The 123,362-nt window shown below is 42.6% G+C and overlaps 1 protein-coding gene across 1 annotated transcript; it reads right to left on the bottom strand.

Annotated features, from left to right (window-relative positions):
• Positions 1 to 8,014: 8,014 nt before the first annotated feature.
• LOC114766322 (A disintegrin and metalloproteinase with thrombospondin motifs 17-like) lies at positions 8,015 to 76,319 on the bottom strand. The gene is given in 25 exon segments (XM_028957028.1): positions 8,015 to 8,258; positions 8,353 to 8,426; positions 8,428 to 8,528; positions 15,276 to 15,428; positions 18,916 to 19,120; positions 20,165 to 20,300; positions 23,705 to 23,864; positions 25,221 to 25,239; positions 25,241 to 25,376; positions 26,878 to 26,958; positions 31,755 to 31,875; positions 35,971 to 36,098; positions 37,479 to 37,648; positions 38,478 to 38,623; positions 38,985 to 39,086; positions 41,353 to 41,503; positions 42,655 to 42,795; positions 46,591 to 46,696; positions 57,538 to 57,581; positions 60,674 to 60,831; positions 62,052 to 62,135; positions 63,946 to 64,118; positions 70,903 to 71,068; positions 74,987 to 75,348; positions 76,167 to 76,319. Coding segments are annotated over 25 exon segments (3,345 nt in total). The 5' UTR covers positions 76,240 to 76,319; the 3' UTR covers positions 8,015 to 8,103.
• Between the last annotated feature and the right edge of the window lie 47,043 nt (positions 76,320 to 123,362).

Below are 123,362 nucleotides of genomic sequence, written 5' to 3'. Positions count from 1 at the left end.
ATATTGCTTCTTAGTATTATTTTCCAAGAACTAATAAGTAATGTTTAAAATGCCTACAGACTTCCACAACACATGTAGCCACAAGGGCTCAAACTTTTGGTTCTTGAACCAAACATGTCATTCATTCATTTTTCTTCTTGAGAGGGTTATTTCCAAAAATTGCATTAAAGAAGCAGTGATATAGGCAAGGATGTATATTCTTATTGTACTTAAAGTGTGTTATGTTTTTTCTTTACACTTCAATTACATATGTTTAATGAATTAATTTTTGTGTAATTATATTTGACAGAGAATATACTTTTTTTTTTAAATAGCTATGAGCTATTTTTTTCTATATGATAAAGGACGGTTGTTGTCTTACATAATGAATGTACATGGCTGTTATCACTGTAGAATTTATCATTTGTAAGGGATGAAATTCAATGAAATTAATAAATTGCACAAATCCCTCTAGCTACATATAATACCTTTTTCTGATGGAGCCAGACTGAGAAGTATCTGACAATTTTAAATGTCGTTAATGACGAGTTAATGATGAATCTCATTACGATTGCAAGAATGTGATGAACATCATGGCACATTAGTCAATGACCTAGTGTGATTTGATAAAGCGCTGCAGTAGTGTGAACTGTTGTGCAGGTCCAAAGAAAACATTGACACCTTAAACTGGGTCTCGTACAGCTTTTAATATGTTTTTCTGTCTTAATCTCACTGTACTGAGACTTTAAACTGGTTCCATATTCATTTAATACAACCTGTTTATACATTTTTTTCCATAAAATTCTCTGTAGCTATTCCATACCAGCCCCTCTTTGAACGATGGCAATGGGCGTGGCAGGAACTGGAAGCAGGACGCATCTGAATGACTTGGCGTAGACAAGGGGATTTAAATAAAACAAAGGCACATCGTACAGGACTACATGCATCAACACAGACAGACAAACAATAACCTGGTGAAAAATAAAGTAAAGTAAAGACTAGACATGATAGGATTACTTAAAATACAAGTAACAACAGGTGAATACAAAGGAAAAGGCAGACACTTGAAAACTTAAAAACCCCAAATTCACCACTGCCTGCCACTGTTTATCCTCTTAAGTGTTCTTGCACTATTATGTCTTATTCTATTACTTTATATTACTCATATTGCCCTGCCCAATTTTGTATTGCCGTGTCTCATCTGATCTTCTAGTCTTGTCTTCTGTCGTTAAATGTCACACCATTTGCTGCAGAGTCATGCACACTGTGCATGACTCTGTTTATGACTGGGCAGGCAATAAAAAAATCCTGAATCTTAAATCTGAATGTGAAGCTACCCCCTGCTTTGTTTAAGGAGGACATTTGACATCCTTGCAATCCTCAAGAGAGGTCCTCAACAATCCCAAATGTTCCCCGCTTGGTCCTCTGGAGCAGCAAGGCGTTTATCAGTGCTGCCACAGTGGCATTGGGCTGCCATGTAGTGTCTGACAGATACCTCCTCAGCCGCCACATTCAGAGTCAAGGTCAAGGCCTTCAGCCTGCCCTTCCAGCCAAAGATTGCAGCACATCTGCTTGAGGTCTCAGAGGTAGAGCTCTCTCTCTCTCTCGGAATCTGGCCTGTTTCTCTTTCCACAGTCTGTAAAATCATCAACAAACCCACTGTCAGAAACGCCTACACATTTTTACTCTATTTCTCCCTCTCTCTCTGTGTGCTGCTTGTTATACCAGCCATCTTCTATATCAGCTACACCCTTCCCTCATCGAGCTGAAAGAAGAGCTGTCAAAATGATCATGTGAATTACTGCGATTCAATTACAACAATTTTAACTTTTTAAAGAAATAAATTGCGCCCCGCAGTGGGCTGGGTGAGTCCTCGCTTTGAGCCCATTGACCCCTGTTCGGGGTCTGACCTATGACACTGGCCAATTCAGATAACCTGTGTGTGAACAACACACAGACGGTGGAAATCAGGCACAGACAGAAATACTGCAACATATACAGTCAACATGTTTTAGGGTCTTAAGAAATAATTGGCATCATGAACTTAATTCACTGCATATTTTTTGTATTTGACAAAAATCACACAGTCTATCAGTATGTATATAGCTTTTACTCAACATGCCAATCTTGTGGGTATATTCTGTCTACATTTGGTGAAGTAAATTACAATGTGCAGAACAGTGGTTAAAGAAGCTATTTAATGCACTAAGTAATGTTTTTATGAAATAACAGAAAATACTCAACCAAGATTAACCTCTAAAGTGGCAACAATTCCATATTGTCTAAATGTCAAGTCTGACGTCTGCATTGCTGCAATCTCGTACGCCCCCCTCTTTCATTAACCAACTACGTCCAAAGGTCCTGATGGAATCCCACATTTCTTTGCACACACAGTGAACTGAAAAGAAAGAAAAAAACTCTTGCTGGATACGTCAGAAAGAAAAGAACGGCCAATGCTGCTATCGCTCCCACTGCGCTTCTGCCTTTTAGCATCACAGCTGCTACAAAGCCACGCTGCACCCAGTGAACCCATGTCTTCCGAGTACATTTAATAGTGCCTCTTGTTTACAATCAAAACCAAAAGGAGCAGAAAATTGCCGTCCCTTCAGCGATAAATTGTAGGAGCAGGGGGCCTATCGGCTCCACACGGCTCCACACCACACACGGACTCAATTTAACTAAACATTTATTCTCCACCTCTGACAATATTGATGCAACAGCTCCTGGGAGTCCCAGCACAGTAGACATGGACTCCACATTTTACCACGCTGTGGAAATGTGGGCTTCACACCTAATTCAGTTCATCTGCTAATTGTCGCACAGGCTTAACTTAATATTTTCTGTTCTTTTATTTGCCAGACCAATATTGGGGGGTTGGGGTGGGGTGGGGTATTTATAATGATTACTGTGTTGAGAGCAAAAGTTCAAAGTTCCTGATTAGTGAAGGAAGCAAATCTTTATGAGCTTCATGGTTGTTTCAAGATGCAAGGCTCTTTTTTTTAGTCACATGCACAGAAATCGGTCAATGAAACTGTGACTTAAATCATTTAAAACCAATTAAAAAGAAATAAAAGAACTGAATGCATTGAACGATTGGGTGATGAGAGTATTGAATGAATTGTTTACCGGATTGTTGTCCATGCAGCTAGAGGAAGCCGTGAAGATTGAAACCGGATTAATGCAGGGACAAAGAGAAACCTTAGCGCCCTAAGTCTACTTTGATGGGAAACTTAATTGCGAAGGACAGGACAGTTCCAGGATGCTGAGCACAATAGAGTATCTCTGTCACCTCTGCGTCCCATAGGGAGCATGGCAGCGACCGCTGGGGTCCTTTACTGTCATCTAATTAGTCCTGATCGATTCAGATGTACACAGACAGTCGATCACGACGGACAAACTCTCCTGATTAATCAGAGAATCATTCACGACTCCAGGACACTTGACGCTTTGTTTTCCCTTTTTCTGATTATAGCTGTTCACATTCAATTTGAGGGTCTGCTCTGTATGTTGTCCATTAGCTGGACCATCTAGACCTGCATTCACAGGCGGCTGTGTCCGTACTAAAACACACTTACACTTCAGCCATGCAATCGTATTTTGACCATACTATTCTACAGATGAATGTCAACACATTTCCAGTGTGGACCTTTGTCCATGCAGTCTGACAGATGTTCCACAACTGTTTTTCTTTCTGCAGTCTGTGAAACCATCAACTAGTCCACTGTCAGACACCCCTCTACATTTTTTTGGTTTGTTTTGTTGCACATATCAGCAGTTGATTTTCGCCAGAGAGTAAGCGGATTGCGTTTGCAACAAGAAACGCCGACAGTGATATAAAACCAGCCTGGTGAAAGATCATAAGAACTTCTCTCCATCACACCACAGGACAGGCGAGTGCACCGCCATTACCCCGCCGACAAATGCCCCCCCTCCACAAATATGGTTTCATTTTAAGTAAGAGCCACAAAACATTAACCACCGGATGACCTCATTTGTTAGAAGAAGCCCAGTAATGGAAGAATTACTCGTAAACCTCACAAGCGATCATCTCTCTCTTTACTATCTATCTATAGGTTTTTCTGTTGCTATGTTCAGAGGCAGCTCTAGAGATTTATGGACCGTAGGGCTATGCCTGAGAGGGATGGGACAAATGACACTGGAAGTGAAGGCAAGTTAGAGTTTGAGACAGTACAACATGCACTCTGGTGAAATCAGAATCTGTGCTGTAGCTAAAACGTCGCTCAGTTAAGCCCTTAACTCTCTGGGAATCAGCACCATGGACAGGTTTTCTGCTTATTTAGGTAACTTTGTGTTATTAAAGGCAGCAACTACATAGTCCTGGGAGTTAATAACCAAAAATAAGTCATTTAGTCATCAATTGATGTCATCAGTAAAATGTTTTTCGCATAGAAAAAAAAAAACATATCCAAATTAATTGTATCCAATATTAATTAATACAATGGTACCCACACCTTTAATCAAATCCAACATACTATGCGTGTTACTGTAGAATGACCAGAAATAATCATAGAAATAAACATGGTCGCTTTTCTCTTTACAGCCTTGTTTGCTCAGGTTCTTGATATTTGGTTTCAGTGTGTGACGTCTTTATTAAAGGATGCTCCATATGGGGGCGTGAGCAGCTCTCTCAACGATACAAGTCGGCAAAGAAACTCGTGGAGTGGAGATCAGCTCACATTGCCTGCACTCTCTTGAGCATCTGCAAAACTGGGCTCCAGGCACTGCGGCACAATTGTGTAAGTAGTAATTGTGTAATCATCTAATTGTGGTTACAGTATATCACACTTCATTACTGATGGTTCTGAAGAAGGGTATGCAATGTGCCGAGGCAATTCTTACACTGCTCTAACATGGTGAAATCACAAGGAGAATGCTGAGGAATATTGAATATTCTGTTAATACAGTAGTGATTTTAGGCACCTCTGTCATATGCTATTAAATAGAAGCATTTTTTAATTATATATCACTAAAAGTAGCCATCGTCAGACAGTCTTCTGGAATTATTAATCTAGTTGGTATTGTTAAGTTAAATGAATGCATTGAGTTACACATGCCAGTTCAATTCAAGAAAAAAGCATCTGTAATGCAGCACCTCTCGTTCTGGACTCTGAAGGAGAGTTGTGACACATGACACTGAATGGAATGACCTTTTTTTTTTTTTAATACACTGACCTTGGTGTCAGTGCTGTGGCTGGTGGGTGTAGCTTCATATTTTAAGGCAGCTGGCCATATGGCTACTCTGAGCCAGAAAGCTGCTCTACATACCTGCATAATTTCATGTGGAGAGTTTGAGGAGAAGAGCAGGAAGCCTTGACATCTGCCAGAGTGCAGTTCCTCCAAACAGAAAGTCAAAGTGCACAAGCATGCAAAAAGCCAGGTCTCCGCACACAATGGCTTCACAATTTTCATTTTCATGGTAATTTAGCAGTGCACTAAAATCAGCAGTTTGGAAAGCCAGGGGAAATAAATTTGGAATCATTATGGTTCCGTTTATCTTGTAAATCAGGTTTGTTTTATTGTGTTAAAAACAGACTTGGACAAAAAATGGTCGTGATGTATTATCCATTCACTTTTAAAACCAATGAATATGAGTATTTTTGTAATTAATGCTTTGACAGTACATACATGTAGTACCCTTGTATGAAAAGACATTAATTTAACACAAATATTTTACATTTACACTAAAACAATTTCAGCACCATACAATTTATATAAAGGCAGCATCTGTGCAACTAAGGCTGTACAGTACGAATATGTGGACAATGTTGGAACAATAATAAAAAAAAGTAGGTACATTTAAGTATTAAATAGGTCTACTCACAATAACCATATTTCCATCATGATTATTGAAACATTAAGACAGCACATGTTTATTAATAATAATAATAATAATAAAAATGACAAAACAGGAGACATAGCTGAATTCCACAGTAGTGAAATATATCTAGCACCAGTCAGTCTCCTCCACCTTCAGAGCGTTCAGGACCAGGGGGCTGCGCATGCATGGAACTCTGGGTATTTGTATGACTGTGAATCAGCGCAACGAAAGGCCATCTGGACATCAAGGGTCACATTTTACAATGACTTGTGACCGAACGTAAGTGAGGCTATTTCTCAGGAACACACTTGGACCGTGGCTCTGTCAGTGGCACTTTATTACAAGTGGAGCCCATATTAAACAGAAGATCTATTTTCCAACTGTGAAAGGTCAGGTTATTTTCAAAGGGCCTTTTTAAAAGCCATAACCTTTATTTGCCCCTTTCAGATCAAGTCCTCCACACTAAAGGCCTTATCACAGATCTCTGTGGGAAATGCAACCAGCTCTGTGAGCTCCGGAGCAGAGAGAGATCCCTCTGGGTGTTCCTCAAATGTAGCCAAGAATCTTTTGAGAAAACAATATTAGGCTGGATTGATTATTGTTCATAAGACGTAGAGGGGAGCTGTGAAAAGGCTCTTATTATCTGTGTCTGCATGCTGAACAGAAGTTGTCTTAGCACTCCTGCCACAGTGTTCACCCGGGGCTTTATAAGTGGCCCTAGTGGTAAAGGATGAAGTCGACACCAAACTAACAGCTGTTTCTCAGGTTACCAGGAGCAGGAGAGTGATTCGAGATGGAAAATCCAAATGGTTTCAACCTGGCAAGATTCTGATCACAGTACATACAGCATGAAGTCTTCCAACATCAAGAACATGTACGTAATGTTCTAGTGGTAAATGTTAAGACATCAGGATGCTAGACTCCAATCCATGGATCAACACTGCTTACAATGCAGCAACGACAGATCCCTGCAGTGCTGAGTCATGTGTTGATGTAAGAACATGAAATTAGCATTCTTCAAATGTTCTAACGTGGCCCATAGCTTTGAATCCCAAAAGTTCTAGAAATGCACTTGACTTAAAGACAAGGGCTCATATTCAGAGTGCAGTTCTGTCTTTAAAGGTCATAACGACTGAAGTGAGGATGTGAGTGAAGATCTGCAGCCCTGAAGTGAGATCCTTCGAGAATATGGCCCTGGGGTCCCACACCACAAAGTAGTTTTAATAAAGTCAAGGGGCTTTACCTATTTAGCTGACCAAAAAAAGAGGATGCTTCAATGCTGAACAAAGAAAAGAGTAATTATTCATAATGACTGTCATAATAATAAAAATCATAAATGCTTGAAAAGTCAAAAGAAGCTTGGTGCAAAAACAGTGGACTACATTAAATGCTACATTACATTTCATCCCATTTCAGGCCATGTTTAGATACTTAATAAGGAATAAGCATAAGAATCTCTCATAAATATATTACCATAATGGCCCCTCTTTTCCTAGACTAATTAATACATATTAATCCCACTTTGTGGTGCGGGCCCCATGTTAAATTGTGTTGCCATTTATCATTTATCAAGTCTACTCTTCAAGAGAAAAAGAACACATTTGAACTCACAGTAAGAGAGTAACGGTATTCCACAAGTTTAACCGCCTCACTTGGATTATGCACGTGGAATGTTGAAGGCACGTGGCATCTGCTCCGCTTCTCTCCAAGTCTGTTGCAGCATAACATTTCAATTATCCACTTTGATTTCATCCCAAAGCTGCAATAGCTCAACAAAATCCTTCTGATTTAGCACCTCTAAATTTTGGATTTAGCACCTCAAAAAGAGGTCATCATCACAGACAACGACTCACAAATAGTACCAGTACAGGTAACAGATGAGAAGAAGACATACAATTTTAACAAAAACAAAATACTTATCAGGGAACTATAATAAAATGTCCCAGTGCCCACTTGGGGGTTACTGGCCAGCCAGTGGCATTTGGAGAACAGGGCCAGCTGAATATGATGCTAATATAATGTTTTACTGTACAATCGCCATCCTGTGGGCCAAACTTAAATTCACTTCTAACCTATGAAGTAGTTCGTGTTGGGTTACAGCACAAACAAAAGTGTTTTCAAGCTGTCTGCACAACCTGTCAACCCACCTAAAAAGCACCTTTTAGCGATGTGTCTGCTTATTTGTGTTTTTTTTTTTTTTTTCATTTAATATAACTATTTACTCGCAACATATTAACAATAACCTTAAAAAAAACAACGCTATTGTTTTGTTGGCCACACTGCCGTCATTGACTTTTAGGGGGCACTTTGTTGGCGTAAAAGTCTCTGCAGGTCTGGCAGCAGCGTTGGTACCACCTCATGTCCTCACACAGGTTCTTCTCGCGGATCACCTTACAGTAGACCGTCCACCGGTCCCCGGTGCACTTGTACGTCAGGGCAGCTTTGAGGAGAACAGCAAAGAGGTCAGTGCCACATGAATCACATGCACAAGAGAAACAGACTGCGTTTACGGTCGAGGGGAGCTAGGCTCTCACCGAGTCTTGGTGAAGTGATGGTGTTGACATTGATCTTCTCATTGCATGGCCCCAGGTGGCACTGTCTGTACGGGGGGCTTCAGGATTGCTGGGCAGTCGCTGCCATGACGACCGGTGACGCGGTGCATGCACTGAACCACCCTGGATTGGAGGGCCCTTCCACAGGAGGCAGAGCACTGAAAGCATCACATAATCCAAATAAATTCAACTTTAATTCACTGAAATTTAACTAAAAAAGTATGAGTGTACGATTTTACCCTCCTAGTGTCAAAAAATAAAACCTAGTTCAAGGGCAGTCCTTACATTTTCATCTGTAGTCAATGATCAAGATCTTCTATACTTTAAAACATTAGACATTAAAACATGATGCTCCACAGCATAGCCGTACACTTTACTGGATGCGCCAATAATAATTAGCATAGTTTATGAAAAGATTATGTTGGGAGCTCTATCTGAAAGAAGCTTGACTGCTAATGCTAATGTTACCTTGGCAATTAATTTTACCTTGAGGCCTGGCTTCACACTTAACGAATTATTAAAATGTAATTAGTTGCTCACACTAGTGCCCGTGGAAAGCTTTGTTTCCAGAGCTCTCCACTTGATATGTCTTTGAGTAGATACTCGGCTAATGTGCCACGCTGAAAGGCCCCCGGGATTATCTAATTATGATCATTCGCCGATACTGTGCATCCATGCTCTGCCACATGCCCACCAGTTGTCACCAGGAACCATCGGTCAGATCAGACGTCGCAGATGCTGGATCAGGACGCGACGGCACGTCGCTGGAACATGACGCGTGGAACAGTGTTCTTTGAATAATGCATTTGAGATTACCGCCTGTGAGACAAGCTGGCGGGAAAATGTCAGAGTTGCGGAAAAATTCAGCTGAGATCACAATACTTGTATCTCACATTTGGTGCGTGTTACTGACTGCTAAATTTGTGTAGGAGCATTACTTCGAACTGTTGATAATAAACCTATAGTTTTGAGTTTGGCAAAATGACATGAGTCTGTCAGAAGTAAATACAAAGCAATTTTAAACATGGATAAAGTTTATACAGATATACATGGTTCACAGTGTTTTTGGGAACATTATCTGAATTATTAATTATTTTAAATTAAATGTTGCCTGACTGAATTATTGAAAAAACAAAATAATTTGCTACAAATGTTATTTCATTTAATTTACAATATAAGAAAAACCAGATCATCTCCACGTCATACCCCTTCTAAGCCGCTTTCCCATGTTTGTCTCTGTCATAGTTGTAAACATGTAATGTAGAAATCATTATTAACTCATTGCAAAGTGCATGATTATTTTACATTGCTTGATTGGCAGGCCTAAAATAATAATTGCTAAGTCTAATGTGATCAAGCACACAGACACAATTGTTTAGTGCAAAAGGGCCAACGCATCTTTCATTAAGGCGCCATATATGTAGAATGGACAGAGTGGTAAAAATGGACTCAATATGGCAGCCTGACCATTGTCTCTAAATGTCTAATAAACGCTATGAGCCGTGAAAATCGTGACTTCCAGTAGCGTGTCTGCAGCCCAATGTTCCTTCAAGCTTCAATCTATTATTAATGGAGAATGACAACCTAAACAGGGCCTTTTAGCAATTTCACATATTCTCAAAGAGAATATCCACATCTCGACCGCCACCCCACCCTCGAAGACATCCACCTAATTTGCACTCAGAGGGTAGTGATGGACCAGCATACAGAAGCTGAATGGCATTATAATTGCAACTTGTGCACCAGCAATGCAACCCCATGGAAGAGTGAAGTGGACTGAGGAGCCGACAACAGAGATAAACAGACTCACGATACATGGAGCATCCTGCCAAAAATGGAGTCTATGTTACAGCATAGAAGCGTGGCCACGGCCCCAGTATGACAAAACAATTACACGCCGCTGGACAAGTTTCAAATGCAGCCACTAACTGTGTCATTCTGTTCCAGTACGGCCAAATGTATTTCACATAATTGGACAATGATGACATTCAAATACTGTCTGGATCCAGAGCAAATTAAAAACAATGGAAAAATGATGCTTCACAGGCAGACTATAGGCACTTTGTTTTTTTCAGGCACTATCTTCATTTTGCAGACAGGGTGAACACAACACATCAGCCATTTTCAACTGGCTAAATACCTAATCCCAGTGCAGTAATCTCCTCTAATCCCCAATCAGAACAATCGGGAGGAGATCATTAATGCTGGCTCTGCTATTGCAGAACACAGTCCAGCCCCAATGAGCCGACAGGAAATCAAAACAACAAAAACAGCTCCTATAAAAGAGGTGGATGCGAGTCTGGGCGTTCCCGTCACCTGTTTCCCCACTGCGATGCTCACACTGTGGATATTAACTTCTCAGAGGAAGTGCATGCCCTCCCCAAGATGCTGACAGCTCCGCCTTGATTGTACTCAATGAGAGCGAGAACCGCATGCGGTCCGCATGTGAACAAGAGGCATCTCAGCTTCTAATCAGCATGAATGGCGTCACCGGGTCAGAGCGGGGCATCGAGATGGAAAACCTGATTAGTTTTTCACAAGTTTTTTACAGCTTCACTGAACCACAAACTCAAGTACTGAGCCTGGAAGCAGACTGGTGGCATTTAAACACACACACACACACACAACCTTAAGGAGGCCTTCGATGTTGTCCTGCAGATGCAGACGTCAGGCGGCAGCCGAGAGGCCGCCTTTGGGGCAGGGTCACGGGAGGGGTGGGCGAGAACCTCCCGTTTCCAGTTGATTTTGTCTTTGTGATCTCTGCTTGCCATCACTGTGCAGCGACCTTAAGCCTCTGGTTCAGAGCTGGTTCTTCAAAGTCAACTGTAAAAAACTGAGCATCGAGCTGCTGCACATCACACCATTTCCGATGAAAGGGGGAAAAAAAGTATCCCCTTGTATCAACAGCATCAGAGTCAATTTATGAGCACCGATGCAAGAGCACGACTGTGCCCATTAATAAAAAAATGATAAAAATTGTCTTTGACACTGACTATTATTAAATAATAATAATTAAAATAACAATACCACAGATGAGTGCAGCAAGAAAATCTTTTTTTTTCAATCCTGCTTGACTATGAAAGGAGACTTAAGGCCACAGATCAGATGATCTAGCATAAACCTTCAGAATCTGTTTTTTTTTTTGGTTGTTGTTGTAAGGGGCAGCAAACACTATCAAATATGCTTTGCAAGCGCTATTGTTCCCCCCTCATTGTCAAACAGGGGTCTCAGGAGTCTGCCTTATTTAGCCACTTTAATGAAAAATTGGATTAGCCCACGCTTCTCCGCAGTCGGCAGATTTCACCCGGCAAAGTGGCGCTCATTACTAGAATGTGCTGGAAAGGCACTGTTACCGTGTTTTTCTAGGAGATTACCCAGAGGCCTCTGGGGGCGCAGTGAAGTGGGATGGTGATGGGGTTGTCGTGAGCTTGGCACTCAACTGAGGCAAATGCCTATGCGCAATGGATGTATGGACGGACACCCCACAGCTATCATGTCTCCCGTGAGGCTGTCTGTCCATCTGGGCCAAAGACAGGTGAAACTAGAAGCAATAACAACTCAAAAAATCTAGATGGCTGCTACACTAACTTTATTCCCACGGCAACTACTGTCATAATCATCATGCTACCATAAAAACTGTCTGTACTCGCCTGTATTTTCCCAAGAGTCGTAAAAGTGCAAAAAAAGATCAGACGACCCTTCAACACGCTGTGCATCACGTGAGGTTACAGCTTCGGCTGAGATACGCCTTCAAACGCTGGGTGCCGGCGGGTTGCAGACTCCGCTGAGAAACTAGTTCAGCTTGTCACTGCAACAGACTACTGCAAGTCAGACTACTGTCAAGTCAAAAGCATGCTCAGCCCGGGATCGTGCCACCATCAGCAAAAGCAGCACAAATCAGTTGGATATAACTAAACAGCTTGGGAGAAATAAGTAGGCATGAGTAAATATATTATTATACCTCCCAGTTGCAACGGATTATCAGTGTTTAGAACATAGAACGGGTGGCAGTAGCCTATACACACTCGCCTATGAACCAGAAGACCCAGGTTCAAATCCCACTTACTACCATTGTGTCCCTGAGCAAGACACTTGCTCCAGGGGGGACTGTCCCTGTAACTACTGATTGTCGCTCTGGATAATGGCATATGATAAATGCTGTAAGTGTAAATGTAAACATATAAAACAGCACCAGTAGATTCTCTAACTTTATTTAAACAAAGCGACACTTGCTTCCTTGAAAGTGCTATACACTATCTATTATAATTATTATAGGATTATTTTAGAACTGTCTAGTGAATGGGGTCTCAAGTGATCAAGGTAGATTACAGTATAAGGCCAATTTACACCGCATCACCCCTGTTGCTGTTATTCTAGACTTTTTTCAACAGAATAAACTCACTGAACGGGAAAACATGCACATGGCACACTTAATTTAAGAAACTGATGCGTCACAATTAAATCAATAAAAACATGGAGATCAGTAATTGGTATACTGATACTTTCTGAGATATCGAATAATTAAGCAATAACCCACTCAAGGTCACACTGTAGCTGGATGAGTTGCTGGCACTGGAGACATGAGGAGGAAGGTTGTAAACACAGTTAATCAAAGCTTTACTGAGATTCTGAGAAGCTTCCACATGGGATGACGCTATGAAACAAAGCCGATGTGTGGGCTAATGCAATTATTATTAATTAGATATTGTCATTCTCAGGATTCCTGTCAGCCAATCAAAATGTCAGGTTTGAAATAACTGTGGCGTGATGCCACAGTTATTCTTTCACGTTGAACTTTACTAAATGTACTTTCAGGAAGCGTAGGTGTTGATGCACATATTTTTAGTAAAGAATCAAAAGAGTCAAAAAAAGACAGAGGGCTTTATTACAGATTTGAGGAAAAAAAATTCTAAATTCCAGCACCCCAGAAAAGCCTCAATATGTCACAGAAATCTCAGAGCAAGAGAAAGAAAGAGCTTTGACATTTTCAGAGAAATAATGATTGGAAAACATATGATTTATCTTGCAAATTATAGACAAGTTAGACTGCCAAGAAAACAAAAATAATTAATGCAAATGTTGAATATATAATGTATACATTCATACCGTCCTTCTCTCATCTGGGATCTGCAGGGGACTGGTTCAAAGACTCTATGGATTCTGGCATCGTATAATCTATAATCTTTTAAATTATCTATTGAGTAAATATAATACCTAATAAAATGTAAATGCTGTGCAATTAATGACAAGATGCTTCGGTCTACAGATGCAGGATCCACATATACTGTATGTAGTCTGAAATATGTGTAGTAGTCTTGCAAGTATTAAAATTAACTACAAAATGCCATGGTCCAGATGGTGCTGATGCTGATTTGTACATTTCCATTTCAACATGCTGTGTGGCAGGTAGCTCACTACTTATTCATTTGTTGTCAACCACAGTGAGTAGCTAGCCAGTGCGGTTGGCTAATTGCAGCCATAACCATCAGTGTCCCCCTAAGCAGCAGTCAGTTGACCAATTTGTTACATAGAATGTGAATATACTAATCATACAGAGTCTCACTGGTGCAGTGTACAAGCAGAAGGAAACGCAGTTTAACAGATATCGCACGTCTTTTAAAACAACAACTCTCCAAAATGGCATCACTGGGAGACTGGGAGAAAAATTCTGGTGCATAACTGTTCACTCCGCCAGCTATTAGCTGAACTTGTGATGGTTCGCCCCTCTCAATTGCCTCAGCTATTGTAACACTGAAGACTACCAGTTCACACCTCTTCAGAGGCAGGTATTTTGGTCAATAAGCAGAGAATGAGCTATAGCCACCGTGCTACTCTCACGTGGTACAGGATGGCTCGTCTTCCACATCTTGTCAAAAGCTGTTTTTTTGAATGCTCCAAAACCAAATTCTTAAAAAATTCCTTGGAATGTTACATTGTTCTTCATAGTACATGGTTCTGTGTGATTTGACAATTGCATGTTGCTGTTGATCCAAGGTTAACTCAACTCAAATTGCAGCATATTTTCTTCCAGGATAGAAAACATTAGGGAAATCTGTGCATATTGTACATTACATATTCATTTTAATCAAGAGGTTTTGGGAATATTTCTGATTTAATTCAAATGGTGGTAGTAGCCTAGTGGGTAACATCCTCACCTATGTACCAGAAGTCCCAGGTTCAAATCCCACTTGCTAACATTGTTTCCCTGAGCAAGACACTTAATTCTAAGTGTCTCCAGGGGGTAAATGTAAATGTAAATGTTTGATTAATCAATTTACACATATAACCACCGGATGGTTGATTTGGTCTCAAGGCCGCTTAAACCCAAACACACACACAACTACATGGGATCAAAAATGTTTGCTAATATTTCACGAGATTCCAGAGTATTGACAGATGATGACTCTGCTGATTTTCTAAATGGTGACCAGTTTAGAATTTAAAGTGAAGTGATTGTCATTATGAAGTCAGCAAGCATCCATCACCTTTGCTCAGTTGCACCTTGATGGTTCGGCAACTTCCTGATTGGCCCGTTTCCTTACCTGCTAGGTCACCACTGCCCCCATTTCTGAGCAGTGTCAAGCCTGTAACAACCAGCACTGGCTGAAAAAATGTGTATAAAGCTCATTTCATTTAAAAATGGGTTTAGTGTATATAGCCATGTATTTTCCTATGCATTTGTCTCTTTAGTACAAGTATGACACTGTAGGCGGTGACAGTGGCTGCACACTTGTGACAAATTAGGATCAATGACTGTTCAGCTTCAGCGCGTTTACTTTTGTAAGCAACGCAGGCCTTGGGAGAAAATGAATAACTAGGCAATAACTAACCGGCTTAGCGATACGAAGAGCTTGCTTTTATTAATCAAGAGAGCTATTAGGCAATGAGAAGGAGGATGTCTGTACCTTTGACCAGTCTCCAGTCTTCCACTCGTAGCACTGGGAGTGGTCCTCGCAGGGTTCCTCCTCCGCTGGGCGGGACAGAGGGTCACAGCGGCCCTGGGGATTGGTGCAGGTCACAGTGCGACTACGGGAACCCTGACCACAGGCAGACGAGCACTGAAAATGAGAAGGGGGAGAGATGGATGAAGGGGGGAGGACGGAGGGGGAGGGGAGGTTGCTCGTTTATGAGCGCCCCCATGTAGAGTCACATTAGCAGCTCTCTTGCAGTCTCCTTTAATGAAGTGAAAGACTCGAGGGGAGGGAGAGAGAGAGAGAGAGAGAGACAGAGAGAGAGAGGTACTGCCACACTGCCCTCAACAGGATTCTGGAACACACTACCGCAAATTCTGTATTTTAACAACATCTGGGAATTCACTCCGGTATTACAAGAGAATATATTTAGTCTATAATTACATAGGAACAACAACAGGAAAATCAGACCTCAATCCACTGATTCACCAGTTCAATGTTTCAAATCATATACAGTGGATCAAAAAGTATTTGGCAACTTGTTCCCCTTAAAAATATGAGATAGGTGTGTAATTTTCATTATAGGTACACTTCAACTGTGAGAGACAAACAAATCCAGGAAATCAGGAGATTCAGGAGATCTAAGAAGATCTGCATGGAACAATGGGCCAAAATACCAGATATGGTGTGTACAAACTTGATGAAGTCCTACAGAAAACATTTGACTTATGTCATTGCCACCAAGGTTACATTACAAATTATTGAGGTGATCTTTTGCCATTGACCAAATACATATTTCCTGCACCATATGCAAATAAAATATTATTTTTTATTCTGTCTCTCACCGTTTCAAAATGACTGACTTCTCTCATGCTTTTTAAGTAGGACAACTTGCACAGTTGGTCCCTGGCAAAAATGTTTTGCTCCACTGTAGTTTAGCTACCACATGAAACATAAGTGAAAGTGATTGTCATTGTGACACACTGCAGCACAGCACACAGGGCACACAGTGAAATGTGTCCTCTACTTTTAACCATGGTGAGCAGTGGGCAGCCATGACAGGCACCTGGGGAGCAGTGTGTGGGGACTCAAACTGGCAACCTTCTGATTATGAGCCCGTTTCCTTACCCGCTACCCGGGGAGCAGTGTGTGGGGAGAAATGGAGAAATGCTAATCCAGCCAGACAATATTCCTTCTACTCCCCAGATTTTACTTAAGAATTGACTGTCACAAACTCTCAGTACCATAGTATCGTCATCATTGACCATAGACTCCTCCTTTTACCTAATAGCAGTGCAATCCATCGAACTTGGCATTTGGATCCAAGAATATGATGGCCCATCCATCGAAGAAACGGAACAACTTCTCCAAGAAATTACACTACGAACACAGTGACGAAGCAGGCAGGCTGTTGCTTCATCAACTACGGTGTAAAAAAGTTCTATCCCTGAAATCCGAATAGCACCAAATGTAACCTCTACCCATCTGCAAATTATTAATAACCACTTCAGGAATTATTATGCTGATATTTACATGTCAGAGGCCACAGTTGACATCACAGAGATCCAGGCATTTTTAGACAGTCTTGAAATTCCACAAGTTGATTCCAAGGCAAAATGAACTATAGATGCATCTATAACATCTCAGAAAATCATGCATGCTATTAACTCTTTAACTTGCAGTAGGACAGCTGGATCTCGATTGAAATTCTATAAAACATTTTTCCAATAAATTGGCATCCATTCTCTGTTCTCTATTTGAAAAACATACTACATACAGGTAGAATGCATGAAACAACGAACCAGGCTGTCTTGGAGCACGTCTGGGTTCAGACCAGGGCTTATCACCTCTGATCAAACAGGGCGTATGTTAGACAGACAATAGTTTTTAACATGCGGCACCTTTTCAATATAATTTACTCTGGCCAATCCAGTGACAATGCCGAAAGGCGATCTGTTTCAGGTACTGAAAAAATTTGGCTTTTGCTCCACTTTTATATCCTGATTTGGCTTAATCTATGAAGCCCCACAGGCAGCTATGCGTACTATCTTTATCAATTCAACTTTCTTCGCTCTGCAGCATGGAGTCAGGCAGGGCTGCTGTTTATCACCGTTCCTGTTCAATTTAGCAATTGAACCTCTGGCCTGATGACAGGGTGCCTGGGCTGTGAGAGGGGGTCTTACTCACAAGGTTTGACTTTATGCTGACGATTTGCTTTTATATCTCTCTGACCCTTCTTCCTCCTTGCCCTATCTTACTGACTTACTGAACAGTGTCAAAAGAATATCGGAATATAAATTACATTTCACTAAACGTGAAATCAGTAATCTAGCACTCAGTCTTAACTATGACTTTACTGTAAATAAGTCCTTTACCTATCTTGGTAAAAAGGTTACACACTCTTACAAGAAGCTATATGAAGTAAATCTTAAAAACGATCTTAAGTGGTGGTCATCCTTCCCTATTTCTCTGACAGGTCACAGTTAAACACAGTTAAAATGCGCCTTTTAGTTGTTGCCTCTTCTTTTTTCCAAGAATTGCACTCCCAATTTCTTCATTTATCTGGAATTGTCACGCTGGCTGGACATTGCAAAGAAGAAGGCTGCATATGCACAACGTCATGACACAGGGGTTTAATATTTGGTAGATAGGTCAAGGGAAACATCACCAAACAATGACCCGGCCACATTTGGACACAGCCGACACCGCCCTGCTGAGATCCAAGGAGCCACGACTCGCCGGGAGGACACAGCCAGGCCCCATGTGGGCTTCATGTTCAGCAGGGTCCCGACACGTCCGATGAGTTTTGCGGATGGTCGAGGACGCCTGCCCCACAGTCCCATATCTGGTGGCATTGAATATGAGAAGCGGCCATTCAGCGGGGTATGCCAGAGACTGACCGGAGTGGCGGGCACCTGCGGACAGCGGACAGGATACCGGTCCACCATAGATGAGCTGTGCTTTGGCCCGGGCCTGAAGCCATCAGTGCAGGACAGCCGCCACCTTTCCTTATGGACTCCAGATGGTATTCACACCTCCTTTTTCTGCCTCAGGCACTGCATAATACAGTTTAACGTTTTACATCGACAACACTTTTCCAGCGACCGGATAGCTGACATTTATCCATTAGATGCCTTAGATGTCATCGGGGTCCAGCCACAGTGAGTCACATGTTCTGGTCTTGTCCATCACTGCCCACGTTTGGGGTTTTGGGTTTTTAAGTTCTTTGTTTTTCCAGTTTTGCTACTCAGTTGTTACTTATGTTGTTATGCTGGTTTGATGTGTGTAAATTCGACCTTTTACACATGTAATAGGTACACATGTATTGATGATTGTTGGAAAAATATAAAAAAACAGTTACAGGGACAGTCCGCCTGAATCAACTAAGCATTTTACAGCATTTATCAGATGCCCTTATCCAGCACGACTTACAATCAGTAGATACAGGAACAGTCCTCCCTGCAGACACTCAGAGTTAAGTGTCTTGCTCAGGGACACAGTGGTAGTAGGTGGTTTGAACCTGGTACTTTGTGGTGCTAAGCATTTCTAATGTTGCCATGCAGGTCTGAAATCAAAATCCACCAACAGGCCTGTAGTGTACATGTAGAGCTGGTATGACTTTAGAATGACACACCTTGGACCACTCAGAGGCCTCCCACACGGTAAGACAGTCTCTCCCTTCGCAGCCCTGTATGGCCAGGGGTTTGGGGCTCAGGCAGTACAGGTCCCTGGTGCTGATGTAGGAGCCGTTCTGTAGCTGGTAGACACACACCACATCCCGCAACTGCAGACCCTTTCCACAGGTTACTGAGCACCGACCCCAGTCGCTAGCTGCCCACCTGACAGAAAGACAGGGAGAAATACATATCCTGTATCAAACCCCTTCCACACCAGAGAGAAGTGAAACAGGCTAGTAACTAGGAGAGAAACCATCAGATTTGAAATTTGCACATAAAAAATTGATTAAGAAATGATTGAAGGGTGTGGACATCTATGGGTGTGTAGGAGCTGAAAACATCAACAGATTTTGAAAGGAAATTAATAAATATGGGTTACATTGTCTTAATCATCCCCACACATACAAAACATACATGCCTGTGTCAATCTAAGCACCAAAAAAAAAATCGCCCTGAGCTCTAACTGCCCTGAGCTCTAATCTCAGCATGAACTTTCATAAACCTTGATTCCTGTGACACAAAGCCTGTCTTGAATGCCTTACCTGTCTTTTTAAATAGTCAGTGATCTCCCAAGACTCATTAATTAAAGACCCTCAGACACCAGCTTTGAATTCTATCTCCATATCTGCCGCAAACGTGCAGCACACAAAGAGCCCCAGAGGCTTAAAATGCGAGGAACCCCTTTATGCAATCTGCGGTTGATGGACACGAGGGCCTGTGATGTGGACTAAAATGGGTTTCAGTGAGCCATTAGGTAAGAAACCCGCCCACGCTGTAAAACTTAACACTGCACAGTTAAAGCACATTAAAGCTAAGGGCCCTGGCTGCCAACGCAAGGGCACCCTGGTCATAAAACACCGCAAGACCAATCCGTTGGTTAAACCGCATCAAAGCACAGTTCCAGAAATTTCCACGCACTAATAAGAAACGTGAGGTGAAAGAAGTTTTGATTTGTAGTGGAGGGCTTTCTTCAATTTCGTTCACTACTGCTACTTTTATTGAAGACAAGGCTATAATATTTCAATAACAGGCAAATGTGCCTCTGTGATAACACCAGACCAAACTCACAAAGGAAAAAAAAAAAAAGCATAAAAAAGCAGAAGCCTTCATAACTTTATATTGCATTTGCATGAGCTCTGCACACACTCTTCCCTCATTTCGAGACGTTCGATGCAGATGAGCACCAAACTGGGCTCGGGGTCTTACCGATACTGGCACGGGTGGGAGTTGCAGTGACGTATTTGAGGTGCCGGACGGTTGTCGGGGTGACAGTAGCTTTCATTCACAAGGGTCATAGTCTTGTTGATGAGCCTCGTGCAGGAGACCACAGTTCTTCTTTCACCTAAACAAACGCAGAAATTCAAGCCTTTGTCACACATTAGCCATCTTCAGTTTGAGCTCCTTGGCCATCATTAAGCATAAACATACATGAAGGAGATATGCACTATTCATTAAAAAGACATTTTGAGAAATTTGGTAGATGATCCGTATCACTTTATGCTGTGATCAGAATATCAACGTAAACTAGATACAGGTGGAGTGTAAATGAAAGCTCCCAGTAGATACAGCTTAATGCTGAAAACTGGAGAAATACTACACGGCATACACTGTATTTTACACCCTCTAGCCACAAAATTAAAATCACCTGACTAATATTGGGTAGCTGAACTGGATCGAGTCGTGGACTTCATAAGACCTTCATAAGAAGGTGACAAGTGGTATCTGGCACCAAGAAGTTAGCAGCAGATACTTTAGAAGATGCAATAGCACAATCCACTGATGCTTCATTATATTGTGATCAGGGAAACCTGGAGGCCAAGTCAACGTGTTCGGCCAACTGTTTATGAACACGTTTTGCACGTTCACTACTATTCAGTTCAGGTGGTTTTTATTTTTGTGGCTCATTAATATATTAGAAACACATTAAGCCATTGTCCAGAGCCACCATGTTAAGTATGGAGGGCAGTCATGCAGTAGTAATGCAGCCACCAGCTTTTCTCTGTTATGAAGACACACAAGCTATTAAAGCCGATATATATGTTTATATTTACAGTAAGCTGGCCAACTGGCCAAAATGTAATTGAGCCTTAACTAACCTCTGACTGTACTGTCTAATTGGCCATCAAATACTGAATAAAATTAATTAGAAATAATGACCTTGGTGACGAAAGGGCTATTTTATGATATCAACTGGACCAAATTAGTAATGGGTGACGCGGTGACCCTAGCAGACAATATGAAATGTGCTTGAAATCTGCCTTTAATGAATTCATAGCAACAACAGAAGCACTGTGCCAAGACGGAGGATAAGCTCATTAATTTTCAGTTGAGATAAATGTGCCAAGTCAAACCACATAGTCAAAATAATATCACAAGAGCACGGAGTGATTATGTACACACCAATCTGTACACAGAATGGAAATGATTTTCTTGCAGCATGCATTCAGCATACACATGTTTACATGCACTAATTTGAAAAGTGGTAATCAAGAAACTTTCCTCCCATTGCAAATGGGCTACATAAAAAATGAGCTGATAAGCAGACAATGGAGTATTGTAAGTCCCTAAAAAAATGTGACTAGCATACACAGACACTGTGACATTTGTCGGAACTAAAAGAATGAAGCACATTTGTGACTTTGTGTCTGTGTTTATTTATATACATACAAATACATGGATGGAGATAGACATTAAACATCATTGAGTATTTATCCAATAACGTAAACATCCTTTAAAATCTTCCATCTTAGAGCATTGTAAAATTAAACTGTCTGGATCATAGGTTTCTTTGTAAACTGATGAATGATGAATCTCTTGATAAGTTGAACTGGAATAGAATGATTGATTTAATGTAAGATTCAGCAAGTTTGTGAGCAACACCTTTTTCATTCAAAAATTCTCCATGCTAATCAATATATCATATATCAATATATCCAGAAATAGATAAACAGGCAAAAACAAGCAGAACAAGCTATGAAGGCATATCATAATATACAGCAATATAAGGAAGTACTCTGATTATGAACATGCTAATGATTCAGTCTGAGTCATCACAAAATCCTGTTTATAATTTGTTGAGGCCTCAATGTAAAATATTGATTGTCGATATTAATATTAAAACACTAACTGATACAGAACTTTATCCAACATTCACCACATTTGTTTATGGTGTTTAGTTTGAAAGTCTGACAATGCAGTGGTTTGAGGCAAATAAAATATTGAAAGAACATGAGAGGAGAGGCATTTATCCTTGCTTAAGCATTTATGTGGCGTAAATCAGTTAGTTTAATTACATTTAATTGGCATGCACTTATTTGGCATTTGCTTTTATCTTTGAGAGTCAGAATCAAATCGTCTTAATGCATAAGATGCACTCAAATGAGCTGCAGAAAACTACCGTAGTCGTTCAGCAAAAAGTGCTACAAGGTATTACATCTAATTAACACAATGGCTTACATGTCTCTTCTAAACACTTCAGCATGATCAATAGGCCACTGCTGTGTGGAAATTGAGTTGGAACTGAGTTGGTAGGGGGCAGGGGCACCCGTGCCACTGGCGCCCAACGGGCAGGAAGAAGCGGTGATGGTTCTCTCCCCACGGCCCCTGTCTCAGCCCCGTTTGATGTGCTGCTTCAGAGACTCTGCCCAGACGGCTGCAACTTCCAGATTAATTCAAGCAGCATGGGGGCACATATGCGACGCATTCAAGATTACAGCGCCACATCAGAAGCAGCCGCCTCAGACGCGCATGAGAGAGAGTAAAGCAGGATTGCCACTCTGATTCTCCACGCAGGGAACCAGTGCTTCCCCCCTACCATGTCATAAAATCCTCCAAAAAACTGGACCCTGCAGCATGTCCACTAGTCAAGGTCAAATCCACACATTATACAGCCCAGAAACGCAACTATACTGACAGGTACCGTGCCTAACTAAAACAAGAAGCATCTGTTGAAAAGCATGGTGCCTCAAGAGGAATTCTTTCTACAATACCAATTCCAATTATTGTTTTTTTTTACAAATGTTCACTCATTTTGAATTTGATGCAAAGTTGTAGAGGAAACACCCGTTTCACAGGCTCATTGGAAACAGGGGATTGTCATGATTTTGTATAAAAGGAGCATCCCCAAAAGGCTAAGTCATTCACAAGCAAGGATGGGGCGAGGTTCACCACTCTATGAACAACTGTGTAGGCAGTTTAGGAACATCGTTTCATAGTGTATAATGGCAAGAAATCTAGTGATTTCATCATCTATTGTCCATAATATAATCAAAGATTCTGAGAATCTAGAGAAATCTCTGTACGTAAGCGGCAAGGTCAAAAACCAACATTGAATGTCCATGACCATCGATCCCTCAGGCGGCACTGCATTAAAATCCATCATCATCCGAATTTTTATGAGTGCAAAGTTCAAGGCCAGCTGTTTTGTGATGGTATGGGGGTGTGTTAGTGGAGCCATGACAGGCACCCGGGGAGAAGTGTGTTGGGACGGCACCTTGCTCAGTGGCACCTCACTGGCACCTTGGTAGTTCGGGGTTTGAACTGGCAACCTTCAGATTACGAGGCCACTTCCCTACACGCTAGGCCACCACTGCCCCAATAGTATATTCAGTTGAACATAGATTTACATTTACATTTACAGCATTTATCAGCTATAAAACAGAGGTAAAATGAAAGGTTGTCTGGGTGGTGTTTTAATATGTGGAAGGTGGGACAGAAGTAAAAAGAATGGACATGGCCATGGCTGACCTCCACCACACTGGACGTTGCAGTCCTCCCAGCTGCTGTGGGTCCACAGGTAAAGGTGCTCTGGCTCTCTCTGCACCTCGCTGGTGTTCTCCTGAGACTGGTTCTGGGACACTGTGTACTCATAGTGGATTCCATACATTTGGTCATGGAACAAAAGCACCTTCATTTGGCAAACATGAAAAAGAATACGTATATAAGATATATGCAACACAAGGGCCTTGTTATCAAGTGCAGCCAATGAAAATTATACAGGTGTTTCAAATTCATGTAAACGTCATGCACAACATATAGTTTCCATGATCTATAACTTGATATACCTTCAAATTTTATAATCCTCACAGATGCATATAACTCCTACAAAACTCCTTATAAAACACTAAACCCTCACACGTAATCTGCTGCAAAGGTTCTCAGCATAGAGAAACACTCCAGTGTGCGTAATTGGGTCAATAAGGGTCCGGTTAACAGGAGGTGTTCTTCTGGGTGGTTCACACGCTGTAATTTAGGGTAAAAAGGGGCCAGCCTCTTTCCCCATAATGGCTTGCAGCAAGGAGGGTGAAGAAGACCCCTGTACACGATAGCAGGTGTGCACAATTTGAATCTGATACCAATTTTCGTAACGTGTCACGAGGCATGATCTGAGTAGGACTAAGCTGCGAACGATAACAGATCTCGGGCAATTTGGAAATGTTTTTAATCCAATCTGCCCTCAGAGTCCTTGAGGTTTAACTTGAGCCTGTCGGGCAGAAAAGAAGGCCACCGAAGAGCTGCGCTTCAGCGTCATTTTTCCCTGAGATAGAAATCTGTGCAGGGATGTAAACATTTGAGCCGTTTGAAGTCAAGTTATTGAGATCCAAAGGTTATTTAGCTTTTTTCTTTCCATAAATCCTTGGCTTCGAGTGAAGGCTGCCTCATTCCTCATTGATGTTAATTGTAATCTCTCCCTCGAGGTTCCTGTAGTTTAATTGACAACTTCAGAAAACGTGGGGAGCAGTTTGACTTAATCTCCCACACTGGACCGAATCAGCTCTATGGAAGATCCTAAATGAAACAAGGTGCTAAAAGGATCCCGTTTCAGTTTCACTCATTTCCTATGCTTTAGCTTACTATGAAGAGGCATGATGTCATGTTGAAACCAAAGAGTCATATATACATTTCATGGGGAAAAGAAGAAATTTGTTCCAGATTTCCCAGGATTTTGAAGGTTCCAGGTCAACCATGGAACTGTCCCAAAACATGTTTAAATTGTGGCCTAAAAATCGCCAGGCTGTGGCGTTCTGGATGCTGTTTGCTTGTTTACCCTGGACCACGAACAGTGTGAGTGTCTTAAGCCCAATGGCAACTCTGTATACGACACATGTTTTCCAGTTGCTGATCGTCGCCACTTGCAGGCAAGTCAACGTGTTCTTTTCCACTGGACGCATGAACAAACAGGCCTGAAAGGTGTGAAGGCAACACCCACTGGATCAAAGATAGACCTGTTGCTGGAGGGACACCGCAACGGTAATAGCTTTACCATGAGGTGGAGTGGCGTTAGTAGGTCCCTTGGCAGACATTTTCTCCCACAGCCCCCGCCTCACGTAGCGGACCGTTGTGCCGGCAAGCTCGAACTCCCCGGGCAGCTCAATCTTCCAGTCGCTGTTGATGGATCTCTTGCTGGAGTCCTTCAGTGCTGTGACATTCAAATCATACAGATTAATGACGTGTTAATCCGCGTGCCATCGGAATAACAGTCACCGCTGAGAGGCAATTTGTCAGCGTGACTTTATTTTCAATAAAGTACAACACGTCTTTTTACAATCCAGTGTAGTACACATTAAATTAAAACCACTCTAAAAGGAGCATGAACAGCACTGTCAACTATAAATACATAGTCAAGCACTAAAACTTTCACAGTATCGTAAACCGGAGGCTGCAGAAAACAACTGTCTAATAAATCCCACAATTTGATGCCTTTAGACCTATAATTGCAGCAAATGATTCACATTATTAATGGTCGAAAATAGACGTGAACATGAGGGATAATCAATACCTCCAGGTTGTAAATTTATGAAGCATCTCTAATGGGCCTTCACTTTTAGCACTTGTTCAGAGAGGGTTTTTCACTCAGTTTACAGTTATTACAACTCTCAACTTTCATTTGTTTGTTCATTAAAGAATATCAACATCTATCCTATACACCAGACACCAGTGCAATGAATTCAGTCACAGACCCTCTGCTCAACTGCTAGGTTGAATCAAATTTCAGATGCAGGAATATCAATCACTGACAGATACAAACCCACAAAATGAAAAAAAGGAATGTTGCCAAGGTTTTTGTAATTCTCAGAGCTGTACTTTCACTATGCATTAGAGGCTCCTGGTACAGAGTGGTGAGGCATTAGCTGCTGGATTAAATGGCGTTATTCAATTAAACTGGAATAAGCAATGTCTTGTCTGAAATGCTTAAAAGTCAAAAACAATTTTCTTTCTAATTATCCCTGGCCTGAATTGGACAAAGAAAGAAAGAAAGAAAATCCAAATCACCGCTCCGTCAGTCTGATCCCATCGTAGAGAGATGGCTGCCCGGCATAATCAACGAGCCTTAATAAAGCCATTCAGCTCGGGAGCTCGATTACCAATTCAGCGCTGTTACCAGGATCATTAGAAACCCCATCACTCCCTCCGTTGCTGCAGCGATATAAATTTTCATTACCGAGATGGGGCTGTTTACCATCGCTGGAGAGAAAGGAGGATATGTGTGGACAAATACAGTACAAAGGGAAACTGTGTTTTGCTCTTTTAGAGGAACAGATGTTCTCATCTCAAAGGGAGTGGCTCCTTTCAAGTTGCTTCCAGCAGTTATGTGTATTAAAAAAGAAGGGGGGGGCAAAATCTTTTATTATAGAGCTGCACATTCCAGATGAATGTTTATGCGTTTGGGTGTTAAATCTTTCAGCGGTATACAAGCCCTGAGTCACTGAAGGGTCAAAACACACAAATAAATCCCCCCGATGGAAACACAAACCCACTAAATAAACAGGTGGGTGGAAAGTTTCCTGAAAATTCAATAGCTGTGGAATTTGATTGCGATGCAGAGTTCTGTCAGCATCTTTATTTTGTCTGTTCATTCTCATATCACTGACTTATCAGGCTTCAGAGAGACTTTGTCTTAAGGGGGTGCTTTAAATTACCCAGAAAGCTGTGTGATGGTTTGTCCTCCATGACTTTGATGCGTCTGGCTCCTACTGGAATGACAGCAGCCTCAATGTAACCTGCAGGGACAGAAGTGACAGAAGACAGTGTGTGAAGAGGGTATAGAGATGTCTTTCTCTCTCAGTGGGCTTCACAAGGTTGGCGTATCACAGTGGCCGGGCAACCGGACAGTTTTTGGAAAGAAATCATTACCATTGTCAACATGGCTGGGCCGTTGTTCTGAACACTGCTCTGGCCCAAGTAAAACGACACGTGGGGCCAAATTCATCATCCATCTTTTGGCAGCTGATAAACAGACACTAAGCCCTGAGTGGTGCTTCTGCCAGAGAGCGGCGAAATGAAAGAGCTCGCCCAGTTACAGGGACGCTGCCCCATCAGGACAAATTAATGACAGTTTTTTATGGACCTGTACTGCTGTAGACAGACATTTCATCAGACATTTTCCTTTCCATGCATCTTTGATGAAGGGATTCACTTAGATTCATTTACTTAGAGCTTATGGAGGTGGAGAACAAGAGCCATACATTATTTTTTCTCTTTTTCCATCATGCACACACACACACACACACACACACACACACACTGTTGTCATTGTTATATACATTTCATCAATATTATAATTTTTTTGCCTGGTCAGCTATGAGGGCGTCACGCAAGTCTTCAAAGTAGATAATATTATGACTCACACATTTGTGATGTATAAGTCATAAAGTGTGTAAATTTGTGTGTAAATGATTTTTTTGCTACTACTGTAGGCTTAAAGCCAAAATAATTTACCAGCAAAAATAATGTCCTATCATGTTTTTTTCAACAGTGCTTGCAGCAAATATAATAATGACAGAATAAATTGATCCATAAATTCCTCAGAAGTAGAATACCGAAATCGTATGGTTTCGTTAAAAAAAAAAAAAGTGTGTTATTAAAGGTTAATAACACCATGTGATATTTTCTTAAAAACATTGTCACATTTCATTCAGTCTGAGGCAATGTGTTCCCAAACAGCATGTAGAGCTGTTAACTTGAATCAGTTTCTGGGGACATCTGGGTGTTTTTAACTTGTCTGTTGTCATTTGAAATTGGAAAGAAGAATTAAGCGAAGATTCTCAACACGAAGACAGACAGTAGAGACTGCTGGGCACCGAGGAGAAACAGCTGACTGGCTCTTTCGGACCACATGTAATTGCCGGACCCAGGATGCTGTGGCATCAGGAAATAGAGTTCTTCCAGGTTGACCTCTGAGTAATTGGGGTGACGTGGATCAGCAAGTCTTCACAAGTTTTAAAAATAGCAAAACAACAGCGCTGTGAAGAGTATAAAGAACTTCAGATCAGAGAGACACTTCAAATGGTGGAGAAGTACTTTTTTTTCCCCTCTTGAGTGTAGCGCTGAGCCGAACTGTTTTGTTCCTCTTTACTGACCCGCCATTCTCCGCATGGCTCACTTTGTACTTGCCAATGTGTTGTGTGTTTTGGGACTAACCACCACCTTACTGTTACCAATGTCAAGTGTGACAGGCAGCACATCAGAAAAAAAAAAGCAGTTAAAAAGTTCCGATCACCGCAAACCGCTGGGAAAAGAGCCCTCGGTTCGGGCCTGGTTAGTGCAACCACACCAATCCGCTTCCCCAAATAAAAAATAAAAAAACCCCAAAAAATCACATAGAGTGCGTCTGGCAAGAGCTTCCAATCTCAGCTGGACACAACACAGGAAATGCCAACCTTTCCATAACAACACGGAGAAGATTTTAACAGAATGTACAGCCCGTCCCAAAACAGAGTCCATTTTTAGAGAGAGTGTTGTGCAGAGATGCTTGAACTCTGCGAATACTGAACTTGTCACGGTGGCATGGTAAAAGGAAGGACGCATTAGCACGGCTTCACAAATGCATCAGATCAGGACTTACACATTAAGGACGCAACGAGAATGTGGCACGAAAGACGAACATTTATACACGCACAACAACTGCACACAATCAGGATAAAAGTGGAAAAAGTAAGACAAAGTGTCCCCTTCTGCTGTCAGTCCCTCACAAAACTTACAGTTGCATGGTGCGTTACGCATGATGCCTCTGTACCAATCTGCACTTATCCGTTCTGCTATTATGCTATTTGAAACTAAATAGACCAAATAGGGTCCTATTTGCCTGCCTTAGTTTCAAATGGCGTAACTCAAATGTGTGGAGATAGGTGTCATAATTGAATTAAGTTAACCCAACAAATCATTTTTTTGAGTGCACAATGCGTGCTCAAATCAGAGGCAGAATCGAATGGAGTGTTCGTTTTTGGAACTTCGGACATAGGTCCGAATTTTTTTTAAGAGGAACTATGAATGGAACAGGGCGGGAATGCGTTGGTTAGCATTGTCACCTCCTACGTTTTGAGTTTAAATCCAGGCTCCAGTTTTGTGTGCTCCGTTGTATGATCTCTCCTTGTAGTTGACTGGACGCTGTGATCGAATGGATTTCCTGGGATGGCCTGCAGCAGCCATACCCACATCAAGATTAAGCAGTTATGGACAGTGAGAGAGTGAGACAGCTATAGACACAAACTTGTTCACTTTTACTTGTAAGAACTGAATTTTGAAGAACTTCTTTTCAGTGTGAACTGCACAACACTGATTGGGCATTTCTGCGAGGCTCATTAATCTCAGTTGGATACATAGATCCCGCTGAGAAAGACTGTTTCGTTTGTTTAATGAAAGTTGGAACTCGCTGTCATTTGCTTGAGGTCATCTTTGCCTGTTGGATGTTTTTCTCTTGCCGCTCCTGGGAACAGCGTGAAAAGGTTTCAGAGATCACAGCAAGCAGCCACGCCTCTGACCGTTTACAGCGTTTCACGAAACAGCGAGCTCTCACTCCACTCCGAGGACCTGTTCTTTTAAATCGTTACTCTGCTTCGGCTGAACAAGGGGTCCTGGCAGGGCATGAAAAATTCCAAGCTGTTAATCAGGCCACATTGTCAAAATGCCAAATGTCCTAATGGGCTCTTCCGAGACACTGAGAAGTCTTATAAAACCAAAAACTTGCCTTTAAAACTACACCCGCTGAGTATATACTGTGCTTGAGCAAAATACCAGTTTGTCGCTACTTCTTGTATCTGTTCCCAGGAAGACCCACAATAGCAATTTAAAAACAGACAGACAAAAGCAGTATTCTTACATGACAAACACTTGGGAAAAGTCCTGATCTTTGACGTCACACATATCAAAACCTTCTTACAATACCTACGAGCAACTGGGAAATAGAAAACCAGAGCGGTTCTGGGTCAGGTTAATGGGCACCAATGGAATCTATAAATGCTTTTTTCAGATGCACATTACATTACATTACATTACAACAAACATCATCATCATAATAATTTTTTGTTCACTTGTAAAGACTGATAATATTTTTGGTTGAAAATGGCTTCTTGTATATGCTGGGGATGCTTTTAATTCATTTTCACAAATCAGACAGCGTTCAGACAGGTTCTGACAGTAAAAGATACTACAATCAGATCTCAGAGCCTTTGTTTGCTGGGTGAATGTGTAAAAGAGGCTCATTATGGCTGTGGGAGAAGGCTCTTAAAGCAGAATGAAAGAGTAACACTTGCTGATTAACGCTCGGTGCTCAGAATTTCTGGCAAGCCTGCTTTTGACATATAAATGCTGTCCTGTCTGCTGGCCCAAATCCTAATATATTTTGTTGTTTTTGTGAGGATGCCAATTCCTGCCAGTTGTTTCCATATGCAAATGAACCCTATTTGGAGCCTATTCAACCTGGAACTGTCCTCGAATAAAGACATGAAATATCAATGAAGGCGTCAGCACCTGCTGAGCTGCAACGTTGCCTCTCATCATGCATGGTAGACCCACCAGAATGCTCTCTATAATCAGAGTCAAAAAGCCAAGACCAGTTTTAATCTTCTTTACTGTGCCAGAAAACTGAGATATTACAGGTGAGATCAAGGCTGCTTGAGTGCTTGTTACATCCAGACTGAGGATTTAACATCACATCATCAAGTGTAATCCTTAGAAATTATTAATATTATGATTAATAGTATTTATTTGGCAGAGTTACATTGAACAGTAACATGTTGAAACATTATATAACGCTTGAGCGTTAATGTTGTTTTAAAGAAGGGAACAAGTTTCTTTTCACATATCAGGGCAGTGGTGGCCTAGCGGTTAAGGAAGCGGCCCTGTAATCAGAAGGTTGCCGGTTCGAATCCCGATCCGCCAAGGTGCCACTGAGGTGCCACTGAGCAAAAGCACCGTCCCCACACACTGCTCCCCGGGCGCTGGTCATGGCTGCCCACTGCTCACTCAGGGTGATGGGTTAAATGCAGAGGACAAATTTCACTGTGTGCACTGTGTGCTGTGCTGCTGTGTATCACGTGTGACAATCACTTCACTCATTCACTTTACTAATGGAATTGCAGTCAGTTTGCAAATGCATATTATTGTAAAATCGAAAAATATCTCTTTAGTTTTGAGCAACTCTGTCATGGAAACACAGCTTGTGTCTCTGTGTCAGAAAGCAGCTGTGGAGGGATTCAGGGGGAGGATCTGTCAGCTTACATTTGGTATAACTTTCCCATAATGCACATGTTCATTCCGTATTACATTACACGTGCGTAGGCGTTTTGTGGTGGCTCCACTTGTGCCATAGCGTCAAAGGAGCAGCAGATCATAGGAGCCACAGTAGGGCATTTGCTTCAATTTAGAAGCCCTAATGTAGAGCGTCTGTATATGAAACGCAGCTCAAATGGCAACACACACTCGACAGATGGGCAGAAGTATCGACACGGGTGACGGCAAACCACCAAAAAGGTTGTGGTTTTCCCCTGCAATCTCCATTACCCGCTCTTCAACTCACCCGTTCCCCTGGTGTGATTAAAGTCTCCCTTGACTATTTTGCAGGACTTGCCATCGCCGTTGCAGACACCACAACGGTCCTCTTTCGCCAAGGAGCCAATGATGCCGTCGCAGCCAATTTTCTGCAATGAAAAAAAAAAAGAAGATGAATTATTAGCCGTGGCATGTTGTGAAGACACCAAACTCAAATACATGAAACGATCAGATGTTCCATCTACCGCTGCTTGAGTACAAGTAATTAATGCCATTTGATTTTCCTCTGTGATCAAAATATTTCAATTTAATAAAAAAAAACAAAAAAACAATGCAGCCCTGGCCGTCGCCCATTTCCTCCCTGCATACTGTTCGATGGAGGATGGCAGCTGGATTTACAGCTATCCCCTTACAAACAACAGGAACAATCAGGGTGCACTTCAAGGCTCTATTGTTATCAGCAGCGTTCTACATGTGCAAAGTGTGCTGAGACAATGTTTCAATACAGTACGTGCTGTGCAAAGGTGCCATTTAGAGAGGTGCAAGAACTTTCCAATACAAAAACGATTATGATAACTGCAGAACAATGATTGTATACTATGGCAGTACTATAAAGGTGGAGAATGACAGGGGGATGATATTACACATGATAGATATACTGCATATGTTAGATGTAGAATTTTAGATGTCACTGGAAAAATTATGAATTCCGCTAAAGTGCAGTGCAAGGGAGTGTGATCACATGAAATCAACGTATTGCACACATTGCTGAAGGAAATAAGGGGAACAGTTTATGCGAGGAACTGGGAGAACAAAAAAAAAAACGTGCCTCAGGTTCAAATCACATTCAACTGAGATTTACAGGTCTTGGAGGTCAATGAGTTTTGAGCTGTAACGGGGACATTGGTCTGTCTTGTCGGCCCAACAAACTGGAGAAATGCGCTTTTGTTCCAGTAGCTTATCGCTGGGAAGTGTGCGGAGCAGATGGGCTGGACGGCAGAAGGGCCACCCTGCGGACTCCAGAGCCTTAAGTCACACAGCAGCCTGCCCTGATTGGATACAGTCATGAAACTTGACAGGCAAATGGGGGTAATAAAGTCCTCTCGCTGTACAGAGGGACAGCTAAGGCCGGTTTTTATAATGGGGTGTGGGAGCGTCGAAGGGCGCTAGCGGTATTTGCGTCAGCTTAAGTCCCAGCGATCCAACATTTGTTCTGGTGAGAGCATGCCAACACAGACTGGCACAGACAATTCGGTGCCCAAACCAGCAAAAGCGCCTTCACTGACTTGACCACAGAAATGAGTCAATCAAAAGCCTGTTAACATGTGTTAATGTGCCAAATACTGAGCTGATGGACTAGGTACTAGGTGATGCTGGTGAAGGTTTTGGGGGGGGGTCTAATACAGACCAGTCCTACCATGTGGAAGTCATTTTACCAAAACAGAGCTGGTGCACCCTCTACAATTTTCTTTCCAACTCAGAGACACACAGTAACTCACACACATACACACCAACTGGCACACTCTTGTTCACTTTTTTGTGGTCCCACACATAGACCAACACCCCAAACTTTTGTTGCCACCCACCTATTTTCACAAACCAGACAAATGACAAAAGGCCAAATAAAGTTTTCTTCAAAGACACACTGTTCTGCAAAGAGACTTTATTTACTTGACCCAGAAAACCACTGGACCCACTTCCTGATACATACCCTCTCTGTCCAAAACCCTTTTCAACAGCTAATAAAGGGCAAAATAATCCAAGAAACCCACAATTGTCAATCTTTCTTACAGATAGGAACACAGATTTTTAATACCCTTCACACTAGACTTCATTTGAGCCCAGGCAACAGTCTTTACTTACTCAGGGTGCAGAATAAAGGGCTGGCAGCTTTTCAGAACTCGTAAAAAGCTCCAAGCGCCACTGGAAATGTGGGCCACTTGACTTTATGTGACACTGCATAGCTGTCATGAATGGATATTATGCAACTTGTGCAACTTACATAGCAATGCTGTATAACATTATTATCCAATAAAATGCAACTTATTTTGATTCTCTTTCTCTCTGTCTGTATTAATGGGAACCAAATGTCCTCTTAAACAAAGTGGAGACTTTTTGACAAAAAGAAAACATATTTTTATATAAGAAAACATATTTTGTTGAGAAATGTAGTTAGTAAAGAGGTAGTTATACATTTATTACGCCATATCAATGGGTCAGAACAAAATGAGAAGCAGAACCGAGAGCTTCTTCAGACTTGATTTCACCAGAATTGGAAGGTCCATCTCTACAAAATGATCAAATAACATCTAGGCTATACTAATAGTTTCTTATAACTATCCCAACTTTTACTTGGAAGGGACGTCTCTCTTTGAATTTTTCTTGATTTCACAAAGTGTTTTTGTCCATTAAAACAACATCAGATTCATCCAAAATCTTTTAATGCTGTAAATTACTATGATAACTTCAAATGGCTATTAATGAGAGGCCCATTATCAGCAACAACAGAGTTCCAATAGTCTGTCACTTTAAAAATACTAATTAGAAAACTCTTTTGCAATTATCTTGAGTATCTGGTGCATCAGAAAATGTGGGGTCTATCTTTGTCGATGACTATTTCTTATCCACTTACGTAATATTTTATGTTCATTCCATGTTCAAATGACATTAAACTTTTGAATTGTAGTATATGTTGTTGTTGTTATTCTCTCATCAAGAGCTTTAATCTGAAATATTTATCTCTATTACAGCCCCCAGGTCTGCCCACACAAGCCTGTGTCTGTGTGTGTGACCATTGACACAATGTGCTTATTATTGCATGAGCAGCTGAACTTTTCTAAGGACTGCACATGTTCAGTCTGCCTCATCAGTGACCGAGTATCGAATGCTCATATAAAAGCAGGACTCGCTCCAGCTCATCCTACCTCCCGCTTCTTCAGCATTTCCAAGCATTTACATCATCTGAGACACGGTCAGTGTGAGGCAGACAGGTGCTCTCCGCAGGCCGAGTCCACGTTATTAACCTGACTGGGCCGCACGCATCACCAAGACTACCCAATTAAAGCTAAATAAAGGCGTCCCTTGTGCTGATCTCTTCACCTGGGATGACAGATGGGAAGTGGGCTTTGAGGAGTAGGCTATGAGGAGAAGGTTAATGCTATGTTAGGGCAGCTTTACTGAAACATTATGAAAAAAAGTTAGTCTGGTGCAAACGAAATGTAAGAAAAAAAAAACCTCACAAAATAGCTAATAAATGGCAACAGTGAGACAGGAGTGAGTGTGCCTATGTGTAAATGTGTCTGTGAGTGTCCACTGACGGCAGGTAACCAGTGTCATTACCAGCCAGCTGTCTGGAGTCTCCCAATCTGTTCTGCATTCAGATTTTGGCACAGTGCTGGCTGAACCGCTCTATCCAGATGAATGTGCTTCTTAAAACTCTCTACATATTTAGGATCATCAAGTCAAGAACTGCTGACACAGAGGTCCTCCACACACTGGACACGGCTGCCCTACCGGCTCAGGTTCATATTCAGAAGTGTAACCTTCATCCTATCCAGACATCTCATGTGTCCCTAAAGAACAGCACTATAAATAAGGCCACAGGGGAGGACAGGAAGTGGATTTTCTCTCGCCTGACTCGACCCCAGTCACCTCCTGGGCAATTTGAACCCTCTTATTCCCAGTCCTGCCAAGTCTGGTCCCAGAGTAAATGCACTACAGCAACCATTGTTGTGTCTCATTGTCATGTAAGTAATTATATCCCCCGTATGTGAGAAAATGTACAGGCTATATGAGAGAACTAGGATTTTGAGACAGAACAAAGAAGCAAAATACAGTTTTAGTTCTTACTAAAATAAAAATCAGCACTCCCTTTTTTTCTTGAATAGTTATCTATCTAGTCAGTAAAAAGTAATATTTATTTATCTATGTAATTTTAAATAAAGCACTTTTGTTGACTGTATTAATTTAAAATGCTAATTACACATGGATGAGAATTACATTTGGACAAGAATTTAATTTCCCTAAAAGTTAATTTGAACAGATTATGATGATATATTTGATTACTTATGGAAATAGAAGATAATGTTCAATTACATAGTTTGTTATAATTGCTTAATCTAATTTGCCATAAATTGAATACCATCTATTAAACATAAATTAAACAAATTATATAAATTAAACAAATTATTTTTTTAAGTCTACAGTCCATGTCTTGACCAAAGAACTGCGGGTTTAGCCCTTACCTGACACTTCCCATTCACACACAGGTCATTCTCATAAGGTCCACAAGGAGTTCCGTCCAGCACCCGCTCAGCCACCAACACGGTGGTGTCACGCCCCACCGGGGAGCAGAACAGAGCACACGGCTTTTCTGAACACATAAACACAGACAGACACAGACAAGATCTGTCAGCACTTCTTCAGTCAATTTCATAATCAGGAGTCAGTCAATGTTTAGCAGCGCTGTACCGCAGCCTAAAAAACCCAGACAGCCAGGGCCCTTTTGCACAAGATCTGTTCAATACAACCTGACTACTGAGCCTACTGGTATTTGAAAGGTTTGTTAAAAAAAAACACAGCAGGCACTCGCTTTGATTGATGTCCTTGATGGGCTGCACTGATGGTCTGAAAAATCTGGAGAGATTGTGTTTTATTCTGATCTGTGGAAGATAAAAGTCTCCACATGGAATATAACCAGACAAAATTGATATAAGTGATGTTTGAAGAATCTTGCTTGTTGGAGAGACTGTTTCGAGAGACTGCTTTTACATGAAGAGCGTGTATGCGTCCGTGTGTGTGTGTGTGTGTGTGTGTTTTTGTGTCTTGTGGTCTAAGACCATCTTTGTGCTTGTTTACAGGCAACATGACAAGCCAAAATTCTTTACTTAATCATAGACATTTGCAAAAGAAAACATTTTGCTACATGGCTTAATAGTAAATACTAAGGAACATTTTGTAGAGACAGTTTAGCTACGAACCCCTCAATGAACTGAAAAGAAAAACCTTACTTGTATGCAATTAATTAAGAAATCCAAACACTTTTATGAAGATTCTGAATATGATCATAAACACAAATTATTGCTGCTTGATGAATTTGGGTTTTGCTGACTTCAGCTGAGAGCATGAGGGGGTTGGGTCTCAGCTTATTCACAGTACAGTAATGTTTTTACTAGGGGAGGGAGAGGGTGCGTGGCAATTTAACCACTTTCAGAAAAACAGTTCCAACGTCCTGTTATGATAGAAAAAAAAGAGACATTTGGCAAGCAGCTGTAATAATTTCAGACTTTGAGATGACGAATGGGTCCCTGATTAAAGACTCACATATCAAACTCAGAAATACACAGTCCTACCTATATTTATATAAGGTTGGTGGGAAAATTTTTCCCACATTGTCGAAAAAATCTAGCATGATAATTGACATTATGAGATAAATCCTTTGTTGTTAATGCCATTCTGGCCAATGGCCAATTTTCTGAAAATCCATTCAATATTCCTCATGGAATTTCGACACAGGGAACCGGATGTTCAAAAATGCTAAAAATCCACCTCTATTTTGTTCACTGCATAAGGCTGTCTGGAAGATCAGCTGGTTTTAGCTGGTCTTATCTGGTATGACCACTGTGAAAAGATACCATAAATTCAGACGTAGACTAGGTAGTTAACCAGCATTGTCATCTCATCCAGCTTCATTTGGTCATGCCAGGTTTTTCAGCAAAGTATATATTGTGTTAGTTGGAGTTTTCAGCCTCACCATCATTGATGACAGCTGACCACACATTAGTCTTTTTCTTGCTGGCCTGCCGGTCGTGTGACTGGCACTGCTGGTCCCTGAAAGTGGGCAGGCCCTTTGAGCAGGGTGGGCCCTCGCAGACGCGGTGCTCAACGCTGGCCTTCGGGCAGTGCTTTCCTCCAGGCCCAGGGCTGTGGACAGAACAGAAGCCCCATAAATCTGAGCTCCAACACCCACCCCCGCTTCTGCCAGACCACACATCACTCTCTGCCTGCAGGCATGGACCTCTGCTGGGACAAGCCCCGTCTCCGGGCCCAATCATGCTGCTAGGACTGCAGGGAAGCAGTGGTGACCCCTACTAACAGAGGTAGACAGACACCTGTACCCTCTCCTCCCACTCTCTAAACCTCCTTCATCCCTCCCTCAGCAGAGGTTGCTCCTGCAGCCATGGGAAAGATTAAGAGTCGTGGCTGGTGCACAGGACTACCTCTCGCAGTCCTGCTGCTCAGCACAGAACACGACTCACAATTCAATTTTTAATCACACCTTTTGCTTATTCTTATATATTTTTTCTAGCCTTTTGTGTTAAATACTATAATAATAAATTAAAACACATACATAACAAAAATAAACATATCCTAACATACAGACCTTATGACTCTGCTCCTATGCTGGCACAGAGCTCCTTGATGCCTCTCCAAATTCAAATCCCCCCATCCAGCCCCGCTATAACCCCAGGGGAACTGAACGCTTTTGTATTCTGAGTGCTCAGTGCTCACAGATCTGTCACCTTCAGTACAGTGGAGAGAAAACCTGTGTCTTCCAAGCAGTGTTCTCCACGAAGGTGCCAGGGCTGGAGAATAACTTGGATTTGTTCCTCCAGATGCCGCCAGCGAATCTCATTATGCGAGAAAACCAACTGCAGGGTCGAGTGACAACCACAATTCCTAATCTTCATCTGAAAGACCCCTGATGCGATTGGATGCTGGCGCTGGCTGGCATTTGGGTGAGCTGACTTACGGGGGGTTGTCACATTTCCTCTGCCTGAACTGGGCTCCGGTGCCACAGGTGCGGCTGCACATGCTCCACTGGCTCCATGGGCTCCAATCCCCATCCACATGCTGAGGGATAGGAGTCTTACTGACACAATCCCCAGCCCTGCACCACTGTCACAGAAAAACACACATTCATGTCTAGAACAAACACTATGCACGTTATATAGCTATGGATAGAAGAAATTGTAATGCATAAGCAGCGTCCTATTCAGCAGGTTCTAGCAACCAACAGAAATATTTAAGTTTATGGTTTTAGGATTTGTTGCTTTTGTAAAATTTGACCTGGTGGGGATTCCCTATTGGGCTACCATTATCAAATCACCAAAATTATTGTGGAATAAAAACAGTTTATAGGATCAAACGTATCCAGGGGAAATAAGTTGGAACATAGTACAAAATGGTCCTTACATAGTGGTAGGTAAGTGGTTCCCATAAAATGCATTAGGCCTAAAGTGTTGGCATTCATGTATACCTTATCAGGGCCACACTCTGTTCCATCCAGTGGAGGGTCCAATTTAGTTTTACATGAAGTGTCACCTTCCACAAGACACCACAAGCCAGCGCACATAAGATGCTGAAAAACAAGATTTGGTGAGTTGCATGTTAGTTAGGACCAGCACAGCAACAATCAACCCCATTACAGCCTCCCCACTAGAGTGAGGAGGATCAAGAAATGATGTTTTGGTCATTTGGCTTGGTCCATGCTTCACTGCGTGCATACTGCTGCACGTTGTTTAAACATTGTACTTACGTTGATTTCAGACATACTGTACACTGGCAGCTGTGGAGAGGTCTGTCTAATATTACACATAAGGGAGGGAATTACTGGCTGATGCTCCGATTTCATTATCCTACAAAAGCGGGCCCAGCATGGTAGTTCTACACCAACAGAATCATTTTCACAGATGGCTGAAAATGGAGCACCGTCTTCCCCGACCATGTATTCATCCAACATCATAAAGCTGTCATCACAACCAAACAGGAGATTTACATTAGAAAAATAAAGAGGGGAACTGGGGTGGAGAAAGTGGATTCATGAACAGGTATTTGTGTGAAATGAGACATGGGTATAATCAGCAGTTTTCCTTCAGGCGGCAGCAACATGGATATGCCAATAAAACCCAAAGTGGCCAAAAAAGGATGATCAGAAATCCATCCAACCAAAGGATGATCGGAAGTATTTGAATACCAAATCTACCTTCCTGTTTCTGTAGAGTCAAGAATTTTTGTAGAAACACATATTAATATGTTCAATGTTTTTATGCTATATTCATATATAGTTTACAAATACACGTATACACACAAGAGCTCTATTTAAAAAAAAATCTAAGGCATTTTTTTAAAACCCTGCTTTGTGTCTGTCAGCCAAGCCTCTGATGACACATTACTCATTTTGGATTTTATTGTATGCATTAATATAAAATAAAAAAACGCAGATACCTGGTTGGTTTAAATAATCTTTTATGCGGACATGCCTAGAACGTTTGTTTGATCCTTCTGATTTGTGTCAGATCATTAAAATAGAGCCCATACCAATCATCTTCACATAATTGTAAGAACCAGATGTCATACACTCTCACATATGTTTTATGCATTAACTTTTACACATCAGATTTTGCCATTTACTATTCCCTATACTTTATTCTTAGATGTTTCTTGTACCTAATCATAAATTTTAACTCAGTGACCCCAAAGGTATGTTTTTGCTCCTTTAGATAATAAACGTTGAAATGCAAAACTATCAGTCAAGTTATTAACTGCAGTAAAAATGAAGAGTTTGGCCTGTGTCTGTAACTGTCTTTGGTCCAGTTCTAGTCTAGCCAGCTCTTTTATACCTGTCTCTTCCCCCAAATTATGTAATTCTATCACTTAAAATCCCTGCACTACCCTGATACTGCATGATAATGCAGCTACTGAAAAGAAAGTACTGTCACATCATGGCTAACAGCGTATTTTAAACAAACATGTTCCCCAACCATCATTCTCATAGACATGAATGTCTTTTTGTGAGACAACAATATCATATTTCTAGAAAACACTCAGCACTTCACCTTGCTAGGAAATGTGTGTGTTGGTAGAGAGCCTCTCTATCTAATTCCAATAACGTTCTTCTCTGGAGAACCAGGGCAGTCATTAAATTGTCATAACCTGACTGGCTTTATCATGCTCCTCCTTTGTCCATTGTTGCTCAGCAATTTGTCCTTGTCAAGATTTTTTTATGTCAAACCTGCAGCTTCTGCCTGGGCCGAAAACGTGCCGTGCAGACAATGCACAAGCCCTGGCTAGTGCCACCAACCTCTTTTTCCCTTTACAAGACCTGGCAGGGTTGGTACTGAGTGGAAATATTGGTTTGAGGAACGGTGAAAGCCTAGCGCCCTTTCAGCAGAAGGTCTACTGTTTAAAAGCCTGACCTGAACTGTCAGCACATGCAATACGTACTGATAGTTTTGGGGACGGGTCACCATAGCAACCCCAAGTGAGAGTCGAAGAGCCCCAAGGATTCAACGCACTTATGTGCAAACTGAACCACATCGAATGACAGGAACCGTGAAAGATCTTGTGGCATTTTGTTCAAGTTAACATATGGGAAGGCCTACAAGTAAACTCCTCGGGGTAAATATTAAACAAAGTTCCCCTTGATTTAACAAGTTCCTACCGTGACTATATAAGAGCGGCACAGAAAAACTACCCCGTCTCATAAAAGGCTCATATGCACCGTTTCCAAGGTGCTTCGTCCAAACACACGCATCACAGAAAGTGCGGTTAGTTGGTCTAAAATCCAGGACCAATTTCTCGTAATTGTAAGAAGGGAAAAGTTAAAAATGCATCTCATTTCATACCTCCATATCGTTGCAGAAGGTGGCATTGGTGCCAAACAGAATCTGGCACTGCTCATCAACGCTGTAGTGCATTCCCGGGAGCTTCGGGGGGAGTCGGACTGCATAGTGACTGCGTGGGTCTGTGTGTAGCAAACAGCCGCTCGCCTTCGACCTGGCCAAGAGTACGAGCCCAACAAGAAGCCAAATAAACCAAAATGCAGCATCGCAAACATCCACACGTTACTTTCCATGACATTTCCATTCCGTAAATCACAGCGTCCAGAACAGCTTGTTCTAGGAAACAGACTATTACGTAGTTATGATGATGGACTTTCAAATATACAGAGCATAATGTTTTCATATGGCGCCTGGCACAAATTAGACAAATGTCTCATATCAGCAGGCTTACATGTAAAGAAAAGTGCAGAATTTTTACATCAAGGGGAGCGCTGCTATTCTTGCTAAGCTGCTGGCAGCGTTAAGGTTTACGTCACCCTCCCCCCAAAAAAATCCTTAAGCCATCCTGAAGATTTTCAGGTTATTCAGTTGCATTAAGTTATAAAAACATATGATGCATTTGTACTTAAAGTCAGTCATCTGTGCAAAATACAGTGCATGAAAAGGAAAGCACGCTGTTGGCCGAATGGACACAAAAATCCATTAACGTGTAGGCAGTATATAAATATATCTTGTTAAAATCACCATAAACATCAGTGGGTGACAGAGAAATATGAACAGTCAACATGAAGGCAGTGGAGGCTGGTGTTTTTGTCCCAGCTTTTATCCCCGTATGGGTGCGTTTTATTTTCTACATTAATCTTGAAGCATACATCCAGGAGACTTGTCCAAAAGCTAATTCAGAATTCAGTGATTACTCTTGGAAGTGCAAAGCTAGTTACCAATGCTTTAAAGTGAGATGACTTTTGTCAGAAAAAGTCTGAAACAGGAAAAGTGTTCCCTCTGCACAGTGGGATGATGCTTATTTTCCAGCCTTGCAGCATTGTGTTGTGTAGGAAGGCCATTAGAGCAATTTGCCAGAGTACAGACGGGGGGGTGAATGTTTTGCGCTTTGCTAAGCTTATAAGCTTCTGATTGCTCCTGGGACACGTCTCACTTGGCAGGGTGGAGGGTGACTTAGATCCTGACACCTGACAGCCTCTTGACAGTGATGGAAAGGGATAAAAAAAACCACCATCTGTTCCCAATGGAGCCCTCCCTGTCAATGGGATTGGAACACACATGTCCGTTCTAAAGAGTCCCTGCACTGCCAGCCTCAGACACAACAACTGACGTAGGCATACAGCTTCTTGGAGTGCATTTTACCTGAGGAAGTTCTCCAGGTCATCACGGCTACAGCTAGACCATGAGAGGTCACTCGGGTTCCGTCCTTTCACCCACTCGCCAGACATGATGTGGGAGTGTCCAGTACAGGTGGTATGATCATCATCATGGCTCATTCCCATACTGGAAAAAAACATTAAAAAATGACAAAATAATTAAATAAAATAACTAAACAACATACAGAAAAACCCCACTTTTATAACATGTTCATAGCTTGCGCTCCAATTTGTTTTCATTTTAGCACCATGATTGCATCTCCTGATTCACATATGGTACCAACTAAACATGAATTGTAATTAGCGACTGTTTTGATGATGACCATCTTACTATAAAAACGTTTGCAAAAAGTAATTTGTGATTTACATATGCTATGCACCATTGTGTTATGAGCCAACATTGAAAAATATATGTGTGGTTGCCAAAACGTCACCTTTCACCCCCAAAATCTAATCATTTCATCTATGAGTGAGCGTTTGAAGACTAACAAAGTCTGAAGAAATTCCCTGGAGCATTTCCTGATATGTTATCTGGTTATCTTGACAAGAGTGTGAGTATAACATGTATAAATTTCCACCCAGCAGGCCCAAGCATCAATGAAAACTGAAAATGCTTTAAAAAATAAAAACATGGCAACTATGACGAGTTGTATGACAGGCCATCGCACCACATTTGAGAAGCATATGGGTTTCTGAGCCAGAGCAGCAACTGCTGCAGGGCCGCTGAACTCGTGGTACTGAGGCATGGCGGATTTCATTGTGCTGGGTTAGAGTGCGCTTCCTCTAAAGCCATGACCTACATTTCCAAATTAAAAACAACAACTGAGAAAGAACTTGAAGCAGCAAACACAGGAACTAATAAGAAAAACATGACGGGGACTTCCAGCGTGGACTTTTGTTCCCACTTTTAATGAAAGCAATAAAAGAGAAGGGAAAAATATATTTATGTATTTTTGCTCTGTTCAGAAATCTGAAAATCTATTTTGTCCATAACATTGAAGGATAGGCAATGAGAGATAATGTTTTTTGTAAACAACAATGAATTTCATATTCTTAAGGGAAAGCAATATTTTATAAAAGTGAGTCATAAAATAGAGTCAATAAAAGCCCATTTGAGAACATAATCCAGCCTCTAGTTTCTTCAGATGGCATCACCCTTAAAATCAAACCACTCCAAAGTAGTGAACAGAACAATTAACTGCATCCATTAAAGTAAAATGACCTTATTCTGTATCAGCACAAAATTACCAGATAAGCATCACATTATACTACCGCTATCGTAACACTGAGCTGTTTAGCTGCATTGTGACTCCTATTTTTCTGTATATTTCCTCTTCCTTGTATGCATTACCATGACTAAGCCCTGTCTTATTTCCAGGCCTGGAATCCGCTCTGCCGTCTGCTGTTTGTGTCGAAGCATGTTATTGAATCCAGACTTCACTCTTTCGGGCATACGACCATGGGACTCAGTCTGGTTTGTGTGTTGGTTTTCAAGGATGACAGATTTCAACACTGATCTCAATACTTTTTCACCATTTCATAAATAATTGACATCTTTACAGAGGTGTTTGTTTACGAGTTATTGCTGGAAACAGTTGTAGTTTGTGAGAAAGAATATTAGTATTTTTGCGGTCGTTCAAATTCAAACCAGGAATGCCACACCATTAGATCAGATTGTTTAGTCTTACTATAACACCTCATTTTAAACCCAACCAAAGACTCCCACATGGATGATGCAATCGCCACATCCTCACTTTGCAGTAATACTCAATGTCCACCACACCTTTGTCTGTTTTCTATTTAGTAAAGTGTTCTTTGCACTTGGGCCCTTCATCTCAATCATTTAACCCATTACCTTTAGTAAGCAGTGTGCATCCATGAAAGGCTTTTTTTTTCAGTAACGAGTGCACTTCCTTACCTGCTGCGAATCCATTTCCCATGCCACTCCTTACCTAAATGTCCATGACAGAATATCGTTTTGGAGATGAAAGATTGTATTGTATGCAAAACCATTGTTCATCAGTTACATCAGTTAACAAACCGTTAAAACCGAAAACATGTCAGAGAGTTTTGTAATGTGAACTGTCCAGAGAAAGTTGTGTAGTTGTGTATGTACCATGGAAACACATGAACTTTTAATACAATAGGTGATTAACAATTGTCACTGAATGAGTATGAGTCTGGCAATATCAGCAAACTGTTCCTGGTTATTAAATACTGCCTATCACAATTCCTGTGCACATGACAAATGCTTGTATAATTGCACATTACTTACAGTCAGGCACCAAGCTCTCCAGATCAAAGCTCTTGGCAGGGCTGCAGCTGCTTAAGGAACATTGTTGTTTATAAAGACACAACTGATGCAATGGTTCGTGACACTGATAACAGTGTCCAAAAGAGTTCCAAAAGAGACTGCATCATGATTAAAATTACATCTATCTGTGCATGCCAGTGAATGTGCACTTTCATATAAAATTCACAAAAAGGTGGACCAACAGCGAGCATTCTTTTTTCATAGGTGTTTTACTGAGTTTGTACAATGGAGGCTTTAAGGAGGTTCTGTGGCATCGGGCACATAATCGCACCCCTCATATCGGCACCATTCGGGCGCACCACATGCCAGCTCATTACTTCCCGTCATTAAACCCGCCTCTGGCCTGCCCGGCTGCATCGTCCGATACTGGGCGAAACGTGCGATAACTCTGCAGAGGCCTGGCACCACCACAAAGCCGCCGCCAAACGCTAATGTTGCCTTGGCCGCGTTTCCAGATAAATTTCATACTGGCTCTTCGTCATTGTTCCATCAAAAGGGGGGCTTTATAAGCACATGAAACACGTCTCCCACCATCACTGTAAGTGCATTTCAGCTCTGGCAAGTCAGCATGTCTTCTGCTTGTACGCTTAACCACACGTGGTAACTCTATAGTGTGCAGTTTACGCCTTGCCGTGGAAGGATTCGTCATAAGTTATTTGACAGGGACATGTAATAGCTTGGCATCCATATTGACTTCTCGAAATCTAACCTGATGCTGTAATGACCAAGAAAATATGGAGAGGTCACCTGAAGCTAACAGCATGGAAAATGGCTTGTTCACCCTTCACATTGAAACACTGAAACAGTCTTTCATTATTACCCCCCATCAGTATAGTTCTGTATCGTGGTAACTCCACGTGCAGTACAAACAAGACTTTTGTACACAGTTGGTTGTGTTTTTGGATATTCGGCTGCATAGAGAAGAAGCCATGGGATTTCAGAATGGCCAAAAAGCTTGATAGCTTGATCCTATGATGTTTTGCACAAACTGTAGAGTTGTATAAATTAGAAGATATTATGCTGCATTCACTCATATGAGACCTCATCAGAATTTGTGAACACATAATTACAGAGCTTGTTTGTGAATTTCCACTCATTTCCTGTGAGCAGCCGGCTCACACAATATAGACAATACAAAAAAACCCCCCAAAAAAACAATGCGTGCTAGTCGGAAATGGCCTTGCTGGTGCAAATGAATGGGATGTCTGGGTAGAAAGCTGTTTATGGGTGGTAGTAGCCTAGTGGGTAACACACTCGCCTATGAACCAGAAGACCCAGGTTCAAATCCCACTTACTACCACTTGTGTCCCTGAGCAAGACACTTAACCCTGAGTTACTCCAGGGGGGACTGTCCCTGTAACTACTGATTGTAAGTCGCTCTGGATAAGGGCGTCTGATAAATGCTGTAAATGTAAATGTATATCTGCTATCCTCCCTGGCAAGCAACCTTTATTCTTGTCTGGTTTGATTCAAGTGCATGACCACAGTATGCGATAAGGCGCTGAAGAATATTGATCACGTTGTCTTCCTGAATTGGTATGCATAAAATTAAAAATTAAAAAATCTATTATCAATTCAAAATGAAAGAAAAGTGTCACTTTTACTCACTTGTGTCCGAGCTCGTGGGCGATGGTGAAGGCCAGGTTGAGTCCGTTGTCCTCTGCCAGCACACACTTCCTCCTGGCGCTACAGGTGCCACCCAGATAGGCGATCCCTGTGCAAGCATCAGGGCAGGGCAGTGTGAGAACAGGCCACAGCCATTGCTACAGCAGAGCCCCACTCCTTCTCCAGAGTCCAGACCAGTTTTGTAATTTGTTTCAGACCGAAGCCACAACCACAGCGTTATTACACCACCACCCCCTCCCAGTTCCAGATGTTAGTCTTTATGCATGTTTAGTCTTTAAAACTCCATGTACTCTTAAAAAGAAACAGAGTACAGAATGGTGGAGTTTCAAGGTCATCACAGCACTGTTTCATGGTGAAATGCCTGACAGAGTTGTCTCTTTTGATATTGAGCATGGGGCTTCCTCCAATCCTTGACCCAATTTCACCAGCATAATTACTACTGCAAGATTCACAGATCCTGAATCGCAGAAGTGCTCAACAATAACTGTTCCTGTGTCAGCGGTCGGACAGCCCAACACCCTGTTTTCACAGAGAGGCTCCTCAGATGAATGCCGCAACACATGCTGCGGACATTCGGACCCTGCACGACTGAGTGAGCAGCTCAGTCCAGCGGAGAGTGATTGCCCAGCTAGATCAGTGCCGGGTCGTTACAGTGCTGGAGTCTTATGGTCAGGCAGGTGGGGTCCGCACCTGCAGCACAGCACTGTCACAAGACTGAACTTGTTCAGAGACATGACCTGCAGAGCAGGGACGTGCAAAAAATCTAGTCATGGGAAAGAACAGTATATGAGTCCGCTAATGAGATTTCGGGAGGGAGTTACACAACACAGGAGGGGGGGGGCTAGCATGACTGTCTGCAGCCTGCATGACTGTCTGCATGAAAAAACGAGGATGTGCATATCTCTCTCCTGATGAATGTGCAATCAGCTGACTGCTTATTTGCCACCCATGAAGCCTATGTAAGATGGTAATGATGGAAAAATACATGTATGTGCATGCAAGGTTGCAAGGTTGCAAGGTCAGAAGACCCAGGTTAAAATCACACTTACTAACATTGTGTCCCTGAGCAAGACAATTAACCCTGAGTTGATCCAGGGGGGGACTGTCCCTGTAACTACTGATTGTAAGTCGCTCTGGATAAGGGCGTCTGATAAATGCTGTAAATGTAAATGTAAATGTATGTGACATTATTACGAGTTCCCCTAGCCTGTCTATGGTCCCGCAGTGGTTAGAAATGGCAATAGGTGAAAAGTGTGCTTTGGCCATTCTGCCAGCTGATCGGCAGCTCAGATGGTCGGATCTGGAATTTGTCCCCTTTCTGTCATCATAAGGGGAAAGTTTCTCATGCTTTCCTCCCCTAAACCTTGCTGTGCTCTGTGATTGGATGTAAAAATGAGCACAAATTTCTTTATAATTTTTTCTGGAAAAACACAGACATGACTTCCTGTCTGCGCCAAAAATCATGGTTGGTGAATAGTGTTGATGATGTAATTTCCGCGAATGTCCACCCACTTCTACAGGTCACACTCCTCCTTGCCCTGCCTCTCTCCTACTCACTAGCATTTAAAGAAACAGACACAGAAACGGCACGTCCTGGGGAATCTCATTGTGTAACTGACTCAAAATGGCTGTAATTCTGCAACATGGCTGAATTTACAGAGACTTCAGATACAGTATTAGGGGACCACTAAAACCTATATAAAAGCAAAAAAAAAAAATTCATAGCAGGGGACCTTTAAAGAGCAGCATTTAGGCATGGTGGCAGTCTTTTTGTCCACCTAATCTCATCTGAGTAATGGGACAATTGTCAAAAAATGTTGTACCCTAATGTTGCAACCTACTTGTAGCTGCACTATGCCAGTCAAAAAGCTGTAGCTAATGGGTAGGTATCATTAATATAGCAACCTGTCTCCAAATAATAAACAATTATGACAAAATTAACATAAAAATTATTAAACAATATTAGTAACATAACATGAAAACTGAGACTATCAGTGCAGTCCAAACCCGTGCACTTTAATCCATCTTTGTCACTATCAGCGGTGACATCACCACCATCGAATTAACCTTTCAAAATGTCTATTCCGACATCGGCTTTCTGTCCGACCCTGGATGATAATCAGTCACAAGAGAATGAAATTAAACCCAGATGTTGTTTTATTAAAACACCTCTGTGCAGCACTTGTGATTATTACTGTCACAATGAGGGAGATATGGGCTCCCTCCAACAAACAAATGAGCCAGTTTGGCACCCCTTTGTTTGTTGATAAGAACCAGTTGTTATTATGGGACCCCTTACATGGAGCCATTTCAGAAGGTGAAGTTAACCGAATATTGACTCATTGTTGCACCAAATTTTCGATTATCTGCCTAATTTAGTTAGTGATTGGCCACCTCTGTGCACAGGTTTAAGCAACCAGCTTGTTTTGTTTTTGCTCTCATTTCAGCATGGACTGATTCACTTTAACGGGATAGGCCAAGCTGAAAATGAGCTGTAGACAACTCCCCCTGTGTGCTTTGTAACTGTGTTAAATGCATGGAATGGGTGGCATTAAACAAATGTTTGATAAATCAATTTCTTTGTATTGCAACAATGGTTTCACAATTAAAGAGAGCCTAAAATGTGAAAACACTCGTGGAAACAAACTTGGTTACCTGTTTCTTTCAGAATTTTTTAATTAATTAATAGATTGATAGACTAGCATATGTTCACATAGCAAAAAATTATTGAGGAAGGCAGCCTTCTGCTATATATTGACCAAATCGTGGAACAGTCCTAGGTCCACAAATACATTTTTAAAATGAATTAATTAATAGAGCAAATTAGGGTGATGGATGTTATGGATCCACTAATCTAGTTTTACTTCCAAGATTCGAAAAAGGTCCTACAGATGTCAGTAGTGTTCAGTAGTGATGAAACAAAGCAAAGAATATGGAATGTGACTTTATGCAAACCTTAAACACAGGCTGTAACTCTGTCCACATATGATCAATCTTCAGCATTCTTGTCATTTTTAAAATATGTAGAGACATATATAGTGCTCCGGGTTCCAGTATTGAACCCTGAACCGTCCCAGCCATTAGAGTTTTGAGTGTCTTGAATTCATGGTCTTGGTTGGAGTCGGTGTGCCTCTGAGGTCTTGTATTGGTTGAGTTAATGTCTTGGTTTTAGGTGGTGGGCATTTAGTTCCCTGTGTGAGTATGGGCCTTCCCCTTTGCCAGAGTAGAGCGTTTGTCCAGTTTAAAATAAAAGTATTTGTGGTACTAATAGACGCCTGGGTCCTCCTCCTCCTTTCTGTGTCATGGCAATTTGGCTGGGAGCTACAATAAAAGGTGATGGAGAACATAGTGACATTCATTATATTTAGGATGTAAAAAGAGTTATTTCACTTTGTTGCATGTTTGTATTATATATTATTTTTTTAATTGGTTTTTGGGATTACATTTAGTCCCTGAATTCTATTTGAATGAGTACTACACTCTTAAATATGTTTTTTTAAGCAGTAAAGTCAATCAAATAAACTTGTTTAATTTAATAAAACCCGTCATTTATTTAGTCAGTTTTATTACTGACTAAATTAAATAAAATAAGAAAATGTCTCTCAATGTCGTCTACTGTTTAAAATGTGATGTAGGGTCAACTGTTAGCTACACCTGTACCTTTGAATTAAAATTTTATGGTCCTTTAATCAGGGGTTAATGTGTCTCAGCTCCTCTCCTTTCCACCTATCAGCTTTTTGCCCACTTTTCAGCATTTTATCAATTAGACGCAGAGCTGGGGGTAAAGTTGCAATTTAGATGTAATAGGCACAGGGCAGCGGGTAAGTGTACAGGTCATATTTCTTTTTATAGCTGTGTACTGACCTTGGCTGGCCTTGCAGGTCAGAGGTCACGGCTCTCATTCCTCTACAACTCATTTCCTCGGACAGCTATTCCTTCTACTGCTGTCCCGCTCCTCGGGAAAGCTCCAGAGACCCAGACTAATGACAGCCAGGGTGCAGCTGTGGGAACTGTTCAGATACAGACCCAGACAAACAGAGATCCTCAGCGTAGCGAGACCAAGTACACAGCAGGGCCAGCTTCAAAACAGCGTCAACAGGCAGCCAGTCCCAAAATAAGCCCCAACTGCCTATCAATGATCTAACAGTAAACACATAAAGCAAACATCAAATCTTTGGGGCTTATAACTAGATAAAACAAGCCGACATGTCCTTGGAGCATTCGGATCTACTGTCCAAATGTTTGGACATGTCAAGACATTGCAAATACAGGTAACTGTGTTTTGCAATCAGGTATTTCCCATAGAAACTGATACCAGCTAAATTAGAAAAGGGCAACAGTGAAGCTGGAGCCTAAAGCGTGAGTCTCATCCAAAAACAGATGTTGCCCTAAATTCTTACATGCATTTTACCTCAGCAGGTCCCCATTTTACAACCGCATTTCCAGCCGCGAGCAGCAATTACGTCCATAATATCTATCATCTCACAGATTTACAGTGTAGAACTCTGAATGTACAATTTTTTTTTGTGGATGTCTTTGGGAAACTACAACCATGTCAGAGAGAAAGTTTACTCAGCTCAGTCTGTCATGCTCACTAGGGGACAATGTGGTGCCACTGTTGTGAAACAAGAGGTTCTGACCTTGTCATCTACATCGGAAGCCTATGGGAATGTATGCAAATACTGGGTCAATGCACAATAAGCTGTTGGCTGTTTGGCTTTGAAATGGAGAGGAGGTGCAATTATGTGGAACTCACACAATGAAGAACCATTTGGCACAGGACTAACAGCATTATGCCCAAGCCATGTGTTTGTCTCTGTTTTGACTACAACGTTATGATGCAAATGGATGACATTAGCAAGATGACATGCAATAAACCTATAAAACTGCAATTGTCATGTGGTTTATGTTACATGTCTGCTAGCTGCTTCGCATAATACATTAGATCCTCACCAATTACCTCCTTCAGACTCCAACCGCAACCAGCTCGTTAAAGCCAGGCATCCCCAAAGGGGCTAGGCTGCCTCTAGTACAGTGGTTCCCAACCTGGGGGTAGAGATCATGCTAGAGATCACAGGGAGTGCTCACAAATTTATATGCGCTGTCAAATCATCATCCCTTTATGAGTAAAACACAATGTCTGAGAAATGCAAAATGTCATTTTTGAGCTGCTTAAACATTCATTACAACATCCTTCAGGCCTATTTGCACTAGTGGATCGGTTTCCTTTTTCGTTAGCGTACCCCACCTCTCCTCCCCGCACACTAAGGTGTCCACTTTTCTAAACTGGTCACCTTAGGTCGGAGGGAATGGCTTGTCTTGGACACAGACAAGGGGGGGGCTTCAAGGAAAAAGATTTGGAAATCACTGCTCTAGTCCATTCTGACCCTTTTTTGTGCCAGCAAACTATACACAGGAAATGGGGTGCCATCAGCAGGATATTACTGGGTTTCAGCGAAGCAGGGAGCAGGCGAAGATAAGGAGCTCCAAAAGAAGATAAACACACGAAAAACACCACAGTCCTCAGTTTAGCAAAACCAGAATGGACTTCTTTCTCCCTCGGACACTACAGTTGAGTTAAAAGTGGGTCAGCCCTCGTCAAAAGAAGCATTAACAGGGAGACGGTCCTTTCTGCCGTGCCGTTGTGAGACACTTAACAAGCACTAGAGCCGCGGCGTGTCAAAGAATAGCGGGTTTGCACCGATGCCCTGTTCCGTTCCCCTGTTCCATTACATCAGCGATACGCTACCCTGAGGCAGAACAGATAAAAACAGGCCTAGGCGCCCGCTTTGTTCGCGTTCGGCATCTGCCCCGTGCGACCACCCTCTTTACCTGAGGTCTGTCAGATTAGAAGGGGTCATGGGAAACAAATGCTTCATTCTGGGCCGAGAAGGCTTTGGTTTGCAGCGACAGAGGAACCTTCTTGTGCGTAAGTGAGAGTTTCCCTGCTGGAGCCAGCAGACAGTGTTCTTCCAGCACAATGTTATTCCCATCCTGAGATAAAAATGGGTCTGGGGCATTTTTATGGGGGGGACGCTCCAAGCAATCTTGTCCAAAGCTCTGTTCGCTCTCTTTGGAGAAATTCATTAAGTAGCTGATTCGTTCAGTTCTTCAGAAGAGATTCTGCTTCTCTGCGCAACGAAATTTCATACTGAATCTGTTCCACTGTGCGGAGAAGAGCACATTGGATATAAAAACCACATGAGCTTATAAGCAACAGAGTTGATCAAACCATACTGGCCAGCACACTGTAACTTTCACACATGGCAGTACTTCCATCATCATCAAATAGCGGCAGAAGCATTCACTGCAAACTTTGCCTCCTTTGTGGGAGTTGTCACACGGTGGTGCACACCTCAGCTGGGACCTTGTGTGTGAAGTTTTCATGCTTTTCCCTGCAGGTTTCTCCCAGATTCTCTGGTTTCCTCCTGTCGTCCAAAGACATGCACACTAGGTTAATTAGCAACTCTAAATTGCCTGTAGGTGTGAGTGTGGTAGACAGGCACCACACCCTGGGTCCTAAGTGCCCCAACCTGCATCCAGTGTCCCAGAATGGGCTCTGGCAGCCCCAACCCTGAGTAACAGGACTTGGTTGGAAAGCGAGTGAGTGAATGAGGGAATCAAAGCGAGGTTTTGACCATATTAAGATCATTGGCCATTATTGATCATAACACAGCCTACTCTTGTACAGTAGGGGCTATGCATGAAGGCTACATAACTTTCCTTCTTCTCTTGATGCATCCCAGTATGGAGAACATGAGACCACATGCATTTTTTTCCTTTGCTCCAGAGTCTATTTTTTTTAACTTACACTGTAAAACATAGCTGGGAGTTTAACTGATGGTTTTGTAGTATTTAACATTCAAGATTGTTTTCCAACCACATCATTGAAATGATACACAATCCAGGTTTTAGTTCTTTATCTCCTTAGTGGTTTTATCAGTTGATGCAAGCCAATAATATGAATGGCATCTTTTCCTCTCCCATGGAATGTGTCTTCTCAGTGGTTAAAGAAATGAGAAAGTGAAGTGATTGTCATTTTGAAACACTGCAGCACAGCACTCGGTACACACAATGAAATGTGTCCTCTGCATTTAACCCATCACCTTAGGGAGCAGTGGGAAGCCGTGTGGAGACGGTCCTTTATTATTCACCGCAACAGATAAAATTTAAATAACATGTTGTCAACATAATCACTGCAGCATTTAACCAATCAAATGCTCTTGCCTTTTAAATCCAGGGGGGATTTCTTTTGGCAGTGTTGAAAGGCTGGAGTCATGGTATGATAATCAGTTCCCAGTTATCAGTGTCCGTGTACATGACGGATGTTACAGCAGAGATGTGCTGATGTCACAAAACAGACTTTATCGTGCTGCACTGCACTCACATCAGACAAGGGCTTCCGACATTAGCTGCAAGCAACGAACACACAGCTAAAGAAAGCATGAGCCAACTTCAAAAGGCCGGAAAACCGTCTTCCCAGCACCCAACACTCACTCCCCTGGGGGACTCTTATCAATCCTAAATCAAAGCCACTCTGAGAGATCCTCATAAATTACACAGAAAGTGAATAGGGCCCACTTGAGTTGCAGGCTTTAAGTTCACTCTACCTACAAGAGGGCTGGAGATCTTTCTCTCCAGGCTCATTGAAGAGCTTTTCACTGATGATAGAAAAGATAAAAAGATAGCAAAAATCCCCTCCTGTGCTGACCGAGTTAAAACAGATCCCGTTCACATCCACAGGCGGCCACACACGTACAGGTAATGTTCAGTTTGCTAATTTACAGTTCTGGGTCAGACTTACAGCACAGGAATAATTGTGACTGATCTGTTATAGCCTTGGATTTCCTTTAAATGTATACTTTTCCTATTGAGAATTATGAAATTTAAATTCTACACCAGCATTGAGCAAAGAACATAATTATTTAGTAGCTTTCATGTAATTTGTCAAACTTTGTTACGGACTATCTGATCTTCCTACTTGCAGATGAGTGCATTAGTATGGTAACCATACTATAGAGACAACGATGAACATTATCACTGGAACATATAAACAGTAAAATATACTGTCTTTCCATTCTTTGCTTAACACAACACCATATATTACCTTTTAGCCATACACCTGCACATAGTATGTTCATTTCTTTTTTTTTTTTAAGAATCAGTCACTACATAGCGCACTGTTTATACAAGATGAGAACCAAACCCATTAATGACAGGCCTATCCATTCATTATCTGAACATGCTAATCACAGGGAGACTGGAGTCTCTCCCCATAATCTTCGGGTGCAAGGCAGGAACAAGGAACTTGGAAACACAAGAGGCACTTTATGGCTGCCATTCCCCTAACCTACATGTCTTTGGAATGTGGGGAGGAAACCCGAGTGCCGGAAGGAAACCCATGCAAACATGGGGAATGCTTGCCAGCTGTATATAGAGCACCCAGTCACGAATTCATACCTGGGTATCCTTGCTGTAAGACAGCAGCGCTGTTCATTTTCTGCATTCGACATGCAGTTCTCAGCTTTTACTGGCTGTCGGTATGTTTTGCTGCTCACCTTTTCTCTTTTACCTTTCTCAGTTGCCTCAGATCTCTTACAGTACATTTGGCAGCCTTTGTCATCTCATGGGGGAAAGGAGGAGACACCACCCACTCATATGCAGCTTTCAGTTTCACCCACTCTACTAATGGGTGAGCAAAAAGAAAAAGAAGAAGAATCACACTTGGTGACTACAAACAAGTGAGGTACCAGGCCAGCCATAAAGTGTTTGGTCATATCCAGGGTAAGTATAGCCAGCTAGATCCAGCCTTGTTGTGGTGGCGACACAACTACCATTTAAAAATACTTAAAACAAAAGGACCAGTGAAATAAATCCACCTGGTGCAATATCGAACGGTCTGGCCAAACCTCAAAGATTTTGTTGATGACATTTTAACAGGAATGTTAAGTAAATTCGACATGCCACTTGCATAGAAGACATGCTAATCTAATTCAAAACTATTTATAACTGCTTAAGAGCCCACCTACCAAAATGTACATCAAAGTTGAGGCATTCAACCGTCGTTCTCATTCTTACGCTATCGCATTGGACTAGAGGGCCAAACAGTAGAGGACTGACTTGAGCCCTTTATCCACCAAGGATATGCAGACGTTCTTGGGTTTACCAGTGTATACAAGTGGCTCATTCTGCCTTTCAACACTGTGCCTCATACACAACTTAGCAAATGTTTTAAACGTTTGCAGTGAGATTCCAAAAGAGAAACAGAAACAGCGAGCTGATTCAGCTCTCAGAAGAACCTGAGCCAAGTTTGCTTTCCAAATGCATAAATCAAAATTACAGATGGACGCTTTCCAGTATTACATAATCAGGAATTCCTAGGGACTAACCTCATTCAACAGCAGGTTTAGAATAATATAAATCTGTCTCATGAAGAAGGAAACCAAACAAAAATGAGTAATTTTTCAACCATGTCAAATGCTATTCAAAAAAGGTCCTGCTTTACAAAACTTGCATCCAAAAATAACTCTAAGCTTTAAACGGGCAAGTCCTTGGTAATGTTCAGAGTAGTAGTCAGTGGTCTCAGGCATGCAAATCTTTTGGATGCCAGTTGTATCATGAAAATGGATATAAAAAGGATATAAAACCATACAAAAACAAAAAGGAAGCCATAAATGCATCTATATCAGTCTATACTTGTGGCTGGTCATGGTCAAGGTCTTGCTGTCATTATCAAGACTGCATCTGTTACCCACTTATCTGACTCTATGCATTACCTCAACCCTGAAATTGCAGATGGATCCCTTTCTCAAGATAATTCAGTGGGGAGCTGTGTTATTCCTCAGTAATTATGAAAGAAGTCTGAAGTGCTCTTGAGTTCTATGAGGTCATCACTGTGGTCAGGTTCCATGGTGAGGCCTCTCACATTATCCTGTTTGGCTCCTGGCTGCAGTCGCCGTGATCCTACACCTCCCTTCCAGACGGCACCAGACGGCTATTCTCGGATCATTTTTTCAACATTCAGAGCGCACTCCATATACAGTCGAAGCATTTGGAAATTCAATCACACCTAAATATGCGTCATTGTTTGAAAATAGTGATCGCGATCTCAGGTGTGAGGGACACCAGTTACACAAGAGTGCACTGACAGGAGCATCTCTGACAGGAGCATCACAGGGAAGGGGGGGGGGGGGGGGTCCGTGTCTTTCTTCCCCTCAGGGAAGTGGCCACCCAGAAGCAGAGCACTATGAGCAGGCCCATTATTCTGGGAATGCCATTCTTCAAGGTAATGTGTTATATAACTTCCACCAATATCAGCTGCAACCAGCCAGGTTTTACACATATATTGCTGGAGAAAGCAGATAAGGCATGGAACTCTAGGAATAGCCAGTGTTAAAATTAACACCCCCCTTGATATCCGTCACTTAAACGCCACAGAACAATCGCTCAGCTGTGGTGTCTATTGAGTCAGACACATTTCAACAAGCTCTTAGCCACTTTGTAAGCAGACCCCAGTTATGGAAGTAGGCCTCCCAGCCTGGTGGGGTTAAATGTCACCTGCCTCTCCATTACAGAGCCTGGAATCTCAGAGGGCATAGGTCGCAACCACTCAAGCCTATTTCAAAACACCTCCTGTGGAGGAGCTTAAGAAACTGGTATGTTCTGATGCATTGCCCTTTTGACAGCTCCGCACAGGAGATCCAGGCTGCACAAGCCCTAAAAATGACCAGACCCTGCCTCACACTCTATAAAAGCTCAAAATATATCTTGGCTATGTGAAGATTCTTCAAGCCAGCCGAAGCACCCAAGCCCAGCTAGCAAAAGCCCAGCAACAATGCTATCCCCTGAATTGTTTGCAGTATAAAGACACAACAGCTTAATTACAGCTTAATTAATTAACCACTGCTTCCAAGAACAGCATTTACTCACCTACTGTGTCACAGGGCTCATCTTTGTGGACACAGAAATCTGTCCTGAAAAAAGTAAAGAACAAAGGACAAAGTCAGTTTGGTGCGCTGACATTACAGGTATCTTTAACAAAAACAAAAGACCTTTTTTTACTGACAGTTGACAAATGTGTGATGATATTTGGACAATTTGAAGGCCTCCAGTAAAATTCATATTCAAAATGAATGCTCTCTGGCGCAAAGACTTCAGAAATGTACCCTGTATTTGGGAAAACCATAAAAGCATGCTGGCTACAGATGAGCAACATGTGTGTTCTGAAGGTTTGACACATGATGTTCAGAAGAGTTTCAGCACTCCTTGTCATAGATTCAAAACCCTTAGGTTGGGTTGATATCTGGTGACCTCGACATAATTTTCCTAATCACCAGCCATTAAATGGTGCTGGATAAGGTGGATAAAGGTGATGCACAACCCTGTAAAAGGACCAGTGGGCCAGCAAAATGCCCCTTATTACAAACTGGTGCACACTCCAACTGATGAAGTCATCAGTCTTCCCATATCCAGTTTCTATGGGGATCAACAGATCAACGCATGCTAAAATACACAATATCAGAGCCTTTTATGTGATTTCAGACTCCATTCCAGTTGGTTTCCTTTCAAACTAAACTGTGGTTCCTCACTTTCACTCCACCCAATCAGTGCTGTCGTACCAGCATTTCTGTCACAACACTGTGAATTAGCTCCCCTCGCCATGGCGTCTAACTAAGGGAAGTGTGAAATAGCGAGAGTCAAAACACAAGAGGCCATTTCCCGCAGATCCCTCTCCTGAATGTGGAAAGCGTCAACAGCTGCGCGTCAGGATCTGCCCCAGCATCCACGAGATCCATGTGTCACAGGGCACGGCGCCTGGGTAAGAGAATCAGAGAGGGCCCTCGACTGAAGTAGCTGATATCTGTCTATAATCCCGCAACTGGATCCATTTACGCAACTGGGATTTATTTTAAGACCTGTTGCTTATTGTAGTGCGACAATAATTCATGTGATAAACTCCACTCCTCACCACTCACCATCAAAAATGTACACACTCCAACCAGTACATGCTATTATATTACTCATTCATACTACGATTTGCATGTTGACATCCTTTTTGCACATTAGTTCACTCACCTGACACGTGATGTGACAGTAGAAATGATCTGATTTGGAAAAAAAAGCCTGGTGTTCCCAAGACAAACCCTAAAACTTTCTTCTAAAACAATCTTGTTTGCTTTCTCAGTGAGAAAATGGACACGAAAAGTACAGACTGGATGGCCAAGTCTCTTTGAGATCTGGCCCTCCCTTCCCTGCCCTGGTTAGCATAACATTGTTAATGGCCCATCCCAAAGGTCACCCTTGGTTCAAAGAAGAATACGCCTTTGAACCTCCAATTAACGGGTTGGAGCCAGCACACGGAGGCAGGGAAAATTAAAAAGTGCTTCCATTGAAGCTGAAGGGGCCACTGGTGCCTCCGTTGCCACATGCTACACACACACAAAGCTAAATCTGTTTCCTGCATTTCCTCTTGTTAACTCCCTTTGGCAGGGTCTGAAACCTCCGAGGCCATCTCGAATCCTGTAATTTCCCTAAAACCAAATATTATTTTCAGCCTGAACAATGACTAACAGGTGAAGATGGACAAACAGTTATTTACGTTTGTGTATACAATACTAACTAACCCCAAATCACCGCGGCGGAGTCGGAACTGCCTCAGTCGATAAATCGACTTCCCCTTTCTCTTTGTTTATTGAGAAAAGAAGGGTACTCTAATTAAACGGCCTAGTGAAGCGATAACCACAGCTCTACTAAACTCTGCATTGACACACGGCGAGTGAAACTCTGGGAATATGAGCTGTAACAGACCTGACACATAGCTGGGTGACACTGGGAACTTGTGCTCCAAACATGGACTGGCGGGTATGAGATGGGGGCAGGGGGGCGGGGGGGGTAGGCGCTAGCATGAACGTCCATCCGCAGCAACAACGCAACAGCTAATCCCGGACGTCACAAGATGGCATTCGTCTTGGGCAGTTGGGGGTGACGCTGGTGGCGTGGAGCACAAAAACTAAATGCCCTCCTCCCTCTCGTTCCAGCTATACCATGACAGACAGTTGAGACGTACTGACGGCGCTCCTTCCCCTGAGCCAAAACAGCCCCTTAAAACCACAGCATAATTCTGCGAACCGGGATGAAAGCCATGAGACAGAATTACAAAAGAGCCATCCAGAGAAAATAAGCAAGTCATTTCTCCTCTGGAGAACCGAGCGAATTATCGGTGGCCATTCCAGGTGGCGAAATCTCTTCAAAGAGTTTGCGTGCTCTACAACACAAAGGAGGAAAGTTATTTAGACAAAATGACATGATGCCTAATAAACCTTGAGAAAATGTTTCACGTTTTATGATCAGAGGAAGAAAATCAAAGTCCAGATATTCCATGTCGGACAAATAGGCCTCTTTAATAGAGGTGTTTTAAGGATTATGTTTCTCATTCAAGAAGCACATTGGTCTTCGCTGTACCTGCTGACAGCTCCAACAGGGTTGGAGGTAAACCGAAACGCACCTCGACACGCTTTCATTTGTACGTGGCGCCCTCGCCCCACTTTTGGAGTGATCCATGGCATTAGCATTTCCTCAGACAGATGTTGCTCCTCCACATGGCATCTTCATAGAGGAAGCCTTATGGGCTAAGCGAGATCATGTTCGAGCAATGGGCACGTGAACAAAAAGTCCTCTGTCTCATCCCTGCTCCCCTGCCCACTCCTCAGGCCCAGGAAGATGGATAGCATCTGATGGGCTACATGAGTGTAGGGAAACAAAAGGATTCATTTTACCTGCAAAATTATATCGGGTAATAAAACCTAATCCTGAATTAGGAATGCGCCATGTTATGCCAGCAATAATCCTTCAGAGTGAAGGGGGAAAATTGGGAACAAACCTGCCCTGCTGACAGCAATGTAAATGAAGAGGTCATTAGGCCCCCCGTCATTACTGGAGCATGGAGCGCTGCCCTAATCCTGTATTATACAGCCCTGATGCAGACATCACAGGGCCAACGTAATGAAGAAGAGTGGGGGGTGGATGTAGAGAAGTTAAAGGAGGGGGGTGGGGTCAGCCAGGGCACCTGGTCACCAGAACAGCGACGTCCACAGGAGGCGGGTCGTCCCTCCCGCCGGGAACGTGGTTGCTTCCAAGGTATCGAGCGCCGCCGTACTCCTCCTGCTGCCAGTGACAGAAGCTCTCTAGTGATCTCTCGCCGTGGTGACTCACTTTCAGCTTTTCCTGCAGGTAAAATGGACAGTCTGTTCACATTCTGCAAAGCATTGTGTGCTTAAGACCACTGGGATGGGACATCCAGGGTCTTATTTTCCTGGTTCTATATATGATGTAGTGTGTGGGACATGTCTGCTAGTGTCACATTAATTATAAAAAAAAAAAACAGAATTCTTGAATTAAAGCATCTACATGTTTGTGTTGTTAGTTGATGGCTATAGCAAAGATTGTGTAATGTAAAATATTAGGACCATGGAAAAAAGATGAGACCAGAAGAGGAAGGGAGGAGATGGACTACACCTTGCACTACACAAGTGCATACAACACAGAGTCTGATACATCTGTTAGCTGTGTTAAAATCATAATTGTCCAAATCGAATGCTCCTTACATGAATTCTTGTTGGATAGTTAGAAATTAACCTAGCTTACTTGAGAAGTAAGTAATCAGAGGTGTCAATCAAATCATCATCCTCTTGGTTTCTAAGTAGCAAGCAGTCCTCTCTTTGTATATCTATGATTTTCTAATCCTGAAGACATTACTCATCATAGCCCATGTGCTTAGGTCTTAAATAACAGGAATATTATATCACCTAGTGTTGTTGATGTTGTTTTCCCAAACCAATTAGTAGTTAAATTAGTTCAAACTGATGAGACGACACAAACCACACAGTAAGCATCTCATGTCATACAATACTGGATCAGTTAGTGCTGGTTTTGTCACTGGTGAAATTATGATGATGTATGAAGGACGAATAGTATTTTTTAAGTATAATGCGGAACACAACCATATAATCATACAATAAATGTGCTGTTTATTTTTTCACCTCTACTCCTCTATGTGCTAACACATTTATGCTTGAGCTTTGCTGCTGCTATGTACAAATACTTTTCAGCATCAGGCACTGCAAGAGGTGAAAAATTGACTTGGGCTTTTAGCTAGGATATATTCAGAAATTACTGTTCCTGGGGAACAGGCTCTTCACGGTAATTTAATCTGAATCTCCAGGGCCCAGTGAGAGTTCGGTACACAGGTGCCAAAAAAAGAAAGAAAATAGGTTTTAAAGGTAAAAAAAATGGTTAATTCACACAAAAGGAGGATAGCGTTTTTATGCCCTTGGGAATGGAGAAACACAGCGCAGCAGGGAGGGTCTCAATTTTGAAAAGGTTTGTGGAGCAGAGGCTGAGGGAGGTGCAGCCCAGCAGGAAAGAACTCTGAAGGCGTGACTCACTGGCCGGTTGTGCAGGAGAACAAGCTTTGTGACCTGGATGTTGATCCTGACACCCAGGCTCTGGTGGTGAAACATGTTGTACACCTGCAGAGACCATGAGATGGAATCAGGACAGGAAAGGGCTTTGTTACAGCTTCACTACAATTACAGCAGGCGAGTGGAAAATGTGGGAGGAACTCTGGAACTGATGTGTGAAGAAGAGTGTTTTTTTGGTGCTGGAGAAAGGGATTTGTGTTGGAAAAGGTCCTGCGGTGATTAAATCTGAAACAATAACAGCTGTATTCTGGAGACAGACTTTCACATCCACTTACATAACAGCAGCACCACTGAAAAATCATTTTATGAAACATCTCTTCATAATGAAAAAATACAAAAATATATATATATTTATATATATTATTTTAGTGGTATTTCAGAAGTTTCAGATCAGACCTCCATTCTGCAGTTGGTATATGGTTAAAATGTATCAGTGAAAATGAAAGTTGCTTTTAAAAGTTTTAATCAATGCCTAAATGACTACAGCATACCAGGTCATGTCTATACTTTGGATTTAGCGTCAATACTGAAAGATCATAAAACTATGTCTGAAATTCCTCCAAGTAAATCAAAATGCCTGGTCACAATTAACTGTGTTGTAAATTGTGTTATACGTGTGGTAATAAATACTTTGCCAATGTTTAAAATTGAAAGTCATTATGGCAAAGGCATACTGTATATTCTTAAGGATCAGGAAAAAAGACCTTCAAATGAAAAAAAAAAACTGCAGTAGGTGATGCTGTTGTCTGAAACAAAAAAAAAAGATTCCAATCCTTGCCTGGGGATTACAGGGTGAACATGGTCTATTTTGTGAATAATTTAAAATACAGAAGCATCACAACTGGACGATTAGTGGGCAGAGAGCACCTCAATCAAATGCACTCAGACAGAACAACTCAAACTTTCCTGACTAGCTCATTTTTCACAGCCAGTAATCCCCTGAAACGACCCTATTAATACATCAGCTGCTGTCTGAGGCGCAAAATGAATAAAGACTCACTCACACTGTGAAAGTTCACCAGGGCGGCTTAGACAAAGATATCCACAGGGACATCTAGAATGGCCACTTTATAAAAGATTGTGCCAGAATCTCGGACTGTGAAAATCCAAAGGCCCTTCGGGGCTCTGTGTCTCAGACGTCTGTCAGGCAAATGCTGCCTAAAATTTACCAGTGTGCCGATGTGCCCAGAAGGCACAGCTACAAGAAACCGCTCATGTTTCAAATAAAATCTGAACAGGCCATTGAGTTTAAAAAGTCATACTCTCATGAACTGATACCGGAGTCAATTTCAGCAGAACATTGGGGAAGGAAACTGTCAGGGGTGAGGCCAGAAGGCGCATGAGCAGACATGGTCGCAGGAGGTGGAGCAGCAGCCGTGGTTAAGTCGCTGGAGGGTTTAGGGTGTTTGGGCAGACCTGCTGTGGGGCAGTTTGAAGCAGTTCCTACTGTACTGTGGGTTGCTTTATGTGAAAGGTGGCGGGCAGTGGTCCAATCCGGCGGGCAGCATATACAGTGGGAGCATTCAGAATCATTGTAGGGGCCGAGGCGATTAGATAATAACATTGGGGTCAAACAAAGAGCTGGCAAGGTCAATCCAGGAATTGGGGCCATTTCAGGCATAGTCAATTAAAGAAAATGGGCGATCAGTAGCTTAGGGGAAACTAGTATGTTGAGCGAGCGATATTTATAGACAACGTCGACCTGCGTCTGTTGGCCGTCCACACGTCCCCTCAGGGTGGTGGCCCAGGGACCGTGACAAAAACATACAAATCTCTTCAATATTCTGTCATCTGTATTTTCATAAATAATGCATGCAAGAATGACAAGCGGTGTTAACCAGAAGGGGCGTATTCTTACCATGTTCATTACTGTGAGAAGAAAACGCTGAGAGGCCTCTGCCCCATGGTACTGCACCATGTCCAAGTCGGCCACCACCAGTGTCTCCACAGTGTACTCTTTACTCAAACGGATGGCGTTTCTGCGGCCGCGGATCTCCTCCGCTGGCCTCTGCCGTCGGTCTATCTTTTTACCTGCGCATGGGGCAGACACAGTCCATCAGTTACCGGCAGACAGATGGCTTCAAACACAGCGATGCTGATAAGAACTGCGTGTTTATGTGTACATTTACATTTACAGCATTTATCAGACGCCCTTATCCAGAGCGACTTACAATCAGTAGTTACAGGGACAGTCCCCCGCCCCCTGGAGCAACTTAGGGTTAAGTGTCTTATTCAGGGACACAATGGTAGTAAGTGGGATTTGAACCTGGGTCTTCTGGTTCATAGGCGAGTGTGTTAACCACTAGGCTACTACCACCTCTCATGTATAAAAGGTTTCCAGATTTCTTTTTGTTTCTTTTCCCATCTCATTAAGTGATATCCCTGTACTGCCCCTACTGGTCATGTGCACATTGCATTTTCAGCACAAAAGACGCACAAAGCAGACAGCACAATGTTTCTCTGAACTGGGGTCCTTTCACATGTTGGCAGTTGTGGCCTAGCAGGTAAGGAAGCGGACACATAATCGGAGGTTGCCGGTCCAAATCCAGAACCACCAAGGTGCCACTAAGATGCCACTGGACAAAGCACCGTCCCCACACACCGTCCAATGGGATACTCACTAAGGGTGATGGGTTTAATGCAGAGGACACATTTTGTTGTGTGCACCGTTGGATGTGCTGCGGTGAATGACAATCACTTCACTCTCACTTTTTGACTAATTGCCACCGTTGCCACATTTACTCTCTGCCGTCCCTAAGCGCCTTTAACCTTATGCACTGTTTTCGAGGTTCTTTTTCGAGGCTTTTCTCTAAGATCTCTCACAGCCACAAATTTCTCTTCGTTTCATATGAACGATTAAAGAATAATTCCATGCCAGACAGCCAAACCGCCGGTTAAAAAACAAACCTCCATCAACAGCAGTTACTTATTTTCAGGTCCCAAAAGGATGAGATTTACATAAAGCACCTGCCTGCTGCCCACTGAGTGGTGATTAATGCAGTGAGTTCTGCAGTCTCATATTTGTAGCTTTGACTTTTAAAAAAGCTTTGAGATGAGTTTTGATTTCCATGATGAACTCAGTGATCTCCTTGCTCCGCACCCCCAACAGAGATCACCCAATATATCTGCACTGTGTTGCAGTTGGCTTGCTACAATCTGATATTAAAACGTCCCTAATAGCAACCTTGGGTATTTTGACTTCTAAATTTTCCTCTCCATAAACACTTGAGCCGAGCCTTGGTTAGTACCCTCTGGGTTCTGAATTTAGCTTACAGTTATTTTTTTTTTGGCAGATTATTTTGTCTCAAAAGAATCCCAAAGCGTGCAGTGATAATACTAGACAGCTGGTGGCTCTTTGTTAGCCATGCATCCCCCTATATCAACCGAGGCCCTCCCGCCTTGGTGGTATATCGGAGCATGTCCTGCTCACATAGCGAATCATCTGTTCACTGACTTCTGGAACATATGGCGGAGGGCTCAGTGAAAAAAGGACTGTAACACAGAGGACCAGTATGCATGACATAATATATGAAACTGCGGCGTCAGACAGAACCCAATGGAAACCGGGTGCGTGAATGAAGAAGCTCAATGGCCTTCTTCATCAATGTATTGACAACCTTTTAATATTATTTTTTTCCCAAGGATTTGCAGCAGCATGTAAAGAAGATATAATTAATTAAACATAAGACATAACATAACATTGCAGTTTAAGCATCAGCTCAAATCAGCGATTAAGGTCGTGCTGTAGGGTCACCTCACTTTCTTGTATGAGTGTCTTAGAAATGCGAAATGCAAATGTAAATGTGTCGCATGAATAAACACCGCAAACTTACAATGGAGTAATTAACCCTGCATGCAGAACCCTGCCTCGCGGCTGCAAGCCTTAGGGTGAGTATGCCGGCACTGTACGGGCACTTATTTGATTTCTTGCTAGTTTTCCCAGCACACTGCCTGACTGGAGATGCTGTGCTTTCGTTATTGGTTCCAACTGGTCTCAGTTGGGGATAATTGTTACCCATTAGAAGCCTGGAGTAATGGTTCTGGGAAGGCTTTTCTACTACAGTTAAGAGTTAAGAGGCATTGAGTGTGTATAGGTATACTCAAATCTTTAGCTCAAACAAGCATTAATTTGGTGTGTAGATAACATGCATCTAACTTGTGTTATGTAGCAGATTGAGAGCAGAACATTAGACCACACTTAGTATGTCTTGATCTTTAACTACTGCGTGGCTTTAAACAAGAGTTGCCATCAGACACATGACTACGACTTCACAATACGTCACAAACCTTTTCAGTCTCACAGACCGAGGGGCAACAAATCACAGAGAATCAGAAACAGAAAACGCCATCCCAAGCGATTTCAGCGCTGTCCTCAGGATCCTTTTAACCGCACGTCTGATTCTGTAGCCTCAGGTGCACAGCAACTCGTCCTGGAAATGACCGTGCATGTGACAACTTGGGGAAGAATTATTTATTGTCCCCATACAGTATTAGCCATACTGTATACATGTACACAGCTGAGTCGACAATAAAGTTTACTTTGACTTCACTTTGATTTTTATATGACCTTAGTATGACGGTGAATCAGGGAATGAGGACAAATGGGGGGACAGTGAAAGGAAAACAGAAGAAAAGAGAAAGAATGGAAGATTCTAACACTGCCCTTTAATATAGATGACAAAACGAGTGGAAACCGCAGCTTGTCAGCCATAACTGAGCATACCGGCCCCTTTTACCAACCAACATATTTCTTCATATTCCTTCCTTCATATGTCATAACATCTTCCACAAGCTCATAAAAATGTAAGTCATGGAGATCCCTAGATTGAATCGGGAAGAAAACCAGCTAACTTTGCTTTCTACACAAGACAGCAAGGACACTGACTGATTATAATAAACTCTTATCTCTCAGCCAGAGTTTTGCTAGAAGGATGCAGAAGTACATCAGCCGCTGAGATCTGCCTGGCTGCACAGACCCCCAAGGTCAGACAGAAACCTCCTGTGTTCCATGGCAAACAATGGTTCACACTACATGCCCGTTCCTCACTAATATGCTCTCATCAGGGCATTAAGAATTTCATTCGGCAAGCAGAGGAAGAAGGATAAACATTATATACATGATAAAAATAATAATTTTTAAAAATGACCTCTAGTTCAGTGGTCAGAAAGTCATCTTGGGAGGAGGCCGGACGACAGGCAAGGGACAAATTGTGCCCTATCCTTTAAATGTCAGTTTTGTACCAGATGGGAAATATAAATATGATAAGTCACGTCGGCCGCACCTTGCTCTGCTGCAAGTGAAGCTGATTGGCCAGACTCCGAAATTCCGAAGCATCGGAAAAATGTTCAAAAGCCAGTGGTACACAAGACGTGAAACCAATGAGCTTCTAGGGAATGGAAGTCATTTCTGCAGAGGCTCCGAGGGTTCCAACATTTTTCAGATTCCCCCTTGTTCGGAAGCAGACCGCAGCCCAGTCCGGTTCTAATCAACACGTCTGGTTCAAAATGAACTCCCTATTCCTTTACAAGTGTTCTCTCATTATCGGTGTCAATATGTGAGAGGGACTGAAGGGATGGATCATGCACTTTTTGGGAAACGTCCGAGCACAGACCTGTGTCAATGGCAAATAAACATAGGGTCTCTCTCTTTCTCTCCCCAGCTGTCCCCCTGGAGACCTAGAATGGGGCCCACCTGCCAAAACCAGGTCTGCTGCGCTCGGGTCTGTTGAACCAATTTCACACCCATTTCCTCTGCGCTCTGATCCATTTCAGACTCTGCAACTTTTCCATGGCTTCTAATCCTCAGTGCTATCAGAATACCTGAACCCTCCTACGCCAGTCACACAGGGAATGTAACTCCACCATGAAAAAGATTTGACTTTTCGATTGCCCCTTTTTAAAGGGACAACACTGTAAAAAAAAAAAACAATAGTAATAGTTGCAAATGATATCGGTTGAGTCTACAACCATCTGAAGAGGCTTTGTACGGGGGGTATTTCAGCCTCCTCCGATGGGGCGTGAGCTGCAAGAACAAAACGGAAACACATCTTTCTGGTCCTGATTGCTATAAATTTTCCCACCCAGTCTTTAGGGTAACACAATACAAATTTACACATCCATGCTATGTGGCTTCTCCTGCTCTTTATGTGTGTAAGGGAATGGGAGGGAAAGGTATAACTACTGAGGACACAGAGTTTAATGGATATAAAGCCTGTCTCTGTGAGTATCCATCCACTGGGACAGTGTGGTTTTTTGGGGGGGCATATAGCGTTCTCCCCTTATTGAGGCTTTTCAGTGGGTTGTCAGGGAAAGGAGATCTGGCAGTCTCTGCTGCAGGCTCCAGCAGACATGAGTGCAGGGGAAAGAATTTCCCCAAATCTGGCACCTTGCGCGGTCCCTCCCGCTCAGAAAGACCAGGTGCCGGGGCGTGCTGCTGAATGACTAAAGCACCTGGAGGTCTTTTATCGTCCAAGGCTGGAACACTGAGATCACTGGAGCCACCCAAACACGCCCTCCGAGTCTGCTCATAAAGGATTCTTTCAAGATACACCCCGTGCATTACTGATCTTTTTTTTTTTAATTAGGTCTCAGGTCCCAGTCAATGCATAAGTCTAAGATATGAACATATGGAAAGACTTTATTTATACAGGATGTCAAAAGTGCTGGTGGTCTCCTCGGCACAAAGCTTATGCTATCTTGGTGTGCATTCTCCGGGCCATAGAATTATGCTTAATAATGCTTCACAGGAGAGAAATTATGCAGTTTAAAAAATCTATAATAAATCACATTTAATTTCTCTTAAATGGAAAAGGATCCAGTCAGTGCCTTGTGGATGGACTGCATTTTACTTGGCCCATTCTCTCTCAAACACCCTCTCAAAAAATGTACTCTTAAGTTGTTTGGTGCTTAATATGAGCGTCCAAAGCTCATTATGAAATACACTTCCAATTTACAAAAAAAAAAGAGACAAAATTTATTGGTTCCTAATGTTCAGATATTCATTGTTGTTCAAGCAAGAGAAGCAAAAAACAGGCCTCCACGCACAAAAGAAGGAAGGCCAAACCACATAATGTGAATTCTTCTATTTGTAATCTTGGCAAAAAGACACTAAAGGTCTGGGAAGTAAATGCAACATTATTAACGTAAGAGACGTCTTTTCTCACTGATATTTATACAGCTTGGATAGGAGGATCCAGCAGAGGCTGGGGTTACACAGGTGGCATAACATCAAATAAAGTTTTCAAAGTGCAAACTATGCCGGCCTTACACGATGGTCAAGTTACACACTAACACCGGAATCAAATACAGAGAGTTTTGCCGGCATAATCACTGTTCTCCAGTCATCTCAATCATATACATTTTTTATACAATTAACCACATTTGTAATTTTAGCTCAAACAAGTAAACACAGCAAACAAAGAAGTGTGCAACATCGTACAGTGGCGTCTTTTCTTTTTTAAAGGCTGTGACCCGAGATTAAATGAGACCTGAGATTAAGTGTAGCCTCATCATTAAATGGTTTCCACAGTTTTCTTCCTGCTTGTGAGTTATTGCCTTTCATTTCTCATTTCTAACTAAGGGTGATGGTTAAATGCAGAGGACACATTTCACTGAGTTACCATGTGTTGTGCTTGTTGTGCTTCACAATGACAATCACTCAAATATTTTAGAATTTTGATGTGACAAGAGCAAACATGACATCTTGTTTGGTCTGTTACTTGCTCTGCTAAAACGATACCCTGGATCAGTGATCCCCAAACTTTTCCTTAGGTGAGCAAGAGTCCATCAGTAGCCTTGCAGTAAACAACATTAATTCCAATTAATGATAGTGTTTGCAGTTGTCCTTTTAAATGTATATATTCGTGTCAAAATGTGTGCCTAATTGTGAAGTCTAGTGGCTGGCCGCACACAGTAGGCCCACCTGTGCATGATGAATAGGTCCTTATTGCTCCGAACTGAGGCAACGGGTCAATTACAACCTGTTCAAATAGACAGAGCAGCCACCAGAACATGGCTGCTGCATTAATGTGGACACCTGCCTTGCCTAAGTTTGTTGCTTTTGTTCCCCTCAGTTTAACACATGTATGCGGGTTTGTTGTAGTCTTTTCCTGTTTTCTGTTTGTGACCCTCGTGCTTCTTCTCTTGTGTTTTGTAATAAATCACTTTTGCCCATTTATCAGATCTGATAATAATTCTCTGCACTTTTTTCTTTTATTTTTTCATTGTGCGTTAAAAACACATGATAAACAAATCATTTACAATTCATCTTTGACTTTAAACTAAAAATTATTAAAATTTGTTAAAGTGTCATGTAGGCTAAGTTGTCAGTTTTCAAACCAATAAGCATGGCTGATAACCCACTCAGGTCAGAAGTAATACATCACAAAAGGGCGGATAATTTCCAGCCCATGGATCATAATTTAAGGTATTAATGGACAAGGAAACCAAAATATAAGAATTAGGTTGTTTTACATCTATGAATTTTCTAAAGTAATCTTCACTCACTAGGCAGAAACAACCGGAGTCAGTAACTCTTAAATTCCCCATGCAGAAGATCAGAGGTGGAAGTGTCCTGGGGTTTAATGTCACTTAAGACAGGTGGGAGTAACAGATTCGAACCATCACATTCATTTTTACGATGTGTGAAATGGCTTTTTAAGTCATGTAATATGGCAGGACGTGGGCAGACAGAAGGTTGGAAAAGCTGACCCTTCATGACCCCATGACTAGCCACAATGCTCAGCTTACCTAAAACGATCTGGGAAGGTCAACAGGATCTTATTCATCATCGCTGTGACAGGGGTCAGGGGCTCACCTTGCAGAAGTCCGCAGAACTCTGTATGACTGTCAGCAGAAGCGTCACGGCCTTTGGTCAATCGTTTGCGCCGTGTGACCTTGTGTTCCACCCCAGAGAAGGAGTCTTCGGCAGCGTGGACCGGTTCAATAAACAAACTGTCATCTCCTGTCTGCACCAGTCCTGTCTGAACAGAGAGACAAGAGACACCCAAACAATGAAATTCAAAGCTTTCATGAACATAAATCAGACGGTGATTCTTTAATGTTTACAGCAAAACAAGCAAGCTCTATCAGACAAAGTAAATTACTCGCTCTGCTCTTTGGTCGTCTCACACAGACAACATAGTGTGAGACGTTTCCCTTTTAAGTCTCCAGAGAAACGTAAATAATATTGTCCATTTTTGTGATACTCTCTTTAACATACTGAGAGGCAAAGCAGACATTGTTTCAAAGGCAGAAAGCAGACATTGGGAATAATTAATAGCAAAACAAATAATTCCCAGGGACCAAAGAATTGCTCAAACAGCATCCAATCAGACTGGGGCTTCAATGTTGCTGCAACCGCAGGCCCTCAGAACCGTCAAATCAAACTAATGACAAAGGCTTGGGTTGGAGGTGGCATCCTTCACAAAAGAGATGGGAAGTAAAAGTGGCCACCTTAGTCCAAGTGCAGACAAAATGTCAGGACAAGACACGTTCCCTTTTGTCCCAACATGCATGGGCAAAATCCATAGATCCACAGGGCCAGTTAAATGGCAGTAGAGTAATTGTGTCTTGCTGAATGGAACATCCAGTTAACTAAAAATGATACACTGGGGATATTTCCCATGTTCTAATTTTATTGTCCCTCGGTGGCCATCCCATTGTGCTCAGCTTCATGGAATTATCATAACCAGGGAAAAGGGTTCTAAAGCTACTTTATCTGCAGTAGCTTTTTTAAAGGGAAGCTATTCTGAAGATAAAAATATTATTTAAGATGAAACTTGAATTGAATATTATTCAGGTGAAACCACCATAATAAAGTAACTCTATCTTAACAATGCAGTATTGATCAGCAGGCACTGTTGAAGGAGAAGATAAGAATGTAACAGCCACAGAAACAAAGCTCCAAGCCAAGCCTGAAGACAAGCATTTGGACCGGAAATCAAATTAAATACATTTACCAACTGCTATTCCAGCACGTTATCAGAGCCAGGCATGCTGACCGCATGCTGCAGACCTCCAGTGCATGTGAGGGGGTCTAGAGAGACCAACGCACCGCCCAGATATCTGTTTCCACCCCATGAATAATCATTAGATAGATGGTGAATGGAGAACACTAGACTCCTGCAGAAACCATTATTCCACTCACGTACTTACGGATCCTGCCCAGTTTTCCTGAAACATTCGTAGGGCTAAGATCATTGTAACCACTTGTCGACAGAAAGGAATCAACCTGATCTAGTCTCTGGTCCTTCTCACAATGATCTTAGTCAGTCCCTCCAGGATTTTGCAGGTCTTTTTGAATGTCTATTTGTAGTAGCAGAACATATTTTCAGTAGAATAGTTGCTTAAGACCTACCTATTTCATTTGGCACCTAAAGGTGTCATACAAATTTTATTTATTTTATATATTTGTTACAATATTTCTAATTATTTTAGTTTTAAAGTCTCCAACTGTTATTTTTTAACTCTGTGTTTAGCCTTTTGCTTATTCTCGATTGAGAATTGCTATTCTATGACTGGGGAAACTCCTTAGAGATTATGCTTATTGGTCAAATTGGAAAAAAGGCTGCTGGTGATGGAAAAAAAGCAACTTTCAATTGTTGAAATTGAAAAACAATTGGAACTGCTTAGTAAGACCACATGTTCTGTCCCCATGATTGGGATGCATTTAGAATAACAAAGTTAACTGAAAAGTTGCTATGCAGGCTCTATAAAAAATCCAGGTAAGATGTATAGTACTAATTTGAAGACAATGTTTATTGCATCTGGTAGCTATGGTCACTGAAATCGCCTTGGAACAAATGGAGCAACAGTAGGATGATGTCACACCTCAGATTGTCCTGGCTATTAAAGCAGAAGCTATCATGGCTCCCAAAGCCATGCAATTAAGAAGCACTTTGTTGTGTGCTCTCGTAAAAATGTCCACGAACACTGATGCAACCAGACTGGCCTCATTCAGCTTTGTTTGAACTGAACTGTGGCCATGGGCTGCCACTGTATGATGCTGAACATTGGGCGTTCAGCTTAAAAAGTGACCAATTTCCATGTCCGGGCACCCAATTCCACCACAGGTGCCAGGACCTTGACCCAGTGGATATAGCCTTTAGACCGATCATGACCTCATCTACCAGAGGCAAACTGGATGTCCATCTCAGACCTTGGGAGAAAGATGCCTGGCAGAGGTGGAAAAACAGGCAATAATTTCATTTCAAACCGATCTACTGATTCCCTTGGTAAACGCACCAATGGGGAACAAGTATTTAAAAGTTTGTGATGTGGAGACATATACATACACGCGTCAGGAATCCTAACACACAACAGACAGTGAGACAAGGAATGTCTGGCTGTCCTATTGCCTAATCATCCACACTATATTTGGGCAACGGAGGGAGGCAGGGCTGAGGAACCCCTCCCACGGCCCAACAAAAATCAGCTGCTTGCCGACATGTCACAATAGTGCTTCTCATGCCTTTTCAACCGGCTGCCTGTTTGGGAGGAGGCCGCCCCAGACAATGTGCAGGGAGACGGGCCAGCAGACACACAACACTCTCTCTCTCAGAATGGGAGCAGAGGGGACATTCAGCTCCACCACTAGCCCTTACAAAACACCAGTGACATCCTCTGCAAAAGTGGTGCACAATCCTGTGAATAAAAGCAGTTTTATCTTTCTGCATCTTTGCATGGAACAGACCTTGACATTTTTTAAGGAAAGTGCTAACATTTGCTCATGATTGCAGATAGATATATACACTAGATGTCGCATTCAGCCTCTCAGCATATTTGGACGGGGTTCCACACTCATTCAACCACGCTTCTCTGACAGTACAAGCAAAGATGCCAGTCTTTTGCATCTCATACGGCTGTAATAATGAACGAATGAATAGTCGATGCATGACTATTTGATTTTATTTTTTTCGTCTTGTATGTAAAATTTTGTCTTCGACAAATTACGTTACTTATGTTAAAGACCAGAGCATCTGTCTTCTCACCTCCACCCCATAGAAAAGGCACAGCTTCTGTTCTGCACCTGTCATTGTCTATAGTTCCTGAGAAATCTGTACAAAATGCCTCTGTTTATGGACCTATTTTTTCCAAATAAGCAGGTAAATGTAAAGACGTTTATTTTTATATTTAATATGAAAGATGAAGTATTTTCCTTGTTCCTTGCATGTACATTGCATATAGTTCTCTACAAATCTATTCAGTTTCCTGTTGCTTTGGATAAAAGTGTAAATATTAAAGTATTGGAAGCGGAAAAGGCTACAGGGCTTATCATAAAGATTGGCAGTGTTAGTATTAGGTTAACATTGCTGGCCTTTTTTGTGGTCTTTGTATTTGCATTTTTCTGCATGTAGTGAACTTTAAGTTTATACCGAATGAACAAATACCTACATGTAGATTACATTTTGACCATAACATTGTGCTATGTTAACAAAAACTGCTTCTCTTATCATTTTATTCACTGCTCAGGCATAAATACATGGCTGACATTTGAAACGAACCAAGGCAATAGAAATTGCTCCTCAAATTTGCCGGTTTATAGTTCTTTAATTCTGTATTCCACCATGGGCCTGATGGATGCTCGTTCATTTAAAAGGAGTGCTACCCTGTCCCAAGATGGTGGCAGTGTTGACGCATCGCTAACGTAGACAGTCTAGTGCTTATATCTATGATGATAAGAGGTTTGCTTTAGGTTTATGAACAGTTTAGTCTTATTACATAGAATTCCTTTCACATCTGAGCAACACACATTTCCTGTAATATAGATATTAGGTCCCCGCATAAAACAATGTGTGTGATTCCACATGTGTGCATGTTTAAAAGGTACACAACGCTAGGCACGCAAAAAGAGTTGAACAGAAGTGACAGTGCATATCATGGGACCGAAACAGCATTACCAGACCACCACAGGTGCTCAGTGAGACGAAAGAGTCGGTGTGATTGAGCACTGATCCAGTGTAGAAGCAGCGCTGCCGAGTCTTCAAGGAGTTCGTGAGCAGCGTGCTCGCTTCATCCCCCCTCTGCTCAATGACAAAGCCTTCAGAAATAAACGAGTCGTCTCTTTGAAGCTGTAAGTACAGCTCTTCTCCGAACGCGGGCAGGGAGAGGAATAAGCTGTCCCGCTGACTGGCTGGATTTGGAAGTGGGAGGGAGCGCTGGCTTCGGCGCCTTCTCTGCCCAAGGGCTTCCTGTAGCAGGTGAACATCCTTGCTGTTTAACTCATAGGGGACCACCAGATCTGTCTCATGCTTGGCATGTGCTGAGAAGACAAAATGAGGAAAAGCAGAATGATGTGAAGACACTATTCCAACATTAATAACAGTGATTCACCAAATAAAAAGAATCATATTATTACATAATGTTACATGAGTCTGATCCCACCAACATGACCATGCTAGTCAAAATCAGCATCTCAATTGTTACAAAGCATGCAGCATGCAAATACAATGATGTTTCTATTTTTGAAAATTCATTCAAAATTCAACTAATAATGATTGATTTTAAGGTGATTGTTGACTTTCAGGAGAATAAATGCAGTGCATGCTCTTCTTTGCAGCTTTTACAGGGACATGTCCCCCTTTAAATGACACTGGTTCCCTTTACTTTAAAGGGAAGCACAGCACATGTTGCACACGGTGAAATTTGTCCTCTGCAATTATCCCATCACCCTGAGTACAGGCGCCCGGGAAACAGTGTGTGGGGACGGTGCTTTGCTCAGTGGCACCTCAGTGACACCTTGGCGGATCAGCATTCGAAACAGCAACCTTCTGATTACGGGGTCGCTTCCTTAACCGCTAGGCCACCACTGTTATTGAAACAGCATGCCACACATTGTGTTGGCTGTCCACTGCCTATGAGAATGACTGGGGAAACTAATTCATAATATGAAATAGATTACCAAAACGTGCATGGAGGGTTTTATTGGCAAATGATCACGTTCAGCTGTTTTGATATGCATTTATTCATGCATTTGACATGACAATATATATATAACAACGCATGCACTTTTATAGAAGTATTATAGAAATGACAGAGTCCTGTAAAAGATGCAGGTGTTTGGTTGGCATCAGCCCTTACCTGTCAGTGTCCTCAGTCCGTTACTCAGCAGCAGGACAGACACCAGAAGGTGAAGCGCCTGGACGCCGCGCATGATAGTGGCCTGCAGGCTGGACCTGATCGGAGGACGTGTGCGCCGGCAAAGCCAGTATGGACTGTGGAGAACTTCGCGAAACTTTGGGAAAGTGCGGGCAAAGTAAACCAGAAGCGGCGGACACGCCTGCCGGCGCAAGCCCCGCCCATGGGACGAGCCGATTGGACGGGGCGGATCCTGGAAAAATGTATCTTCCTCAGGATTGGACCTCGGTGCCGCCAATCTTGTCGGTGGGTTGAAACCGTACACGTGGTCCCAATACCGTGAAAAGAATGAGGAATTTTAGAGCAGTGAACGGCTAGCGTTGAGTCTGTGGACGTCCTGCTGAAGAGTTTCAAAAATAAACGTTTTAGTTTTACTTCAGACGACGGAAGAGTAGTAATAGTAATAGTAGTAATTACATGTACACTACATTGATTCAACATCAGTGAATAAATACTCTTGAAAAGGCAGGGCATTTTTTAAAACAGTTCTGCGCAAGCATTTGTGATACTTTATTTGATGCTTTGACAAGCTTTACAAGGTTTATCACTTCCTTCCCTTTGCTCTGGTCTGTGTGTTGCATTGCATTGTCTGCACGCCACACAGCTGGTCCCAGTCTGAACAAGGGAACTGTGAACAACAATTGCATTTTATTACAGCTTTCCCAAACATAACAGTATGCAAAGTGTGAACAGTGCCAGGTGCCTTGACTTTCCAGATCACATCCAGTACTGTGAAATACAAACATGTTGGATTGAGTTTTGGATTATTCATAATTTAAGGCAATAAACATTATATTTATAACTATATAGATGTGCATCTTAGATTCAGTTATTCACTTGCTGTCATTGATTGATTAATGAATTTGTTTATTCATTAATTAAGTCTTTTCTTTGGGTTTATTGGACTTTATATGTGGCCATGTGCTTGTTGCACAACAGCTCTGCACAGGCATAGAGCAGTCATGTGACCAGGCAGATTAGTGGCTGCTGCTTTCTGGGCAAGGTGGGCATTGGGTGTGTGATTAATGTGCAGTCTGAATCAGCTGGTTAAGGGTTAACAGCCGGTCTTTGGGAGGAAGTGACTCGAATGAAATTAAGCTCTCTTTTCTAACAGAAGAACCTGTCCCAGTGTAATCCCCTGCAGAGTCTGCATAGGCTTGAATGGGCCCTCCTCTGCATATTCAGTTCTTTAGAGTGGGTCAAGAAAAGGATTAATCCTATTTTGGTGGCTTTGATTCCACCCTTTTTTTTTACCGGGTTGCTCTAACTTCCTCTACAAGGCAGTAAACCTGTGAGTGTCTAATTATGTGTCTGACCATATGTGGTAGTACACAATGGGGTGTCTACGAAACGGATGTGCGGATCGATCCAAAATATCAGATCAATACCAGCACAATGGTATCAATATTTTCTTCTACTCTTAGTAGCATGTTCCAACTGAAAGTAAACGTGTCGCTTGAAATACTGGATCGCACATCCCTAGTCTACACCTATACATGTGCGTGTTGCTGCGGCGATCAAGGGCAGGGTTGGATAGAGGCTTTGTTAAAAACCGTGAGTTGCTCTGGTGTGGCGTGGAAGGACAGGTTAGTTGCACAGGCTTTGAATCCGTTGGAACTGTCTGATGGTCCTGGGCGCATGGAAGTCAGGATCTCGTGTCTCTGCGAAGGAGAGTAGTCACCACCGAGTTTCTCCATTGCGGTTGCATGGCGCGTGAATTGGTGTGGACGTCCAGCTGGAGTTTTCATTTGTTTTTTCTTTTCTCTCCATTTGTGATTTTCTCAGCTACCCCATTCGTTTTCAGTGGTTCTCTTGTTGTTTTTTTTGTTTTATTGTTTTCTTTGTGTCCCCCTATTTAGAGTTGCTTGATGCCCTTATGTACTAGCGTTTTGCCCTAATTTAGATTTGGCACAGGCCTTAATTTGATTTGCTGTTTTTGGTTTTCCTTTTTACCCAAACCCGGTTTGTTTTGTGTGGAAGATACTGTGTGTGTGAGTGTGTGTGTGTGTGTGTGTTTTTCTTTTGTTTCTTTATTTTTCTCTGGTTTACGATTTTGTGGTGTTTATGATTATCAGTGTTTCAGTGTGTGAATATGTGTATGCACACATCTGGTTGTCGATGGTTCCAAATAGGTAAAGATGATAACGTATGGAAACTTAAGTTTGTGGAGTGTCTATTTTGTGTGTGATTTTTATACCATTTTATGGAGCATGTTTTGTTAAGTTTTTATGTAATTTTTAATTCACATGCATGTGCTTTTCAGGTCTCTGCTTCATATTTGCACAAACTTGTGCATCTTTAGAAGGAGCATGATTAGGTCCCTAGCCCAGGGTGGCCTAGTCAGTTACCGTAATAGAACAGATATCACCACACATAGATTTGCACAAAGAAGCAATGTGTTTTAATCTGTGTTTTAATCAGTTGATGCCTTGATGTAGTGGAACAAATTATCTTTTTATTCAGATGTACTCATACACACCTCATGTCTTTTGTGCATGAGGAATTAATCAAATTTTCAAAAAAATCTTCAAAGAAAAAATGACAGAAGTCAGAAAAAATAACTTCCTGTTACATTTTCACAAGCCTCTGCGCATTGTGTCTCATTTTTTAAACACTAGTCTGATTCAAATGCAATTATTTAAACAACCGGCAATTTGGCTGAAAACAAAAAAAATGATTCCAGATGTATATATGCATATTGGCAACAACATTATGTTCAGCTCATAATTGGAATGCATCTTGAATACCACAGAGAGATTCTGAGCCAGCACTGTTAGGTCCAGCACAGGATGGACACACTGAGAACAAACTGGACAATTGTGTATGCTGGTGAAGTCCTCCCTCTAGTGGCAAGAAGAAGAACAAGACCATAACAAGAGAAATGCCAAATTGTATTAATCCCTATTATTTCATGTGTCAATTGTCTGTGTTGACCCAATTAATATCTAAATGCTTAATTAATATCTAAATTTAAATAGGATATCTGAACTTTCCTAGCTGGTCACTGAGTTATCACTAAAACGAATAGGCCGTAATAATAATAACCAACGTAATTATGATGTGGGATTTCATACTGAAATGCACAAAGCTACAATATCAGTGACCTTGTTTATTTGACTCTAACATTATTAGCCCTGTATTTAACTCATTTGATGTTACCTGTACATTCAGAGGCATGACATGACAGAGCATTTACACCGGTAGATTGCTCTTGTAATTTCACTTTGTGCACCGTGTGCAAGTGACAATCACTTCACTTCAACTTGGTGGCGCGGCAGTAGCTCGCAGCGGCCTCTCCGGTTCCACAATAATGTTTTTTGTATTCTTTTGTTTTTCAGCACACCAAAAAAAGACACATAGGCATTGGGGGAAAACGATGTCCATGTCTACAATCGGAAAAACCTTTTCCAGCTTCATTGTCCTGCTGACATACAGGATTATTTATCAAGTTTAACAAGTGCAGAATCCGAAAGTGCGGGAAATGGTCGGGGATCCTGGCTAGGCTAAATGCTAATCCTAGCCGGCCAGCTGTCATGTTGCTTCTTTCATCCAACGTCCGTTCCCTAGACAATAAACTGGATTACATCAAACTTGAGCAGACTACCCAGTGGGAATATAGAGACTGCTGCATCTTTGTTTTCACGTGGCTCAGTGACAGAATTCCGGACGCTGCCCGCTCAGCTGGACGGGCGGCCTGTGTGTTTACATCAACACGGAATGGTGCCAGAACTCTTTGCTAGTCTCTAGCTACTGTTCATTGCTGGTGGAGTTTGTGAGTGTGAGATGCAGACCTTCTTATTTACCGCGGGAATTCACCTCAGTGTACATTCCACCCAGCGCTAATGCGAAGGAAGCGCTCTGCATGCTTTATGGAGCTGTTAGCGACCTGCAGAATGTACATCTCGCTGGAGATTTCAACCATGCAAATCTCAAGTCAGTTCTCCCTAAATTCCATCAACATGTGAATTTTGCCACGAGAGAGGATAATACACTGGATCTCGTATACACCAACTCGCCAGTGCATACCGGGCGCCCCCCATCTCGGCCAATTAGACTAATTCCAGCATACAGACCGCTCGTCAGACGCACAAAACCGGTTCTAAAGCAGGTGAAAACCTGGCCGGCAGGAGCCATTTCTTCTCTTCAAGACTGTTTTGAGTGCACTGACTGGCAAATGTTTAGGGGGGCTGCAACCAACGGAGACAACACCATCAACTTGGAGGAGTACATGACATCAGTGAACAGCTACATCAGCAAATGCACTGATGACGTCACATTCTCCAAGTCCATCACCACAAGATCTAATCAGAAGCTGTGGATGACTGCAGAGGTACATGAGCTGCTCAAAGCTCAAAGCTGCTCAGGAAAAGTGACAAGGTGGCCCTAAGATCAGCAAGGGCCAAACTGTCTCAAAACAATTTTCATACAGCAACTTCTCCCAAACCACCCATGAACAGTTTGATGTAGAACAATGCCTTTTTCAGCATGATGGAGCACCATGCAATTAGGCCAAAGTGATAACTAAGTATCTTGAAGAACAAAACATTGAATTTTTGAGTCCATGGCCAGGAAATTCCCTTAATACAAATGAGAACTTGTATTTAATCCTTAAGAGGTGGGTGGAAAACTAAAAACCCAAAAACTGACAAACTCCAAGCATTGATTATGAATAATGCTTATAATGCCATCAGTCAGGATTTGCCCCAGAAGTTGATTGACAGCATGCCAGAGATAATTGCATAGGTCTTGAAAAAAAGGGCCAATATTGCAAATATTGACTCTTTGCATAAACATGCTAACTAACAAAATTGCTAACTAACAGCAAAACTCTATATTTACATTTACATTTAAGGCATTTGGCAGACGCCCTTATCCAGAGCGACTAACAACGTGCTTTCAAGTTACCATTGATGAAGTGAACAGTTCTGGTTCATTAGGACCCCCAACGATGAATACAATCTTTTTATTCACTTTTGTTGTAGATTCTGTACATAAGTTAGAGAATAAGAACGTTACAAGTTAATCTAAATATTCTCTAAAGAGGAAGGTCTTGAGCTGCCGTTTGAAAGTGACTGAGCTGTTCTGACCTCGAGGGGAAGTTAATTCCACCACCGAGGGGCCAAGACGGAGAAGAGTCTAGATGAATGTCTTCCTTTTACCTTCAGAAATGGAGGGACCAGGCGAGCAGTACTGGAGGCTCGGCGTATACGAGGTGCAGTGCGGGGTGTTATAAGGGCTGAGAGGTAGGATGGTGCTACTCTATGTTTTGTAGGCCATCATAAGTATTTTGAATCTGATGCGTGCAGCTACTGGGAGCCAGTGGAGGGAACGTAGCAGAGGGGTGGTGTGGGAGAATTTGGGAAGGTTAAAGATCAGTCGTGCTGCTGCATTTTGTATGAGGTGTAGAGGTCGAATGGCATTCAGAGGTAGACCAGCTAGAAGGGAGTTCCAGTAATCCAGTTGTGAGAGGACTGAACCAGTATCTGGGTTGCCTGTGTTGACAGATAAGGACGGATTCGTCTGATATTGCAGAGAAGGAATCTACATGAGTGGGAAAGATTGCTAATGTGAGTTGAGAAGGAGAGTTGGTTGTCTATTGTTACTCCAAGGTTGCGGGCTGTTGTAGAAGGAGAGAGCTGTGAGTTGTCCATGTAAATAGCAAGATCTTGATGTGGTGAAGAATGCTGGAATGAATATTAGTTCAGTTTTGGTGGGATTGAGTTTGAGGTGATGGGCTGCCATCCAAGATGAGATGTCAGTTAGACATGCAGAGATTTTGGAAGCCGCATGTAGATCAGAAGGAGGGAAAGAGAAGATGAGTTGTGTGTCGTCGGCATAGCAGTGGTAGGATAATCCATATGAGGAAATTACCTCACCAAGTGATCTCGTGTAGAGGGAGAAAAGGAGAGGACCTAGCACTCTGCCATGAAGGACACCAGTGGAGAGTCTACGTGAGGCAGAGGTGGATCCTTTCCTAGTCACTTGGTAAGATCGCTCATCAAGTTAGGAAGCAAACCACTGCCATGCTAAGCCCTGAATTCCAAGCCTCTTCAGGACAGACATGTGAATGTGCAAAATCATGGCCAAATGTTTTGACAATGACACAAAATATTTTTTGTCAGTTGTGTCTGTAGTGTATTGATGTATAATTTCAAGCATTTCAAAGGCTTTTGTTGACATATATTTTAGTTAACACTTTTTGTTTACAAAGGTCTTAACTGGCAGTTTTTCATGTCTTAGCCTCATGTTTAATATTTTAAAAGCAATTTTGTTTAGACACTTATAATAGACACATAATCCATTTTATTTATTTTTAGGCTGTTTTGGTTATTTATTTTGAATATTAAAAATGAATATTAAAATGTATTGAATGTTAAAAAAACTTCCATTATCATTACATCAGTTGAAAAGGGTCTCACAACAATGATTGCTTATTGCAATAACTCCTAGGCCAATTTATCGTCTAGCAAAAATGTCTTATTGTTATAGGCCTAACCATATAACCCCATGGGTAATGGTGTCGCCAAGAGGTTCCACAGGACCCTTGGATCCATAATCAGAACTATGCCTCCCAAATCTAATGTCAAAGGCTTCACCTCAACTCTACTCTTTGGAAAGTAAGCTTGATCTGTTGTCTGTCCCACTCCAAAATGTCTCATTTCTTCTCATTATTTGTCTACTCATTCAGATGCTGCTGGATGTTATAGTTTGTAAACTGATTCATTTTCCTTGAGTCAAAAAGGGCAATACTAACCAACTCCTTTGCATACTTCTTTAATTTTTTTATTCCATGTTGAATTTACATTCGCCCGAAACGGCTATTAAAGATTTATATTGTAGAATAAGGGCTTTGATTAAAGAACAAACAAGTCTAATGTAACTTATATATAGAAAAGAATTTTAATAAGAAAATAAATTTGAAAATGACTTCATGTATTTGTTAAATATGGCAATGTGGGCATCACAGATGCAAAATTAAACCCCAGTCACCTTATTACATTGGTGACAAAGGAACCTTTGTTACTGTATATGAAACTACATACAAACCCAACATATGTCCGGTCCGAAATGGGGTTGTCATTGTTGTCATTGTTGTCATGTGAAATGTTCCCTAATCGTTTTCACCTGTGTTAATTGTATAAAGCTGCCCTGTTCGTTTCTGTTCGCCGTCAGGTCTTTGACGTTATGTTCCGTGTTCACCCATGTCAACGTCTCGGATGTCTCCCCTGTCCTGTGATTCACTATTAAACCCCAGTTTCGTGATGTCAGGTGATAGCGTCCTTCAATTCTCGTCAATCTTCGTCCTGCTCTCCGTTCACCTGCCTCGTCATGCCCGCATGGACGTGACAACATAGGGTTCAAGCGGCCTGATATGATCTTGCAACCTATCAACTAAATTTGTGATTATTCAAAGCCGATGGAAACTGAGACCACATACAAAACCTGCTTTAAAGAACATATAATAACTATTTGTCCAGCTGCTTATGAGACACTCTCTGGGTACACCCTTGAGGGCATCAATAATAATGGCCATTAGGTATTCAAAAAGATGTAGTGTCACGACAACAAGGCGGAACAGGGAAATGAGCTTGTGTAGTTAGAGATGCACCCCAGTGCAGAGAGGCGCAAGGAGGTTGACAAATCTCCATCATATTGATCTATGAACAAGAACTAGAGAGAGTCGCAATATCTATGAATGTTGATGTTCGTGTGAAAACGACAAGAAAAAAACAGGACAGAACAAGAATGCAGGGAACAGGCAGGGGAGAAACAACAGGAAACAGCAATTTTGACTGAGCAAAGGATGACGACCATCTTGGCTATTTTAAGGAATCGTGTTGGCTCATTTCCTCGTTGCTCTCGGTCACACGGATGGAATCACTTGACAGTACCCTCCCGACTGGGCCAACCGCGATGGCCCCGGATTGTAGGTAGTATGTCGCCGTTACTCGGTCACCAGAGACGGATCAAGCATGTAACGACTGTGGATCCAGGAACATTCTATGGGCATGTATACTACCCAAAGCACCAGATATAGGACTCCCAGACCCCAGCGATGGAATTCCAATCTGCTTTACCGTGTAGGCAGGATCCTTGTCGTGAGGGAAGAGGTAAAGTGAAGAAAGGCTTGAGCTGACTGACGTGGAACACAGGATGAGCCTGAATTGCATGCAATAATATGGGCAGACAAAGTAAATCTGTGTACGTCTCCTTTAACCCTGCCTCTTCCGGGACAGTTGGCTCATCACTGGTAGCGTGGTTTGTCCTGTGCAACGGCTGTTTAGGCACTCAGAGGTATGTTCTTTTACGGGGTTAATTTTAGAAGGTTTCGTTGTGCCTGTCTGACGGTGTGCTTTGGTTTTACAATCTCAGCTTGGCTGCTGTACAGATAAAGTCCCATTAAAACTACGATTGGTTTCTAGGTAATCAGCATTTGAAAGGTAGGAAATCTTAGGATCTTTGTTTATTTGATGTTGTCATGATCCGGTCCGGCAGGGGTGACTCCGGGTCCGGAGTTTGGGCCGGAGTTTCATGTTAGTCTCGTGTAATGTTCCCTGATCGTGTTCACCTGTGCATAATTATAGAATTGTATAAAGTTATCCTGTTCCTGTCTGTTCGCTGTCAGGTCATTGCGTGGCGATGGTCCCCTGTCTTGTCTATGATGCATTCAACCCCTGTTCTGTTCCGTCGTGCGTATGCGTCCTGCTTCCTCGCCATGTCCAAACCATCGTGACAGAATGACCTGACCATATATGGACGCAGGGAGCCGTGGTTCGTCAGGATGACACCGCCAGCACCCTTGTCCATGGCCAGAGTTGGCTTCATGTTCCGTAGGGTCAGGACTGATTTTCCGGACGGTTGAGGATGCCTGCCCCATAGTCCCCTGTCTGGTGGTGTTCCAAGATTCCGCGTGACACTCTCGGTGGCCTACGAAAGCTACCGTGGGGTCGAGAGGATCTGTCGCGCTGTCCATGTCCCCCCTGGCGATTTCGGAGGCAGGGAGTACGGGCGAATTCGTGCGACCAGACCTTGGCGGCCTACGAAAGATACCGTGGGGTCGAGGAGACCCGTCAGGCAGTTCAGGTGCTCCTGGCGCTAACCGAGATGAGGAGGGTGGTGAACTTCCCAGCGGGGCAAGCCGGAGACTGACAGGCGCTGTGGACGGTGGACACGATGCCGGTCCCCCACGGATGAGCCATGCTTTGCCCCGGGCCTGAAGCCGCCAGTGCGGCTGTATACCTGTACATTTCCACAGAAAAGTACAAAGACACATGAAATACCAGAAAATTTCAAAAGACGAAAATTTTCCTCTTCTTTTTTTGGTATTTCATGTGTGGCTGCATGTGTCTGGTTTTAGTGTGTGTGTGTTCAGTTATAGCCAGGATCCCATCATTTGAGACTATGTTCCTCCACTCCACTAGCTGGTATAAGGTAGGAAGCCTAGTGTTTATAATGTTTTGGTTAATGTACATTATGTCGGGTTTTATTGTTTATTCTTTTTAATGTTTTTTTGCAGGCTGACCAAGCTTACTTGCTGGCGGTGTGTACAGCCTCTTTCTCTAGGGAACGCGTGCTGTAGACTATGCCACTGAGGGTGCCATACTGTATAGTGTTGGAGGTGAGGCCTGTGCTGAACTTTTCCAAGGTTCAAGCCTTGCCCCAACCGCATCATTTTTATGCACGTGTCTGGCGCTACTGTTTTGTACTGTTTTGTTTAGATTATTTAAGTTGCAATCATTTGGTATTTTGTGTTTTGGTTTTGTTATGTTGATTTTGTGTGGTTTGTTTGGACCACTGAATCTGTTTGAGTGAATTATTGTTTTTTCTATTTTGTGTGTCTGTCTAATTTGACTTTTCTTTTTTCTTTTTTGTCTATCACATCTTAAAATTTTTTTTTTTTTTTTCATGAGGAGCCATTTTGTAAGCCAAGTGGTCTATTTTGGCGGGTGATTATTATTTGACATTTTGGGTTTTGGAATGTGAAACATGTGTGCCTGATGATGTGCACACGTTTTTCCGTTTTGAGTTCATGGTAGAGTCCTTTGGGTAAAATTTCCTTAGATGGCATAATTTCCTATTTACCCATGCTCCTGCTCAGTTCTGCGACATTTTGGTGGATGGTGATGAGGTTTTGATGATTGGTCCTGACCAGAAAGGTAGTGTCGCAGCACTGTAACCAGTGCCGCCACTCCTCGGGCACCCACTTGACTGCTAGCATTCACGGTCCACCACGCCGTAACACGGCTGTGTCGAAGAGAACTTATGTGAAAAAAAGCAGTACGGGCACAGTTTCCGGACCGCGTTGTGACAAAACAGCGCCAACGCCCGCATCTGACTTGCGTCCACTCAAAGTGCTGGAAGTGCTGGATCCGAGTGTTGAAGGACAGATGCAGTAGTAAAGCGGTGACACAAGGATTTGAAGGCATGGATGGCAGCAGTAGTCATGAAGAAGAGACAGCAGATGGCTTTGTGAGAGGGGCGCTGTGACTGCACTGTAGTCACGAATGTAGCCAGTGCCGCCACTCCTCGGGCGCCCACTTGACTTCTAGCAGTTCATGGCTCCCCACCCCGTAACTTCCAGCACTTTCAGTGGACGCGCGTTAGATGTGGGTGTTGATGCTGTCCGGAGTAAACTTACTTGAAAAAAAGCAACACAGGAGCAGTTTCTGATCCGGAACGTGTTGAGACAGGACAGCGCCAACACTCACATCTGACGCGCGTCCACTGACAGTGGTGGAAATGCTGGATCCGGGTGTTGAAGGACAGATGTAATGGTGATGCAAGGATTTGGAGGCGTGGAGTGATGAGAAAGGGACGGCATTGGGCTTCGTGATAGCACTGAGGGGCCCCGACTGCACTGTAGCCACGAATAAAGCGGCAATAGAAATTCGTAAACCTGAGAAACTGTTGCAGCTTTTTCAACAACGTGGGTAGGGCCCATGACGCCACTGCTTCCAGCTTCTGGAGCTCCATGGCCACACCCTGGGGCGAGATGGTGAACCCCAGGAATGTGGTGAAGCCCTGGTGAAAAGCGCATTTTTCCAACTTACAATACGGTCGGTGGGCGAGCAATCTCTTCAGAACTGCTCTCAAAAGTTGGATGTGAGCTTGGAAGGTTGGTGGATAGATGAGAATGTCGTCCAGGTAGGCGTACACCCACCGTCCTAACATGTCACAAACAGTGTTATTAATGAACTGCTGGAAGACGGTGCGTGCGTTGCACAACCCAAGCGGGATAACCAGGGATTCAAAGTGTCCGGTAAGTGTGATGAAGCCAGTTTTCCATTCGTCGCTCATGCAAAAAACTTTGTAAGCAGAGCGGAGATCCAGTGTGGTAAAACAAGCAGCACCCGAGAAGGCGTCAAGGGCGGTATTGGTAAGCAGCAGAGGTGTCCGGTTCTAGACAGTCATTTTATTAAAGCCATGGAAGTTGTTGCAAGGCTACTTAATCTATCCCCCTATCTATCTTGGATACAAAAAAAGAACCTTGCTGCGGCCGGTGATGTGAAGGGATGGATGGTGCCATTGTGAGGATAGTGCCATTGTGTTATCGCAATAATTCCTGCGAAAATTTATTGTCTAGCAAAAATTTTATTCCTCAAGGCCTAACCATATCACCCCATGGGTAATGGTGTCGCCGAGAGGTTCCACAGCACCCTTGGATCCATAATCTATGACTCCCAAATCTAATGTCAAAGGCTTCACCTCAACTCTGCTCTTTGGAAATTAAGCCTGATCTGTTGTCTGTCCCACTCCAAAATGTCTCATTTCCTCTCATTATTTGTCTACTCATTCAGATGCTGCTGGATGTTATAGTTTGTAAACCGATTCATTTTCATTTAGTCAAAAAGGGCAATACTAACCAACTCCTTTGCATACTTCTTTAATTGGGATCCCACATTTTTTATTCCATGTTGAATTTACATTAGCCCGAGATGGCTATTAAAGATTTATATTGTAGAACAAGGGCTTCGATTAAAGAACAAACAAGTTTAATGTAACTTATTTATATAATAATTTTAATAAGAAAATACATTTGAAAATGACTTCATGTATTTGTTAAATATGCCAATGTGGGCATCACAGGTGCAAAATTAAACCCCAGTCACCTTATTACATTGGTGACAAAGGAACCTTTGATACTGTATATGAATCTACATACAAACCCAACATAGGGTTCAAGCGGCCTGATATGATCTTGCAGCCCATCAACTAAATGTGTGATTATTCAATGCCGATGGAAACTGAGACCACATACAAAACCTGCTTTAAAGAACATATAATAACTATTTGTCCAGCTGCTTATGAGACACCCTCTGGGTACACCCTTGAGGGCATCAATAATAATGGCCATTAGGTATTCAAAAAGATTTTGTGTCGCGACAAAGAGGCAGTACAGGGAAATGAGCTTGTGTAGGTAGAGATGAAAAACCACACTGCAGAGAGGCGCAAGGAGGTTGGCAAACCGTATTGATCTAAGAACCAGAACCAGAGAGAGTCGCAAAATCTATGTATGTTGACGTTCATGTGAAAACGACAAGAAAAAAACAGGGCAGAACAAGAATGCAGGGAACAGGAAGGGGAGAGACAACAGGAAACAGCAATTGTGACTGAGCAAAGGATGACGACCATCTTTTCTATTATAAGGAATCACATTGGCTCATTTCCGCGTTGCTCCCGGTCACACGAATCAAATTACTTGACAATACCACTCCGACAGGGCCAACCGCCGATGGCCCCGGAGTGGAGGTATAATGCCGCCATTGCTCAGTCACTAGAAAGGAATCAAGCATGTAATGACTGGGGATCCAGGAACGTTCTATGGGCCTGTATACTGCCCAAAGCACCATGTATAGGACTCCCAGACCCTGCCGATGGAAGTCCAATCCGCTTTATCGGATTGTGGAGTGAAGAAGGGCTTGAGCTGACTGAGGTGGAACACGGGATGAGCCTGGATGGTAGTTGGAAATTGAACACGGTAGGTGACAGAGTTCAGGCAAATCAGGATCCGGAATGGCCAGACAAAGCAAGGGGACAGCTTGTGTGACTCTGTCCAAAGGTGAAGATGTTGAGTGGAGAGCCACACACGCTGATCCACTTAAAATTTAGCACAATTGCCGTGGATTTAGGTTTAGGTGTGATGGGTGTAAGTTAGCAGTGCAGATTGTGCTTTCCTCAGGCGCGTCTTTACCCACGGATCAACCTACGGGCGAACGGGGGCCTCCACGGGCACCTGGTTGGTGAAGATGGTAGGTTGATATCCATAGCAGGTCTCGAATGGGCTGAATCCCGTGGCAGAAGAGAACTGCAGATTTTTGGCCAACTCCACTCAGAGGAGATAATGAGGCCAAGTGCGTTGATGGTCAACTCAAAGCACCGCATGTATCGTCCCAGCTGTTGGTTGGCTCTGTCCACCTGGGCTTTGTTTTTGTGAGCTGAGACAAATTAGGGTCCTCGTTCAGAGACGATGTCCTGGGGGAACCTGTGGAAGCAAACGACATGTTGAAGAATCAGGTCGGCAGTTGTGGCAGAAAATGGGAGACCAAGCAGTGCAACAGGGTGGTTCAAGAGACCACTGGAGCAAGCCAATGATGCAGCTGGCAGGGAGGATGGGTGCCAGATCAGATGGACTGGTTTCAGAGGCGTGCTGTTGGGAAAAGGCATCAGATTTAGCGTTTTGGGAGCTAGGTCGGTAAAATAGGGTGAAGTTAAACTGTTCAAAGAAGATGGCCCACTTAGCTTTACGGGGGGTGTAGTTGCTTGTGTGATGAATCGATTGCCCATTATTAATCCATTTGTTTGATTGGATGGTTGGTTCTGGGGTGGAAGCACACACATATATGGGCAGGCGAAGTAATGGCGTACGTCTCCTTTGACCACGCCTCTTCCGGGATGGTTGGCTCACCACTGATAGTGTGGTTTGTCCTGTGCAACGGCTGTTTAGGCACTCAGAGGTATGTTCTTTATCGGTGTTAGTTTTAGAAGGTTTTGTTGCGCCTGTCTGAAGATGTGCTCTGGTTTTAGAATCTCAGCTTGGCTCCTGTACAGATGAAGTCCCATTAAAACTACGATTGGTTTCTAGGTAATCGGCATTTGAAAGGTAGGAAAATCTTAGGATCTTTGTTTATTTGATGTGTATAGCAGGGTTTTCCAGTTTTCATTTTCCTCTTGTTGTAGTTTTCTGTGGAAATGTATAGAGGATTTCTAGTAAAGCGGTTGCAAAATCTGTATATTAAAAGGACATACTGTATACCTGCACATTTCCACAAAAAACTACAGACACATGAAATACCAGAAACATAAGAGGAAAATCCCTACATTAAAGGACATAATGAAGGGATTTTCCTCTTTTTTTTCGTATTTCACGTGTGGCTGCATGTGTCTGGTTTTAGTGTGAGGGTGTGCTCAGTTATAGCCAGGATCCCATCATTTGGGACTTGGTTCCTCCAGTCCCCTAGCGAGTATAAGATAGGAAGCCTAGTGTTTCTAATGTTTTGGTTAATGTACATTATGTACAGATGCAGTGATAACGCAAGGAATTGAAGGCGTGGATGGCAGTACGTGTGATGAGGAGGGGATGGTATTGGGCTTTGTTATAGCAATGAGGGGCCCCGACTGCACTGTAGCCACGAATAAAGCGGCGATGCCACTGCTTCCAGCTTCTGGCGCTCCATGGCCACATCCTAGGACGAGATGGAGGAACCCAGGAACGTGGTGGAGCCCTGGTGAAAAGTGCATTTTTGCAACTTACAATACGGTCGGTGGGCGCGCAATTACTTGCTGTAATTGCTGGAAGACGGTGCGTGCGCTGCACAACCCAAGCGGGATAGCCAGGGATTCAAGGTGGCCGGTAAATGTAATGAAGCCAGTTTTCCACTCGTCGCTCTCTCGGATGCGAAAAAGTTTGTAAGCAGAGCGGAGATCCAGTGTGGTAAAGAAGCAGCACCCAAGAGGGCGTCAAGGGCGGTATTGGTAAGCAGCAGAGGTGTCCGGTTCTACATAGTGATTTTATTAAAGCCACGGAAGTCGTTGCAAGGCCTTAACACCCCCATCCATCTTGGGTTCAAAGAAGAACATTGCTGGGGCGGTGTTGTGGAGGGACGGATGGTGCCATTGTGAAGAAAATGGTTTCACAACAATTACTGTTTATCACAAATATACCTGGTACAATTTATTGTCTTGCAAAAAGTGTTCTTCTTAAAAGCCTAACCATATCACCCCATGGGTAATGGTATCGCTGAGAGGTTCCACAGGACCCTTGGATCCATAATCAGAACTATGCCTTCCAAATCTAATGTCAAAGGCTTCACCTCAACTCTACTCTTTGGAAAGTAAGCCTGATCTGTTGTCTGTCCCACTCCAAAATGTCTAATTGGGTCTGTCAGGAAGACAGACCATTTATTATTGTGCTATTAATGGCAAAAAAGAACATGTCTCACGTTAAAGACCGCCACGCGAAGACCGTCAAACGTAAAGAAACAACGGAGATGATATATCGCACACGATGATATATTTTTTGTTTTTGTAGGTCGTACGGCCCGGCCACAAATCGGGTTAAAACGTGTAAAAAGTACCGTTTACCATCGTGCCGGGAACGCGTTTTTGGCTCCCCGAGGCTAACCGTTGAAGCTAGCGACCCGAAAATCGAGGCGAGGCCGAAGGCCTCGCCGAGTCTTACGATCCGACGTATGGGACGAGTCGGTGGCACCAACGGGGGTTTGGAAAACCCGGAAAAAGCGGGAAAACCGGGAAAAAGGCAATAAAAGGACACGTCTTACGTCCAAGGCCGCCACGATAAGACCGCGAAACGCACAGAAACAACGGAGTGGTCAGGCCGAAGGCTGGGTTCAAAGCGTAAAAAGTACGGTTTACTGTTGCGCAGAGGAAGAGGTTTTCAGCTCCCTGTGACCAGCCGTAAAAGCTAGAGACACGGGAGTCGAGGCGAGGCCGAAGGCCTCGCTGAGACACACGATCTGACATATTGGATGTGTTGCTACCGCCAACAGTGGTCAGGAAAACATGAGAAATAGGGAAGGAGGCCAAAAAGGCCATGTCTCGCATTTGTGGCTGCCACGCTAAGGCCGTGAGACGCACAAAAAAAACGGAGAGGTCAGGCCGAAGGCCTGACCTCTCCACACACAATGACGTATTGGTTGCTTCTTTGGGGATTACAGGAGGGCCACAAATCACGTCCAAAACATTAAAAGTGTGAAAAAATCTGGTTTCCAAGAATTTGCGATGAAACGCTTCACAGCACACACACGAATCTCATATCAAATCGTGCGGCTTGTCGTTACGCACGGTTTGACGTATGGCTCGGCTCGGCCGGATTTACGGTCCGCGCGCAATTAGCCAAAAAGCGTTTTCGGAACGCGTTTATTATTCTAGCCCAAAATTGGACTTTTTTGGAGTTTGTGTCCTGACGGTTTGACATACAAAGAAGATATTGATGTCGTCTCGTAGATCTCACCAAGGCCGACGATTTGACGTATGGTTCATTGCCGTCTGACTTACGGATCATGCACAAACTTGGGAAAACAAAAAAGTGTAAATGCGCGAAAAAAGTTTATTTATTTATTATTATAGCCTTTTTTCGGCAATTAATGCGGGTCGTACCGAAGCACGCACACTGGCGTGCTATATATCAAAAATTAGAACTTTGTTGTGTGAGGTGTGCTATTACTTTTATAAGCGATCGGACTGGACCTGGCCGAGCTATTAACGCTGAAACAGGGTCATTTCCCATTGGAATGTATTGATCGCTAATTTTAGCATTGGTAGCATTTGTAAAATAAAACTTCTTTGAAGTGATACTGCAGTACCACAGTAAAGAAGCCCCATTTTACAAATTCCATGCCCGCAGCTGTGACCAATGCCCGGACAGACCCATCAAAATTTCCCCTGGAATTTTGGCTTCTAGTTTCCTCTCATTATTTGTCTACTCATTCAGATGCTGCTGGATCTTATAGTTTGTAAACTGATTCATTTTCATTGAGTCAAAAAGGGCAATACTAACCAACTCCTTTGCACACTTCTGTAATTGGGATCTCTTGTATTAAACACATTTTTTATTCCATGTTGAATTTACATTCGCCCGAGATGGCTATTAAAGATTTATATTGTAGAACAAGGGCTTCGATTAAAGAACAAACAAGTCTAATGTAACTTATTTATATAAAATAATTTTAATAAGAAAATATATTTGAAAATGACTTCATGTATTTGTTAAATATGCCAATGTGGGCATCACAGATGCAAAATTAAACCATAGTCACCTTATTACATTGGTGAGAAAGGAACCTTTGATACTGTATATGAAACTACATACAAACACAACATAGGGTTCAAGCGGCCTGATATGATCTTGCAGCCCATCAACTAAATGTGTGATTATTCAATGCCGATTGAAACTGAGACCACATACAAAACCTGCTTTAAAGAACATATAATAACTATTTGTCCAGCTGCTTATGAGACACCCTCTGGGTACACCCTTGAGGGCATCAATAATAATGGCCATTAGGTATTCAAAAAGATTTTGTGTCACGACAAAGAGGCAGTACAGGGAAATGAGCTTGTGTAGGTAGAGATGAAAAACACCAGTGCAGAGAGGCGCAAGGAGGTTGGCAAATCTCCAACGTATTGATCTACGAACCAGAACCAGAGAGAGTCGCAAAATCCTATGTATGTTGATGTTCATGTGAAAACGACAAGAAAAAAACAGGGCAGAACAAGAATGCAGGGAACAGGCAGGGGAGAATCACTGGGAAACAGCAATTATGCCGTATTGATCTACGAATCAGAACCAGAGAGAGTCGCAAAATCTATGTATGTTGACGTTCATGTGAAAACGACAAGAAAAAAACAGGGCAGAACAAGAATGCAGGAAACAGGCAGGGGAGAAAAACAAGGAAACAGCAATTATGACTGAGCACATATTACTTAGCAATGTATGACGGCCATCTTGGCTATTTAAATTTTCTTGTTGCTCCTGGTCAGACGGATGGAATCACATTACATTACCCTCCGCCACGACCGACCGCCGATGACCCGGTTTGAATTTTCCCCTTGTTGTAGTTTTCTATGGATATAAATGTATAGCTGATTAATAATAGTAAAGCGGTTGCAAATCCGTATATTAAAAGGACATACTGTATACCTGTACATTTCCACAGAAAACTACAAAGACACATGAAATACCAGAAAAAGAAGAGGAAAATCCCTACATTAAAGGACATAATGTAGGGCTTTTCATCTTCTTTTTTTTTGGTATTTCACTTCAGGCTGAGTGTCTGGTTTTAGTGTGAGTGTGCTCAGTTATAGCACGGATCCCATCATTTGGGACTAGGTTCCTCCACTCCCCTAGCGAGTATAAGGTAGGAAGCCTAGTATTTTGTAATGTTTTGGTTAATGTACATTATGTCAGGTTTTATTGTTTCCAGCTTCTGGCGCTCCATGGACACATCCTGGTACAAGATGGTGAAACACAGGAACGTGGTGGAGCCCTGGTGAAAAGTGCATTTTTGCAACTTACAATACGGTCGTTGGGCGTGCAATCTCTTCAGGATTGCTCTCAAAAGTTGGATCTGAGCTCGGAAGGTTGGTGGATAGCTGAAGACGTTGTCCAGGTAGGCGTACACCCACCATCCTAGTATGTCAATAACAGTGTTATTAATTAAATGCTGGAAGACAGTGCGTGCGCTGCACAACCCAAGCGGGATAGCCAGGGATTCAAGGTGGCCGGTAAATGTAATGAAGCCAGTTATCCACTCGTCGCTCTCTCGGATGCGAAAAAGTTTGTAAGCAGAGCGGAGATCCAGTGTGGTAGAAGAAGCAGCACCCGAGAGGGCGTCAAGGGCGGTATTGGTAAGCAGCAGAGGTGTACGGTTCTACATAGTGATTTTATTAAAGCCACGGAAGTCGTTGCAAGGTCTTAACACCCCCATCCATCTTGGGTTCAAAGAAGAACATTGCTGGGGCGGTGTTGTGGAGGGACGGATGGTGCCATTGTGAAGAAAATGGTTTCACAACAATTACTGTTTATCACAAATATACCTGGTACAATTTATTGTCTTGCAAAAAGTGTTCTTCTTAAAAGCCTAACCATATCACCCCATGGGTAATGGTATCGCTGAGAGGTTCCACAGGACCCTTGGATCCATAATCAGAACTATGCCTTCCAAATCTAATGTCAAAGGCTTCACCTCAACTCTACTCTTTGGAAAGTAAGCCTGATCTGTTGTCTGTCCCACTCCAAAATGTCTAATTTCCTCTCATTATTTGTCTACTCATTCAGATGCTGCTGGATCTTATAGTTTGTAAACTGATTCATTTTCATTGAGTCAAAAAGGGCAATACTAACCAACTCCTTTGCACACTTCTGTAATTGGGATCTCTTGTATTAAACACATTTTTTATTCCATGTTGAATTTACATTCGCCCGAGATGGCTATTAAAGATTTATATTGTAGAACAAGGGCTTCGATTAAAGAACAAACAAGTCTAATGTAACTTATTTATATAAAATAATTTTAATAAGAAAATATATTTGAAAATGACTTCATGTATTTGTTAAATATGCCAATGTGGGCATCACAGATGCAAAATTAAACCATAGTCACCTTATTACATTGGTGAGAAAGGAACCTTTGATACTGTATATGAAACTACATACAAACCCAACATAGGGTTTAAGCGGCCTGATATGATCTTGCAGCCCATCAACTAAATGTGTGATTATTCAATGCCGATTGAAACTGAGACCACATACAAAACCTGCTTTAAAGAACATATAATAACTATTTGTCCAGCTGCTTACGAGACACCCTCTGGGTACACCCTTGAGGGCATCAATAATAATGGCCATTAGGTATTCAAAAAGATTTTGTGTCACGACAAAGAGGCAGTACAGGGAAATGAGCTTGTGTAGGTAGAGATGAAAAACACCAGTGCAGAGAGGCGCAAGGAGGTTGGCAAATCTCCAACGTATTGATCTACGAACCAGAACCAGAGAGAGTCGCAAAATCCTATGTATGTTGATGTTCATGTGAAAACGACAAGAAAAAAACAGGGCAGAACAAGAATGCAGGGAACAGGCAGGGGAGAATCACTGGGAAACAGCAATTATGCCGTATTGATCTACGAATCAGAACCAGAGAGAGTCGCAAAATCTATGTATGTTGACGTTCATGTGAAAACGACAAGAAAAAAACAGGGCAGAACAAGAATGCAGGAAACAGGCAGGGGAGAAAAACAAGGAAACAGCAATTATGACTGAGCACATATTACTTAGCAATGTATGACGGCCATCTTGGCTATTTAAATTTTCTTGTTGCTCCTGGTCAGACGGATGGAATCACATTACATTACCCTCCGCCACGACCGACCGCCGATGACCCCGTAGTGGATGTGGTACTCCGTCTGTACTCATTCACCAGAGAGGGGTCAAGCATGTAATGACTACTGATCTACAGTTGGTTTCTAGGTAATCGGCATTTGAAAAATAGGAAATCTTAGGATCTTTGTTTATTTGATGTGCATAGCACAGTTTTCCGGTTTGAATTTTCCCCTTGTTGTAGTTTTCTATGGATATAAATGTATAGCTGATTAATAATAGTAAAGCGGTTGCAAATCCGTATATTAAAAGGACATACTGTATACCTGTACATTTCCACAGAAAACTACAAAGACACATGAAATACCAGAAAAAGAAGAGGAAAATCCCTACATTAAAGGACATAATGTAGGGCTTTTCATCTTCTTTTTTTTTGGTATTTCACTTCAGGCTGAGTGTCTGGTTTTAGTGTGAGTGTGCTCAGTTATAGCACGGATCCCATCATTTGGGACTAGGTTCCTCCACTCCCCTAGCGAGTATAAGGTAGGAAGCCTAGTATTTTGTAATGTTTTGGTTAATGTACATTATGTCAGGTTTTATTGTTTCCAGCTTCTGGCGCTCCATGGCCACATCCTGGTACAAGATGGTGAAACACAGGAACGTGGTGGAGCCCTGGTGAAAAGTGCATTTTTGCAACTTACAATACGGTCGTTGGGCGTGCAATCTCTTCAGGATTGCTCTCAAAAGTTGGATCTGAGCTCGGAAGGTTGGTGGATAGCTGAAGACGTTGTCCAGGTAGGCGTACGCCTACCTGGACCATCCTAGTATGTCAATAACAGTGTTATTAATTAAATGCTGGAAGACAGTGCGTGCGCTGCACAACCCAAGCGGGATAGCCAGGGATTCAAGGTGGCCGGTAAATGTAATGAAGCCAGTTATCCACTCGTCGCTCTCTCGGATGCGAAAAAGTTTGTAAGCAGAGCGGAGATCCAGTGTGGTAGAAGAAGCAGCACCCGAGAGGGCGTCAAGGGCGGTATTGGTAAGCAGCAGAGGTGTACGGTTCTACATAGTGATTTTATTAAAGCCACGGAAGTCGTTGCAAGGCCTTAACACCCCCATCCATCTTGGGTTCAAAGAAGAACATTGCTGCGGCCGGTGTTGTGGAGGGACGGATGGTGCCATTGTGAAGAAAAGGGTTTCACAACAATTACTGTTTATCGCAAATATACCTGGTACAATTTATTGTCTTGCAAAAAGTGTTCTTCTTAAAAGCCTAACCATATCACCCCATGGGTAATGGTATCGCTGAGAGGTTCCACAGGATCCTTTGATCCATAATCAGAACTATGCCTCCCAAATCTAATGTCAAAGGCTTCACCTCAACTCTACTCTTTGGAAAGTAAGCCTGATCTGTTGTCTGTCCCACTCCAAAATGTCTAATTTCCTCTCATTATTTGTCTACTCATTCAGATGCTGCTGGATCTTATAGTTTGTAAACTGATTCATTTTCATTGAGTCAAAAAGGGCAATACTAACCAACTCCTTTGCACACTTCTGTAATTGGGATCCCTTGTATTAAACACATTTTTTATTCCATGTTGAGTTTACATTTGCCCGAGATGGCTATTAAAGATTTATATTGTAGAATAAGGGCTTCGATTAAAGAAAAAACAAGTCTAATGTAACTTATTTATATAAAATAATTTTAATAAGAAAATAAATTTGAAAATGACTTCATGTATTTGTTAAATATGTCAATGTGGGCATCACAGATGCAAAATTAAACCCCAGTCACCTTATTACATTGGTGACAAAGGAACCTTTGATACTGTATATGAAACTACATACAAACCCAACATAGGGTTCAAGCGGCCTGATATGATCTTGCAGCCCATCAACTAAATGTGTGATTATTCAATGCCGATGGAAACTGATACCACATACAAAACCTGCTTTAAAGAACATATAATAACTATTTGTCCAGCTGCTTATGAGACACCCTCTGGGTACACCCTTGAGGGCATCAATAATAATGGCCATTAGGTATTCAAAAAGATTTTGTGTCACGACAAAGAGGCAGTACAGGCAAATGAGGTTGTGTAGGTAGAGATGAAAAACACCAGTGCAGAGAGGCGCAAGGAGGTTGGAAAATCTCCACCGTATTGATATACGAACCAGAACCAGAGAGAGACGCAAAATCCTATGTATGTTGATGTTCATGTGAAAACGACAAGAAAAAAACAGGGCAGAACAAGAATGCAGGGAACAGGCAGGGGAGAAACAACGGGAAACATCAATTATGACTGAGCAGTTAGCCACTGTATTGATCTACGAATCAGGACCAGAGAGAGTCGCAAAATCATTGTATGTTGACGTTCATGTGAAAACGACAAGAAACAAACAGGGCAGAACAAGAACGCAGGAAACAGGCAGGGGAGAAAAACCGGGAAACAGCAATTATGACTGAGCACATATTACTTAGCAATGTATGACGGCCATCTTGGCTATTTAAATTTTCTTGTTGCTCCTGGTCAGACGGATGGAATCACATTACATTACCCTCCGTCACGACAGACCGCCGATGACCCCGTAGTGGAGGTGGTACGCTGTCTGTACTCATTCACCAGAGAGGGTTCAAGCATGTAACGGCTACTGATCTACGATTAAAACTACGATTGGTTTCTAGGTAATCGGCATTCGAAAAATAGGAAATCTTAGGATCTTTGTTTATTTGATGTGCATAGCAGAGTTTTCCGGTTTTAATTTTCCCATTGTTGTAGTTTTCTATGGAAATAAATGTATAACTGAATAATAATAGTAAAGCGGTTGCAAAATCCATATATTAAAAGGACATACTGTATACCTGTACATTTCCACAGAAAACTACAAAGACACATGAAATACCAGAAAAAGAAGAGGAAAATCCCTACATTAAAGGACATAATGTAGGGCTTTTCCTCTTCTTTTTTTTTTGGTATTTCACGTGAGGCTGAGTGTCTGGTTTTAGTGTGAGTGTGCTCAGTTATAGCACGGATCCCATCATTTGGGACTAGGTTCCTCCACACCCCTATCGGGTATAAGGTAGGAAGCCTAGTGTTTATAATGTTTTGGTTAATGTACATTATGTCAGGTTTTATTGTTTCCAGCTTCTGGCGCTCCATGGCCACATCCTGGTACAAGATGGTGAAATCCCGGAACGTGGTGAAGCCCTGGTGAAAAGTGCATTTTTGCAACTTACAATACGGTTGGTGGGAGCGCAATCTCTTTAGGACTGCTCTCAAAAGTTGGATCTGAGTTCGGAAGGTTGTTGGATAGCTGAAGATGTCGTCCAGGTAGGCCTACACCCACCATCCTAGCATGTAAATAACAGTGTTGGATCCATAATCAGAACTATGCCTCCCAAATCTAATGTCAAAGACTTCACCTCAACTCTACTCTTTGGAAAGTAAGCCTGATCTGTTGTCTGTCCCACTCCAACATGTCTCATTTACTCTCATTATTTGTCTACTCATTCAGATGCTACTGGATGTTATAGTTTGTAAACTGATTTATTTTTATTGAGTCAAAAAAGGCAATTCTAACCAACTCCTTTGCACACTTCTGTAATTGGGATATCTTGTATTAAACACATTTTTTATTCCATGTTGAATATACATTCGCCCGAGACGGCTTTTAAAGATTTATATTGTAGAACAAGGGCTTCGATTAAAGAACAAACAAGTCTAATGTAACTTATTTATATAAAATAATTTTAATAAGAAAATACATTTGAAAATGACTTCATGTATTTGTTAAATATGCCAATGTGGGCATCACAGATGCAAAATTAAACCCCAGTCACCTTATTACATTGGTGACAAAGGAACCTTTGATACTGTATATGAAACTACATACAAACCCAACATAGGGTTCAAGCGGCCTGATATGATTTTGCAGCCCATCAACTAAATGTGTGATTATTCAATGCCGATGGAAACTGATACCACATACAAAACCTGCTTTAAAGAACATATAATAACTATTTGTCCAGCTGCTTATGAGACACCCTCTGGGTACACCCTTGAGGGCATCAATAATAATGGCCATTAGGTATTCAAAAAGATTTTGTGTCACGACAAAGAGGCAGTACAGGCAAATGAGGTTGTGTAGGTAGAGATGAAAAACACCAGTGCAGAGAGGCGCAAGGAGGTTGGCAAATCTCCACCGTATTGATCTACGAACCAGGACAGGAGAGAGTCGCAAAATCCTATGTATGTTGACGTTCATGTGAAAACGACAAGAAAAAAACAGGGCAGAACAAGAATGCAGGAAAAAGGCAGGGGAGAAAAACAAGGAAACAGCAATTATGACTGAGCACATATTACTTAGCAATGTATGACGGCCATCTTGGCTATTTAAATTTTCTTGTTGCTCCTGGTCAGACGGATGGAATCACATTACATTACCCTCCGTCACGACAGACCGCCGATGACCCCGTAGTGGAGGTGGTACGCTGTCTGTACTCATTCACCAGAGAGGGTTCAAGCATGTAACGGCTACTGATCTACGAATAAAACTACGATTGGTTTCTAGGTAATCGGCATTCGAAAAATAGGAAATCTTAGGATCTTTGTTTATTTGATGTGCATAGCAGAGTTTTCCGGTTTTAATTTTCCCTTTGTTGTGGTTTTCTATGGATATAAATGTATAGCTGATTAATAACGGTAAAGCGGTTGCAAAATCTGTATATTAAAAGGACATACTGTATACCTGTACATTTCCACAGAAAACTACAAAGACACATGAAATACCAGAAAAAGAAGAGGAAAATTCCTACATTAAAGGACATAATGTAGGGCTTTTCCTCTTCTTTTTTTTTTGGTATTTCACGTGAGGCTGAGTGTCTGGTTTTAGTGTGAGTGTGTGCTCAGTTATAGCACGAATCCCATCATTTGGGACTAGGTTCCTCCACTCCCCTAGCGGGTATAAGGTAGGAAGCCTAGTGTTTATAATGTTTTGGTTAATGTACATTATGTCAGGTTTTATTGTTTCCAGCTTCTGGCGCTCCATGGCCACATCCTGGTACAAGATGGAGAAATCCCGGAATGTGGTGAAGCCCTGGTGAAAAGTGCATTTTTGCAACTTACAATACGGTCGGTGGGAGCGCAATCTCTTTAGGACTGCTCTCAAAAGTTGGATCTGAGTTCGGAAGGTTGGTGGATAGCTGAAGATGTCGTCCAGATAGGCTTACACCCACCATCCTAGCATGTAAATAACAGTGTTGGATCCATAATCAGAACTATGCCTCCCAAATCTAATGTCAAAGACTTCACCTCAACTCTACTCTTTGGAAAGTAAGCCTGATCTGTTGTCTGTCCCACTCCAAAATGTCTCATTTACTCTCATTATTTGTCTACTCATTCAGATGCTGCTGGATGTTGTAGTTTGTAAACTGATTTATTTTCATTGAGTCAAAAAAGGCAATTCTAACCAACTCCTTTGCACACTTCTGTAATTGGGATCCCTTGTATTAAACACATTTTTTATTCCATGTTGAATTTACAATCGCCCGAGACGGCTTTTAAAGATTTATATTGTAGAACAAGGGCTTCGATTAAAGAACAAACAAGTCTAATGTAACTTATTTATATAAAATAATTTTAATAAGAAAATACATTTGAAAATGACTTCATGTATTTGTTAAATATGCCAATGTGGGCATCACAGATGCAAAATTAAACCCCAGTCACCTTATTACATTGGTGACAAAGGAACCTTTGATACTGTATATGAAACTACATACAAACACAACATAGGGTTCAAGCGGCCTGATATGATCTTGCAGCCCATCAACTAAATGTGTGATTATTCAATGCCGATGGCAACTGAGACCACATACAAAACCTGCTTTAAAGAACATATAATAACTATTTGTCCAGCTGCTTATGAGACACCTTTTGGGTACACCCTTGAGGGCATCAATAATAATGGCCATTAGGTATTCAAAAAGATTTTGTGTCACGACAAAGAGGCAGTACAGGCAAATGAGGTTGTGTAGGTAGAGATGAAAAACACCAGTGCAGAGAGGCGCAAGGAACTTGGCAAATCTCCACCGTATTGATCTACGAACCAGAACCAGAGAGAGTCGCAAAATCCTATGTATGTTGACGTTCATGTGAAAACGACAAGAAAAAAACAGAACAGAACACGAATGCAGGAAACCCTAACTTAGCAATGTATGACGGCCATCTTGGCTATTTAAATTTTCTTGTTGCTCCTGGTCAGACGGATGGAATCACATTACATTACCCTCCGCCACGACCGACTGCCGATGACCCCGTAGTGGATGTGGTACGCCGTCTGTACTCATTCACCAGAGAAGGGTCAAGCATGTAACGACTACTGATCTACGATTAAAACTATGATTGGTTTCTAGGTAATCGGCATTCGAAAAATAGGAAATCTTAGGATCTTTGTTTATTTGATGTGCATAGCAGAGTTTTCCGGTTTTAATTTTCCCCTCGTAGTTTTTTATGGAAAAAATGTATTGCTGATTAATAGTAAAGCGGTTGCAAAATCCGTATATTAAAAGGACATACTGTATATCTGTACAATTCCACAGAAAACTACAAAGACACATGAAATACCAGAAAAAGAAGAGGAAAATTCCTACATTAAAGGACATTGTCAGGATTGACTGCAGCTGTGCTAATCACCAGTGGCCAATCCTGACAGTGCATATAACCCCTAGATTTCCACCCCTTCGAATGGGACGACATTTTCGTGGACTCGCTGCACGAACTTGACCTGTGTATGTTTCACGAGTATTTTGAGTTCTGGCAATCGCCACACGCCTGCGGGCAAGTTTATGTTCTTTATTTAAGTTAAATCGTTTTCGGCCACCGCGCCAGTCTTTATTTGTGTTTATTTAATAAATAAAACCCCATTCCCAGCATGTCCTGCTTCTGCGCTTCCTTCCCCCGTAAGTCCGCAGTCGTGACAGACATAATGTAGGGCTTTTCCTCTTCTTTTTTTTTGGTATTTCACATGTGGCTGCATGTGTCTGGTTTTAGTGTGTGCTCAGTTATTGCCAGGATTCCATCATTTGGGAATAGGTTCCTCCACTCCCCTAGCGGGTATAAGGTAGGAAGCCTAGTGTTTATTATGTTTTGGTTAATGTACATTATGTCAGGTTTTATTGTTTCTAGCTTCTGGCGCTCCATGGCCACATCCTGGTACAAGATGGTGAAACCCAGGAACGTGGTGGAGCCCTGGTGAAAAGTGCATTTTTGCAGCTTACAATACGGTCGATGGGCGCGCAATCTCTTCAAGACTGCTGTCAAAAGTTGGATCTAAATTCGTAAGGTTGTTGGATAGCTGAAGACGTCGTCTAGGTAGGCGTACACCCACCATCCTAGCATGTAAATAACAGTGTTATTAATTAAATGCTGGAAGACGGTGCATGCGCTGCACAACCCAAGCGGGATAACCAGGGATTCAAAGTGGCCGCTAAGTGTAATGAAGCCAGTTTTCCACTCGTCGCTCTCTCGGATGCGAAAAAGTTTGTAAGCAGAGTGGAGATCCAGTGTGGAAAAAGAAGCAGCACCCGAGAGGGCGTCAAGGGCGGTATTGATAAGCAGCAGAGGTATCTGGTTCTACATAGTGATTTTATTAAAGCCACGGAAGTCGTTGCAAGGCCTTAACACCCCCATCCATCTTGAGTTCAAAGAAGAACATTGCTGCGGCCGGTGATGTGGAGGGACGGACGGATGGTGCCATTGTGAAGAAAATGGTTTCACAACAATTACTGTTTATCGCAAATATACCTGGTACAATTTATTGTCTAGCAAAAAGTTTTCTTCTTAAAAGACTAACCATATCACCCCATGGGTAATGGTGTCGCTGAGAAGTTCCACAGGACCCTTGGATCCATAATCAGAACTATGCCTTCCAAATCTAATGTCAAAGGCTTCACCTCAACTCTACTCTTTGGAAAGTAAGCCTGATCTGTTGTCTGTCCCACTCCAACATGTCTCATTTACTCTCATTATTTGTCTATGCATTCAGATGCTGCTGGATTTTATAGTTTGTAAACTGATTCATTTTCATTAAGTCAAAAAGGCCAATACTAACCAACTCCTTTGCACACTTATGTAATTGGGATCCCTTGTATTAAACACATTTTTTATTCCATGTTGAGTTTACATTTGCCCGAGATGGCTATTAAAGATTTATATTGTAGAACAAGGGCTTCGATTAAAGAACAAACAAGTCTAAAGTAACTTATTTATATAAAATAATTTTAATAAGAAAATACATTTGAAAATGACTTCATGTATTTGTTAAATATGCCAATGTGGGCATCACAGATGCAAAATTAAACCATAGTCACCTTATTACATTGGTGACCAAGGAACCTTTGATACTGTATATGAAACTACATACAAACCCATCATAGGGTTCAAGCGGCCTGATATGATCTTGCAGCCCATCAACTAAATGTGTGATTATTCAATGCCGATGGCAACTGATACCACATACAAAACCTGCTTTAAAGAACATATAATAACTATTTGTCCAGCTGCTTATGAGACACCCTCTGGGTACACCCTTGAGGGCATCAATAATAATGGCCATTAGGTATTCAAAAAGATTTTGTGTCACAACAAAGAGGAAGTACAGGGAAATGAGCTTGTGTAGGTAGAGATGAAAAACACCAGAGCAGAGAGGCGCAAGGAGGTTGGCAAATCTCCACTGTATTGATCTACGAACCAGAACCAGAGAGAGTCGCAAAATTCTATGTATGTTGACGTTCATGTGAAAACGACAAGAAAAAAACAGGGCAGAACAAGAATGCAGGGGAGAAACACCGGGAAACATCAATTATGACTGAGCACATATGACTTAGCAATGTATGACGGCCATCTTGGCTATTTAAATGTTCTTGTTGCTCCTGGTCAGACGGATGGAATCACATTACATTACCCTCCGCCATGATCGACCGCCGATAACCCCGTAGTGGAGGTGGTACGCTGTCTGTACTCATTCACCAGAGAGGGGTAAAGCATGTAACGACTACTGATCTACGATTAAAACTACGATTGGTTTTTAGGTAATCAGCATTTGAAAGGTAGGAAATCTTAGGATCTTTGTTTATTTGATATGTATGGCAGGGTTTTCCGGTTTTATTTACCCCTCGTTGTAGTTTTCTGTGGAAATATATAGCTGATTACTTGCAAAGCGGTTGCAAAATCCGTATATAAAAAGGACATACTGTATACCTGTGTAAGATGGGGCATCGCAGGACCATGCTTTTGTTTTGCATAGCGGCCATCTGCAAGAAGAAATGTGACATTCCTGTGCCTTTGTTGTGCATGAAGATTCAACACCACTGTTTTACATGCCTTTTGCCGGACGGCAGAGCAACATTTGCCTCCCCCGAGCTAAACATGTGAGGTGTTGGCCGTTGGGATCACCTACCCTCTTTGTCTTGCCCAGACAGGAGGCCCCCAAGCCAAACGTGTGAGGTGTCGGCCGTCAGGACCGCACACTCTCTTTGTCTTCCCCAGATGGGAGGCACCGGGGGCGTGACATCAGAAAAACATGCAAATTCGCAGAGTTATGAATTCCCTGATATCATTTTAAGCCTCCCACTATATTTACATGTTTTTGCATTACAGTATCTGATCATAGTTGTCATTTGTTTTTCTGGTTTGGTTTTAATGTACAATCTGTATACAAAACTACAACCTTTTAACTTCATCAGTCTCCAAACAATGAACCCCACCAAGTCTTCAGACTCCAGACAAAGAACCCAACCAAGTGTGAAAAGCCTTTGATCAAGTTGAATATTCTATGTATGCTGCTGTGTTTGATCTACAGGGAGTGCACAATTATTAGGCAAGTTGTATTTTTGAGGAATAATTGTATTATTGAACAGCAACCATGTTCTCAATGAACCCAAACTCATTAATATCAAAGCTGAATGTTTTTGGAAGTAGTCTTTAGTTTGTATTTTTAGCTATTTTAGGGGGATATCTGTGTGTGCAGGTGACTATTACTGTGCTTAATTATTAGGCAACTTAAAAAACAAATATATACCCATTTTTTATTTATTTTTACCAGTGAAACCAATATAACATCTCCACATTCACAAATATACATTTCTGACATTCAAAAACAAAACAAAAACAAATCAGCGACCAATATAGCCACCTTTCTTTGCAAGGACACTCAAAAGCCTGCCATCCATGGATTCTGTCAGTGTTTTGATCTGTTCACCATCAACATTGCGTGCAGCAGCAACCACAGCCTCCCAGACACTGTTCAGAGAGGTGTAATGTTTTCCCTCCTTGTAAATCTCACATTTGATGATGGACCACAGGTTCTCAATGGGGTTCAGATACCCTTTCTTGCCAGCCACGCTGTGGAGTACGTGGACTCGTGTGATGGAGCATTGTCCTGCATGAAAATCATGTTTTTCATGAAGGATGCAGACTTCTTCCTGTACCACTGCTTGAAGGTGTCTTCCAGAAACTGGCAGTAGAACTGGGAGTTGAGCTTGACTCCATCCTCAACCCGAAAAGGCCCCACAAGCTCATCTTTGATAATACCAGCCCAAACCAGTACTCCACCTCCACCAGTCGGACTGGAGCTCTCTGCCCTTTACCAATCCAGCCACGGGCCCATCCATCTGGCCCATCAAGACTCACTCTCATTTCACCAGTCCATAAAACCTTAGAAAAATCAGTCTTGAGATATTTCTTGGCCCAGTCTTGACATTTCAGCTTGTGTGTCTTGTTCAGTGGTGGTCGTCTTTCAGCCTTTCTTACCTTGGCCATGTCTCTGAGTATTGCACACCTTGTGCTTTTGGGCACTCCAGTGATGTTGCAGCTCTGAAATATGGCCAAACTGGTGGCAAGTGGCATCTTGGCAGCTGCACGCCTGGGCAGTTATTTTGCGCCTTGGTTTTATCACACGCTTCTTGCGACCCTGTTGACTATTTTGAATGAAACGATTGTTCGATGATCACGCTTCAGAAGCTTTGCAATTTTAAGAGTGTTGCATCCCTCTGCAAGATATCTCACTATTTTTGACTTTTCTGAGCCTGTCAAGTCCTTCTTTTGACCCATTTTGCCAAAGGAAAGGAAGTTGCCTAATAATTATGCACACCTGATATAGGGTGTTGATGTCATTAGACCACACCCCTTCTAATTACAGAGATGCACATCACCTAATATGCTTAATTGGTAGTAGGCTTTCGAGCCTATACAGCTTGGAGTAAGACAACATGCATGAAGAGGATGATGTGGACAAAATACTCATTTGCCTAATAATTCTGCACTCCCTGTATTAACCAACACGCTCCACCACTAAAACAGAGTATCCTTCCGCCGAAGAACCTCACTACTGAGAGTGAGCAAACACCACACGGCAATTCAAACAGCGTCTCTTTCAAACACTGTGCCAAACGAATGTCCACAAATGATACAAACACAGCCACCACCCACAAAATGAATCTTTAGACCCCCACCTGTGTACACAAACAGATCAACTGCCCCACACAAACTTGCACGCCAAAAAACAAAAAGCTGAATACTAACAACCACCCAAGCCTACACCAACTCCTCTCCAACGAACGTATACCTGAGGCCACAAACACAGCAAAATTGTAAATCCGGTCCTAAACATGCCTAACACGAGCTACCTTTTTTTTTTTTTTAAAACTTTGTTTATTAGAATTAGAGCATAGGCAAGAACAATATTCTCAAAAGGTTACAAAAGAAAACAGCTCAAACTCTCAAACCTAGACCCCAATAAAAAAAAAAACAAATATAAATATTGATACATACATACATACATACATACATACATACACATACAGATATTACATGCAAAAAAAAAAAGAGGGAAAAAAAAAAAAAAAACACAAAACAAATACAAGAAACAAAAAAGCAGCCTACAATCCACCCCCACCATCAACCTATACAAAAATAAATAAGTAAATAAATTTAAAACCACCTCTGCAGAGCTCCACCGAGACACGGACTGTATCACCCAGGACCAGAAGGGAAATTCTTATTCTTAACCAGATCAAGGAAAGGACCCCATATCTTTTTAAATGTCTTAAGGGAACCCCTAAGTGAAAGTCTTATCCTTTCCAGTTTAACAAAATAAAGAATATCTCGTATCCAGTGAATTTGGCTGGGAGGTTTCGAGGATTTCCAGTTTGTTTTAATTATTCTTCTTGCCAGTAAGGTAGAGAAGGCCAGCATGTCCCCAAGCTACCTTAACCTATCTGCTCTTCGGAGGGTACCGATTGGAGGCAACTTCACCCGCCAAACGTCACCCCGGCAGACTCAAGCTGAGGCTGTTCGTGTGACGGCGTACCCGCACCCGGAGTAGCTCCAAAAGAAAGAAAGGAAAAATATCAAAGCAAAATAACAAAAGTGGTGCTCTGCAGGGAGGGCATTGCCACAGCAAAGACCCCAAGAGACACCCTAACTTACCGGATACACGATTCTGATCACAAACACCAAACCAAGGAAAAAACATCACAAACGAGCCCCCATTTGTCACGTCACTAAGTCTAGGGGTCTCAGAAACGCAACAAGGGTGTGGCGAGGAGGAGGTCCACTGTTACACATGCAACCAAACAAACGATACAAACAGTGCTTTTATTCATAGTGAGGCACAATAAAACAGTGGACTCAGGACAGTTAACCAACATTAAAACAGACTAATGGATGTGATGGTCCAGCGGGGATAACTCAAACACACAGTTAACAAAAAAAAGTTAACAAAAAGGGCAAATAACAGGCCAACAGCTAACAGGCTAACACAGGCAAACAACAAATGGTCTATGGTCACACAAAGCAACAAGAAACACGAATGAGATCCCTGGGGACCTCCCAAAAGAGTAAGGGCCTAGCAGACCCTGGGGACCTCCCGAACACCATCTGAAGTCTCTTTATATAGGTGGAGGTGACCAATGGCAGATGGTAGGTGGAGCTGGAAGGCTTCAACTCCTCCCATGAAGTCAACCTAAAAGAGACAGGACGCAAAAAACACAGCCAGACACACAGAACACGTGGGAGCATACGTCCAGGGACGTAACAGTGCAGTTCAACATTTAACATGATAATCCCTTCCACACTCACCACCAAGCTGGAGCACCTGGGACTCAGCTCATCTCTCTGTCAGTGGATCTCCAACTTTCTAACTGGGAGACCACAGGCAGTAAGGATGGGTGGACATGTCTCAGCCACCATAACTCTCAGCACTGGAGCCCCCCAGGGCTGTGTTTTGCCCCCTGCTGTACTCTCTGTACACCCACGACTGTACAGCCACTACAAACTCCACCACCATCATAAGGTTTGCTGATGACACCGTCGTGGTGGGCCTGATCTCCGATAACGACGAGACAGCCTACCTGGAGAAGATTGGAAATCTGGATTTCCTGACGGGAAACATCTCAATCTGGTTCGGTAACAGCACCTTGCAGGACAGACAAGCCCTACAGAAGGTGGCACCATCTGTACCACTTTTAATTTAATGTTTAAACTCTTTTTACCTTGCACATTCACCTTATTATACTTTGTCACTTAATACTCCACTCCACCTATTTGCACAACTTCACCCTACCTGTTACACATATTTTATGTTTTAGGTTAAAGACATAAAAGTGTAACATTTGATTATGTTTGCAATATTTGCATATTGGTTCATTGTTTACTTGCCATATTTGCAATAATCTGGTCTGTAGCAGTCGCTAAAAGCATTTCACTGCATATCATACTGTGTGTGACTGTGTATGTGACAAATAAAATTTGAATTTGGCACCTGACAGCCACCTCATGTAAACTATAGTGGCAAGCCATGAAAACTGGTCACATAAAGCATCAAACTCTGTGGGATTAATGATAGGCTCAGTCATTCTGTCACAGGAATGAAGCGAGATAGGAGAAAGAGTGCGTGTAGGTGGAAACGAAATCCCAGTTGCGATGCAGCGCAAGGAGGTAAGTGAATCTCAGGTGCAAATATCAAGTAAGACTTTGTATACCATTATGCTACCAAAGGTGTAATCTGTGGACGTAGCATTCAAACCCGGACTGCTTTGGGAGTAAATCTGCGTATCTGACACGTAACTTTCACATCATTCATGTTGTTTTAGGATAGTACAATACAGTATATACATTTTCTTTTTCCTTGAACAACAATAAAAAGGATACACAGTTCACTCAGAGAAAGATCCGTTTTTTCTCCATTTCCGCTTTGTCTGTCTCGACTCGCCTGCTTTGATTATATTGGTCGGGCAAAAATACGTCACGGCACACAGCGGTCCAAGTTCAACAAATGACTAAATCTGAGAACAAAGCCACCAAGTGGCATGCTGCGCAGTGTGAAACTCCTAGCGGGAGCGGTCCTGTACTCAGATCAGACAACCGGCACTACTTTTTGACAAGATTTTTTCTGCCGCAGGCAGAAAAAGCTGTAATAGATTATTATCTGTACTGCATTGATGAAGAATTGTCCACGTCTGCATCGAGATGCATCGATTACACTATTAATTTCAACAACCCTAGTGCTGAGTAGGTTGTAGTCCATTGTCATGGTCTACACTGCATGTCCATCCTAATGCTACTGGAAGACCTGGAAGAACATACTCAACCTGTCACATGATTCCATCATGTGACTAGGAGCAACACGGAAACGAGGTAACGTGTGCCCTATAAATAAACTCGTTCCAGTTTGTCTGTAATCCCGAAACCTGATCTCCTTCCTGTTGCCCTGTTCTGTCCTGTCCTGTCTTTGTGCCTTAAACGCGAACGACAACATCAGCGTGGTGTTGCGGCTCGCGCCGCCCGCGTTTGCAGAGTAACGCGGAGGAACTTTCCTGCCTCCGTGCGTCCCACCGCACCGAGGCCTCTCGTCTCCTCCTACACGCCTCTCTCATTCTGGTCCCGGTTCGCGTGTCACAACCCTGTTTAAAATGAACTACAAGCTTCAATTGTTAATTGAAAGGGCTTGAAACACATCTAGTAAAGAGATTATATGTTTAAAAACAAAATGAAAATGTATATGTATGTATAAACTTTATGTATAGGAAGTTTTTTCTTTTTACATTACATTTACGGCATGTCCAGAGCGACTTACAATGAATATGCTTTCATGTTACTATTAATGAAGTAATCAGTTCTGGTTCACTGGGACTCAAACCATGAATATAATCATTTTATAGTCAATTTCCGGCTGGCCCCGCTGAAAGACCGCTTCTCACCTTTAACGCCACCATACGTGGGAGTAAGCATCTACAACCACATGGAAAACCCATCAGGTGCGTCAGGTCCCTGCGGAAGATGAAGCCAAGTGAACAGAGATGATGAGACGAGATGATGAGGAAGGACACATTCGCACAACGTCATGACACAGTGGTTTAATTAGTGATGAACAGGACGGGAGAAATCTGACGAGATGACGAAGAAGAAGGACGCAACATCATGATACAACAACATCATGATACATTTACATTTACAGCATTTATCAGACGCCCTTATCCAGAGCGACTTACAATCAGTATTACAGGGACAGTCTCCCTGGAGCAATTTAGGGTTAAGTGTCTTGCTCAGGGACACAGTGGTAGTTAGTGGGATTCGAACCCGGGTCTTCTGGTTCATATGCGAGTGTGTTACCCACTAGGCTATTACCACCCTATATGATACAGGGGTTTAATTAGTGAAGAACAGGACAGGAGAAATCTAGCAATTGGTGAACAATTGGTGACCTGACTGTGAACAGAAATGAACAGGGCAGCTTTATACAATTAAACAGGTGAAAATGATTAGGAGACATTACACATGACTAATGTGACGTCCCGTAGACGATGAGTGTTTTCTGTTGTGTGTGTGTGTGTGTGTGTGTGTGTCTCTCTCTCTTTCTGTCTCTGTAATGTTGCAGGGTGGCTCCTCATCAGCCCATGATTGGACTCCTCCCACTTCCTGCCATGATTGGTAGGCTGTAATAGGGAAGTGGATTCAAAATGGCGGCTGCTTTGGGACAAAGGAGGGATGTTGGGAAAAGAGGAGAATGTTGAAGAGAGGAGGTGTTGGTGAAAAGGAGAAGGTGGTGTGAGGAAGAAAAGAGAATGTTGTTGATGAAGATAGAATGTTGGTGTGAGAGAAGAATGTTGTTGGTGAACTGAAGGATTATGACCAGAAGATAAGACTTAAACTGCCCAGACCTGTTTTGTGGTTGTTTTGTTGTTTAAATGTCTTGGTTTATAATAAAGTATTAGCCTTAAATGTTGTTGTCGTTTTGGAGTTTATACTCATATGTCCCATTTGTTATGTCCCTGACCCTAGACCGGGGACGTAACACTAACGTGAAACTCCTTCCGGACCGGATCATGACAGTACCCTCCCTCCTAGGCACGACACCCGGCATGCCCACCAAAGCAGTCCACAAAGGAGGGCAGGAAGTCCATACAATTGAGTCTTTAAGAATAGAGTGGACGATGAGATGATGAACAGCTGAGATGAATGAAAAAATTAATGATGACTGGTCCGGTATTCACGATGGAGGAGCGGTGGTACTCCTGCGCAGACTGCTTCAGGCCAGTGTGGCACCGGCACAAGGTTAGGACCTCTATGTTCCCAGGTTCTGCACATTTGTGCACAATACACGATGCGCTAGACAACTTTCTTAAGGCAGAAAAGCTCAGGGTTGACTCCTATATGAGCGTAAAGCTATTTTGCCAAGTGTTAGAAGGAGCTCTGATTGGATTCAGAGGCTTGAACATGGGCAAGGAACATGCTCCTCAATTCAATCACGAAGATCAATCCTGTAATTATTTTTGAACTGCAAAAAACATGAGCCAGCAGCCAATACAAAATATATGTCAAAACTGCAGTCAAAATATATGTCGAAACACCCAGTGCTCTGATGCTGAAAACCTATCCAAAACACTAACTGGCCTATCTAGTCTTCGAAGCGTACCAGTTAAAGGCAACTTTAAACACTGAACGTCACACCCCTGAACCTCATACCGAAGCCAGCAGATTGAAAGCATACCCCCAGCCAGCAAAGTAAGAAAGCAAATACACAACCAATGCTCCAATAAAATGACTACAGCAGCACTGCACACTGACTTACCCAGATGTGGAAAGTAACAAATTACATTTACTTGTACTATGTTAACTGAGTAGTTTTTGCGAGTAATTGGGTCTGTCAGGAAGACAGACCATTTATTATTGTGCTGAGAATGGCAAAAATGAACATTAAAGAATGTTAAAGACCGCCACGCGAAGACCGTCAAACGTAAAGAAACACGATGATATATTTTTTGTTTTGGTAGGTCGTACGGCCCGGCCACAAATCGGGTTAAAACGTGTAAAAAGTACCGTTTACCATCGTGCCGGGAACGCGTTTTTGGCTCCCTGAGGCTAACCGTTGAAGCTAGCGACCCGAAAATCGAGGCGAGGCCGAAGGCCTCGCCGAGTCTTACGATCCGACGTATGGGACGAGTCGGTGGCACCAACGGGGGTTTGGAAAACCCGGGAAAAGCCGGAAAACCGGGAAAAAGGCAATAAAAGGACACGTCTTACGTCCAAGGCCGCCACGATAAGACCGTGAAACGCACAGAAACAACGGAGTGGTCAGGCCGAAGGCCTGACCACTCCGCACACGATGATATATTTTTTGTTTTGGTAGGTCGCACGGCCCGCTCACAAATCGGCTTCAAAGCGTAAAAAGTACGGTTTACTGTTGCGCAGAGGAAGAGGTTTTCAGCTCCCTGTGACCAGCCGTAAAAGCTAGAGACACAGGAGTCGAGGCGAGGCCGAAGGCCTCGCCGAGACACACGATCTGACATATTGGATGTGTTGCTAGTGCCAACAGTGGTCAGGAAAACATGGGAAATAGGGAAGGAGGCCAAAAAGGCCATGTCTCGCATTTGTGGCTGCCACGTTAAGGCCGTGAGACGCACAAAAAAAACGGAGAGGTCAGGCCGAAGGCCTGACCTCTCCACACACAATGACGTATTGGTTGCTTCTTTGGGGATTACAGGAGGGCCACAAATCACGTCCAAAACATTAAAAGTGTGAAAAAATCTGGTTTCCAAGAATTTGCGATGAAACGCTTCACAGCACACACACGACTCTCATATCAAATCGTGCGGCTTGTCGTTACGCACGGTTTGACATATGGCTCGGCTCGGCCGGATTTACGGTCCGCGCGCAATTAGCCAAAAAGCGTTTTCGGAACGCGTTTATTATTCTAGCCCAAAATTGGACTTTTTTGGAGTTTGTGTCCAGACGGTTTGACATACAAAGAAGATATTGATGTCGTCTCGTAGATCTCGCCAAGGCCGACGATTTGACATATGGTTTATCGCCGTCTGACTTACGGATCATGCACAAATTTGGGAAAACAAAAAAGTGTAAATGGGCGAAAAAAATGTATTTATTTATTATTTCAGCCTTTTTTCGGCAATTAATGCGGGTCGTACCGAAGCACGCACACCCGCGTGTTATATATCAAAAATTAGAGCTTTGTTGCGTGAGGTGTGCTATTACTTTTATAAGCGATCGGACTGGGCCTGGCCGAGCTATTAACGCTGAAACAGGGTAATTTCCCATTGGAATGTATTGATCGCTAATTTTAGCATTGGTAGCATTTGTAAAAAAAAACTTCTTTGAAGTGATACTGCAGTACCACTGTAAAGAATTCCCATTTTACAAATAACATGCCCGCAGCTGTGACCAATGCCCGGACAGACCCATCAAAATTTCCCCTGGAATTTTGGCTTCTAGTTTATAATTTTTTATTGTTTTTGAAATAGTTCATTTTACTTTTACTCAAATACATTTTTAAAAACTTGTTTTAACAACGTGCATCCCCACACACTTATTCATTCATTCATTCATTCATTCATTCATTCATTCATTCATTCATTTATCACAGCAGCTTGTGGTGGGGTGTGTTGCAGAGCTGGTGTTCTGTCCTCCTGATTGTTGTCTTCGCTAAGGTCTAGTATAGTTGAACTATTGCCAACTGAGGATGGAACGCCCACACAGGCTCCAAAGTCTTCAGGCATGGTTACACTACACGGAATAACTGATCCACTGTCCACTGGATGAATGTCATACATCATGTCACAAGGTACTTCCTCAATATGCTGAGAGGGGTGATTGCTTTCATTTGCTCTCCTGTCTACACCATGATAGACACATGGTGCCAATCGATAATCATCACTATACATGCATATATATGGTGACCTGTTGTTTGGAAATGCTTGCAAGATATAGAAATCATAGAAATCTTCTTCACAGCAGAAATCATAGAAACCTTCTTCACAGCAGAAATCATAGATCTCTGCATCACAGCAAAAATCATAGAAATCTTCTTCACAGCAGAAATCATAGAAATCTTCTTCACAGCAGTAATCATTGAAATCATCTTCACAGCAGAAATCATAGAAATCTTCGCAGCAATTACAGAATTTTCTTGCACATTTCTTGGCCACAGTCTCAATTGTTTCCTTCAATTTTCTATAGAATGTTCTTGGCTGTGGATGTCTTGTAGTGTTCAAAAGAGGAACACTTTCAGATTCAAACTCATTTTCCATTTTATCTAAAAGATTTTTTAAATGTTTTCTTTTAAATAGATAGGCCTAACAGTAGTGTTTAAAAATAAAGAGTTTCGAAAAATAAAGAAACTTGAAATTGTCCAATAGGAACAGAAAGAAGGGATGAGACTAAGTCACACCAGATGTCCCCTTGCTTCATCGGCCCATTCCAGATCCTCAGCTGGCCCAACTCGTCACCTACAACAACAACATTTATTTCTTATATAGCCCAAAATCACATACAGTATGTCTCAATGGGCTTTGACAGGCCCTACAGTTGACACCCCCCACACTTGACCCTTCTGCACACAAGGAAAAACTCCACAGAAAAAAGAGAAAGGAAGGAACCTTGGGAAGGTGTGATACAGAGAGGGACCCCCTTCCAGGGTAGAGTGAGCCTGCAAATGGTGTCAGTGCAGGGCTGGTGATGATTTGTACAATATAAGTCCTACAGTTGTAGGGTTGGAGAAGTCCAGAATGTAGTCCAGTGTCATGGTATAGATTACGAGTCCATAATGATGCTACTGGTCCACTTGAAGATCCCTGAAGCTGTAGTTGTAATGGTGGTGGTGGCTGTGGTGACCCTCTGGTTCGTTTCATGCTATGTCCTCGTTTAGCAGTTGTCAGGAACCAGGATTTATTTGCTGGTCTCTTCACCTACCATCTTTAACTTCCACCTAACAAACAGGCTCATCTCGTGTACCATGTCAAGTCAGCTAACGTCGGTCACATGATTCCATCCATGTGACTTGGAGCAACACAGAAACAAGGTAACGTGACTCATATAAATTGGCAAGATGGCCACTTTGAGCCGCTCAGTCGTTGATTGACATGCATCAACAAGACTCAGCTCCACTCTATTCTCCAAGAAGTGAGACCGTTCCTGCCCTTATCTCATCCTCTTTCCTGAACTTTTTCCTCTCGTCCTGTCCCGTCCTATATTGTACTCTAATGCGAACAACAACATACGTGTGGTGTTGCAGCTTATGCTGGTTAGCATTCGCATATTAAGTCGGAGGGAACTTACCTGCCTCCTTGTGTCCCACCACACCGAGGTTCCTCATCTCCTCCTACACGTGCTCATGTTCTGGTTCCGTGGACTGTGACAAAGCCATTCTTCACTTCACCTCTTCACCCACTGGCTATGGATCTGCTGCCGCCGCAGATCTTTGACACTGACCTCGCACCTGCACACAATAATCAGGGCCGATCCATCCGGGAACGTGCGGGCCCTTGGGGCTCATCTACCTCATCTTGGACCAGTGCAATCAGAACTCCCTCCATGGGGTTCGGCTCCACTGCTGGGTCGCCATCTGGTGGACACAAAGAGGGGAAGTGGGGGCGACATACGGACACTAATGCCACGCACACACACACAGTAAGAGACAGACAGAAGAGAGGGTCGTCTGGCTCCCTCTCTGGGCACTCCAGGACCTCCAAAGGGGGCACAGCGAGGATATCGGGAGGTACGACATTCTCGTCGCCTGCCAGTGTTAGGTCTTCTTGCCCCGGATCCTGACTGGCACTGGATGTGGTGTAGGGGCAGAGTTCGATCCCTGGCTCAGGCTCTGGCCGATCAAACTCCGCCCTCTCTTTCTGCAGGAAGTCCCGAAAACTCCTGTCGGTCTCTCCCTGCTGCCAGAGGGCTGCGCTCCAGCCCCATGCTGACCCAAGCAGACATGTGAGGATGGTGGTGATCCCATCTGCATCTGCTGCCCCACTGAAGTGTCCCGGGACCCTTGGGCTGTCCCACACAGGGCTGGGCACGTCACTGAAAGATGGTGGTGGGTGTGTGGCGGGGAGGGTGGTGGGCGTCTTCTCCAGCAGGCTGGTGCGCTGGTGCTGCAATGCCGTTCACCAGCTGTCCTCACACTGCTGGGAGGGACGTGCGTCTCCACGGACCTTGCGACAATCTGGGACGGGCACACTGTCTTCGTCACTCTCGTCGTCGTCCGTGTCTCCCTCATCTTCCTCATACACCCGGAAGTCACGGATGTCACAATGATCTCGGACATATGCAATGGGCGGAGCCATCCCGGCACTGACCGGCCAAAGAAAATCCACGTCATCTGCGCTTTTGTCATCCGTGTCCTCCCACCGGTGACTCCGAGGGTCGTCTACCCTGCGTACATCCTGGACCCATGCCGTGATCATCTCCCATTCGGGCTGGAGCCTGCCCACCTCCTCGCTGGAGGAACGCCACCGTTGTCGTCGCAAAGGTCCTAAGATTTCCTACCTTTCAAATGCCGATTACCTAGAAACCAATCGTAGTTTTAATGGGACTTCATCTGTACAGGAGCCAAGCTGAGATTCTAAAGCCAGAGCACCTAAACCTAAATCCACGGCAATTGTGCTAAATTTTAAGTGGATCAGTGTATGTGGCTCTCCACTCAACATCTTCACCTTTGCACAGAGTCACACAAACTGTCCCCTTGCTTCATCTGGCAATTCCGGATCCTCAGCTGGCTGAACTCTGTCACCTACCGTGTTCAATTTTCAACTACCATCCAGGCTCATCTCGTGTTCCACGTCAGTCAGCTCAAGCTCTTCACTTCACAATCCAGTAAAGCGGATTGGACTTCCATTGTCGGGGTCTGGGAGTCCTATACCTGGTGCTTTGGGCAGTATACAGGCCCATAGAACGCTCCTGGATCCCCAGTCTTTACATGCTTGATCCCTTTCTGGTGACTGAGCAACGGTGGCATAATACCTCTACTCCGGGGCTATCGGTGGTTGACCCTGTAGGGGGTATTGTCAATTGATTCCATCCGTGTGACTGGGAGCTGTCACATGATTCCATCATGTGACCGGGAGTGGAGGCTGGAGAGCAGCTGCCAACTGCTCAGTCATTGAATGCCATTCGACTCGGCCCCGAAAACAGTCAACCCAGTAAGACCGTACCTGTCCTCTCTGTTCTCCTGATCCACAAACTTCTTCCTGTCACCCTGTCCTGCCCTGTCTTGTGTCTTAAAACGCGAACGACAACATCAGTGTGGTGTTGCGGCTCGCGCCATCCGCGTTCACAGATTAACGCGGAGGAACTGACCTGCCTCCCTGCGTCCCGCCGCACCGAGGTCTCTCGTTTCCTCCTACACGTCTCTCTCGTTCTGGTCCCGGTTCGCGTGACAGGAGCAATGCGGAAATAAGCCAATGCGATTCCTTAAAATAGCCAAGATGGTCGTCATCCTTTGCTCAGTCACAATTGCTGTTTCCTGTTGTTTCTCTGCTGCCTGTTCCCTGCATTCTTGTTCTGCCTTGTTTTTGTCTTGTTGTTTTCACATGAACGTCAATATACATAGATTTTGCGACTCTCTCTGGTTCTAGTTCGTAGATCAATACGGTGGAGATTTGTCAACCTCCTTGCGCCTCTCTGCACTGTGGTTTTTCATCTCTACCTACACAAGCTCATTTCCCTGTACTGCCTCTTTGTCGTGACACAAAATCTTTTTGAATACCTAATGGCCATTATTATTGATGCCCTCAAGGGTGTACCCAGAGGGTGTCTCATATTTCTCGGGCGAATGTAAATTCAACATGGAATAAAAAATGTGTTTAATACAAGGGATCCCAATTACAGAAGTGTGGAAAGGAGTTGGTTAGTATTGCCCTTTTTGACTCAATGAAAATGAATCAGTTTACAAACTATAACATCCAGCAGCATCTGAATGAGTAGACAAATAATGAGAGGAAATTAGACTTTTTGGAGTGGGACAGACAACAGATCAGGCTTACTTTCCAATGAGTTGAGGTGAAGCCTTTGGCATTAGATTTGGGGGGCATAGTTCTGATTATGGATCCAAGGGTCCTGTGGAACCTCTCGGCGACAATGGTGTCGCTGAGAGGTTCCACGGTACCCTTGGATCCATAATCAGAACTATGCCCCCCAAATCTAATGTCAAAGGCTGCACCTCAACTCAACTCTATAGGCCTTTAATTGTTTGAGTGTGCATTCATTGCACAGTCAGTTCAACCCCTTTGGATGTTCTGTTCCTTTAAGATAGAGACATGCACATTTTGTGCGATCCTTTTTTTATTATGAGCTGCCTACAGGTTGCAATGTCACCGCATCAACATATTTGGTTGAGTGTGGTTATATTAATAACTGTGCCTAGTCATTTATAATATTCTAAGTGTGATCGCTAGTTCAGGCTGATTGTGTGCGGGTTGTTTGTTATTAGACTGGGATTTTATGGCAGAACTCAAGACTTGGATCTGTAAAGCGCTTGTTCAGTTTGAGCAATGTATTATTATCTTTGCCATGAAGCTCAAAATTGAGCTCAGGTACATCCTGTTTCCCCTGATCATCCTTGAGATGTTTCTGCAGATTAGTTGGAGTCTTCCTGTGGAGAAAAAACTTTGGAATGATTTGGAAAGAAAAACACCTGTCTATAGAAGGTCCCGCAGTTTACAGTTCATGTAGGAAATGTCATGTAGCACAAACTAAGCAAGAAGTCAAAGGAATTGTCTGTAGACCTCTGACACAGAATTATATTGAGGCACAAATCACAAATAGGGTGGAAGTAGCGTAGTGGGTAACACACTCACCTATGAACCAGAACACCCACGTTGAAACCCCCCTTACTACCATTGTGTCCCTAAGCAAGACATTTAACCCTGAGTGTCTCCAGGGGGGACTGTCTCTGTCACTACTGATTGAAAGTCGCTCTGGATAAGGGCGTCTGGTACATGCTGTAAAAAATCTCAGGAAGGTTACAGAAAAGATTCTGCTGCTTTGAAGGTCCCAATGAGTGGAAGAAGTTCAAACCCACCACAACTACAGCTGGCCAGCCAGCTAAACTGAGTTCAGAGGGGTTCACAGCTCCACAGTGGACAGAGGATAAACTTCTAGAATGACAACCATCTCTGCAGAAATCGACCAATCAGGCCTGTATTGTAGAGTGTTCAGATGGAAGCCACTCCTTAGTAAAAGCAGTAGGCAACCTACTTGGTGTTTGCCATAAGGCACCTGAAGGATTCTCAGGCCATGAGAAACAAAACTCTCTGGTCTTTAGTACAAATGCCAGGCATCATGTTTGCAGGAAACCAGGCACCGCTCATCACAAGGCCAATACCATCTCTACAGTGAAACATGGTGATGTCAGCATCGGATATTTTTCAGCTGCAGGGACTGGGAGGACAGAGGGAAAGATGACTGCAGCAGTGTACAGAGACATCCTGGATTAAAACACACTCTTAAACTCAGACTGGGGTGACTATTCATCTTTCAGCAGGACAGCACACAGTCAAGATATCAAAGGAGTGGCTTCTGGAGAACTCTGTGAATGTCCTTCAATAGCCGAGCCAGAGCACAGACTTGGATCTGGATTGAACAGATTTGATTTTAAAATGGCTGTGCACAGACGCTTCCAATCCTTGAGAGGTGCTGCAAAAAGAAATGGGCCAAACTGGCCAGGGATAGGTGTGCTAAGCTTGTGGCATCATATTCAAAAAGAGGCCGTAAAGAGGCCGTAATTGCTGCCAAAGGTGTATCAACAACAATTGAGCAAAGGCTGTGAATACATGTGATCCACACATGCTTTCTTAGCTTTATAATTTTTAATAAATTTGCCAAAACCTCAAGTAAACTTTTTTTATGTTGTCATTATGGGGTGTTGTGTGTAGAATTCTGAGGGGAAAAAGGCATTCAATCCATTTTGGAGTAAGGCTGTAACATAACAAAATGTGGAAAACCAGATGCATTGTGAATACTTTCCAGCTATTGTACTTACAACCACATGCTTGAAGCATTATTGTTAGGCAAACTAAAACACTTGGGTATAAATGCACTTGAGTAAAAGTAAAATTACCTATTTAAAAAACAACTTACTAAATACTCACAAAAATTAAACCAAACCCTGCTCACATAACTTTCATTATTGTACTTGCTCTCTGCTGTTTTTTTTTTTCATGCAGTATGTTTATTTCATCATTACCTGCTTCGCATACTGTTTTTCACATACAATATTTCGTGTGTCGGCGCAGGCCGGGCATGAGTTGGGACCAGCATGCCTTGCGGGTGAGATACGTGCCGACGGGACAGGCACGCACGGGAACTGCAAATAGTTAACCATGTTACGGGTAATTGTGTTCTTTTGGGGTTCGGGATGTGTGTGTGTTATGGGGATTTAATGTAGTGTGTACAAGGGGAGAAACTTTACACAGGGACGTAGTTGCATAGGTCTGGAGGAGAAGAAGAGACGCCTCCCAGTTATTTGGAAGACGTAGGAGTAGGTATAGCCACCTACTGGCTTCTGTTCAATAAAAAGCCTTATTCCGAAAACCCTCGTGATTGAGCCGATTTCTCCTTTCCTGACCTCGCAGCGACGGCTCGTCACAATAGTATATAGTATGCGATTACGGACGCAGCATAAAATTCATTTATCGCAACTCTTTGCGATACAGATATCGTATATACTATTATCGCGATAACGATCATTTTTCAATATATCTTGCAGCCCTACTAACAACGCTAACAGAGCAGGGCTAAGATGTGTCAGGTCAAATTTAGTGATGTTTGGGACATGTTGAAAATGTATCATGTTAATGCTAGCATGCTAACTTTAACAATGTAAACGGGTGGGGGGTAAAATCAATGTGTCGTGAAATTTAGTAACGTTTGCATACTAATGGGTATGGTGTTAGGACAGGGTTGTCAAACTCGCTGCCCATGGACCACATCCCGCGAGACCACTTTATATAGATCTATTATTATGGCCCGATGATATGAATTGCTGGTAACACTGGAATTGCTACATATCCCATAATGCAGTGCTTTAATTGCCTTGCTGAACATGATCTTTACACTGGAGCTGAATCTGTATAGGAACAGTTTCCACGTCGACATCTAGCAGAACGGCAGTCAATTTTGACCAAGCCGATTCTTGCTTAAAAACATCACATTTTTAAAGGACTGTGAAGTTGTTAAAGTAGCATTTGTGGAGTCTGCAGGTGCATTGTTCACTGGGTATAAAATAAAGCAGAGACCATTCATGAACATGCTGTTATCTCAGAGCCCAGATACACGCCAACGTGAGGGAATGGCAGATGACATTGACACATGTGAGTGTTTCTCTCCAGTTTTTATGTGTTGACTGATCTGATGAATGTGGCACAGCTTTGTGTGTTTATCAGAATGGTATTTGGAGATATGAGTGCCAAAGAAGAGCTGCTAACCATTTTACAATTTAAAAACACACCAGCT

Source organism: Denticeps clupeoides, chromosome 16 (genome assembly GCF_900700375.1).
Source record: "Denticeps clupeoides chromosome 16, fDenClu1.1, whole genome shotgun sequence".
Classification (NCBI taxonomy): Eukaryota; Metazoa; Chordata; class Actinopteri; order Clupeiformes; family Denticipitidae; genus Denticeps; species Denticeps clupeoides.
Note: the sequence above shows the minus strand (reverse complement) of the source record. Positions and strands in the feature narration are given on the sequence as shown.